At 39.2% G+C, this 113016-nt stretch overlaps 4 protein-coding genes across 7 annotated transcripts; 2 read left to right on the forward strand and 2 right to left on the reverse strand.

Annotated features, from left to right (window-relative positions):
• Positions 1-2669: 2669 nt before the first annotated feature.
• RB195_009191 (uncharacterized protein) lies at positions 2670-24906 on the forward strand (the record flags this gene model as incomplete). 2 transcript variants are annotated; one of them, XM_064196062.1, is made up of 12 exons in its annotated part: positions 2670-2761; positions 2866-3023; positions 14220-14394; positions 16413-16532; positions 18811-18893; positions 18957-19091; positions 20271-20423; positions 20668-20762; positions 20818-21000; positions 22565-22776; positions 23494-23622; positions 24834-24906. In XM_064196062.1, the coding sequence occupies 12 exons, from the start codon at positions 2670-2672 to the stop codon at positions 24904-24906; spliced, it is 1608 nt and encodes a 535-aa protein (XP_064047207.1). The 2 variants fall into 2 exon arrangements, with proteins under 2 accessions (XP_064047207.1, XP_064047208.1); XM_064196063.1 differs by lacking the exon at positions 20271-20423.
• A 34-nt stretch (positions 24907-24940) lies between these two features.
• RB195_009192 (uncharacterized protein) lies at positions 24941-53433 on the reverse strand (the record flags this gene model as incomplete). Of its 2 annotated transcripts, XM_064196065.1 has the most annotated exons (15): positions 25093-25105; positions 25292-25362; positions 25708-25749; positions 28202-28270; positions 28509-28916; positions 28981-29088; positions 29150-29245; positions 29305-29342; positions 32969-33158; positions 33834-33887; positions 34603-34746; positions 35971-36061; positions 36193-36337; positions 37018-37117; positions 39947-40078. In XM_064196065.1, 15 exons carry the CDS (start codon positions 40076-40078, stop codon positions 25093-25095), a joined length of 1701 nt encoding a protein of 566 aa, XP_064047210.1. The 2 variants fall into 2 exon arrangements, with proteins under 2 accessions (XP_064047209.1, XP_064047210.1); XM_064196064.1 differs by lacking the exons at positions 29305-29342; positions 32969-33158; positions 33834-33887; positions 39947-40078 and adding exons at positions 25396-25427; positions 44984-45082; positions 53380-53433 and having other exon boundaries at positions 24941-25105; positions 25292-25331.
• A 4640-nt stretch (positions 53434-58073) lies between these two features.
• Positions 58074-90839, reverse strand: RB195_009193 (uncharacterized protein; the record flags this gene model as incomplete). 2 transcript variants are annotated; one of them, XM_064196067.1, is made up of 86 exons in its annotated part: positions 58074-58264; positions 58341-58504; positions 58687-58803; positions 58894-59063; positions 59490-59624; positions 59698-59872; positions 59962-60088; positions 60177-60308; positions 60364-60530; positions 61095-61229; positions 61288-61423; positions 61511-61685; positions 61743-61897; positions 62427-62602; positions 62664-62830; positions 63193-63356; positions 63420-63594; positions 63695-63790; positions 63917-64045; positions 64228-64395; positions 64463-64651; positions 64727-64870; positions 64929-65057; positions 65200-65295; positions 65358-65476; positions 65544-65679; positions 65807-65880; positions 66230-66410; positions 66514-66708; positions 67030-67158; positions 67268-67456; positions 67518-67628; positions 68538-68693; positions 68748-68972; positions 69077-69192; positions 69253-69376; positions 69579-69649; positions 69713-69897; positions 69966-70070; positions 70166-70339; positions 70697-70986; positions 71051-71164; positions 71237-71373; positions 71447-71612; positions 71757-71875; positions 71961-72060; positions 72506-72627; positions 72685-72825; positions 73004-73178; positions 73242-73397; positions 73543-73707; positions 73763-73861; positions 73926-74127; positions 74187-74391; positions 74462-74552; positions 74947-75054; positions 75113-75242; positions 75304-75496; positions 75723-75811; positions 76998-77180; positions 77253-77467; positions 77526-77741; positions 77807-77980; positions 78940-79069; positions 79128-79341; positions 79413-79539; positions 79594-79796; positions 82765-82890; positions 83223-83346; positions 83405-83629; positions 83731-83848; positions 83906-84111; positions 85861-86133; positions 86395-86508; positions 86608-86736; positions 86941-87042; positions 87223-87372; positions 87496-87625; positions 87869-88008; positions 88274-88372; positions 88508-88735; positions 89457-89587; positions 89656-89776; positions 89855-90013; positions 90425-90535; positions 90597-90839. In XM_064196067.1, the coding sequence occupies 86 exons, from the start codon at positions 90837-90839 to the stop codon at positions 58074-58076; spliced, it is 13095 nt and encodes a 4364-aa protein (XP_064047211.1). The 2 variants fall into 2 exon arrangements, with proteins under 2 accessions (XP_064047211.1, XP_064047212.1); XM_064196066.1 differs by having other exon boundaries at positions 67208-67456.
• A 12297-nt stretch (positions 90840-103136) lies between these two features.
• On the forward strand, positions 103137-104937 carry RB195_009194 (uncharacterized protein; the record flags this gene model as incomplete). The annotated part of the gene is made up of 3 exons (XM_064196068.1): positions 103137-103243; positions 103615-103743; positions 104847-104937. The coding sequence occupies 3 exons, from the start codon at positions 103137-103139 to the stop codon at positions 104935-104937; spliced, it is 327 nt and encodes a 108-aa protein (XP_064047213.1).
• Between the last annotated feature and the right edge of the window lie 8079 nt (positions 104938-113016).

The following is a 113016-nucleotide window of genomic DNA, read 5'->3' on the forward strand; positions in this document are numbered from 1 at the left end:
GGGAACCGAGTAGCGTCGAAAATGTCGTCAAACGATAACGTGGCTAAGTGCACTCGCCCGTGAATTCCTCTCAGGAAAACTCAATTCACTCAAAAACTGTTAACACGGAAAATTGAGACGTGCCGTTTTGTGTGCCGCTCTCGTCACAATTTTATCATCCGAAAAGAGTTCCTAGTTCTTTGACTAATTTTTACTGCTTCTTTTTACTCTTTTTTAAAACTAAATGTTCCTTAGAGTTTTATGGTAGATTCGAGAAGAGATCTCGCGATATATTTCACGAGTATAAACGCTGCTCAGAACACAGCAGTTGTCTCCCGTTTGAGGCCAGAGTTTATTCGATGCGTTATGATAAGTCCCTGAAGCAAGGGAATTCCCGATTCATCCCGATGGGTTGGTGGAGGGCTCGCTGCTGCCGCCGCCGCCGCCGCCGAATCCGCTCCGCCCACTCCTACACATCTAGCGAGGAGCGCGCAAGGAACCCATCCACCGCCACCATCAACGCTTCTCCCCCGGCCGGTCCCCATAATTTCCTCGACGGACGACGACGATGAATGCGTTTCTCATCATCATCTCGCACCAGCACGTCTACCTACCAACTACTCGATTCAATTCGTCTCAGGACCGGAGCGTCAACTCGAAATAGTTTCTTTTTTTTCCAGTCGTTTCCTTCTCTGAATGCGAGCACTTTATAGGGTTATACTTTTTTGAATCTCTATTTCTTTATCCTTTCAGAGCAAAATGTGCAACTTGAAATTGACTCAAGTGTTCCAGGCGGGGAACAGATCTCGCAAAGGGACCTTTAACCCCCTGTTATAGGAAAAAATCTTCTATCCATCACAATTTCAGCGTTGCCACCGTCATTTCTAAGGATTCAAATTGCTAAAATTTATCATTTATGCATATGAATATTAAAAAAATAGAAAAGTGGAAAAAAAATTAGGTAGAATAAAAGAGTTTTCTTCTAAATCTTTATTTAAATTCTCCAAAGGGCTACACAAGAGACTAAAAGTTGCAGTTAATGGGTGCTGTGGTGGATTTTCTTTTTTCTTTTTCTTTTTTTTTACGGATGGGCTCTTCAGATGCTATTCCAACTATAAAATAACTGGGAATCAACTAGGATTTCGTTCCAGAACTTTAGCAGCGGTTCCCATTGATCTTGAACAACTTTTCTATTTTACGGCTTTCATTACGATACCAATAGGACCTACCACTAAAGGATTTATGGCCCGCCCAATAACGGCACATTATCGCTTCCTGAATATCGCTTCTAGAAGCACCGACATACATCTGAGACCATCTGGATCTAACTGAAAAATGACGAGGGAGAAGAAATTTTAAAAAATGTACATGTACATCGGAGGACAGCATATGTACTGTGAGAAAAATTGTTAATGAATTAATTGAGGAATTGGAACAAAAATTCTCCTCGAAGATTACAATTTTGAATTTATTCCTGCAAAAATTCAAATTTGATTGATTGTCGTCACAGATACCTGCAAAGTTCGGAAAGTAAGCAGTTTACTTTACAAAACGACAACTTCACAATTTTACTTTAGTAATTTAATTTACAAAAAAGAATAAAAAAATAAATAATAATAAAAATATAGGCTTCATTTTTTCCTCACTTTGAACTCACAGATGTAATCTTCGTGAAAAAAATCCTTTTAAGGAGTTTCGGGCATAAAATTTTTGATCACCACTTCAAAAATTATAAAATATAGACACTAATCTCGATAGTTTTTTACTCATTCCTAATTCTAATGAGGTATGTAGACTTTCTCATCTGATATTATCGTTATTACATTACAGTCTACTTTTTTTTGGGACCCACTATGTATTAATCTGGAATTTTTCAATCGTAATCGTTTAGTTGCAGCTCAAAGTCATTTTCACCTGTTCCGATTATCCGCACGGAATTTTTCTGTCGAGAAAGTTCTTCCTTTTTTTTTGTTTCTGACAAATGAGGGCCACACAGCATGATGAAAAATGTATTCTTTCGCGCTGTTCTTCCTATTTCAGGAAAACAAGTACTCGCTATAATTACGTACGGAACAACAAAAAAAATGCAATTATTCTGCAATTATTGCAAATTTCTCACAAAACATCGAGTTTGCTAAAAAAAAATTGATATTGTTGCACTATAAATACGAATGAACTTGAAATCACATGCACGATCGAAATCTACTCTTCCGCTCTTCCTTTATTAATCTCCCAATTCCTGGATCATTAGGCCCTGTTGACCTTTCTCTTACTCTCTCTGATACAAACTATTTTCTCTAACTCTAACACTTCTTTTTCTTTTCTTTTCTTACTAACTTTCCTAAATCTAACTTTTCTTTTTCTTTTCTCTAACTCTCTCTTATACAAACTGTTGTTTCTTGTCTTTTTTTTCATAAACATTTAAATAGACTCTTCTCCCTCCTCTACATGAGAGATGTCTGAACAAAATTTTATCCGATGATTTTCCTGCAGTTTGAAAAGAAATATTCCTAATTTTCTAATCGATTTCGTGCTAATAAATGATCAATTTTAACTCGCGGCCTATTTTCTAGGATTGCTTCCGGTGTTTTTCCTTGAAGAAAGAAAAAGAACTCGTACATTTCAGGGTTAACTAGGTTCTGTCGCAATTTCTTGCGCACATTTCTGTCACATCTTGACCCAGTGATGAGATGAGCATCCTTATCACTACGAAATCCAGCTCAAAATCGATATTCCTGATTTCTTTCACGCTACTACTTTTCTCCTTCACATTTACTAGAGGGTGAGTTTTATACAGTTGAAAAATACTAGTAAGTATAATATAATAAATACTTGCTGTACATTTGATGTGGGAAATATTCGCTCCCTCCAATCGATTTGCTTCAGCGCAGGGGAACGACCGCAGGTAGATCGAATTCGAAGCAGTGCACGATCGTTACGGAACTCAACCGCGACGAAAACACGAACAACGTACGCGAACGCTAGTGCTCTTCTGGCCGAGCTGCTGTCCGATTACGATATTCGCCTTAGGCCTGGTTTTGGCGGTAGGTCACGAAATCTTTCTGCGACCGGTGACTAATTTGAACAAGTGGATTTCTTCCTGTCTTAAAACTATTCTTCGTTGGGCTCATGCGTTTGGTATTCTAAAATACTTGAAAGTCTCCGGATCCTGGTTATTTCAGGATTGTAAGGGGTGTATTTTTCCCTTTGCACGCCGAATATACCGTGATTTTACTATTTTATCGTTGTCGAATCAAGTCTTTGAATCGAGTTATTTTTTTTTATTCCAAAATTTTGCTACTCCTGAGGATTATTCATTACCTTATGTCCTCGCCTTTTCTTCTTCATATTGATCCATCAATTTTTTTTCTTCTTTGGAACACAGGTACTTTAAATGAACGTTCATTTCCCTTTATTTGATGATCAAATCAATATGAAAGCTATCTATTTAAAGAAACGATTCCCTTCGGAATTCCCTCAGCAACATAGTCAAATAAAGTCAATGAATAGGCTGTTGAAAAAACCGGACACATATAGGATCACGCGTACTAACGTGCTACGTAGGAAAGAACGATCACCAATGTCGTTTCCCACGCTGTTTTTTTCAGTACGATCAGGGGGAATTGAGCGTGATCACACATTCACTCATAATCTACACGCTGTCCGGTCCTGAGTTCCCTGCACCGTTAGGCTGCGTTTAGAAATAACATCCGTGCCAACTTTACACGATTCTATTCTGGATGAAGGAATGAATGGACGTTTTTCCACCGATTATCTCCTATAGGAATAAGTTCCCAGCACGAATGCAGATGGGATCATTTCTCGAGTTAAAAATGTAGTCGTCTTATGATGTTGGTGTTCCGGTTAGAATCCCCAATCTCATCGGTGGCCGTGGTCACCACAATCTAATTGTGCACTTTCGTCGCTGCCGTCGCCTGTTACGTGCCGCCACGTACGTCAGATGTAGTGGTGGTACTGTAAATTCGTACATAGCACATCAATATAAATAGTATTTCCCAGAAAAAAAATCCACATAGAGGAAGTAATTTCCTGAATCACTTGATCTGTTGAAGACAATACGTGGTTACACCGATAGACGCGATAGCCGGGTCCGCTACTTCGACCCCCTTCACTTTTGGACGGTTGGCGAAAGGCCCCCTCTAATTTTGAACGGTTGGTGAAGGGATCCTCATCATTTGAGCTGCACCCTATCAGGCAGACAGACCCCCTCCACCTGAGGAGGGTCCGGCTCCTCCCTATCGCATCTACAGTCACACCATACAGTTATATCATACCTATTATTGTACTATTACCGTAGGTGTAGAAGAAACATAATGTGATTAAGCCTTTCAGTTCGTGAAAATCCCTGGATACACTCTTTAAACCAATGTTCCATCCGTTTTTCACTTTTGTTGCTCTAAAATTAGATTTTGTGGCTCTTATTCCAAACTCATTTCTAAGGACGGCATCAAACTCTGTGGTTTACCGATGAGAAATGAATACAGATAAACTTCTGGAATTACATTAGGACTTGGGACAGTGCTTTCCTTCACTTTTTGTAACATTTGTCACTAGTTAAAGAAATATTTGAGCTGAGTTGCCTCCTTATTCGTTTTTCCTACATTTCTTTAGAGTATGGTTTGTTATGTACTCACCTCACTTGCTTCTGGTGTCATTTTATTTTGAATCATATGAAATATACAAATAATGAGTTATGGAGTGATTTCCAGGGAGCCGTATCCCATAAATAAATATACCCCTTAATTAATTCATATTTCAAATTTTTCAAGACTTCTAAGTTTTCTATAACTTCTATAAATAGTTCTGAGAGTTTTGGCAGGGAACTGGGCGGACACGGACATCAAGGGACCAAATTTTCCCCGTCAGTGATGTAATTTTCTCGCCAGCAAGAAGTTCAGTATTGTAATTTTGGGATTTACAAGTTCCTATGGGATAAATATGGTTTTGCGTTGCGCCGCGTTGTGTCACACCATTCATTCAAAAAAGAATTTGATTTCCAGGAAAACAGAAGGTCTTGAATTGATTTGTACTATTTTTATCATTTTTTAAAATTTTTTTACTTTAGTTAGCGGTTGCTAATTGTCGCGTCACAAAAGTCTTTAATTGAGCAATTATTTCAGTTGACTTAGGAATTTCTGATTTTTTTTTTGTATTTAGTCAGAAATTCCTACTACTAACTAACTAACTTTATTTCACTTAGATTTTGTATTATTTTATATCATTATATCTATTATTATTTCTTATTATTAATAGTTTACAATATTACTATTTAGATGTAATTAACACTATTTTATATATAGATTTTATTTACTTGTCCTATTTTAGATTTTATCTTATTTATTCTAGATTTTTCTCTTTTTTTTCTCTAGTTGTTTCTCTGTTTGCACACATCCACATTCGTGTAATTACACAAAAATATGAATATTTTGTTCAGTACGTTTATTTTTTTTCGTTCATATTGTCATAACTTCAATTTTTTAAAACTATCTTATCTTTTTTCCCGACGGGAATTCAGATTTTTCTTGCATTTTATTTTATTTACTATGATTTCATGAGAAATGTTCTTTCAATTTCATTTCACAGATTTGTGAATATAAAATACTTTCGCTAGTTTTGGTAACACCTCCTGTTACCGAACTTGAGAAATCTAAAACTTTACTTCAAATTCTAAACTTTAAATTTTATCTAACTTAATTTAGTATTTATTAGGAATTGAATCTAAATTAAGAAATTAAAATTTTCTATTTGAAATTTAATTTTTCGAATACAGCTCATAGAATCCGTGAATGATGTCAGGAGTGTAGTTGTAATTCCTCAGCATTATTTCTTTACGTGGCTAGAATTTTGAAAATTTTTAGAAAAATACGCTGAAGGAGTGAAGACAGAATGCGGACAATCAGAGACTATCATGAACTCAGCCAGTTTTTTCGCTAACGTAGACAATTCGACTAAAATGCACTGAAAGTGTATTATTTCACTCTGTAAATCCGTTATTACCCGTTATAGGTTTATATTCTACAGAAATCTTTTTAAACCCTCACTAGGAATTTGAAGTGAATTATGCTTACAACATAATTGCTACAAATTTATGTACTAGGTTAATGCAAAAATCAATCGCTCGTTTATTTTCATCATTTCATCTATTAAAACTTGTGAGTTCATTCGTAAACATCTCAACAATCGTGGTTTTCTTTCGACATTCGACTTTCAACATCTTCCATGGTGTTAGTAGTTTATTTATTTATTTATTTATTTATTTATTTATTTACTCGGTTAGTTCTTTTATTTATTTATTTATCGTTCTGTTTTAATTCCAGGTATTCCTAAAATTTCCCTATCATGTAACGTTCAGTTAACATTGCCAAAAATAACCTAAGAAAAGCGAAAGATTGTGTACCTGTTATTTTTTATAGAGTAATAATAATACTAATACTTTTCACGTTTAAAGTAGAAAAATATCCATAGTTTGACTTTCAAATCCTTTGATTATCTTTCACGTCGTCTTCGCATTTTGGGAACTTTTTTTTTAATGAAAAAAAAATTGAAATGGTATTCGTATTACTTGTAATTGTGATTGTTACTAAAGTAATGTGACAAACAAATATTTGTGAGTCCCTCTAAATCCTTCTCAAATCAATTTGTTTGAGGACTGCAGTGTTTTCTCAGATATTTTCATTATTTCTCCATCCATTGGATAAGTACTGTAGTTTACTAATCAATGAACTAATAAAGGTAGCGAGCTGTTTCGTGTAGGAAATTTCTTCTCGTTATCCGGATCGACTAAACTGGAAATGAATGACGGCTAAACAAAGGTTTTCAGAATTTTGGCGCGTTTGTATAGTTCTTTTTCTAAAAAATTTAAAAATTTCCTTTTTTACAGTAGCTAGGTAGGCGATGTTTAGGAGTAGCTCATCTGAATCTAAGATATCCTTATCTTGGTCTTTGGGTTATATTGTTATTTATTATTTATTATTATTATTTATTTATTTTGAGTGCAAGTATGTGAAAAATGAAATAAAGTAGATAGAAGATGATTTTCTGAACATAGCATTTTTCTCGGCATGGAAATTCGGCGACTATATTTCTGGAAAAATCATCCCAAAGGTAAAAAATATAGATAGATTGGAATATTCTACAATAGCAGCCAAAGTTAGTTCTAGTAATTAGTATTATTAGTAGTGTTAGTTTAATTAGTGTTATTTACTAGTAATCATTACACATGGAAAAAGGGATAAATCATAAATATGTAAGAGAAAATGTCGAAAATGGCAACTACTCAAGCTTCTTTTTTCTGATCCCAAGAAATACGCAGATGGATTTTTATTCACCGCTTATGGTAGTGAGCGGAAGTTAGGTTCGATTGCTTCGCTTTCGTTCAGCAAATCGCTTTCATTGAAAGGGTGTCCCCTAATTAATTTCTGAGGAATTTTTGAGGAATTTTTTCCCCGATTCATGGACCAGTACCTGGAGTTTGAGATTTGACATAGGTTTTTTTTCAGAATTGTTTTTTTTTTCAGAGTTAACTGTTCTAATTTGTGCATAGTAATTGCCAAAAGAACTTTTGCAAATGAAGCCGAATAAAGATGAAGAGAGATTTTTAGATTAGAGATTTTTTTCTGGGAAAAGAATAATAAGAAAAAATTAGTTGAACAAGTTGCCAAAAGTGTAACAGTTATGGAAATTATGAGCTAAGTACAACTTTTAACTATTTTCAAATGTTCGACAATTAATTTCAATAAATTTCGTTTATAAAGGGAAAAATTTTTACATGCATAGTGAGCTTCCTAGATTCTACAACATTATCGCTACAGTATCCAGGATACGAGCCTTTTCCAGAAATCTTAGTTTTCTCAGCTTCAGCTTCCAGAAATCTCAGTTTTCCCAATTTTCCCAGCACTCTTTAACAATAATTTATCCGGAATCATTGTATCTCTGAACTTAGCATTATCCCACTGCAAATTCAAAATTCCTCAAAAGAGTGAAAGGAGTGCTTTAAATCTTCCACAGTCCCTATTTTATCCGTCAACCAGACGTCGTTTTACGTTTGATGGAGTGCATTTCTCTGAAAATCTTATCGTCCCTCCTCGTTTCTCGTTTCCCTCATCGTCATTCGATCACCGTTAGATTCCGTTAGTCGTCCTTTCGTCGCTCCAAAGCGAAGTGAATTGCCTGTCCATTTTTCTGACATTGGCCGGTGATTCAATTCTCTCTCACTCTCTGTCTTCGAACTGATTCAGTCTTCATTACATGCATCGACGGCTACGAAAGACGAAAGGGACGACAATTCCGGACATATTGGAGATTTGGAATGGTGGATTCGCGTTCGGGGAAGATTTAATGAACCTTTTAGCTACTTCTGTATAGAGAATTGAACTGTTGACATGATTCGAGCAGGAAAAAAACTCCTGGAAACTGGGAAAAAAAAACTTGTGCTGAAAAAACCATAAACTAGTTAGATAGACAAACGTTTCCTCCTAACTTAAAGGCATCACTCCACGAATCTGAGGTGGTACGGATTTCAGGTGGAGTATTCGTATACGGGATGGGAGACTATGCAAAGGGGATGATTCCGTCCATTTCTCCCTAATTGCCGTAAAAACGGCCCGGAAGATACGGCTTCAGGGGTTCTGGGGCACTATTTTCCACAGGGAGTTCGACTGGAGCGCGCCAGGCTTGAGCGGCGCCGAATCTACGAGGCCGTTTTTTACGGCAATTAGGAAGAAATGGACGGAATCACCCTCCTCTCCATAATCTACTATCCCTTATAAGAATACTCCACCTGAAATCTGCACCTCCTCAGATTCGTGGGGTGATGCGTTTAACCGCAAAAAAAAGCGATGGACCACCTTCACGTTTTGATGTCCTGCAAGTTCCGCTGCCATCTTCGCCTTCTATCGAATCAACCACCTCGCGTAGCGCGCTCAGATCCGCTCTCCAAATTCGTGCATTTTCAAACGACTTCATTCACCAATAAATAACAACCCACTTCCGAATGCATTCCCAAGCATCAACATACTTAAGGAATACTGAAGTTCTTCTACATACACATCGCTACTGCGGCTGCTGCTGCTACACCTTTGCTGTTTATAGTCGGAGTAAAACAATTGATATGAAATTGCACAGATTGTGTTCCTCGGTTCGTTCGGGATACGCTTTCCATTCATCCACGAATGCCTAACCACACACATCGATTCACCAGCATTCCCCGGGGGAGCAGTTTATGAAACGAGATGTCATCACTGCTTCCAACCCCTACTAACACCATAAACATAGCGAATCGCCTCGAATACACTCATCTTTGACGTAAGGACACTTCGGATCGGATATCGGAAGAGAGTTCTCGTTTCTCGAGAGATAATCAGATTGAGACAGCGGAGAAAAGCGCCGAAGGCGGAGTCAGACGTCATCATCAAGTTAAACTCTGTGTTACGTTCAGGATTTCAGCTGTCATCTCGGCGTTTCGGACTTAAGGTCAAAGAATAGAGGGAGTTGCAAAAATCCACCATTCGTAGTGTAGTGTGTGATAGGAGCTGGTTCTTAAAATTTATTTCAAAACTTATTTTCTTTCGAGAATCGATGGCTGACTTGGGTGTGATCGAACGGATAAGAGGATAAATGAATGAATGGATGAATGGCTGAATAAATGGATGGATGAATGAACGAATAAGTAAATAAATGGTTCAATAAGTGAGCGAACGGATCAATGAATGTATAAGTGGACAAATGAACAAGCGAATGAATAAGTGTATGATAGGGTCAATTAATGAATCAGTGAATGAATGAATGAATGAATGAATGAATGAATGAATGAATAAGTGACCTGACGGCTTCAGGAGATACGATTTATGTGTTCAAGAAAACTTATGATATTTACCCAATTGTTAGGATATGGATGTTCTGGAAGAGATAAAAATTACAAATCTCTAAGTATCTTTGAATCCAAAAGCTACTGTGAACTTAAGCGCCTATAAGTTCTTGAGACTACTTCGTTCAGCCTGGTTCGTGGATTGAAAAATGGAGACCACTGTGATCTCCAGATAGAAGCAGAACAGCCGAATTTTGCTCGAAGCGCAGTTAAAGAATAACTTTTAGACTGCTATAGAATTCAATATAACTAATTTTCGAAAACCTCTTTTTTTCTGAACTTTGATTTGATTTTTTTCTGTACCTGAGAAATTTCAGAACCCAGTTTTCCCAGTATTTTTTCCTTCGTCAAACAAATAGGGTTGAACAGAGTTTTTGTAGAATTCTAGTAATTTTACAAAATTACTTATTCGAAAAATTCTAATTCGAAAAAAAAAATTACAATCCAATGTGAATTGGCAGATGAACATCATAGTCGAGCAATCAAAATCCACGCACTGGTAAATAAAAAGCGAATCCTTTAGAACGCGGTCACCTCAGTCATTCTTGTTCCTTAAAATCTTTTCCTCCTGTTTTTTCTTCCTGAACGAAACTGTTACGAACACATTACACAACACATCCTTTCTGTCTTACAACCCTACTCTAATTATATTGAAATTATTAGGATTAGTAGGGTAAAACGAGTAGGGTTGACTAATGCATAAAATTACAAAATAGCATCAGCTTAATTTTGAAGAATTTTCAACTCGATTATTATATTTGTTAGCTCGTGTGGCGCATATACCGCTAGATTAGTTACTTTTTCGTACAACATGGAAACGGTAGTGGAAAATCTGCACCTCAAATAATTTATAAGGATTTAAAGCCATCATCCCACGAATCTGAGGTGGTGCAGATTTTAGGTGGAGTATTCGTATACGGGATGGGAGACTATGGAGAGGAGGGTGATTCCGTCCATTTCTTCCTAATTGCCGTAAAAAATGGCCCGGAAGATGCGGCGCAGCACAAGGCTGGCGCGCTCCAGGCGAATTCTCTGTACAAAATAGTGCGAGAAGAAGGAATGGACGGAATCACCTCCCTCTCCGTAGTCTCCCATCCCGTTTACGAATACTCCACCTGAAATCCGTACCACCTCAGATTCGTGGGGTGATGCCTTTAAAGGTTCGTGGTACGATTTCATGGAAAATTTGGTTCTGCTTTGCGTGTTTTGTCTCACTTGATCAATAAAAATAGGGGATTCTTGTAAGAACTGGGGGTTTTTCACGGAAACGGTGGGTATGCACTGAACAACTAATTGATAGATATTTGTTTGTATAATTTTGGGGAGAAAAATCACAGGGATTTTTGATATGTAAAAAATCGAAAAAATTACGTACATATGTTCAATCAGTCAGAGCTTCTCGCTACTCAGTTCATCTCAGCAGCATTTTTTACTCAACCAGCACAGTAGCATGGCCCTGAGAAACAAAGTTTTTGTATATTTACAAAAAAAAAATAAACGAGAAATCATTCCCATGGAGTTCCTCGCAATGCGGTGTTTGTAGAGTTCCAATAGAACCAAACAATTAAACAAAAACTTTGATTTCTTATTTTTTCCTCATAGATTCTACGTTCAATTGGTTACCAGATTTCTTTTAATGAATTTCTAATGCTTTGGCTTCGTGGATTTGTTCTGTCGGCTTTGAGAAACGATATTTGTGAACTTAATCTTAATAACTAACTAACTAACTCTAACTTAATATTTGCTTACTTGATGACAGGACGCTTTCCGGCGCGATCCATGTTTTCAATTCCTTGGTCTATGCTGTGCATAGAATTAGTCAAAGATAATAAAACGTTTAAGTATATAAAAACTACTTTAAAAAATGGGGAAATCATGGAATATAAATGTTGAAAACTGTGCTGCTCACCGTCGAGTTGCGCTGTCGTCAGAGGGTTAAAGGCATCACTCCATGAATCTGAGGTGGAGTATTCGTATATGGGATCGTAGGTTAAAGAGAGAGGGGTGATTCTGTCCATTTCTTCCCTAATTGCCGTAAAAAACGGCCCGGAAGATGCGGCGCGTGCACAAGGCTGGCGCGCTCCAGTAGAACTCCTTGTAGAAAGTACTGCGCCAGAACGCCCGAAGCCGTATCTTCCGGGCCGGTTTTTTTACGGCAATTAGGGAGAAATGGACGGAATCATCTTCTTTGCATTATCTACGATCCCGTATACGAATACTCCCCCAGAAATCCGTACCACCTCAGATTCGTGGAGTGATGCCTTTATAGATTAAGAGCTAACTACTCTGCAATGAACAGGGTTTTAAACGATCTCTCCTATCCTGGCTTGACGTGAACGATGGATTGAACGCAGACAATTTCATGTGCTCTACGTTAGGTCGTAGCTCAGAGCCTAATAGTCGTCTTTTCTCAATTTTCCCCAATTTTCGATTGCAATGGTGTTGATGTTGTTAATTCTTTGTGCATTACACTAAGTTCAAAGTTCCACTTCAAAAGTTTGCAATTCTAAAATTTCTGCAAAAATTCTTTTTTGGGCTCTTATGGGAATTGAATCCGTGAAAGTTATAATCCCTAAGCTTTTCGGTCGACGAGAATGATGACATGAAGTGCAGACGTTCAATCCAACTCTTCTTATAGACACTAATTCTTCATAGTCAATCTTTTCACTTCAACTTCGAACACATTGTTTTCGTTAACGCTTAGAACGTTTCTTGCTCTCTCCAGAGAAATAAGAATCACATCGTTGAAAAAGTTTCTCGAAGAAGAAGAAGTGTCGTATAACATTTGCTGTCTGGAAATCTGTTATCTCTCTCAGTTATTTTTCTTCTTTCGAATCACCCCTACCGCCTTCAACGTTCTGAGAAACACGGGGCAGCTGATCTTTCAAGTACGCAGGCGATTCAACGTAAGGAGAGCGGCTATAAAAGTGCAGGTCAAATCCTAGCGCTGCTCGCAAATAAAAGTCCCCATTTATGTCAAAAACCGTATGATTTCTGTCTATGGAATGGACGGATGAGATTCATCGATGGCGGTTCCCTTCGCTATCCTCTCAACACTTCTAAATAAATTGTATGTTTACGCAAAAAGTGCTTCTTTAAACTCGTGATTTATTCCTCACCTCTCACCGCCAAGGAGATTCCTTTCATGCGCTTTTTCCTTTGCGAGTTTGACGGATGCAAAACTCTTATAAGGACAAAATACCAAAACATCTTGGAGAACAATCTCATAAAAGGTTGGTTTTTTCCTTCTTTTTTTAGGGAGTAAACGAAAAGGAGTTCTTTTTTTTTGTGGATTGTTCGTCCCTCTGGAAAAGCAAAATCTCGCCTACATCATTAGTCATTCAGACAACTGAGAGACTCTTACAGAATGTTCTCGGATGGATGAAATCTCTGAGCACAGTGCAGAAAATGTTTCCTCCTCCTCGAGTTTTTTTTTCGTCACTCAAACCTTCCTATTTATACTGTTGTTCATTTCAAATGACTTCAACATCAAATTTCGAAGGGAAGATTTTCTCTGGAAATAAATGATAAAAAAAATAAAAATTATATAAATAAGTAGGAAATAAATAAATAGGTACATCCGAGGAAAAAAAGAAACTGCTCGTGTTGATTACTGTAGAGTTGGACGAGTATAGTCGGGTCAAGACGACATGAAGCACGGTGTAGCTGCGTAAGCCGCTGCGTTCCAAGCGACGCGGTGAAGCGCAGCGGTTGGATTCCGGGTGAGACCGTGGCGAACTGCAGCGATAAAGTGTGGTAGTAAAGGTCCTCACCTGATCCTAACCACTACGCTCCTCCGCACCACATCGAGCGCAACCGCTTACGCAACTGCACCGTGCTTCTTGCCGTCTTGACTCTAGTATATGATGTGACCCATAGGATAATATCTCAGGGAATTCTTAGAGCAGTATCAAGTTTCGAAGAGCAGTGCAAGGGTCCCATCGACTTGTGGTACAGGTTTTCACTACACATCATCGCATCATGACACACACATGCATCCGGTAAAATAGTAAAATAGTAAGAAAAATTAAGTATAAATCCACCCACGTAGCTGAAAATTGATGCACTCGATTCGGTTTTAAGCAGTAGTTTTTTCTGCTGTTTATTATTTCTGAAAGATTGGCAGCTCAGCACTTTTCCCAACCTCTTCCTAACTAACAGAGTCCATAAGGATCTTTCGAAAGGTTCGAAGATTCCATGAATGTTTCCTGTTCCCCCAAATGATCCCTCGTCCCTCCTCTTCCTGCATCCGATCAGAATGATTGCTTCAGATGGAGCGTAACTTCTTACTGCAGCCAGTCTTTTTTTAAAGAAGTTCTGAGAGATCTTTTTTTGCTCAAAATAATAATTCCAGGTGATGCGCTTCTCCTCACAATGGACATCATTATCGCTTCGTTTGATTCGATATCCGAGGTGAACATGGACTACACGATCACAATGTATCTGCATCAATACTGGACAGATGAACGTCTATCGTGGAGTAGCGCCGTTCCCATCGATGAGATGACACTAAGCGGAGAGTTTTCGCAGTGAGTCTGAAGATGATCTTAGAACCAGAAATCCACAACGAAGAGGATTTACAAGGGTTTTGAACGAGCTGTAACCGATACTAGACAATTACAAAAGGAAGCTTCTGTCCAACTCAACCAACATTGATGAAATTTCTTCGAAGTTACAGTTTGGAATTCCTTAATTCATGAGGAATGTCACTTACGAATAGTAACATGACCACATATAAGTTTATTAACCTACATTAACTTTAAAAGCATCACCCCACGAATCTGGGGTGGTGCGAGTTCCAGGTGGGTTATGCCTATACGAAGTCGTAGAGTATGGAGAGAAGGGTGATTCCGTCCATTGCCTCCCGACTTCGAGCGTTCCGACGCGCTATTTTCTACAACGAGTTCGATTGGAGCGCGCCAGCCTTCGCCGCATCTTCCGTGCCGTTTTTCACGGCAATTAGGAAAAAATTCGTGGGGTGATGCCTTTAATTTGTAACTTTAACTTAAAACAACTTGATTAGCTTATACATATATAATAAGTACGTATAAGTATATAGTAAGTATAAGTACATATAATAATATAATACAAAATGTAACAAAATACATAGAAAGAGTAATTGATAGATTTAATTTTGAAACTCGAAAAATTAAATTTTCGAAATTAAATCTTGAACATCAAAAAAAGGAAATTAAATTTGAATTTTGTTAACGTTTTTATCGACCTATATAGCTTGACGAAACTATGTCCTGAAAACTCGTCACCATCCAAAAATGAAGCTCTCAGTTCCATGCTGGATCAAAAATTTCAATTCCTGGTCATCTCTAATGAGGAGTTTACGGCTAATGTTTCTGTATTTATAAAAAAAAATATAGACCGAAACTCATCAACATACTATGGAATTAGATTCCAAACGATTGTCCGTAAGTTCTTATTCTATATTATTTAAATTTCAACATTATTTTATGTGACACCATATGTACTGTATTCAAATTTACATTCATAAGTTGCATGATATGATCACCTCAACACACCATGTTTTTCCCCGTTAAAATGTACGGGCAATACTGTAGTGGATACAGATCAAAAATAAATTCTAATAATTTACATGTTCCTTTCCATTCGTTCGACTGTCCGAAAGTTCGTAAGTAGAAGACCGTAATTCTTAATAACACGAGACGGACTGTACTCACAGCTTTCTTCAGGGATTGAAAATGGTACTCTGAAGAAATATAGAGGAGAACTGAAGGGAATTTAGGATGTATCACATTTTCCCACATGTCATAATAGAGTTTCGGTAACTTTTCGCCGTAAAAAAGAAATTATTTCAAGGATTTCATGCCCTTTACGGTTTGTTTATTTTTTCTTCTTTATATTTTCTTTATATTTCAGTATTCGAAACTCTCTTTCTTACTTTTTTTTTCGTCTTTTTTCTAAGGCAATTTGACCAGGTCCTAATTGTTAAAGAGGGTAGCCTTCATCGAGTGAGTGACCTCTTAGCTATTTTGTCGCATAGCCAGCCAACGGCAAAATGCAGGGCACGGAGTAAGTAAGCAGGGCAACAACCAAGACTTGCCCTGTATGTTGGGAAAACTAGGACAACCCTGTTCAAAATGTCATGCACCCGCATTTACACCCGATTGGTGTAATTGCAATTGCACCAATCGGGTGCAAATCATTTTGGTCATTTTAACCTGACCATCACTACTGCTACACCTTATCTAATCGGCACGCACTTCATGTCCTTCAGTAGCTCCTCGCGAGGAATTCATAATTCCTGACCCGTAGCAGATCACTAGTGTCCAATATTTGTTTCTCTATGAATTGCACTGGTGCCTAGGGTATAAATAAAATGAGAATAATAGATAATTAGAAACGAAACTGGTCATAAATGGATAGGAGTACAAAGGAACAGAATTGGAAGAAAGAACCTTGTGAAGGTGAAGGTCCAAAACGAACGTTTCCAAGAAGGCTTGGAAGTTTTATTTCTTTTCATCTTTTCTTTTCAGTTTTCTTCATAGAGTTGACTGAAATGACATTTTTTCAGAAATATCTGGGTGCCTGACACTTTTCTTGCAAATGACAAACACTCATTTCTTCATGAAGTCACCGAACGCAATAAGATGCTTCGAGTTAGTGGAGATGGTAAAATCGCCTACGGAATGAGGTAAAAGAAGTTTTTTTTTCACTGCGAATCTGAAAACTCTGATTTTAGAAATTGAGAAAAATGCAACTAAAAACAGTATAAAAAACTGTAAAAAAACACTTAATCAACAGCGAGAGAATCACATTGGCCACATTCAACCTAATAATTCTACAAAACTATTTAATAAAAATGTTTTTGTTTGCGGTCCACCTTGTAAAATCTACAGTTTAATTCAGTTATTGTAATACTACAGTGTTTCATTTTATTTTATTGTTGTAATTATTTATTTGTAAAATTTTGTTGAGTGCTACAAGAGTACATTCTTAGGCGATTTGTACGGCACTGTTTTTTTCATATAAACGAAAAATTATTAAAAATAGAAAATTATTAAAAATAACTGAAAATAGGATTATTTTCCTGCAAACTATACTTCTCTCCCTTCACTTTTTCTCTTTTCCATTCTCATGTTCTCCTTTCCTCTTCTTTGAAAACCTGGCGACAGGTTCGAAAAACTTGGAAGCAAGGACTGCTCTATATACTTCTAAGTCAAGAAGCCAGTAAAGTAAAGTTTTAGTAGAACGTTCTTTTCGTTTGCGCACATCGGACATTTTCACATCGTAAGCTAGTTCACCAGAAATATTACGGCATGGAAAAGTACAGTTTTAGAGTTTTTGTTGCTTTATTAGTGAACATTGCATGCTTCTGTACTTCCTCTAAAGTATAGAGGATAAATTCACCGGCGTACCAATCCACTCGGGATTCGCCAACGGGTTTTATTGAAATTCCTAATCGTTGAGGTTTTTGAACGTGTGTTGGCCTTTACAATGACTTGTGGAGCCAGCCGATGAGTTAAGTCAGTGTTTTTATCTTCTCAGACAAGTACGGTACCAATTTATCAACCTTAGAGGGATGAAAGGAGTGGTTAGCTCTTGGGCAGTTTCCAACCATCGCGTACGGATACGGCGGACCTCCTATCGACTGCGCTACGCCCGCCCCTCCTCTATTTCTCGAAACATAAGAGATTCACTTTTCTTACAACCCGTCAGTCAATTATCTAATGTTTTCAAGGTCGTGAAAATGATTATTCTCAAAACGCACCTTTTCTGAAGTTTCTGGATTTCAAAGTACTACATCAAAGTATTTACTGATACCTTTATTAGACCCAAATATATTCACCCACAGACACGTAAATCAGGACGAAAAGAGATGATGCGTAAGTCAATTAAAGGTAAACGAAAAAAAAAACAAAAAAAAAAACAGGAAAAAAAGTGGGTTGAAGGCAGACGTCGACCTCATCTATATTCCTATTAATTTTACATCTATAGCTCAGAAAACACGAAAATGAAAGTGTTACTTCAATAATTCCTATTAATTTTTTTTTACTAAGTATTGAGAACAAGAAAGTAGTGATTCCGCATTATCAAAAAAAAAAAGAAAGAAAACAGAGAAAAAGAAAAACGTCTTGGTCACTGGTCGTGATGGATTAGGTTTAAATTCAGGTGCGTTTTTTGGTGTCTATATTTTCCTGTCGCTGGATATGAGAATAGCAATTCAATTGTCCACAACTTTTTGGGATCGACGGCAACGAATTCTTCCTTGCTGATACAAAAATATTTTCTTCTCCGAATAAACAAGATTCTCGAGAAGTCTCGTTATCGAGAACTGAATCGTTGAGAGTTAATCGTTACGAATAGAACGTGTGAAAAAATTTGAAATAATCGCTAATTGTTTAATTCTTATTTCATACATCTCACCTGAAAAATTGAAATTGATTACTTATGATTATTCGCTGGACGCTGATAGTTTACATTGTTTACGTTTATACGTTGTTTTACATTTATTATTGGATAGCGCCTCAAATTCTGTAGTGTTGAAGGAAGCACACATTATTCGGATGTTCATTCGAATTTTTGAATGTTTTTCATTAAAAACATACGAGTAGTAAGGGAAACCATATCCATAAGATTCAGACTATTTCACATGCAAACTGATAGTTCATTCGAATATGAGAGTAGTCGAGATGAATTTGGAAACGTAACGTGATCGTAGACCCGAAGACGCTGTCGGAGAACGTAGCGACGAATTCTAGGATTAATGCAGCAAACCTGTAGAGAAGTTGGCATCTTGTGATTTCCACGTGCACACTGGCGGTTACGGTACTTTTTCAATTCAAAAAAATTGAATGTCATTGAGTAACTGTGTAGTCGCTTTCCCCGGCAGCTACTCCTGGCTGATAGATAGAAAAGTTCCTGGAAGCAGCAGCCATAGATTATATTTAGAATAAAATATCAAATTTTAGGCTCACTTCAACACTCAGCTGTTCGATGAATTTGCGCAATTTTCCATTGGATTCACAGAACTGTACTGTGGAAATCGAGTCCTGTAAGAGCATTTTTTTCGCCGATTTTCTCCCGGAAAACTTAATACTCCAATTGTCTAGTTTAGATGGTTACACTACCTCTGAAGTGCTTATGAAATGGAACCATCCACAAGCAGTGCATGGTGTCGAACATGCGGACGTTCCCCAATTCACCATCACCGGTTTTCAAACTGAGGATCGTGTGGTTAGGACTGCAACAGGTACAAAAAGAAATTTCTGAAGTTGCTCTCACTCAAATGCGGGAAAGAAGGTGAAGACGTGCCAAAAATTCTCAGAACTTTTCAGAAAGATCTCAAGAACTACGGCACATCTCAGTTAGTAGAGTCAAAACGACTTGAAGCACAGTGCAGTTGCTGTCGCCCCGTGGGTTCGCTCCAAGGAGGAGCCAACAGCAGCGACCCGAGGCCGACTACCCGCATCCTGAGAGACTTGCGCTGTGCTAGTCATCACATGGCAGCCTAGTCCCTCCTAACCCTGCGTGCTCGCGCCTAGGGTCCCATCTCCCTTTCCCGATTCTCCTGTTAAGGGCCTCGGGGCCGCCCTTAGATCCCATCCCCCAACCTTGCGGCCTGTGGGTGCAATGTGGTACAAGTGGTTTTATATGCGGTTTTATCCTAATGGGAATAACAATATATGGAATAACAAAATAACAATAACATAAATAACAATACATGGGAATAACAGAATACACGACGTCAAAGAAGGTGGATCAATGCGGGTCTGTCAAGTTGCTCAGTAGTTGCAGCTCTCGGCTATTAGGTGGATGGTGAATGCGGTTCGGAACCGCATTCACCATCCACCTTTTTGGATAGTGGTTACGAGAGGTTGCGGATGCTGGGTGATGGTAGCAGATGCTGGAATGTGGATAAAGGTGGTTGAACGTGGTAGTCAATCAAATACGAAGACATAAAAGAACGACTCCACAATGGAAGCGAAAAGGAAGGAATGCCGGCTGGCTTAGAAAACCGTGCGAGCACGACAGCTGCGCAAGCGGTTGCACCCGAAGCGGGGCGGTTGACATAGCGGTTAGAATCGAGGTGGGACCATCGCCAGCTGCATCAATGAACGGTGGCAGCAGGGGCCCTTATTGCTATGCTATGCTAACCGTTGCGCTCCACAGCTCCGCTTCGGGCGCAACTTTTTACGCAACTGTACCGTGCTTCATGTGGTATTGAACTGACTCTGTTTAAGTATACGACTCATTATGAGATTCAAAGAAGTAAAAGGAGGAACCCTCAACTCTCAAATTGAGTATAGAAACAAAATTACATCACCGGATGCTGTTCAACTATACAATCTTGTCCTTTAAATATACATATATATATATTTATTTATTTATATGCTATTCAGAGTTTGATTGATCACATCCGCTTTTTCAGGATCCTATCAGCGTTTGTCGTTGGTTTTTCAACTTCAGCGCTCTGTCGGCTATTTCATTTTTCAAACATATCTTCCATGTGTGCTCATCGTTATGTTGTCCTGGGTCTCATTTTGGATCAACCACGAAGCTACGAGTGCTCGTGTTGCTTTGGGTAAGAATATCGATCGGTAGGATGTGGAACATCACACCAACATGATTCTTAGCAATTGTTTTTGGCTCTAGACTCTTCAGAATCTTTTGGAACTCCATTTTCTCAGTATGTGCCAACACTTTTGTTCCATATTTTCTTTGAATATATCTCTGGAATGTGCGACATCTAAAAACACTAGTGTAACGCTCCACATCCGTGATTCTTCGCTCGTATCACTGTGGCGCGCTTTAACCTTCAAGTTAAGGCATAACGACGGTGCTTACCATGACAACAATCTCTACAGGTGTACGTCAATCGCTTCCTAGGATTAGCTATGTGAAGAGTATTGACGTCTATTTGGTAAGAAGGAGCAGTCTTAGCCGAACAACCTTGTATTTTATGGAAATACTTGCAGGTGATGTGTTTTGTGTTCGTTTTTGCTGCTCTTCTGGAGTATGCTGCAGTGAACTACTCCTACTGGGGTAGACGATCGAGAGGTGGTGGCGAAGAATGGCCTGGAGCAAATAACACAAATAAAGAAGATCGTGAAGGTGCTGTAAACATGAAAAGCTGGGGAGTACCGAGCAGTTTTATTGACGTGAGTATATTTGGGTAAAATTATCAGCTTTGTTAGTAATTGCAAAAAAATTCTGGAGGAGATCATGAAGTAGGAGTTGACTTAAGCTAGCGGTTATAGTCAGCGGCGAATGTGTTTAAAGGAAGAATATCACAAAATTAACTATGTTTAGGTCTTTGTGGGACAATATAGAGTTCGGGTTGTAGATTACGAGCGTTCAGTTCGCTCAGTTCCCCTAATCGTCCTGAAAAATAGCCTGGGAACCGCCTCATTTCCTACGAGGTACGTTAGAACGCTCAATCCTTGTGCACGTTCCGGTTCGTTGAGCAGTTTATTCAATGGTTTTACTCGACCTCACTGATTGCCGACAACTCGCTCCTAAACGCGGCACGTGTACAGAGGTGCCACCGTACCTCGTGGAGGTTAAGGCTGTCTTTCACAGAGACCCAACATAGATAAACTCGTGTTATATTGCATTTGGAGGCATTATCCCACGAATCTGGGGTGGTACGGGTTTCAGGCTGGTAATGCCTATACTTGGTCGTAGATCGTGGGGAAGAGGGTGATTCTCTTCATCGCTCAGTGTATCAGTGTAAACGGACGACCCCGAAACTGTTTCTCACGACGGCTTATTTCGGAATGCGCAACCTATGCGCTCCGCCCTCGCTTGCGGATTCGTCGAAAACCCATTCGGACGGATCGTGAGCGGGAGGGCGCAAGGGTAGCGCGCTGCAATAAAGGACATCGTAAGAACAACGTTCCAGGGTCCACCGTTTATAGTGATACAGGGAAACATGAACAGAAACACCCTCTTCCCCATAATCTACGATCCCGTGTAAGCGTTACCGGCCTGAAACCCGTGCCACTCGTAGACGGGTGATGCCTTTAAACGGATGCGTGCGGTGCGCATTTCAGGACAGAAGGAAGAGGAACCTTTGGTTGTTCTGGGAAAGAACATGCGGTGTGACGTATCGTTGTCGCCTCCGCCCCGATGAAAACATTCGACACTGACCGTAGATGCTTACGAATTAGATTTGTATGTATAGGCGTTATGCGGTTTTGGAAGAAAGTCTATTATAAGCTGTATGAGGTGCAAAAATAATTGCACTTACTGAATCTAGAGTTAGAGTTTTTTCAAAGGCTATCGATTAGTCATTAACTCTCCACAACGGACTAGATAACAAAGTGAAGACTTCAAATTTAACGTTTTCTCCATCAGAAGAAGTAAGGAAAGTAGGAACGGCGAGTAGACAGAAAATACGTGAGCGAACAAAAATTTCAAGTGAAATAAAGAATAGAGGGAAACTCTGAATGAAATTTAGAATGAAATGAAGAAAGGAGCCGTGGAAGTTCCTGTCTTTTCTTTGAATTGTGTTCGGACAAAGAAGAGCTGCCAAACGTTCGTGGCGGAATCGTTGCTTCATTAATACGCAACTTACCTTCCCCTGGATGCTATATGCTTGAGGGCTCTATACCTCTAATAGCTAGTTCTACACGTATTTTGTGATGCATACCCCTACACGGTTTGGTAAAATTGAAACGTAGGAGAATTACCAGCTATTTTCGGGTTAGTCAGAGTTTTCAGGAGCTACATCAATCTACATCAGATCCTCGCACTCACGATCTGAATTCCACGTCAGCAGCAGCAGCACCACCACCAAAGAGTCGTCAACGACCGACAAGCCCTATACAGTCCCTTTGTCCTTCTGGAAGCAATGGTCTTGACGATACGCCTGACTATCCTAGATATACTACCGTAATCCAAGGAAGAAAACCGAGACAGTCGCTGTCCGCGAGGTTAGTGACATTCCATAGATAGAATTTCCATTGACAACAGCGCCGTCCAGGGATGAGTCAGACACTTTTCGACGGGTTTTTTTCCCATGATTCCCTGATTTTTTTTACAGTTGTTTCTGTAGGTTTATTATCTTTGAATGTAATACCAATGTAGCTAGTAAAAATCGATTGGCTGGTCTTACGCTCCAGATCCGCAAAAAAGCGCACCTGCGTTGATGGGTTAATGACTGAGATTCGTATTCGCGCAAAACCGGAGTGGGGTTGGGACCTGTCAACTGCACTAGTGACTTAACTAGCAATATCGCATCAAAACGGCGCACCACAAACTTAATGATGTAGGAATTTCTTCACGAAAAAATAAAGTTAGGGCAGCTAATCACGAGTATAAAAGTTTTTAAGGTCATGTTTTGTGATAGTGTGCCTGCGAGGTTTTTAGGTGGGACCCTTTATTTTGCCTGACGTTTCGGCTTTTTCGCCGTCTTCAGTGGCCTAAATAGAGGATGACTGGGGCAATGCTACATTTATCCCGTCAAGTGCCACACTACCCTGGGTCAGTGTTTCGATAATCGTTCAGGGTAGTGAAAATCGGAAACAGAATCCTTACGGTCAATTCCCCTTAATCGTCCCTGAAAACGGCGTGATAAATGGTATTCGTGTTTAAATTTTCCATCAAGACACCTTATTCACTCTCTCAAGAAATCAATTTTCTCTTTCCAGGACACGACGACGACTTAGAATGACCAAAATGCGTGCTGTTAGCATGAAGACGTCATTGCATCGAATTGGTAAACGGGCTCGAAAAGCTATTCCAACTATCCGTGTTCGTGACGTTAATGTCATCGACAAGTACTCAAGGATTGTCTTTCCCATTTGTTTCGTCATATTCAAGTACTTTTCATGCTATTTTCATTTTATTTTCATTTTGATAACTACATTTCTAAAGAAAAACTCGAGTTTTTTTTAGCGTCTTCTACTGGGGATACTACTCAATAATTCAACTGTAAATGACCGGTACAATGAAGACTCCTTTTTGTCATGCTCAACCGAAGAAATAATCATTTCTAGTGAAATAAATATTAGATTTATATGAAACCCCAGCAGTTTTGTTTCTATTTTCTTAGTGGGACCATAATATTTTCAAATTGTTTTATTATTACTAGCTTCCAATGCCATTTATGTTGGAGAAACAGGAAGAATGCTGAGCTTGCGTATCAAAGAACATTCGGCTGAAGAATCAAGTGTTTGATGACACCATTAGGACGACACAAGAATGAGAAACATGATGGAAATGAGTTTGAAATAAGGTGCTGGAGAGCACTAGCCTGCGAGAGGGATACATCTACCAGGAAGGCATTAGAAGCATTCCGGATTTCCGTCACGAATCCATCCATGAATCACAGAAAAGAGTCCTTATCTTATCTTATAATGACTTTATTCTATTCGTAACACTCTGTGAGCTATAGGATTCTTCCAATTGGAGCCCTTTGACACTACCAAGTTCTTAAGGAAGATCAGTTCTTAAAGGCATTACCCCACGAATATGATGTATACAGGATCGTAGATTATGGAGAGAGGGATGAGTCCGTCCATTTCTTCCTAATTGCCGTAAAAAACGGCCGTAAGATACGGCTTCAAACGTTCCGGCGCGCTAAATTCTACGAGTTCGATTGGAGCGCGCCAGCCTTGTGCACGCGTCGCATTTTCCGGGCCGTTTTTTTACGGCAATTAGGAAGAAATAGACGGAATCATCCCCCTCTCCATAATCTACTATCTCGTATACGAATACTCCACCTGAAATCCTTACCACCTCAGATTCGTGGAGTGATGCTTTTAAGGATATTGGACAGTGTGTAGATTTTATTCGCATCGGGTGACAATCTATAAGAATTCGGTGATTTACGAACCCCGCTAGTCGGTGGAACTGTTTATTTATTCAGTTTATTTTCCTGCTTGGAGTTCTTGCGTGGTGTACTACGAACGATACTGGGCAGGGGCTAGGCAGAGAGGAGGAGTTTGATGGGATATGCATCGCATCAAATATCTCGAATCATTTTCAGGCCTTTGGTGAAGACTAGAGATTGTCGAAACGTCAGCCCAATATATTGTCTCACCAACACCTCGTTTGCTTAACAAAAAAAAAAACAAAAATTATCATTACGTTTTCCTAAAAACCTAGTAGGTGCATTAATAGAAAACATCGACTTTTTTTCGAAGCCGAGCCTCTAAGACACGAGAACGTTTGAACTCCTAGCAGCTTTATCAGCATGATGAAATACAAAAGATAAGAAAGATAAGAGATCCATGTATTCTTTTCTTTCAATGAGTTGAGCTGAAAAAAAAGAACTTTCTTATCCAATGGAAAATCAAATACAAGGTTGGAGAAAATCTTTTGAAACTCGACATCTCATGCTTTATTTCATTTTTCATCAAAAAATTGAAGTAACAAATATATTTCAGAAGAAGATGCCTTGATAGTGTTTTTGAAAACGTGAAATAAATAGTTGTATTTCTTCACCTTTTGACTACTCCTTCTTCTCTTCCTTCTTTTCCTTTTCCTAAATTTGGACGTGAAAATTTGAATATAATCTATTATTAAGCGAAGCTCCGACTAATTATTACCATTTTTTATATTTATAAATGCTCGCATAGTCCTTCAAATACCTATGATCTGTTTATGTCCGGCTTTTTTTTACGCTACAATCGCCCTTATTATTCTTATACGAAATTATCCCATCTATATATAGAATAAATTGTTCAAAAGAAATATTGTCGAGAAAGTATGGACGTTCTCCGAGCCATTTTCAACAGCTTCTATTTCATTTCTTTTCAGCTAAGCTCCTAAGATAGTGAACAATCCTGTCATTATTTTCTCAAACCCTACGGAATCTCAAATTCTTTCAGAACTAATGGAAAACTAATTCAAATAATTACCTCTTTTACCTCTTTTCCTTCTGCTCCTTCCTTCTTCTCCTCCTAAAATACAATTGCAATAACAAATAAGAAAAGCATATATAATACATATCGAAAAAAAATTCACAATGACATTTCTGTTTTTTTTTTCGTAATCGAATTGTCAGATAAACTCTAGCAGACTACGTATGAAAATTTTTGTACTACGTTAGCGGTGGGATTCTCTCTCGCTACAACGTTGAGAAAGGAAAGAAAACTGTGCGATAAGTTTATTTCATCCGAATTGCTCGCGAACTTTCCTTTTTTCTCCTCAGATCGATCAATATTTTTGGCAAAAGATACTTAATGCACCGGTAATGACAATAATCTCACGTCTGCCTATTTCCATATATTCGTATCAGTAATAGTCCCGGGAAGATTATCAAATAATAAAGGATGAAGGATAAAGTGTCTGGCGTTAATCAGTCCGCTTTGGATGCGCCCCAACGTTCACTTCAATTCAGAATCGTTTGAGGTTCACGAACGTGTAACTGGCCTATACTTGAGGTGGCTAGCCGATATGTCAAGTCAGTACCAACTTATCGAACCCCGAAGGGATGAAAGGCTTGATGAGCACTAGGGATTCGAACCTCTGATCGATCGTGGAGGAAGCGGGACCCTAACCGCTACACTACACCCGCCCAATCAAATAATATGATATGAGAATGGTGTAAAATGGGAAACATGAATATTTAGGGGAGCACGGGGCTCTGAATCGGTTGTTTAGTGGTACAGAGGCACCCTGCATCGGGCGGCCCACGTGGAAGCCTATAAAATACATACTGTGCGAAAGTTCCGCTCTCAGATAATGACTTGCTTGCAAGCGCACATGTTTGTTATTACACGTTCTTAATCGTTTAGCTTACTTGTTTGGGAGCGTCCTTAGGCTGCCCGCAGAGTGCAGAGCGGCGCGGTTTGGCGGCTCTGTGATTTTGATGGTTATTGAGCGCACTGTTGTGAATAGTCAATAACCACCAAAACCGCGGAGCCGCCAAACCGCGTGCCCGCGCTGCTCTGAACTCTGCGGGCAGCCTTAAACGCAGCATACCACGAATCTGAGGTGGTGCAGATTTCAGGTGGAGTGTCCGTGTACGGGGTCGTAGATTATGGAGACGGGGTAGTTCCGCTCATCTCTCCTTGCATCACTGCAAACAGCCGCCTCCAGAATCCTGTTTTGTACGACGCCATCTATTGCAACGCTCCACCCCTTGCGCCGCCTCCGCCCGGCGATTCGTCGAAAATCAAATCGGACTGCCTCGATGGGCAGTAAGGGACGCTACGCGTGCAAGGGTGGCGCGCTGTAATAGAAGGAATCGTACAAAACAGCATTCAGGGGCCGGCTGCTTGCAGTGATTCAGGGAGAGATGTGCGGAACCACCCCTTTCTCCATAATCTACGACCCCGTATACGGATACTTCACCTGAAATCCGTACCACTCCAGATTCGTGGTATGCTGCCTTTAAGGGAGATATCAGGAAAGAGCGTCACAACCGTACCCTCCAGAGCGTATACATCAACCGTACCCTCCAGAGCGTCCAAAGGTTCGCATGATTTATTTGAAATCGTTTACCGTACCTTCTGTCATCCTTTGTTGTATCATACACATGCTCATGCAAACCATTGGATGCCGTTGAGGGGAAGCTTGATGTATACTTGTAACGTTCCCACCGGATAACTCTCTTAAGGTGTCTCCCAAGTAAGCAAGAACATGTTAGAACAAACCTTGAAGTTTGCAAGCATGTCATTATCTGACCTTTCGCAGGGTTTTTGCTTCCGCCCCGGTTTCGATCCTAGCTCGATGCGCTAGACTAGTGCTGGGACTTTAGCGGGTAGAAGAGACTAAACGTTCCCCTACCTTTTTTACCCGGTCAAAACGGTGGATCAGTGGAATACTTACATGGGATATTAATAAGAAATGTGTTTAAGCGAGGAAGCGTTGAGTAGGCAAAGCGCTCTCTGCCGCTCAATTGGATGATATAAGGACGCCGACGATTACACTTGGACTGAAACGACATGAAACTGGGTGCAACTGCGTTCAGAGCGGTTTTCAGGTGGGACCATCGGTAGCTTCACTTAGACTGCAGCTACCTGTTTGTGCTACCAATGGTCCCTTCGCGATAGCAAGGTCGCGTTCCACTGGGTGCATGCGTAGACGCTTACGCAACTGCATAGAGCTTGAGGTTTTCCTGACCCGACTGGACAAGCTACACCCTTTATCTACTACGATAAATTCTTCAAGATCTAGCATCATCTAAAGAAATGCGTTGATCAGGCGCACCTAATGCTGAAAGTAAGCAGCTGGGGGATGAGATTTCGAACACGGCTCAGACGCCGGGTAGTCTCTGCTGCCTCGCCGCAATATGTGATCATCAGCGCAATAAAGGTCAAGAGGAGAATAGACCAGAAACCTTTAGTTTCCCTACCCAATCAGAAAAGTAGTACACCTGTTCAAAATGTTCGTATAGAATAAATTCACCTTTTCTGGCGTCTTTTCCTCCTTCTTGTCTTCTGCTTTTTCTGCTTTCTTCTCATCTCCTTTGATATCCTGAAAGCATTTGAGATAGAAAATAAATATATGCGGTTTGCCGAAACGCAAACAGGTGATAGCACATTTTCTGCGAATACAAGACGAATGCGCCACTTTGCGTCAGATCGTTGAGTGGGTTATCTGCGCGACCTTTTGTTGACTGACTTGCTGACTCGCTCCGGGTGACTTGTTGCGCTACGCCTTACTCAGAAAGAAAAGTGAAAATGGCTTAGAAAAATATACACAGAGAACTTACATCAGCCTTTGCTGCCGCGTCACTCGCGGGCTGCTCTTTTACTTTATCTGATTTCTTTTTGTCCTTCCCTTTCTTGCTCTTGCCCTTCTTTCCACTCTTCTTGCTCTTAGATTTCTTTTTCTTTCCTTCTTTTTTCCCTTTCTTGGTCGCTTTCTTCTTTGCCATCTCAACACCTTTCTCAAGTCCCTTCTTGGGCGTCTCTTTCTTCACTTCCTCCTCCTTTTCTTCTTTCTTTTCTTCCTCCTTCTTCTCTTCTTTCTTCTTTTCTTCCTCTTTCTTTTCACCCTCCTTCTTTTCCTCTACTTTCTTCTCCTCTCCTTTCTTCTCTTCACCTTCTTTTTTTGCTTCACCTTCCTTCTTTTCATCGCTCCCTTTTTGCTCACCTTCTTCAGGTTTTGCGCCAGGTTCCTTAAAATAGGTTCAGTCATGAAGGGCGACTGTTGATGATATTTTCTTCAAACTACAAACTCACTGCTTCCTTAGCAGCCGATTTTGGTTCTCCTGAACTTGACGACGGTGTACCAGGAGATGCAGGTTGAGCTGCAGCATCTCCTTGCGCTGCTGGTGCCTCTGCACCCGACTGCAAAAATGAAGATAAATCGAGATAATGGTCATAGGGGAACAGCAATCATGAAGCAAACTTCTTCTCCTTCATCATCATCCTTCTTCCCACAAGACGATAACACAAATAGAAGGCAGGCCCATTGTAGAACTAGGTAGAGGAACGTTTCCAGCATCTTTATAAACAGAGAAGCGATGGAAGGGAGTGTAGAAGATTTAACGGTCAAAAACAGACCCTGCTTTGTGTGAAGTCCTCCTTCCGTGGAACGGCAACTAAGAATGAAACACAACACACTTCACATCCATTATGATTTGATTATCGGTGAAAAACAGTTTAGTTCTGATAAGCAATCGATCATGCTTTATAATAAAAAGACAAAGGGAGAAAGTTCCTGGCGTTAATCAATTCGCCTGGGATGCGCCCTCACTTCAACTCAGAATCGTTTGAGGTTTGAGAACGTGTAACTGGCCTATGCAGTGACTTGCGGTGGCTAGCCGATGTGTCAAGTCAGTGCTTTTATCCTCCCAGACAAGTCTGGTACCAATTTATCGACCCCGGAGGGATGAAAGGCTTGGTGAGTACTTGGATGGATTCGAACCTCCGATCGATCATGCAGGAAGCGGAACCTCTAACCACTACACTACACCCACCCCTTTGTGCTATATAATAATGGTCTTATATTGTCAAGTGTGTGTGTTTGTATGTAACGAAATTCCAGAAAGCAGTGAGACGGGTCCCATGGAATCGAATCGGTGCGCTGGAGCCAGAAAGCGGTAAAATGGAGTGAGACAGATCACATGACATCAGATTGGTGCGCGAATCCCGGGAAATGGTATCCGCTGGTTTATGGGCTCCAAGTGCTTCTGCCAAAAGTGAATGAACGTTGTGAACCATTTCGAGGATTGTGACAATCGCATTCGTAGGGTTCCATCCTAATGTTCACCTCCGTGTGCCTACACTTCTGTTCGTTACCCTCGTGTTTGTCAACGCGCAAAGTAAGAAGAGCGAATCCGACTTAGCCTATATTTCACGAGCATTCATATTTATTATTAATATTTCGTTTTTTTTTTCATATTAATGTCCCATTATTTTTATATTTCTTATATATCAAGTGCTCAAATCACTGACTTTTCAGTTTAGTCGTCTTCCTTGATTTGTACCGGAAACTGAAAGGTAAGTTTAGTCGTTCTCTTGAGTTCAGCTGTAGCTTGTTACGATAAGTGCTTTCTCTGACATTTATCCATTTCTTCTATCAGTTGATTGATTAAATGGATCAATTAACTGTATGTTACTGTTATTCTTGTACTTCTGACTCAACGGTGGCTTTAGACGATTGTTATTTTTAGCGAAACCGCAACTAAAACTGGGAATTCGCTTACACTCTGGATTAGAAACCGAGTGACGGACCGTTACTTTTTTCACGCAGGCAGTCATCTGTGATATTTACACTTTGATTTTCATAAAAGTGAATCAATAATGTAAGGTTTTTCTCCGCTCTTGCGATACCCACTTCTAACATTTCTTCCGTAGGATTCATATATCCTTTTCCTCTTCTGATCGGGCGCGTGATAAAGCTTTATTGTGTCACTGGAATGTTCATGTAAGCGGTTCTTTCTAATTTTTTTCCTTCAAAATCGAAGGTATCTACTCTTTCCTTCGAACCTGTTGTAACAGTCTGACGGCACCGCCAACCACCTGTGTTGATCCGCGAACTGTTTGGAGCTCGCCTTTTCGTATTCTAGTCTGATTGGGTCAAAACGACATTAAGTACGGACAGTTGCGTGAGCGGCTGCGCGCTCGAAGCGGTGCGGTGGAGACAGCGGTTGGAATTGAGGTGGGACCATAGTGATCTGCAGAGATGGGTAGCGAGGATCCTTACACGATCCCAACCGCTACGCTCAACCGCGTCGCTTCGAGCGCAGCGCACGTGTCCGTGCTTCATGTCGTTTTGACCCAACTATAGTTTTTCGTTCTTCTTACGTAGTAAAGTCTGCCGAAACGTCTGTGATTCACAGGGACCCGACGAAGGTGATCGTTCTATAGTCCACACAAGGATGTATCTTTCCAGAGTTGTCAGGAAAAAAACCGTTTCAATTATCTTCAAGGATATACTTCAAGCATTTGTAGTCTTCAAACGTGACCGTATTCATTCGTGTTTGACAGATCAATCAGGATAGCCAGCTAAAAGTGTGTCAAATAGAATATTTGCATAATAGTCAGAGATAGCAACAGTGTTCTTTAATTTTTCACGATAGAAATTAATTCTCAGCATTAGTGAGGTAGTAGTGTGGAAGACCAACGTGTTCCTACAAAAGAATTTAGTAATTAAATTATACGGAACCTCAAATTATTCAGCAGAAGAAATTCCGGTAAATTTGAAAGCTTCTGGACATCTCAGATTAACATTTCATAGTTTCCAGTTTTGTCATCGAAAACCAATAACCCTCCATAACTGCTGCAAGCCTACAACAGAACATCGCAGTGATTTTTAAAACTGTAAAAATACTGGATTACTGAGTGTTGAATGTTTTTTTGTTTGTTTTTGGAATTGAGAGCGAGAGAATTTAGAAATGGATCAATTCAACATTAATTACCTGGTACATATAGTGGCCTCCGTATTCAGCCGATAGGAAAACTGCACAGGAAAAACTCATGTGATTGGGATTGGGGGAAAAAAAAACAAAAAAAAACCTTGGGGAAAACAAAACGCTGGCGAGGATTACACGAGAACAATACTTTTATCACATCTTATTTCACACATATTTTCCCACATCTTTTTCAGGAAAACCTCACATATTTTCTCACATATTTTCCCACATCTTTTTCAGGAAAACCTCGGAAACGCTGACGGTATTTAAGAGAAAATACTGACGGTATTTACTCATATGTTCATTAACGGATCGTTTGTTCGAGTAATTCATGCATTTTCGTGATAAAATAACAACGTTATAGAACTTTATTTGATAAACATTTATTCACGAATATTTATTAGACACCTGGGAAAATTCACGTATATTCGCAATGAAAAAAACACGTCATGATTACTGTAGGTTAACAGTTACAATGTCGTCAGTCACAAATAATCATTTCACCAACTTAAAATCTGAGCACCCTAAGTATTTGAGGAAAGAAAGCACTGAGATTGAGAATTGGAGTAGCCAATCGAAAATTTTCTGGATTTTTGAGACTGCTTTTTCCTATTCCTAATGTCGCGTCAGGAGCATAAAATTAGCGTAATGCTATTCAGAGAAAAATAGGCGGAGTGATGTATGTAGGTGTTAGATTCGCTGCCCTATACGATGGGTCCCGAATTCGATTCTCGCGCAACGGTAACCAAATGTTTCACGCCATGTTACAAGTAAATTGGAAACCGGGAAGAAGCTGAGATGACAGTCCTACCGGGGAAATCCCGTCCAGTACGGTTGGAGAAGAGAAAGAAGAAATTTTTCAAAAACAACAAACGAGTGTAGCATCGATTAATTTCCGGAATCCCACTTTAAAAAAAAGCTTCCTTTTATTCTAAAATCAGGATTAATTCAAGAGATGAAGATAGAAAAAAAAACAAATGCAATGGATTGGGAGAAGAATGAATACATAAGAATTGCCTGACTTCGATTTCCACTGATTTCCAACCCAGAGAAAAAAGGGAGAGGTTTCAGAACCTAGATAGTTAGTTAAACAGCTCAAAAAATCGAGGCTATATTTTTATCTACACGTAAAATCCTGCAATCATCCAAGGATTTTCTACGTTCTTTTCAACGCTCCATTAAATTCGACGTCAAAATCGATGTGTATGTGTTGACTGCATTTTCTGCAGTAGTGTTAGACGGAAATTCGGGGAATTTTTACGCTTCAGCTAAAGCGACGAACACATGAATTAGTGCGAAGAAATCCTGACAACTTTTCACTACCGTTAACGCCCATAGCTGTAACGGTATCTGCATAGCAAAACAGAAGACAAGCATAGAATTCGTGGCGGTCCATTTAAATGGACCAGGAGAGGACAACGTCCATACGGAAAAAACGAAAAAGATGATGTTCACCACGAGAGAGACGAAACAAAAGAAGTAGTGAGCTCGAACAAGCGCCTAAAACAAAATAAATATAGGGTAACAATCAAAAATTGCTGTTGCAGACATTAAACAGTTATACATTATACAGTATTATGGAGAGGGGGTGATTCCGTTCATTTTTTCCTCATTGGCGTAAAATAACGGCCTGTAAGATGCGGCGCGTGCACAAGGCTGGCGCGCTCCAATCGAACTCGTTGTAGAAAATAGCGTGTCGGGACGCTCGAAGTTGTATTTCCTGGGCCGTTTTTACGGCAATTAGGAAGAAATGGACGGAATCATCCTCCTCTCCATAATCTACGAGTCCGTATAGGCATAACTCACCTGAAACCAGCACCACCCCAGATTCGTGGGGTGATGTCTTTAAAGAGAAAAATTGCTATTAATCCTTTAAATAGTATATCTGCACCGGAGTCGTTCTGATTCATTTATAAAATAGAATTAAAAGACCCTTTTTTACTTTGTAGATGTATTTGCTTTTTTTTTGCTATAACTGGAAGCCAATGAGCTTCGTATCTGGACTCCCTAATTTTTAACTAAGAAATGTTATTATTTTTTCAATTCTATCACTTATCATACTGTATTGGTAAGATGTTTTACTATACTAATAGTATAGCATTATACTTTACTATACTTTAGTATATTTTCTTAAAGGAAAAGAAAAAAGATGTTAACACAGAGAGATGACCTCACCTTACTAAATGTGACGAGACCACGACCTAAGGCAATCAAGAAGCACAGAAGAACCTGAAGTGGTATTCATTTACGACTTTGAGCGTACCCGATAAATTTATGGAATATTTTTTACTTTTTTCACTTTTTTAAATTTTAAAATTTTTTATTTGTTTGTTTATTTTTTATTTTATTATTTTAATTTTATTTTTTTACTTTTTTGAAAAAGTTTTCACTTTTTTACTAGTTCAAATTCAGGATTAATTCAGAAGATAAAAAATAGAAAAAAAAAACAAATGCAATGGAAGAGAATAAATACATTATAATAGCTTGATTTTGATTTGCACTGATTTCCATAACCCTCAAATAAACTCGAAAGTCATGTTTAATCAAATCAAAATCCTAAACTAAAGCTAACGTTTTGCGAAAAAAAAAACTTTTTTGAAGATAGCTTCATCGAAACCGAGGAGGTTTCAGTCGTAAGTGGAACAAGGTAAAGGGATATATTTGTTCGCATCGACATTGATTGATATTGATCTACTAGTAGGAGATTCTTTCGAATTGTAAGATTTACTCCCGGATTCGATTTTCTAAGCTGATCCATAACTTGTTTCCGTCCACCGTCCAGTGAATCAACAAAATATCTATTCATACCCCCACATATTCCAACATTTCCTCTTATTCAAAGGCTAGCGGTCCTTCATTCAAATTTCTTCCTTTCACATTTCAAAACTTTCGAGAATGAATGCTAAGAAAAGCTGAGGAAATAAAACTGAGGGAGTGAACTCACAGCGTCATAAACACAGATACAGTAGTAGAACAAATGATGCCCGAACCAAGCGTTGAAAGTGCTGGGCAAAGGTTCCCACAAAGTGAAACCACCGCGTCCCATTCCTCCAAATACGATCAATAGGGTGGCTACGACATAGAAGGCCTGAAATCTTCAGATGAGTTCCTTGCTGAATGGGGTGATTAACTGTTTAACATTTGAAAATAATAAAAAACAAGATAATCTGGTAAAAGAGAAGCGGAAAACAGAAAAGCATCGTATACATGAGCTACATAGATCTACATTTTTGAACAAGTGAAGAAGTGGAAAAAGTCCTGAAAAAAGAGAAAAGCGTTGACATCACCAGTGCCTGCAAAAATCGTCAAGCGCTCACTTCTTTCCTTACTCAAATAGCAACAACAGGACTTTCTAAATGAAATTTTCTTTCTAATAAAAATCGTTGCGCATCGTCGTCTCCTACAGTCTCCCATAGTTTCAGCAAAGGACACGATCTTCGCATATTTCACTTGTTTACGCGTAAAAATCAAAGTGGATATATTTTGGACTGGGTCCCTGAGGATATATTGGATAAGGCCATAAATGATACAGTATTCCATATTTTCACTGTTATTAAAAAATGAGAAGAACGGACTTTTCCTGTACATTTTTTTTCTGAAATACTTTTCTTCTGAAGTATAATATATGTATCTGCTTTTCTTTTTACAAAACATCTTCAAATTTTCTGGAAAATTTTAATCCCCTTTCACCAAAATTCATTTGTCTGTTACAAAATGTATGTACTTCTCCAGTACCGTGGAAAAAACTGTATTGCCTGCAGTATGGCTCAGTAGTTCTCAGATAGTTGGAATCCAGAGTGATTTCTCCAGATTCTCTAGATTTTCGTGGAACTCTTAAATACACCTTTGTCTTTTTTTTTACTGTATTTATTTTATATTATTTTATTTTCTACCTTTTATTTTGCTTTTTTCCTTTCATTTCACTTTTTTTTTTCTTTTAGAACATTCTTTCTCTTTTAAGAGTCACCTCACTTCATTCGCTCCGTCTTTTAAAGAATTTTGTGGATACCACGTAGAAACATGGAATATTTTCACAATAAAAACATATTATAGATAGAATAAAAAATGAAAAATGTCTTAAGAAGCGATATGGTTGTGTAAGAAATTGAGTAAATTGAGGAAAGAGAATTAAGTTTAGAACTAAAAAGAGTTCACTTATTTGACACGAAGAAAATAATGCCTTGTTTTTTTTTGCTGCATAAATAAAACAAATGAAAAAAAAATAAAAGAAACGAAAAAAGCGAATAAAACGCCACTGCGTTTTCCCTACATGCTTCCTATTTGATTCAATTCATACAGCAGAAGCACTTACCTCAAACGCTACCACAGCAGCACATCCACCTCTTACGAGGCATGACGATAAACAGCATAGTGGCTCCAACTCGAGATGTCGTGCTTGAACCCTTTAAAACCTCAGCACTTTAAAAGAAAAAGAAAGGTTCTATTGATAAGATTGTTTTTCTTTCTACCCGTTGCAAAATTTATCCAAAAATTATTCAATGCAATTGTATTTTTCTTTCATAATTTGACTTACTTTGATTTGATCGGAGCCACTTTGTTGGCCCGCATTCTTGCCTGGATAGTTTTCCCTTTCGCCAACACTCCGCCAATTTTTCCCGACACTGTTGTGACGATATTTGTTAACGCTGAAACGGCGCCGGATGGTGGTGGTGCTGAGGCTGAAATTTCCTACCGAAGTATTCCGCATATTTAAATCTAAGCCTATAAGGAAGTGTTTACGAGAAACCTACGCAGCATATTTGCTTTTTAATCCTTCAAGGACTTTTTTCTTTTGAAAAGTTTTTTCTAGTCGAAAAATGTGCACGTTAGTATGTAATGGAGTGAGCAATGTGAAGTCATCCATCGTTGAGCTAACAGCAAAATTCAACGAGGCATGAAATGCACATTTCTGGTGCTCCAATGCTGTTTGTTCACTTCTAGTAGGATTCAGTGGAATTTTGAGATTTACGAGTTTCGTATTTTCAAAATTTTCGAGAATTTCACAATTTTGTTAGTTCCTTGGATTAGGAAGATACTTTTCCTGGGAGTTTTTGTTGAGTTGGTGCAAAAATATGTAGGTTTTTGGTTCCGTTGATTTCCATCAGTTTCAACACATACTTTATGGTAATAAAATAAAACACTCGAGCAAATCAATCAAAAGCTACGTAAAAAGTAAAAGTTTTGTGTAAAGTATTGTTCATTATATTGTTAGAAAGCTTATTTTATGCTCTTCTCAAAATATTTGATAAAATTTGATTCAAGTTCCCTTTTTTACTAAAATAATACATAGTAGTGTAATCTCTCAGAAATCCACTAATCGAATCTTTCTCATACGATGCACAACTGCCGCTTCACTTACATTTTTTCCCATTCTTCTCCTCATGTGGTTCCTTAACCTTTGGGACTTTCAGTGGTTTTTGTGGTTTTGGCGGTTTCCCGGTGACTTTCTGATTTGGATTCTGAACAAATACCAATTTGAAATTGAATTGAATTGGAAATTTCGCCTCCTAATATAAATTATACCTAACTACAACCATGAAAACTGTATGAAGTGTAATGAGAAGGGAATCTCATTAAAAAGGGAGTAACAATAACAAAAGAAAAAAAAGTCCAGAAATTCAGCAGACGCAACCTAACACATTTCTGCTTGCGTCCATAGCGGACAAATAAAGCTGTAAAGCTTCTGAGCAACCGAAGAATTACGGTGGATCCCAGTGAGATTGTTTTATGGTTAAGAATGTACTAAAAAGAAGGGAATGTCCAGCATCCCAATGATCGTTTTCAGCGAGGTTTTTGAAAGTCTTCTGACCAGAAAACAACATTTTCCTCAAAAACGGTACAACACTCAGCCGGTGCTCGGTCAAATTATTGCTGAGTGTGGGAGGATTTCAGAGGTACGGATCACTACACTAGCAGAGAGGAGTGATTCTCATCCACAAGTGAGATTGTTCCTTAAACTCCTGCAATCTGGATAATAGGAAGGAGAATGGATCTTTTTCTTCTTCGCTAGGTTCCAAACCCAAACACGAATAAAAATTCAAATTAATTTTTCACAAAAAAAAAGATTAGAAAAGGAAATAGATTGAAAAAGACCTTCTCTCGCAATCGCTCGATCGGTCCATATATACAAGCAAATTTTATTTGCTAATGAGAGAAAATATTGGAATTTAATATGGAATCTACAGCCATAGGTGCTGTACACATTTGGTGAGAGAGTGCAATAAATGTTTTTATGAGGAGTCGAGAGCCTTTGAACGTTCCTGATCCCCCAAATTCTTGGCTCTGCAGAGAGAGTTGCGTGTTTTTACTGCTGTACTCGTAAGTTACTCCTAGAATCTATTAATTTATAGATCTTAGCACCTACAGTATTTTTTTCGAACGCGTCTTTTATAGATTTTTGTGAATTTTTATGAGGAACGTAACGCAACACAATACACAACGTACACGAAAGATTTTTTGTACACTCCTGGCCATGTGCGAACTCTTAACGTCATTTTACGAGCTCGTATGGTTCGTAAAATGATAAAAAAAATAAAAATACATAAAAATAAAATAGAAATAAAATATGGATCCCAGCGATGCTCAATCGTTGCCGTGCAACTACGATCAAACGCATCAAGCTGGATCGCTGCCGGTGACCTTTTAACGTCCACTAGCCAGGAAAAAATGAAAAACGTTGTCCTTCGGAAACACAATCCTATATACTACATCTGAACTGACATAAATGTGTTTAAAAGTTATAGATTGTTAGGGGCGAGTTCATTCTTCCTACTAAACGGTTCAGAGTTGCCGGGAGAACCACGAGCTTCCGCTTTTTCCTGAACATTCCCTACTATAATATAGATTTGTCGATGTGCTGATCCACGATGCAGCGATCGCGGAAATTTCCGGGACAACGATCTCGCTGAAGACCGCATTTAGAAGTGCATTTGAGTGAAACATTGAACTATCGTTGCTTCTTTAAAAAAAAAGCAGAGACCCTCTCCGAAAAATCTGCATTTCTCGCAGCGTTACTGTAACGACCAACAAACGAGTGAATTAAATATAATTTTTTTTAGTTTGCTGAGAAGTAGAAGTCCATTGAAGTGTCTTCTGCTGTTTGGATCCATCGGTGGAGCAATTTAAAGGATAACTGACAGATTGATAACAATAACGTAAAAACTAGCAGTGGCATTGAAACTTCTTTTAACTTTTAGCTTTTCGACATGCAATAAAGAAAGAAATGAGGGTCAACTGCACAACGGTTTTGCAAAGCAGAATAATGCAATAATATCATTTGAGAACTTGTATGTATGCGTCTCTTCCGCAACAATTCTATGGCACTTTTTGTGAATGGACTAACTCTTCATAGTGTTCAGGACCTTAGTGCTGGTTACGTCTATTTATGTTTTTATATATTAGTAATAATGTTGCCAACTAGACCCGCTCTATCTCTTCACGTTGCGGTGTCGATTTGGCAGCGAGCGTGTGGATTCGATTTTCGGTGGACGGCATGCACACAAATTCTGAAAAGATCATATTGTTTGCTACGGGCCAAAGGAGTTGAAGAAGGTTAAAGCGATGCGTTTGAGACAAGGCAGGGATTGGTCTCCGCTAAGAGGATCTCATCAAACAGCGCCATCGTGGTCACCAGAATTGGGGCAGGTTCGTCAGAAATCCTACTCTTTCAACAGAAATTAAGAAAAAGAGGAACTATAAAACTCTGACACCCTTTCCTACTAACATTTGTGACGGACACTCAAGGCACGGCAGCGAAAAGTTATGCAATAAAATCCTGAGATCGATGTTAGAGCAACACGCAGAAGTGCATCACCGCATCCGTGCAATGCGGTCTTTTACAAGTTTCAGTGAAAGGATTCTCAGAGAAATTCGAGCCATATAATCTTTCGGTTCCTCTCTAACGCTATCAGTGGAGAAAAAACTACTTCAGGAGGTGAATGTTAGTGTTTTGAACTTCCTATCCGTCGCCATTCCCACTTCTGTTTAAATTTCTTCATTACGGTATCGTCGGCGCACTCGACATTGACCAAAGAACGAACAATGTTGATGGTTCTAGGATAATATCGGGAGAATACTAATTGACTATTCCTCGCATAATCTTGTCGATAGCGAAGTTGAACAGAAGGAATTTTGCTACAGTATTTTTAATTACGGTAGTTCCCATTAAAAAAAGAATGGGACTGCGAATAAACCGAAAGAAAACACAGTTCATGAAGAACGCCTACTGCGAGGACAGAGAAGTACAACTTGAAGGCTCCTAAATCATGGTAACGTCGTTAAACGCGTACCTCGGATGTTCCATGAATGTGGAAAACAACTTGAGGGAAGAACTGAACAGAAGGATGAGAGCACGATGGCCAGCATTCACACCCGCCAGCGAAACCACGGACTAAACGACGGACCAGGAACTCCGTGCCCATCTGTTTGACGTGACAGTTCTTCCTGCTCCCTGTTACGCAACGGAGACGTGGATATGTGGGCAGGCAACGCTACCACATCTATATATTGCTACTTACTACTCACAAGCCACGAGAGAGATGTTTTCTGAAGTTTAACAGGCATATAAAACAGCTAGTCGATCTTCGCAGTTCCATCTTAACAGAAATGTTCCGTCCTCAAGACCCAACGAAAAACATATTGGAACCAAAAAAAGCATAGATGAGTTATATTCCAAGAAGAATCGACGATGAATGAACTAAAAGAAGACCATAGTGGATACCAAGAGATGCGAAGCGCCTTCGAGGGAGGCCGCCAACGAGATGGGGTGATGTGTTCGTTGCACGGATGGGTCAGCTGAGCGCTGAGTTGCATACATCACAGCGACCTTGTCAGCGTCACCCACGAAACTAGAGGACATCTCAGATGACGATAACGAGGAAACGGAATGAACGAAAGAGGTGTTCGGGCCAGCACATTCAGTGAAGACAAACCACTTCTGAGATCTGAGAGTGAGGCAGAACTAGCAGCAGCAGTTCTTCGCCGATTCATGTCCTCAGTCAGGCGAACGAACTTTCCTTGAATTATGCGTGAACGGCGCTCACTAGAGGCCTCGACGGAGTGAGTTGAAAGCGGTTCCGTAATCCAGATAGGCCAGCTGTCATGGTACGTAGACTTGGTCTTTAGTACGTGTGCAACCTGATCAGCTAGCTAGCTCACAGATACTTTCATGGGGACGTGTACTGAGATATTTCAAGAGAAAACACTCTAATGTCATCGATGTAAAACGCAGAGATAAAACATTCAAAATTCGTGTTCGACGGTCTATTGTGGAGGAGAACAATGATCGCATGCGATTCATCGTTTGTTCGAACAATATTTAACGGTAGAACTTTCTCATCTTTAATAACAGGCAAAGGAAAAAATTCTTTCGTTTCTCTCCGTTGGTTTCATTATTTCTCCTAGATATTCTGTTCATCACCTTTTGAATACAGAGTAGAGCCCACGACTACAGAATCGGGATCAAGGATCTCGTCTCTGCAAGGCAAAAGCAAACTTCTTGCTAGGCACTGCAATAAGGAGAATTTCATTTTTAGCGACACGGATGCACTTTGCAAAAAAGCCCACATCGAAATGCTTTTTCCTAGTTCATATTCCAACATGAATGGATACAAAATGAAGGAACTTCGTTCTGAATACTTCATCTTTCGAGCTCACGACGTCAATTTTCGATTGCGGAGTGACTCCTCGGTTTTTTCTGTGGAATTTCTTTAGTGGTACGATTTCTAGAACTGAGAAGAACTGGACAGTAGTTGGAGTGGAAAGTGATTTCCGAAATAACTCTAGATCTTCAAAGAAGAAGACAGACTGGCCCTCGCTGGAGCGTAACCGAGCTGAAGGTTAAGTTTAAGAGGTCTCATATTCTGTTTGTGCAGGTCTTCAGGCGTTGAACGGTTTAATCCTTGCTCCGTAAACTGAGATGATTCCTTTAGGGCATGAACAGCGAGTCTTTGCTGTTCACAAAGGTTAACCTTGCCATTAGCGCTGTTCGGTACTCCACTAAGTGACATCACTTTCCATGTACATCAGATTCGTGGAATATTTCGAAAATGAAGTGGAATCGAAAGAAAGAACAGGAAGGTGCTGGAATGGGAATGAAAGGTTGAACGTGATTTCCACCAGTGACAACAAAGTGCTAGCCAAGCCATGCCCCCAAGCCACTGAACGCCAGACATCAGGAATTCGGAAGTGTATTGAAGCGGCAAATTTTTCGACGGTGAACACATTTTCCAGGGGGAACACCTTCACGCTTTTAAATACAAATAATTTTCTTTTTTACTCAATGAAAATTGTTCATGGATTCTTGAATACGTATGTAAATCAATCAATTCGTATGTAACATAGAGGTGCATCACGTTAATTTCGGTTTCACAACATCCTATAATATATTTCGCAGCAGTGTCTCTTAGTGGATTCTGTTCCTGTGAAGATCTTCGTCATATTAGCACTGAATTCTGCAAAAATTTGAGGGTTTACTGAGGGATACAGGAGAAATTGATGATAAACGTCCAAAGTATGCTGAAGAACGACTCGTGGCTTCATAAATGTTTTTTTTTAATTCCTAAAGGTTTTTACCTCCTTTTTAGTATAATTTTCTTCAACTTTTCTATAGGTGATCCAATAAATTATTGGTTCTTCTTTTCTTTCATCTATTATTGAAAAAAAAAACGAATGGTGATGGAATGGTATTATTATTCAGGATGCATTTCTTACTCGATGAGAACCAAATGATTAAGAATTAAAAATAGAAACAAATTGATCCCAGCCAGCTTCGACCACTAGAGTGCCATTCTCGAGATTTCCATTCTCGGTAATAACGTGCCCAAAACAAATAGTTATAAATGGAAAAAATACATAGCAGACCTAAGTGGTCAACGAATCTCGAAAAAACCTTGAAGAATGTCTATTCTTAGTGCCACTTCCGTAAAGAGATAAGATTTTATTTCAAAAATTTTTTGTGCAGTTATCATGGGCAGTATTTACGAATTTATTAGAACAAATTCATAATAAATATGATAATTCATAATTATCTCATATTCCTCTTCCAATAAATTTAATTCCAATATCTTTGGATTGGGTATGAAGTTGTGCAACCATCTACACGTGTATATTACATGTAATATTATATAATTATTGCTTATGCTATTAGTTCTTTATTACCCTTAAAATTTTGTTTTGGAAATACAAGAAATGGTAATCATGTGACAAAATTACTAGCATCCATTTTAAAGGAATAATTATGCGAAATTCCAAGTGGTAATTGTTGTCGCAGAAATAAGAAAGGAGCAACTGTGAAGTACCAGTACCATAGGTTTAAGTTTTCTGCCAAAAAAGAAATTCCTTCAGTAAAAAAAGAAAATTCCTAATCTAAATGGGTTATAAATATCGAATTTGCTTGTCATTCCAAAGTCAGACAAATTAAACAAAGCGAATGAGGAGAAAAGGCAAACTGGCAGCGTGGAAAAACATCCTTTCATGAGTTGGTTCCTTTGGAAACCACGTCTATCCCATTGTTCGAGCTCAACCGAGCTCAACAATGCTCGAGACATGCTTCATCCACTCGCATAAACATCAAGGAATGTGCGTGAAATTGATTTGACTTGACAAATTCTTCAATTTAAGCGAGTTACGCTCTCAGCATACAAGTTAACGTTGATTAATATAGGATGTATTAACGTTAAATTAATTTGAAAAAGATAAAGGATAAGGTGTCTAAAGGGGTAGCCCATTTCTCGAATTAGTGTTTTTATTTTCTCAAATAAGTCTTGTACCAATTCATAAAATCCTGAAATGAATCCTGGAAGTCATAAAATTCACAAACTTCATAAATTCATAAAAACCTGAAATGAAAAGGTTCGCTTTGACTCTAGAGGAGTTTGCAACCTACCGTGCAGTCGCAGCGGAACCTCTTACCAACTGCGCTACAGCTTCTTTACGGGAGACTCAAGGAAAGCTTTGTAGTCAAAATGGAGAGCGCTTAGGGATTTCAAAACAGTCTACTATCTGTTTCTTCTGTTTTGTCCAATTTTTAGGATGAGAACGGTAGAAAATGCAACAAAAACCAATGCTAACCATCCAGATTCTGTAAATGAAAATGTCATTGAAAAAGTCAGAGTTCAGAAGCACAGTTTAGGAAAATTTTTGATGTTGGATTATTCAAAATGGTAAGAAAGAGTTCAAGATGTAGTTTGCAAATATTAGAGAAAAAACATAAAAGAAACACCTCTACAATTTTAGGAACCAGAGATCTCTGCACCATCAGAGGCATCAGTTTTGTCTATCGACGCATCTTCGTACGCTCATAGGATTGGCGAAGTAAAACCGCCCAAGATGAATTTCCTTACACGTGCTGCTGGAAGGACTTGCTTCCTAAGATAATCTCACTGGTTTCCTACTAACATGATTTTATCTCAGTCTCAGGGGTTTATTTAGATACGTCGGCTAACGGATTTTTCGTGCCCTCCTGGGGCCTCCGATTCCTGGATTTGTAGGTGGTATTTCACACCTGACTGTGTTTCCCGAAAACTACGTCTCGAATCCTATATATTAGTGGGAAAACTTCATACAAACAAGAAGCAATGGGAATATATGGGGAAAACTGAGGGTAAAGAAAATAGCATTTTGATTATTGGAAGATTTACCTAAAAATGAATAGAAGTATAGAAAAAATTGTGGATGTAGCTAACATGAAAGAGCATTATGGAAAAGTACTGCACCTCATTTTGATTAGAGTCATTCGAGTTAGTTCCGGAAGGCCTGCAGTGTATTCGTCATGTGTTTCGTCGAAATTAAATTATTTGATAGAAAATGACTATGAGTTCGCTTGTATCAATTTTTAAGGAAATTAGTTCACAAATTGTAGGATTTAGGGATCTATCTGACGTAGCTTTCAATTGGAAGTGAAAAGAGGGACAAAAAATAAAATTTTTAGAAAAAAGCGAAAAAGTCGAAACGCCGGAACGTCGAATTTGTAAAGGCTCCATCTACAAAACCTCCTTGCATCTAAAAAAAACCAGTAGAAAACATAGACGGAAGTATACTGAGGTTCTAAGATTTGAGAACGTTTGAATTACGACGTAAAGTTTGTAATATATAGTATCTACGGTCAAAACGACATGAAACACGGTGCAGCTGCGTAAGCGGTTGCCCTCGAAGCGGCGCAGTGAAGCGTAGCGGTTAGGATCAATGGGAGACCTTCGCGATGGCACCACGTCGATTCCAACCGCCATTTCAACCGCGCGCCTTCTAGCGCAGTCGCCTACGCAACTGCACCGTGCTCCGTGTCGTTTTGACCCGACTATACTCCACTTTTGCTCCGATTCACTAACCTGCCAAGATCGATGTTCTGGTGGTGTCCAATGTTCCATTTTTGCTTTTTGTGCGTCCTCGTTACGACCGCTTAGTTTGTCGTGTGATCTGTGAGTGTCCTGAAAGATCAGGATCATGTGATGTTGGATGGATGGGATTTTCCGTTGTCATTGTTTCGAACGCTCAGATTTAATGAGTTAGACTTGAATAATAAGTGTTTTAGTTTCAAGGCACGTATGGAGCTGGAAAACACTGGAAAAATCGCGAGTGCTCGAGGTCTTAAAACACAGCTGTTAGATGAGACTTCTCAATGATTCCAAGCGATTTTTCCGTGTTTCTTCTCTAATTTTCCAGCTCTACTACTTCTTAGAAATTATTGTGTAGAAACGTTCCACATTAAGCTTTAGAAAACAAAAACAAAAACAAAAACAAAAACAAAAACAAAAACAAAAACAAATAAGTTTCCACCATTTGTTGTTTTATTCTCCTCTTTATCTTACAATCAAAGTCACATACTCGATGTTGTGTCATCTTCGATGAGGTGTCGCTTTGGTAGAAAAATGAGCCGACTCAGAAATACGATAAAGTCTCGAAATGTAAGGCTTTCTGCCCGGAATATAACGTCAAGCCAGACAGAAGGTGAATGCAAACAATCGAACAGGAGACTTCACACGGCGCCAGCCTTCGATGTCGCCGTCGCACGAAGAATAGTCGTAGAAAACACGAAATTATGCTTTTTATATTGAATTGGCTTCGACCTTAAAGAAAGGTCCACTCCAATTCTATGCACATATACAGAATTTCTATACATTCAAACACCAAAAACTTCCGTTATAAATCAAAAGTTATTGGAGTTATTTAGGTAGTGACGTGCTTTGAACTATGATCAATAATTTCTTTTAGGATATTTTTGAAGAAATTTACTACGCTTCTTTTGTTAAAAAAAATCGCCTACATACGCATGCATACTTCCAGTCTGGATAAAGGATAAAAGGATAAAGTGTCTGGCGTTAATCAATCCGCTTGGGATGCGCCCCACGTTCACTTCAATTCAGAATCGTTTGAGGTTCACGAACGTGTGACTGGCCTGCACAATGACTTGTGGTGGCTAGCCGATGTGTCAAGTCAGTGCTTTTATCCTCCCAGACAAGTCTGGTACCAATTTATCGACCCGGGAGGGATGAAAGGCTTGGGGAGCACTAGGGCGGATTCGAACCTCCGATCGATCGTGCAGGAAGCGGAACCTCTAACCGCTACACTACACCCGCCCCTTCAGTCTGGAATAAAAACTAAGCAGAGATCATTCTTATTAAATTGTTGAAAGACTCCCACAAATATTTCCCCGTGTCATCTTCTCTTTTGGAGCTGTTGCGGATTAAAGGCATCACCACACGAATCTAAGGTGGTGCAGATTTCAGGTGGAGTATTCTTATAAGGGATAGCAGATTATGAAGAGGAGGGTGATTCCGTCCATTTCTTCCTAATTGCCGTAAAAAACGGCCCGGAAGATGCAGCGCCGCAAAAGGCTGGCGCGCTCCAGTTGAACTCCTTGTAGAAAATAGTGCGCCAGAACGCCTGAAGCCGTATCTTCCGAGCCGTTTTTTACGGCAATTAGGAAGAAATACACGGAATCACCCCCTCTCCATAATCTACTATCCCGCATACGAATACTCCACCTGAATCCGTACCACCTCAAATTCGTAGAGTGATGCCTTTAAGTAAATAAGTGAACAGCAAAAATCAATGAACAAGACATTAAAATACATCTAATTCCAGTTGCATCGACTCTTCTTATAACGTCAACGTTAGCAGCTCCTCGATACCGCGATACTTCGGTCTAAGCCGTTGTGCTTACTTTTATCGAGGGTGACCTCACTGAGCTGAGTTCAACATCACTGTGATCCATGAACCAACCATAAACCATAAAAGATGGTACTAAGAATCCTAGAAGAAAAGATTAGGAGGAAAATTACTCCCACACCACTCCAGTGCCATTGTATATTTACATCAAGTTGTAGAAAACATTCTAGAGTAATAATTTTCTTTTTTTCATTTTCTACTTCACCCCTGATTTAAAGCTGTTCTATTTTCAGTTAAAACCACTAAGCACAACAGTGCTCCATCTACTGAGCAGGTCAGTAGTCTCCCAACCAAAAAGGTGGGCGCCTGAATAAAATGAAATATCATCCAATCTTACAAATTTCTCGTTTGCTAGAAAAACCTTTAACGACGGAGCAGGTAAGGTTCGAAGACGGGCATGTCAGAGAGTATGGTGTGTTGGATACAGTATCCCAACGCAATTCAGGTAATTTTCGCTTCATCTCGTTATCGATGTGCTGGCGAATGCTGAGATGAAGGAGGTGAATCGTGGTTCGTCTGTCTTTCTTCGAAGTGTGTTCTACAGTTTGCAAATCCTGGAAACAGAAGAAGGAGTCCTATTGGGGTCAGGTTGGTTTTGCGAAAGGTTCATCGCCTCAGGGGAGCGATGTGACATAACCGATGTTAGAATTCTAGAGAAGTCAGCTCTCATTGCCGATAATGTATGAACCCTTCCGGAAACTCCTTGCAATGTATGAGGAGAAGCAAAAATTTACAGATGGACGGATAGGTGTGTCTAGTACCATCAACAGGGAACGGATAGCGATAAAATGTCCGATGCACGGAGCTTGAAAGTGGTTGATGACCGCTTTGAGCTCTCACTCAAATAGCAGCGTCAATTCGTGCATGTTTGCACCACTTCGGATCTTCATTGTCAAAAAACGGTGGTCATTCTTAGCACAAAGACCTTGTAACCGAAACATAGCTTTGATATCCGTCTCTCACTTCGGGAAGCTAGTGAAAAAATCTTGAACAATAAAGTAATTACTGTCTTTGTGCTTGCTGAATCCAATGCACCGGTGATGTTGCTAGCGGCTGCCGAATCTAGAACAACCAATCCTGAACAACTGCTATACCTTCTCGTAAGAAAGAACATAGTTTCTTGGAAGCCTTTTGCGGATAACAAGGTTGTGTTCAGTAGAATTTTCCTCTCAACACTTTCTCACTAACCTAATGGATGCGTAAAATGTTCCGTGATAAGAAGGGAAATCTATTTGAAGTGAGAACAAATCATTTAAATTTTCTAGGATTTAGCAAGCATATATCATTTTCTTGTTGGTTTCCATGTTCAACGATCTTTGAATTGTACGAAGTGGTGTGCAATGTTACCAATTTCAGTACATGAGGATGAAGATTATGACGAAGAAACTTTAACTGTAAACGAAAGTCAACACAAATCTTGATTAAAACTGAAGCAAATGTATTTTAAGGGATAAAGTATAAAGTTTCTGGCGTTAATCAATCCGCTTGGGATGCGCCCCCACGTTCACTTCAATTCAGAATCATTGGAGGTTTACGAACGTGTAACTGGCCTATACAGTGACTTGCGGTGGCTAGCCGATGTGTCAAGTCAGTGTTTTTATTCTCCCAGACAAGTCTGGTACCAATTTATGCACCCCGAAGGGATGAAGGGCTTGGTGAGCACCAGGGCGGATTCGTAACTCCGATCGATCGTGCAGGAAGCGGAACTTCTAACCGCTACACTACACCCACCCTTCCAGTTTGGAATGAAAATTAAATAGAGACCATTCTTTTTAAATTGTTGAAGGAATCCCACAACTATTTTCCTCGTGTCATCTTTTGGATTAAGTGAATAAGTAAACAGCAAAAATCAATGAACAAGACATTAAAATACACCTAATTCAAGTTGCATCAACCCTTCCTATAACGTGAAATGAATTATATGAAGTGAGAAATATGCTTATATGAGTAAGTTGTGAGGATTCGAGTCAACTGTGAAGCACTACGTACGCTTCAAAACCTAGTCTTATTCAAACCTACACTTCAATTTATTCTGTGAGAATGAGAGATATGCGTTCATACACTATCGTATTCGTTTTTTTTTCCTTCGAGTAAGTTATGAATGATATCCACGGAAATGCTGTCGAAAACCTATAGATCCTCGGCTGAGATATTCGATCTCTCCGAACAAAGCCATGTAAACATTTTTGAATGCTATTTAGCTGTGCGTTTGTGATTTTTCATGATCTTGCGGTGATTAGATGGTGATAAATAGCACCTAAGCCACCTAAGCACACCACAGAAACTTTTTCTTGAACATTTTCCTTTTAGATGATGGCATGACTTTGTTCTTCTTTTTTTAACGCATTTTATTCTTCATTTGAGTGTAAAAAATTTGAACAATTTCCAGCGAAGTGTTTCCTATCAACATTGGTCACCAACTCGACTCTCAATGCCCTCAATCCAAGTTCTAAGCCGTACGACAGAAGAAGTGCAAAAAAAAAGGAAGAAGTTAGATAGAAGCACACAGCAGATGGTTGGGGACATAGTCTTGAAATTTCCGAATGACAAAGAGCAAACCATCAATACCTCCAGAAAAAAAGAAAACTAAGCGGAAAAGAGCAGATTTGAGAAAGATTTGAAGCTAAATTACTTTTGTGGCAGCCTGATGGGGAGGAAAAAACCCGAAAAACGTCATTATGAACTGACTAAGAAATAGGATCATTTCAAAATTTCTTACTACCCTTTATTTCAAACCTTGCAGCATCATCGGTAAGGAACTAGAAATTAATACTCATATACAATAAGAATTAATCGCTCACAATTCGCTGGAAAAAAGGAAAGCTTTCTTGCGTCAGAATTCTGATCACCACAAATCTAGAGATGAGTGTTCCAAGATTCAGGAAGATCAGTTGATCGATTTAGAGAGGATCGACCGTCCCTTGTGTTCTTCAAATACCCTTAAAACCTTTAAAAGCAGCGAATTTACGTACTTTCGCTCGCGCTCTCAGAAAAAATCAATAAAACTTCCAACTTTATCTCGTGTCTTCGCAAGTGAAAAGACAGAACTACGGGGGATCGAAAATGGAAAGTTAAATTTTTGATTCGAACGATAAAAAAAGAGTCCTGAAATCCTTTGTTTAAGATTTGCATTGAGTCTGATTTCTAGCTGCACAAATCCAAAAATTGAAACGGATCGGATACGGATCGAAAGCAATAAGCTATATATGTAGTTTGGCATACAAAACTTTACGGTCGCGAGGTCATTTGAAATCCACATTATAACCTCTCTTTTATTTTTTGTGAAATATGAATATATCAATACTACCCACTTGCTCAGCTATCGATATTCACATAAGGAAACAAAAAAGGACTGTAGTGAGAAAAGATTAATAAAGTTATAGTAAATATAATAATAATAAATAGTAGACTAGAAATTAGAATGTGATAGAGTAGAAACTACCAAAATGGATAAGTTAAAGTTAGTAAGGATTTTATGGTGTTTTGAGAAGCACAGAGTTCAATTAATGACGAAAGAAAACACAACGAAATCTAGGCATATTAGGAATTCACGAATGAGAACGAGTCCTGCTTAGTACCTGCTGAAATATTCGGAGTGGAGTTTGTCTGAGTGAATAGCTCCGGACATGGTGATGAATTGAAGCAATTAGTCGAGCGATGTGAAGACCAAACGAAAATTGCTGGACTACGGTGACAACTTGTAGAAGACGAATGAAAGAAAAGAAAAAGAGGCTTTCAGGAAACAATCACGATTTGTTCCCACGATGTTTATTCATCGCTCATTCATCGTTTCGTTCACGTTAGGAAAAAAGTTCAGCTTACAATACTATCCTGTTTTTTTTGTAGCATTACTTCGAAAATTGTGTCTAATGAGCCAGCACTAGTGCCGCCACACCTCTCTCCTTTTCTTTCCCTCATTCTTTCTTTTTCTTGGAGTGTCTTTTTTTCCTCTGTTTCTGCCTCAGTCTCTTTGTTTATTCCTTTTAGGATAGAGTGCACAGCAATGATCAATCCCAGTGAGGAAGCGCCTACACGTTTGACTTTAAAGGCATCACTCTACGAATCTGAGGTGGTACGGATTTCAGGTGGAGAGTTCCTATACGGGGTAGTAGATTATGGAGAGAGGGGTGATCCCGTTCATCTCTCTCCAATCACCGCAAAAAATACGGCTTCGGGCGTTTCGGCGCGCTATTCCCTACAAGGAGTTCGATTGGAGCGCGCCAGCATCGTGCACGCGCCGCATCTTCCGGGCCGTTTCTTACGGCAATTAGAAAGGAATGGACGGAATTTCCCCTCCCCTCTCCACAATCTACGATCCGAATACTCCATCTGAAATCCGTACCACCTCAGATTCGTGGTATGTTGCTTTTAATTCAGAGCCGTTTGAGGTTTACGAACGTGTAAATGTCTTGCGGAGGCTAAACGATGTGTCAAGTCAGTGCTTTTATCCTCCCAGACAAGTCTGGTACCAATTTATCGACCCCGGAGGGATGAAAGGCTTGGTGAGCACTAGGCGGATTCCAACATCCAATCGATCGTATAGACAACGGAACCTCTAACCACTGCACTACACCCGCCCCGGTTACAAGTAACCAAGAGAAATAAATTCTTAGTAGAGTAGAGCATTTTGTTATAAGTTATGCAAGGGAAGTAACAAATCGATGCTATAAAACTGAAGTTAATCAAATAGATAGAACTATCCAGAAAGAGGATGATTTTATCCAATTCTAAAGAAGTTCCGTTCGAAGGCAGCATACCCTGAATCTGTTGTGGTGAGCGAATGCGCAAACCGCGGGAAAAGCAATAGATGGGGTGTTATGTGGGATCCGGGATGGTTCCGCTCTCCTTTTTTTCCGTTTTCCGACGTAAGAAACGGCGTGAAAGACGCCTTTTTTAAAAAGTCTATTTCATTTGCAATGAGTTCCTTGTGCATTTGCCGCGGCCACAAGCGAGCAGTCGAAGAATGATGAGGTCTTCACACCAGCCTATTCAGGTGAAACCAATGAATAGGCTCCCAAAGGGAACAGAATGTGTACATAGAAGCGCCGCGTTCTAGCGTACATCGTAGGAAATTAAGCAGTCCCCGCGCCATCCTTTACGGTGGTATTAGGGAAGTAAGCGCGGAATCACCCTGAATCCAGCAATCTACAAACCCATCTCTAGCTTCTTCCGCTGATTCCCTCACCACCTCTGCTGTCTTTAAAGAAGTTCAAATGACTTACTTTCAACAGTGAGGATATGCTGTAAATGCTTTCAGGATTGGGGGTTTCCATTTGGTGACTGAGAGAAAACTCCATTCCGGGTTCGAGCGAGCGAATGGTTGAACTTAGCGTTTCAGACCACGTTAAGTCCCAATAAATATGCAAACCTGTCATTTTCAGCACTCTTTGAGTACTTAGAATAGCAAGTCCGCAGATTTATTACAAAATGACTCCTGTTGTCGTAAAAGGATCGAGACATCTAAAGATAGCTCAAGAACTCGATAATGGATATTCATATCGAAAACGCTTTTGAAGGCATCACCCAACGAATCTCGGGGTGGTACGGGTTTCAGGTGGGTTACGCCTGTACGGGGTCGCAGATTATGGAGAGGAGGGTGATTCCGTTATCTCTTCCTAATCGCCGTAAAAAAAAGACACGAAAGATGAGGTTCGAGCGTTCCGGGGCGCTATTTTCTACTACGAGTTCTATTGGAGCGCGCCAGCCTTGTGCACGCACCGCGGAAAAAAGAGAAATGGACAGAATCACCATCCTCCCCGTAATCTACGACCCCGTATAGGTATAACTCACCATGAAAACCGCACCACTCCAGATTCGTAGGGTGATGCCTTTAAGTTACCATTTATGAAGAAATGATTCAGTTTTTTTTGGAAAAGCTGTCAGTACTCACTTTTTTGTGTCATCTATTTAACATGAGAATGAGGAAATAAGTTGAACATTCCCATATTTTCTCAAAATATGAAGTTCGCTGATGAATCCCTGCACAGTGTGGCATGCCAATGATTAAGTTTTTGTATTAAAAACACAACGCTGAATTTTTTGGTTTCCTGGACCATTCACATAATTTTTACAGTTGAATTTACATATTATTTTCGATTTATTTCATATTAACATATCTTATATTCGTTCCATTATTTTGAAATATGAGTCCCTTCGTTGAATTCAGCCTTTTTTCTGTGATACTACTCGCTATACATTTCCAGTTGCGTTTTTTCGACTGGATGTTCGAGAAATATCTCTCGTGATCCCTGTATATCCCTTTTCTGGGACTCTGATGAAAGAACGTGTTTTGGAATCCTGAGGTTCCATACACTGGCTATCTGTCTATTTAAAGGCATCACCCCACGAATCTGAGGTGGTGCAGATTCCAGGTGGAGTATTCGTATACGGGATGGGAGCTATCCACACGGTGTCTCCTGAGAATCAAAAAAGAGTTCGACAGGAGACGCCCAAAAAAAACGTGTGACGTAGGACGCCGATGTGAATTCGATCAAGAAAAGGGTAAAACATATTTGTTATCATTGGTTTACAAGTATAACTTGATCACCTTGATCACCTTGACTCCCGTTGATCTTCGAACTGGTCGAGCGGGCGCCAGTAATTCTTCCATTTGTCCCGATCGCGTGCCAGAGTCGCCCAGTGGTTCCTACTTTCGCGTGGGACACGAAGGGCATCATAATTTTCTTTGAAGGACTTCGTGAAGAAATCTGACCGGCGGTCTTCCTAGTATTACTTACTTACTACTATTATTTTATTATTCCTTCTTCTCTTCTGAATTCTGGATGAAGCAGTTTCTTGGGGGTTTACCTTAAAAAGTGCTGAAAAAGACCGAGCACGAGGTATAAAAGGAAAGGTTCGTACACTTCAAAGACCCTTTTAAATCCACTGCCTTCCTTCGGTTCTTTCCACCTCGCAATTCCACCCGTTTTGAGTGAAGATTTTTTTTTTCAATTTTTTTTTCGAATAACCATAGTGGTTTCTGAAATACAGCTTTTTCCCAACAAAACAAATAAGCTCCTGTTCTTATCAACTGAGCTTTTCCACAAAATATAGACTTTTTCAACACATTCATACCTTTTACAATTTCACAGCTTTTTTACTCGACGGATGATCATCATTGTGATTAAGAAACTATGAAACTGTAAAGGGTATGCGTAGAAAAATGAATAGCCAACCTGTTTGGAAGAGTCAAAACATTATATTTTTATGAAGACAACATTACAGCTAGAAGGATTTGCTCACTTTTTAAAATATTCACATTTGTTCTCAGAAACGATGCAATTTTTAAATCTCTAACATGAGATAAATACTTCTTTTCCAGAGAGAAATTACAAAACAGAAATTGATTCATCCGGAAACGCTAGAGAACAAAACTATGTCAAAATCCAATGTAATCATATGTAGCTAATCAATATGCAGGTATTAAACCTATTCTACGCCTACACCCATTCTACCCCAACCTATTGTACAATGAACAAAGAGAAGAATGGCGTTGAACACCCTAAAGGCACCAAAGAATTGCCCTCCCTCCCTCGAATTACGCCCTCACCCCATTTTAATTGCGGCGAACCTGTAAATGCACAACGACTGCATAGTGCAACATTTTGAGACGTCAGAGAATAGAGCTCGTTGGCGTAGGCGTAATATCTTAAGAAGCTTACGTATACAAACGTGTCGCAAATAAATCGCTGCAGTTTGCCATCTCAGTCCCGACTGCTGCCTTCACCGCGCCGTCCCGAGCGCGCACGCAAATGCACCGCAACTACACTCGTACTGATTCACGTCGTTTCGAACCGACTATACTTGAATGAGATTTACTGAATGTGTGTGTGTGTGTGTGTGCAGGAACACCCAAACATATCTAATAACAATTAGGTGACCAAAATTTTAGGATTCCGAGTGTTATCGGTTCCAAAAGGGGCGGGTATAGTGTAGCGGGTAGAGGTTCCGCTTCCTGCACGATCGATCGGAGGTTCGAATCCGCCCTAGTGCTCACCAAGCCTTTCATCTCTCCGGGGTCGATAAATTGGTACCAGACTTGTCTGGGAGGATAAAAACACTGACTTGACACATCGGCCAGCCCCCGCAAGTCATTGTATAGGCCAGATCACACGTTCGTAAACCTCAAACGATTCTGAATTGAAGTGAACGTGGGGGCGCATCCCAAGCGGATTGATTGACGTCAGAAACTTTATCCTTTATCGGTTCCAAACCGCACAGGCCGCACAAACGTGTTCAAGCATACGCTACTCAGTAGCGATTTCTCGAATCACCACTTGACGGAGTCATGTTAAATTACAGCTCTCAGTTCACGAAAGCGGCCTGGTCGAGCGCATCATTTATGGCGATAACTTCTGCTTAGCTGCTTTCAAGTGAAAATATTTGCAAAACTTCTGGAAGTTCCTTTTTTTCGTTTTATCGATGTAATGCCTTGTTAGTAACTGATAATTTACTCTAACGATTGAAGGAAAAAACTGCTCTTGCTTAAACTGTTTCTGATGGGTGGCACACAATGATCTCTTCTATTTTAAAATGTACAAAAAAAATAAAAAGAGGAACACGAAACCGAATACGTAATATTTCTGAAAAGTACATAAAATGCTCCCTTGTTTATTGAGTTCTAAAGATCATATCCGCGGACGACCGCCATCGTTGTCAGTACATTGCTGAGGACGGTTTCGGAAGTTCTTTGTTACTTTTCGGGTTAACTCCGACAGAATGTCGTTGATTTCTTGCCGAATCCTGAAATCCTCATGGAATTGAGATGAATGCTCGAAAACATTCTCTTCTAGTTATTACCAAGCGGAAAAGTCTCATGGGCTTAAATCTGATGACCGTGCTGGCCAGCCTATGCACGAAACGCTATCTGCGTCGCTATTACGGATGGATTGTTCTCAAAATATGATTGAATTATATATTATACGACGCATCCTATAACTATACCTTTGTATACGCGCCGGTTCCCTCAGAGGTCTATCGGTCTATTGGTTTTGTTTGAACAGCCTGCTAAGGAAACTTCATTCGTCCGCTTACGTAGACACAGCGCGCGAAGGGGTGGCAGCAGGTGCGTCGTAGGAGAATGCGCTCAAAAAACTCGTTTCCCATGCAGTTTTTCGAGACGGTTAGAGGGAATTGAGCGTAAGCACTTAATTATACTCGTATTTTACACTCCTAGCTCTATCCTTCCATGTATAGATCCCAACGCTATCTGGTTCGTGATATGCTGCCTTCGCCAACTAACAGTTTGGGGATTCTGGTGAACCTCTCGCAAAGCGAGTTCAACTGGTCGGACAAATACTTGTGCCACCGACTGAGTTGCAGCTAAGTCAAATTCAAGCTGCGCAGTGCAACCATTCTCAACTGGATAGACATTCGACGAAATAGTGAGCGGAAGCGCGAAGAGGCAAATAAGTTGCTCCCAGTAACTTATTTTGCTCTCCTCGCGCCACACACTCTTGCCGAATTGGTGCAGTATTGGGTTAGTGCTGACACGTTTTAGGCGTAACAATAAAATGAGCCGTGTGTGGATGAGTTTATTTTTTAGTGTTGCCACAGAGCGGCTCCCTGAAGCTCGATTCCACTTATCGTAGTTTCTTCTTTCTTCCCGCAGTTTTTTTTTCTTTTTGCTCTCGAGTTTTTCTTCCATATTATGGCGTTCTTATTATTTTTTATGCCGTGAAGTTCCGAACTTTGTGAGATCTCTTTTCTTTCTGTTTCTTATAATTTTTCACCACTTTTCAATCGTATAATAGTGTGTGAAAGACTACTGAATCTTAGTAAAGTATTTTCGTTTTAATTTTATGTTGTTGTTTTTTTTTGTTCTGCTCCTAAGGCCTCTCTATTATCTAAATTCGGGACTTAATCTCTCTCCCAATTTTAAGTGTGCATGTCCTTGTTCGAGGATAGATTTTTCGGATCTTGCTAAGACTACAGTTCTTCATGGGTATGATTCTGATTGCAAAAAAAAAAACTCCAATCATAAAAAAAATTACACAAAAAAAACGTCACCGAAATAAAATTCCTACAAACTAAGTGCTTAGAGGTGCCTTATGAGCAAAACGAAAGACCTGAAACGGACGAAAAAGTAGAAAAATTCATTTCCTAGGGTAAGGCATGAATGTGGCTACATATTATCGGCAAAGCCTTTTCCATTTAGTTTAAGCGGTTGTTTTGCTCCCTATTGGTTTCTGGGAATTCAATTTCTGTCCTCTTTGAGTAATTGGGCATAGTAAGCGTTTTCTCTAATCATGACCATACTAAAATCTCAAAATTTGTACTTCAAAAAGGCTGACCATAAAAAAACAGAGCTCCAGGAGCTAAGTAAGGAGGTCCGGGAGTTTCAGCGTTACTGTTATGTTATTCATCTGTTATCTGGCTGTTGCTTGCAAGCTACTCTTTTGGCCCTTTCCTAGTATGTAGTTCACTACTATGTAATATTCACCCTTTCATTTCCTTCGAGATCAAAAACAGCAGTTCTTGGGCGGATTTGATACGATCGCAACGAGATTTCTTCAATCGCCATTTCTCCATACCTCTAACTCGGCTGGGTACCAACTGTCCGCAATCCACTAACAGGAATGGGGGGAAGGTTTAAGTTTCTGGAACTCAGAAGACTTTTTTTTCGAGCATTTTCATTTTTTCAAGATTTTCTGTATTTGTTATATTGTTATTTATGGCAAACCTTGTGCTACAGATCACCTTTTCAATCAGCGACACAGTGAAACCAATTTATTAGTAGACAAAATAACAATTCGAGATACTAGTCGGTAATTACGAAGTGACTGTTTTTTGTGAGGTCAACCTATAATACATACCTGTAATCTCATACAACGCCAACTCATATTCATGCTTTTCAAGGTGAGTTGTGAACTCTTAGTGATTGTTGACACCTATGCCTACAACACTTAAAACATATCCAGATATATCAAACACCAATTTAAAACGAACTGGGTTTGGAATATAAATTAAATAAATAGCACCTATCGAGAGAACTCAAAGCAAAAAATTACGGGGCAGGATAACTGGAGAGAAAGTGAAAGGGCATTTGTGAAAAAGAGACCTGAATTGATGAACAAAAGAGCAACATAATACTTGGCTATTGGAAAGCACGTAAAATGGTTGTGAAGAACCCTCTCAATGAAAGAGAACATTAATAACAAGTAAAATTCTGGAAAAAAAATCAATGAAATGCCCGCAACAATCACAGGGTCGTACAAGTACGAGAAGAGAAAGGGAAAATTACGAATTCCTCTATAATACAGTATCAATGGGTAGATCCTCCGTGTCGCTAGCATCGATATCACAAATAGCAGACGTAGCTAACGAATCCGTATCACCGCCTGCACGACAGGGAGGATCGTCGTAGACTCGGGAATTGAACAGAAGATTCTTATGACTGGGCGGGGGTGGGGCCGAGTGAGTGATTTCAGGGCCATCTACACCTAAATATTCAGAAAATTCGTATAAAGGGGCAACCAAATCACGAGAACAAAAGAAAAAAAACAAAACTGCCCCCACCATCACTATCATCTCCATTATCCAGAAGTGGTCGCCGTTGTGATTCACTGGATGCTCCAGGACCCATATTACGTCGTGGGCGCATCGTCATGTAGTCGTCATCGTTTACCACTGGACTCAGCACGGTTTCACCCACCTTCACACGTCCAGTGAGTGACTCAATCCTAAGAATTATCGGATAAGAAAAAAATTGAGGAGTGTGCCAGCTTGCTTTTCTGGCTTCACTACAATTTTACCCGGAACTAATGCGTCAAAGGAGAAAATCCACTCTTTGGCAAAAAATCACCAGCATATTTCGATAAAAAAAGGTGAACTGCAAATATGAGAACAAAGATGACCGATGTACCTCAATCGTTCCAATTGTATCGCTGCTCCAATCCGATCGACCCCATCACCCCATTTTTCACCACCATCGTCTTCTTCAGTGGTGGGTAGACATTGAATGGAATCTGCCAGTGGCTGCCTGGAATTATTCGAAGGTAATTTCAAGCACGAGCAAGTAGCCAGAGCAAAGAGGAGTCCGAACAAAACGGATAAATAAACTACGACGTACCTTTCTTGGTTCAGCGAAGACAGCGCATCTCGAGTAACGGCCGAGGCTCTATCTGTCTTCTGAGCACGATTTTTTCCAACGGCATTACTCGTGTCATCCTCCTCAGGAACCCGAAAACCAAAACGACGTAGCGCTTCTAAGGCGCCGGAATCGTGTGAGGCTCTTCCCGACTGAAAAATTGAAACATTTGAGGAATAAAGAGAGCAAAGAATTAGGAGTAAATTCGTGACGTTTAGCAAGGAATTCTTCTATTATACGATCGTCAACTCATTAATGCTCTAAGTTAGGAATAAAACAATTCCCTCGGCGAGAAGAAGGAAAAAATCCAAATGCATTATAAGGTCCAACATTATAAGGTTTCTATACGTTCACTCACACTGCCTAGTTGAAAATGTAAGTTTCGTGAATAAAAAATCCACTCAGCTGATTTCCGTTTCGGCTGACTTACCAGCGAGGACTTTCGTTTGATACACGCAGTTATTAGTGAACAAGGTTACAAAAATTCACACGAAAAAAAAGTCGAATGTAGACGATAATACTCTAATAATAATATCAGAAATGGCTGAAACCACTTCATCAAAATTCAAGGCGTATACCTCATCCAGATCATCTCCTGCGCTACCGTAATCAGTGACTCGTTTCCATTGTTTCCCTGAGCCTGCCAGTGAAGGAGATCGCGAGTCGGTTCTTCCACTTGAAGACAACCGCTCACGTTGTGGCAGAGGGCGAACCTGAACGTAATTAGTAGAGATTGTTTAGAACATCCAGCAATAAGGCTTAAACAATAATAAACGGTAAGAATACCTGTACTGTTGGTAATCCGGTCAACTGCGCTTGTTCTAGATTAGATATCATCTGATTTCCACCACGGAATGCGCGAGGTGGGAGAGGTGGTGGTGCTGTTACAACTGGTGGTACTGCGTTCGGATTTCGCACATGTGTCACAGCATGGACATGCTCTCCATACTTCCCGTCCTCACTAAACAAAAAAGAAAGTGATCATTTCTTCCATAACAGCCGAAAGATATGAACTAAAGCAGTAGCAAAATGGGTAGTCTTAGAGCTTACCTCTTCATTTTCAGGCATCTACACACCATTATAATTGCAAATATCACAATTATAATAAGCATCAGAATAGCAAGAGCAACTATAAGTTCCGCTAGAGAAATTCGAGCCATGAACGATGGTGCAACATCTAGAAGTGAAGTCGTGAAATGAATAAGAAATGAAATCTGTAGTGCTTATGTTAAGAAAAAAACTAAATAAATAATAAGATCCTGTACCGTCACAAGTCTTTCCAGAAAATCCATGTGTGCAATTGCAAATGTAGCCCAAATTATGTGCATGCTGCCGAGGAATCGGTATACATGTGCCATGCTCTCCACATGGTTCTGTGGCGCATGCATCCTCGACATCTTAAACAAGGCCAGTTTCGTAATGATATTTAAAAATCTCAATCAAAGCACCTACCATATCCTCTAATTTCGCATCTTTTTCCAGTGAAACCATTCGGACACTTGCATAGATATTCATTGTAGAACGGAATGCATTGGATCCCCAGGGGACACGGCCGAGATCCACATGGGTCAGAGTCGATTTCACAATTCACCCCAGTGTAACGTGCGGGACACAAACACCTACAATAAGAAATCAAAATTAGAGAGCGTCATGGAATATCAAATTATATTAAAATATGTGATAATTCCGTCCTAAAATACCAAATATTCGCAAAGTTGTAAAAAATAAAAATGTAATGGAAACAAAAATTGTAACACAACGAAACGAAAGCGACCAGAAGCAAAATTAACAGTAAAGGCTTAAGTATTCCAATTTCCAGGTGTCCTATGAACAAAACTGAACATTTGTTTACTGCTCCATCTATCCTTATACCCACAAAGAGATAAAGCGAACTTCTCCATTTGCATAAGTAAACGTTCAACGACCGACAAAATAGTTGACTTTTTGAAATATTTGCGAGAAATCGCTATGAGACTAAGAACATCAATAACTAGTGAGTTCTTTACCATGTGATTTTGAGAAACCTTCTTCCTCCAACAAAAATCAAAAATCAAGATCAAAGATTTCAACAAAAAAAATCATTTGTTCTATAACAAAAGATAGTTCCCAAATGCTTAACAAACTTGTGTATGTGTGAAATGACAACATAAAACGTTAATATTTTCACGTTGCAACAAACTTACTGGTAGGTTCTTCCAATGACATGGCATGCTCCTCCGTTGTTACACGGTGCTTCTGAGCAAGGAGTTGCAGCCATAGCACGGCATCCAGTGGTGGCAGCGAATAGACGTAGTCCTTGTCTTGTCTTTGGAACGCTTCTGGAACAGGAAGATTGAATTACGGCGTTCAGATTAAATTACCCTTTTAAAGAATTACCTCCGATCAACTGAAATAGCACGGAAGCACGCCACAATAGCATTTGAAATTGAAATTGACGAAGCATTATCACGTTCTATGCGAGCCCCAAAGTATAGACGATGACTGGTCGAGTAGAGATTGATAACATCACTACCTAAAATCACAGCATAATTAGTTCCTTTCGCTTTTTTTTTTCCAACAAAGCAAAGATAACACTCCAATACGAAGCAAAATAGCATACCGGGTGGACTCCATCCCTCTTTTGTATCCGCTCCATCCAAGACTAATCTTGTCCTTCGTCCTCGTCGACTAACTGAAACTCGATGCCATTGCGCATCGGCAATAGACGCATCGGTAGTGACTGAGCCTTCTCCAGACCCGGCATCCCATCGATATACAATTCGTCCATCGACAAGCTAAAATCAAGAGTACTATTATTAGAATCATATATTTTAAAAAAAGTGAATTATTACCTCCAGAATATGGTAATCGCTGGGCCCGTGAGCGTGAAAAATCACTCCTTTAAGGGTAGTTGTCTTCAATTCAACTTCTATTTCCATTCGGGTCTCCATTTCATGAGCTACAGTCATTTCAAAGTATCCATCACCACCAACGGAGAGTTCTGCTTCTAGAATGACAAAACCGTGATTGTGCGATTAAAACACCCACAAAGGATGGATTTGTTGGCCTGTGAGAAATCAACCAAAACACTTATTCAAGAAAAACGTGATGATCTTTCCTCAATATTCCCTACAACCAGAGCTGCATTTACATTTTATTCGCATAAGAAATTGCAGGTCTAACTAAAGAACCCTCGAAAATGTGGTGATTGAACAAGAACTGCGAATTTGTAGGTGAAATAGTAAAATAAATAATAAAATAGTAAAATGAGTAATAATAAAATCTATTCAGCTGCATTTTAGAAACAAAATCATTAACTAGAAATCTCCCAAGATTTCTCAAAGAATTCTTGCAGGATGATGCGATACGATGACATAGCCAAATTGCAAAGGAGAAATACAAAACAGTCAACTCATAGGACAAGCTTAAAAGCTGCAAAGATTAAAAGCCAGAGCGCTATTACTTGCAACTAACTTAAAGAAAGAAAATCATTTTTTTCTATTTAAAAAAAAACTCTTAGATTGAAAGTATCTTACCGTCCAAACAACGACCTTCATTTTCACAGGATGGCTGAGCACATCGATCACCGGTTGTTCCAGGAGGGCAAATGCAATCATGTCTACCACTATCCGCCGGTACACACATTTCCCACGGTTGACAAGGTGATCGTGCACATGCATTGATCTCCAATTCACAACGAGGTCCACCATAACTGGATCGAAGTATTTCAGTGGAAATGAAGAAAAAGGTACAGAAAGAATATAACTGCTCACCCTTCTGGACAAATACACTCGGCGAGGCGATTGTGATGCGGTGCAACGAAAGATATGCCTCCAATGGAAATGACAGTTTGTTCTTGATCGTCAAGATAGACTCGTTCACGACATTCTCCTCTGTGACACACTCCAGGAGTACACATTTCCGTAGTTAACTGATATTTCTGGAATTTATCAAAGATGATCGAAATAATGTATTCGAACTTGAAATCAAATTATATTAAAATTGCTAGTATATTGTGAGTTCAGCGTAAAAAAGGTAGGCACTTTTCTTTGCAAAAGTACAGTTTAATTCTCTCGTACTCATCAGTTTCGCATCTAATTCTTCTTATTAATCTGGAAAGCATACCAAAAGTGTTCTACTCAAGTAAAAAAGTATTGGGTTCCAAAATTGTAGAAAAAATCGCTAGAAAACTCGAAAATCGCTAGAACTTCTCCCCTCACACCTTTAGTGCTCAAACTTTCAAGCACTGAAGGTGTGAGGAGAGAAGTTTGAGATCCTGAAACGCTGCATTGATCAATTCACCATTTTTCCGCTTTGGTCTGTTATGCTCTGAAAATCATGCTTGAGTCTCGTGTAGACATGGTCCGGTTTCAGCATTCCACGACCGCCTCCTCTTGAAACAGTGAACAGGATATCAAGATCTGTAGTTTTAGCAGTTGGTACCGCTACAGCTCGCGCAGTGCGTCCTGAAAAGAATTTTGTTTTGTGTTAATTAACTGCTGATACAGTAACACTGTAACTGAACCAACCTCTAACTGTCTCTTGTACACTTAGTAGTTGGATATTTTTAGGATCAACGTTCAAATGTTGTGCGAAAATTGAGCGGAAAGTTGCTACGTGTTCAGTGAAGAATTCCAACGCAGTCATTCCTTTTAGCCGCACGGACACGGCATGATCTACTGCATCTTGTTCCAGCGATGTTACCTAGAGTTCGGAATTGTAAACTTTATCATTTGTTAAAATGAATTTCAATCAATAGACGGAAAAAACGGAAAATAACTTTAAATTAAGGAATTATCTGTACCTCTACTTCCACATAACTGACAGTGGTGTACTTTCCATCTGTGACGGAGATGTTGAAAGCATGGAGCCCTCCGGGAATCCCATAATCACTCCAAACCTGAAATTTCACCGTTAGATCACCTTTTATAGAACCTGAAGCTTATACAAAAGTAATGTGATGGGAAAGCTTGAGAAAATCATAATTCTAGGACGAGGGCGATGAAGAGAGGAGAAAATCACAAACCTCGCCAGTTTTAGCATCAACACGGAACAAATGCGGTTTGACGCCATGAGCTCTCGGATGGAGTTCTGTTGCAAGTGGTCCAACAACACTGCCATCAACAATCGAGTACCGTAACATGTCACCAGAATCCTTCAAAACAATTTATTAAGGCGACTTCACTAAAGTAGAAAAGCTCTGATCATGGTTATTTTCCTAATCATCGAAAGCTCAAAACCTTCAAAACTCACGAAGAACTCTAAGGGTTATTCGAGGCTATATGGCATTTTTATCAATCTTTTGAAAATCAAGAACTAAAAGTACAACAAACAAACCTCATCCCTTGCTTGCACTCTTCCAATGACTCCTCCTTTAAATTCTCCCATGAGAGTCATTAAAGCGATCCTCAACGGCGTAATTTTGGGTGGATGCCTGCTTTCTTCCTTCACAAATACCGTCAATGGACAATCTGTGGATCGATTTCCACGATCGTACGCAATCAACTGAATATGATACGATGATGTTATGTTGGCAGGATTAATCCAACATAAGAAACAATGGTGAAATTACCGTAAGCAAGAATCTGTCTCTCTTAGAGTGGTCAAAACGAGCGACGGTGACGAGGTTGTACTGATCATCTACTGCGAATGATTTCGAGCCCTCTCCCTTGACTTCAACGCGGAAAGGACTGCCGTATTGCGGACCATCCGCATCGGTTAACGAAAGAATAAGGATCACATGACCAGGCATAACTCCTTCCTATAGAGCACAAGCATTTGGTTAGAAGAAAATTAGCAGAAAAACAAAGACATTGTCAGTGAAAACAGATCGCACCTGCACCACAGCTGTCATATTACAATCCGCAAATACTGGAGCGTTATCATTCACATCGTTCACATCAATAAGGACAGTAACTAGAGATTTTTGTGGTGGTTCACCTCCATCACGGGCTTCAACTTGGAATCGATGATATGGTTTCTGCAATATTAACTGTGTTGACAAATAGCTGAGCTGCAGCTGGTTCGTTCCACCTTACCGACTCTCTATCGAGCACTCCTGCTACCGTAATCCAACCGCTGTCATCAATTTGAAAAGGTCCAGTGTTATCTTTGATGGTGTAAGCCACGCGACCGTAGTGTTCACTATCAGCATCGACGGCGCTCACCTATAGTCATTCTCTTTTATTTGTTAAAAAAAACACTTCGAAAAATACAAATTATGGTTGATTTATGGTCAAATTTGTAAACCGTTCCCAGTTAGATGAGAAAGGAGGACATGAATGAGGCAAAAAGCCGGGGATAACTTACTCTCAACACTTTCGTTCCATTAGCCGAGTTTTCATCAATCGAAGCTTTGTAGCTCTCCTTGGAAAATACAGGAACGTTATCGTTCTCGTCGAGTACCTGAAATCGTAATTTAAGAATCCACACAAAACACTACTGAGTCACTTTAGGATAATGATAACCTGTATTGTGACCACAGCCTCAGATGACAATGGAGGCGTTCCAGAATCTGTTGCTAGGACTATAACAGACAACATCTTCTCCTTTTCAAAATCCAAGCCTTTTGCAAGCTTTAAGATGCCTGTAAAATTCGAAATAAATCGATAAAACATTCAATTCGACAAATCATAAGGATAGTGTTAAAATACCTTTCGCCTTGTCCAGTTCAACAAAAGAATTGTGAGTTCCGTTCTCAGCAAGTGTGTAAATGACAGTCTCGCCGTGATCTCCCCCTTGCGCTCGTAGAGTCACTAGTGTATAGCCGACAGATTCCGATTCCATTACCTAAAATATTTGTAAGCATTCACTTCATAGCTTAAAAAAAAACGTTAGAAAGACAAACAATGTGGAAAAAGAAAAAAAAATAGAAAAAGAAAGGGATTACAAAGTCGAAAAATATACAAAAACTCACTTGGAGAGCATATTCACTTCTTTCAAACTGGGGTGGGTTATCGTTCTGGTCAATAACGGTTATCCGCACAGTTGCTATAAAGGTAACTTCGTTGATAAGAAATTGTTTTCTATGGATACTTTAATATTCGAAAAAAACCGTCTCAAGTCCAGAGATTAGTAGGAATCAAAAAGAGTAGTAGTAAAAAAAGAGTAGTCATCTAATACAGTAGGAACAAAATAAATATGATTTATTCGAACTAATAGATTATGTAAATAATCCAGCAAGTCAACAATTGAGCGTTGAGTGTTTTAAATAGAACAACTTAAGAATTGGCATGTACAAAATTTATGTTTTGGAGAAATTCGCAATGTTCAGCACATTTTCCTATTCCATGCATGTTGAATAGCCATCTATTTTAGAGAATTTCTAAAAAAAACCAACCTCTGCTACTTCTTGGCTTAATCGGATCGGAATCACTAGCCAGGACATGCAGTACATACTCAGGTGTTTGTTCTCGGTCCAGAGGTCGGGTCGCAGTTATAGCACCAGTCTCACTGTCAATCACGAATAACCCGTGGTCTGACACCAAACTATATTGGACACGTCCGTAAGCGCCAGAATCCTTCAAAAAACGCTCAAATAATTCCAAAATTGCTCCAAATGTCAAAATGATCATAAAAGATGAAAGTATGGTGGAAATGGTTATGATTATAAGAAATACAGACCTTATCGACAGCATGCACTCTTGTGACGTAATATCGCTCAGACTTGCTTGCTGGTTCATTTTCTCGGATAGAGGCAACAAATTCGTCCTTTACGAATTTGGGAGTTTCATCGTTGACGTCTTTTACTATCACGGTGACTTGTTGGTTGCAAGAGGAGCCAGAATTCTTGATTTCCAATTGTCTTGTGAAGATATACTGAAAAGTGAATATAAAATACCGCACCTAGAAATATCAGACACTTCTGAAGTGCTAAAAATTTGTTTAAATTAAAACGAAAAGGAAAAAGAAAATTATGTGAGGTCATGAACAAAGAAAAACACAAAAGAAAAATGACTGAAGCTAACTAGGATTCTATATGCAACCAATTCCTCCGCTAAGAAAAAATAGAAGATGAACCGCTTCATTCATTGAAGCCTTCGATTCGAATTGAAGATTAAATTTGAACAAAACAAAGCAGCGAAATTGAAAACCCACAGAATATTGAAGAAACGTAACAAAGGGGAACTATCAACCCACCTTTTTTCTTACTTCAGCGTCTAGTGCAGCACTGACCGTTATCGATCCTGTATTGTGATCAGCAACAAATGGCAAAACTTCGGAGGAAATCAGCAAATAACGTGCACCAGTCATTGCGAAGACGTGATTCTTCACGATAAATCTCAGTGTTCTTTATGACGTCTTCAGGAACGGTTACTTCAATTTTCTTGTCAGGATCACATTCAAATGTAGACATTCCTCCACTGTTTAATGTAACCATCATCAGAGCACTGCTAGCATGAGTCCCATCAAACGCTAACAGCGTAAGATTGTAGTTTTGTCGCACCACATGTTGATTTAGGCGTGCAATAAAGATTTTTCCCGAATCATCTATCTTAAACATATCATCGTCATTTCCTCGACTAATGAACAGACGGGTGTTGTTGAATGGAGGTAAATCATTGTCCTGGAAATAGTAATAGGATTGCAACGGTTTATTAACAGACTTATGACTGCAACGTACGTACCGTCACTTCCACTCTTGCTATAATTTGCCCGATAGTAAGATGGCTGGCATCAATGCTGACAATGTAGAAGTTCTCATCAAATCGAGGTGGTTCATCATTCACGTCAGTAACCTAAAATCACACCGATCGATTTGGATACATATGGATACGTAAGCGATGAATCGAGAAATGTAAGATCGCAGAATTTGTAAGTGAAAGTAAATCGCCTGAACATTCACGGTACGTTTCTCGCATAAACTCGTTGTGAAATAGGACCTTAAAGGCACCACACCACGAATCTGAGGTGGTACGGATTTCAGGTGAAGTATTCGTATACAGGATGGTAGACTACGGAGAGGGGGGTGATTCCGTCCATTTCTTCCTAATTGCCGTAAAAAACGGCCCGGAAGATACGGCTTCATTCGTTTTGGCGCAACATTTTGTACAAGAGGTTCGATTGGAGCGCGCCAGCCTTGTGCGGCGCCGCATCTTCCGGGCCGTTTTTTACGGCAATTAGCAAGGAATGGACGGAATCATCTCCCTCTCCGTAGTCTCCCATCCCGTATGCGAATACTCCACCTGAAATCTGCACCACCTCAGATTCGTGGAGTGATGCCTTTAAACCTAACGGCATACCCTTAGAGCTTCTCCTTCCCTCGCAAACGTTTTAAACAGAAATTATCCTGAAACCTACGGTACTTCGAGAATGAAGAAATCATTTTTAAAATAGAAAAAAAAACGGCAGCCCAATAATGAAAAAGTAAAAATAAAACGAAATACAAAAAAAAAATCAGTTTCCTTGTAGAAGAAGAGAGACTGAGATGTAACTCTAAGTTCCCAGGTTTTCCTTTGAGTTCTCTAATTTTCATGAACTGGAGTGTATCTCCATCTTTAATATCCTTACCATCTTTTATATGTTTAGTTTGATAAATTTATAAAAAATATGAATGGAACAGTGGCACTGGGGCGCCGATAAAAATGCCAGGATAGATCGGACAAGTAAAAAGGCGCAGAAAAAGGAACCAGAGTGGATCAGCATACCTCAATATTGAATTTGTGATCTGTGAAAAGTCCTCCTTCATCTGTTGCTCTCACAACCAATTCGTGTAATGGCGTTGTTTCTCGATCCAACGGTGAAGCAACAGTTAACCATCCTGATTCCTGATCGACTTTGAACGCGTTGTTCGACTTTCCCTTCTGATTCGGAAACAAATCAACCTGGTCATGCGGGAAACTATAAACGCGCCGTACCTCTAGTAAGCTGAATGCAATTGTTCCTCCTGGGGATTTGTCCAGATCTGTTGCGGAAAATACAGCTACACTCGTTCCAACTGGTGCATCTTCACTAATCGATAATCGATCATAAGCTCCCAGGAATATCGGTGCGTGGTCGTTAACATCAGATAGGCGAAGTGTCACTGTTGTCATCGTATGCGCCTCTCCTGTAGCGTCAGCTCGAACAGCGAATCGCCAAACCTTTAAGCAATAAGCAATCTTTTTTTTTCCATAATATTCAGTGATCAAAGAAAATAGTTGTTGTGTATATGTTTAAAATATACTAGGACTATAAAACTACATACTTCCTTCTTCTCCTTGTCAAGTGGCTGCCGAACAATCAGTTTTCCTGTCGAGCGGTCAACAGTGACTGGAATATCCGGAGGTGCTTCAAATACGGAAAAACGAACATCGGGCACATCTAAATAGCAACATTATCCTTGAATTGACATCTAATCAAATGCGCCGAACACTCGAGTACCTTCAGTCTGTTGTAACGTTCCAATCACAGTTCCAACAGCACAATCTTCGGCAACAACAAACAAATAGTGGCTGTTACTAAATCTCGGTACTGGAGTATTTTCGGGAAGAATTGCAACAGATACCTAAATATTAGTTGATGTTGAATAAATAAAAAAATTCTTAAACAAAAGAAATCTCTTATTTCTGTGGTGAGCAAACAGCATGAACTACTCATTACTACTCGAAAATGGGAATCAATCAATAGATCTTCGGTTTTTAACATATAATAGTGCAAAAAATTAGGTGTTTTATGATGACATACATAAAACATAAAGTAAAACCCACTTGAGCAGTTCCGTGGTGTGGCGGATTTGCCTGATCTGTAGCTCGTACAGCGAAATTCACCGTGGAACCCACTAAAAAGAGTCCTAGTTATCGCTGTCACTAGAAGTGGCTAATAGCATACGCCTTTAACGTACCATACGTCTCCAGTGGGCCCACCACAGACAAGGTCCCATGTCGTGGATGTAGTTTAAATGTCGAACTTGCTTTATCATCTCCCAAAAGCGCGTATTCAACCAAATCGTCCACGTCGTCATCGGTGGCTGAGACCATTAGCAACGCTTCACCTTCGCGAGAATTTACAGCTATGGACGTTGAATATCTGAATGGGGAAAAAATTCGAATGTATTTCGCATAAAGGAATACTTGTAGGTACGAAGAAATAATTACTTCGAGACGACAAAAGTTGGTGTACTGTCATTCTCATCAATCACGTTAAGAGTTAGCGTACTGAACGCCCGTCGACCAATCGCATCCTCTACCATCAATGGAAGTCTGGAAACAAGTTCAATTCAATTAAGAAAAAATAAAGAAAATAAAAAGGGATGAAGAGCTTCGACTGGTGACGCGATACATTTACAAAAATGTACCTATAACTTTGCTGGGTATGGTGGTTGAAGACGATTTTTGGATGTATCCTTCCAGTTAGCTTCTCTATCCGTAGTGGTTTCGTTCGAGAATCTCCACTACCAATGGAGTAGTGAAGAGGAGGCACACCGTCACGAGCTTGGACCGTCAGAATTGAAGTCTTGTTGGTCAATGCACTGGAATAAGAGTGAATCTCTGAAAGTGAGCAAAAAAAAAAAACGATTTGAGGGAAAACTCGGCATATCTAGGAGCCTTCGAGGTATAATACGTTTGAAAAGAGCAATAGATGATAAAATGATTGAGAGAAAAAAGTTATAGTAAAAAAATGATATTAGTATAGAACCGTATACAACAGAGATCAAATTAATATGAACAGATCAAAGATTATGAATAATTCGCCTTTTTATAGCCTTCTGAGATTCAAAGATTAATTAATTGTTCAAAAAAGAACCTTAACAAAAACAATTTAATGAAATTTTCATTTATCCCATTGTTCATGGACGGTTTCATAAAGATAACCAAGTAAACCTCACTTGTTCTCCCTGAGTGCCACCACGTACTGGCTCTGCTCAAACCTTGGTGGCGGTTGTCGACGTCCAGATACGGCAATGGTTGTGATAAGTTGCCCGTACGCAGTGAATAATCCATCCGACACCGATACATTCAACGTCTTCTTCCCACTATCTCCGTGAACGTCATCATTGTCAATCGATCGAAGAAGTGTCACTTCTCCGCTATGTTCTGAGACTGAGAACAATGTCTCGTCACCTTCGATGATAGAGTAGAGAAGACGGTGACCACCTTCGATAGAGGATACGGTATCCTGAAACAAGTGTTTCATGTTGGTAGTACGAGAAAAAGGCAAAAAAAAAAATTCTAAAGCTTACATCGTCTGTGACGCTCATGATTGCCACAAATTGTCCTGACGTTGCTGTGTCCGATACTGTAGCTGACGCAAACGGTGTCGAAAACTTTGGTGGCTCATCATTGACGTCCTCGACCTAAACCGTACACAAATTACTTCTGTGAGCGGTCTCCGCCGTTATCTCTTGAGTTCACAAGTAAAAACCAACCGCTAGCATTAATTTCGATTCTCCTGTGAGTTGTGACTCATCTGCTGCCACCAACGTAACTTCATAACGCTGTTTCTTCTCAAAGTCGAGCAATTGTGCCAATTTCACCACTCCAGTAGTGGGATCCATTTGGACTACTACAAGTAAGGAACGAGTATGATGGGAATCCATTAAGTTCAATCCGAAGAGATGCGGTTCTGATTAGCTTACTTTTTGAGTCTTGTCCCGAAACTGCGTAACTAATAGCACCATTATCACCATCCGGATCTGTGGCTTTCACTGTTATTAGTGTGGTGTCAACCGGAGTAGATTCGGAAACATTAACTCGATAGATAAGGTGTTCAAATCGAGGGCCATTGTCATTCACGCCAGTTATCTGAATGAGTTTCAATATAATTTGAAAAAAAAAGAATTTGAAGACCGGTAAGTTTTTTCCGACAAAACCTTCATACAGTCAAAGAAGCACGGAAACAAACACAAAAAGCCAAATAAATTCAAAGGAAAAGTAAAATAGAAGTACTTTTATGTTGACAACGGCTGTTGAGTTCAAATTATTCCTTGTCACATCTCTTGCCATTACGGTCAAATTATATGAAGAAGTATCCTCAGCGTCCAGATCTCCATTAACGCTCAAAACGCCTTAAAGATACACAAATTCGTTGGTTTTAAAAAAATATGTATTTCACAATTTAATAACATATGAACTTTTCTGCAAATTTCTCACCTGTAGCCATGTCAATTGAAAATAGATTTTCCTCATTTCCATCAGAGATAGTGTACATCAAGTGGCTGCCAACACTGCTTGAAGCTTTCACTTTTGTCACCTATAAATAACCTTAATTTGAATGACATTCTCTCAGGAATTCTTCAAGAACCAGATTTTAATTCTTCGAAAGAAACCTACTGTTTCAATAGCTTACGTAAATAGAAAACAAATAAAATTCTTCAAAAAAAAAAACCACTTCTCTCAAGATTATCCGGAAATAGAAGACAAATTCAGTGGAAATGTAAGATAACTTTCGGGAATTTGATGAACTATAAACATAATTCACTAGAACAGACGTGCCCATTTACCAAACCATTACATTACAAAACAAAACGTTGAAAGAAAAATCTTTGTTTCTTTTTTTTTTTGGAGCAAAGAATGTCACAAATTCCTTAATTATAGCACCCTCGATGAAATCACTTATTTCTATTACTGTGGATTAAAACGCAAAGCACTGTGGGAGTGATATGGAATAGTTGAAGATGTGAATGTTTAATGCTTACAACAGTATTCCTTGGTGACGCCTCCGAAACGCTTGCAAAGTACTGTTTCTTCGAAAAGATTGGTCTTGCCTTATCGACAACCTCCACCCGTACAGTCACAGAGCTCTTCAGTGCAGGTTCACCTTAAACCATATTACTGTTTTGCTATACTTACGTGAAATTGAACAAAAAAGACATACCTTGATCTGTCGCCACAATCTCGAAATGATACACTTTAGCATCGTTCAACTTCCCATTCACAGAAATCTTTCCGTCATGTTTGTTCAGTTTGAAAACCGAAGGTAAAGAGGAACTGTGGTACCGTACGATCCCATTCATTCCTGTAATTCCAACAATATTTCTAATAAACTTCATATAACTAAATAAACCAAGGCATAAACTTGAAAATTCTAATAAACTAGCAAACTAGCAAAGCAACAATAAATAAAAAATAATATATGATTACTTAGCAACAATAAACTTAGATATTCTAATAAACAAATTATTCGTAGTACCAACCTATGTCTTTGTCAACTGCTTTTACGGTCATTATTTTGTCGCCGAGCGCTGCGTCCGAACTGACTACTACATCATAGGGCAACCCAACGAACACAGGCGTACAGTCGTTAACGTCGTCTATTCGGATAGCGACAACAGTCTGTGCAAATTGTGGTTTTCGTTCATGAGTACGAGCCTAAAAGCGTATTTGTACTAACAGCCATCATCAATTTAAGAAAAAGGAGGTAATTAGGCGCACCTGGACCAGTAGACGGACAATGGGTTCATCTTCTCTATCGAATCGTTTCCCAGTTAGGGCAATCATTCCTGTACCCTCGTGAATGAACAGTTCTTCTCGTTCATTCAGAATACTATACGTTACGCTGGCACCTTCTGGTGCACCCACTGCGGTAACCTGGAACAAAAAAAGCTGCGTCCCTCCGTTTCGATCATACAATTTACACGAAGAGATAAATATGCAGTAAAATACATCTTCTTCTCATAATTGGCGAAAACCAATGTTTTCTTCTGAATTTGGAAGGAGAAAACTGGAAACTTACTGCCACGAGAGGTTCTCCCATAGAATACGTAGTGTTCTCTTTAACACTTCCATGATACTCTACTTGAGGGAATCTTAGACCGACTTTTCTTCCCGATGTGTTCTTTACTTCGATGTGAATCGTACTTGACGCAGTATGGACACCATCCGATGCCAGAACCTCCACCTGTAACGAACGAGTTGAAAATTAGACTGTAAAATACTGAAGCAACCAACAATACCTTATATTTGGTCTCATTCAACAATTTAGGGTCAGACGTTAATACAGTAACCGATCCATCTGTGGAATTGACGGCGAACAGTTTGGAAAATGTGCTGCCCTAAAATCCATGATCTTTAGCCACTCCGTTACCGCGTGAAGAATCACAAGAACGAATAACTTGCCTTAATGGAGTATCGCAGCTTTCCTACAGTATCCTCATCTTTCGCAATTGGTCTCGCTATGATTGTGTTAGCTACGGTAGGTAGCACGAGGTCAAAGTCGTATCGTGGTTTTGTGAAAACAGGCTTTTGATCATTTGTATCGATCACTGACACAATTACCATCGCCGGAATCGGAGATGCTCTTACTGGTTCTCCCATATCGCTGAAATTTCCTTCTGATACCCTTTTGTTCTGAGATTTCAAAAAATAATAAATGATTACCTAGCCTGAACATAGAATATCCATTCCTTTAGCTTTTCATAATCAAGTGGCTTCCTGGATCGAATGGCTCCAGTTACAAAATCCACAACGAAATATGGTTCATTCGGATTGAGTAGGCGATAACCGATTAGGCCACTCGGTCCTACATCCTTATCCGTTGCCGATATTAGTAAAGGAGAGTTGTCAGCGAGCAGAACAGAGGAACCTGGAATCAAAACAAAAATAATAACTTCTGTTCACATGCAACTGGATAAGAACAATGGTAGCGCTCTCACCACTAGGGTTATTTTCTCGTAAAAATCCACGATATATTTGTTGTTTGAAAATTGGCGAATGTTGATTAGTGCTTGACGTTTTGATAACAACCTAAAAATGAGGTGGATTAATTAGAAGGCGAGTAGTTCCAATACAAAAACAAAGAAAAAGCAAACAAAAATTCAATACACTCAAAAGAAAAAAAGCTGCTTCTAAAAAGACAAAATAATAACGTCGTAAGAGGCATTTTTTTGAAACGAACAGTAGATACAAAATAAGAGATTTATGCTGCGTCTTTTTTCAATTGGTGTCCTGTTTTTACTGTTTTCAGTTGAGGTTTCTACTTCCAAAGATTCTATTTGTGAACCTCATTCATCACTTTTCTAAGGGCACTACGATAAATACATAAAGATACACAAAAATTGTCATTATATATATTATATATTTTGGGTAACTTTACCATATAATAATTTTAACTCCACTAATCCACATCACACTCCGTTACCTTAGCAGTGTCCTCCTCCCCGGCCCTGTTCCGTGCGACTACAGTACATGCCACACTTTTTGCACGTTCCCTCGTCAACCATCGTTTGAGTGTTACAGCACCAGAGGCCTAAATTTCCAAGAGATTAACGTAAGCTTCGAGTATACTTCGCACCACGCGAACTTACCGCATGCACGTCAAAATGTGGACATGGTTGTTTCATGGAATATCTTGCCACTCCGTTTGGCTGCGTGGATACTACTAATAGCACCGATCCGAGTGCTGTCGTATCTCTCGCCGTTCGTTGGTACAACTCTCTGAATTGGCGGATGATAGATGAAATCTAGGTGTATATGAATTCTAAACAAATGATTTTACCTTGTAAACCTAAATCCATGCCCATCGTAAGAACTTGTTTGAATTCTAACGTTTGCAGTGTCACTTAGTGGATATTTACCACCGTCTGTCGCTCGTACGGTTAAGATGGATTCAGTGTGGTCGATTGGAAGACGCTTGGCAAGGCGGACAACACCTAGTACTGGGTCTAAGGAGAAAAAGCCCAGCTCGTTCCCTGAAAAGGAAAAATCTTAGGAGACTGAAGAAAAATCTACATGCATGAATAAATGATGAGTGCGACAGAAATGTGATATCAATGCTCTGAACTGATTTTTTTCAACTATTTTACACCAAATATTTTTCACTGAAACGAAAATTTCTTTATTTGCATTTCAGGAAGATAATTTCTCTAATTTTTCTGAAAAAAATTTAAAAAATTAATTTAACAAAAAAAAACTCACCACTAATAATGCTATATTTCACCATTCCATTTTCACCAGAATCAGCATCATGAGCTAGTAGAGTAACAACCGAATACCCAATAGGTGAGCTGCAACACTTACTCTTGAAGAAATATGACCACATTTTTACCCAGATTAAATTTCATCTGGAGATGTCGAAGTGCTACACTTTTTGTTCGAAAATTCATGAATATGTAGTGGTGCTTAGATATCACTCCTTCCCTTATTATTGTTACCTTTGTAATTGTAATCACTAAATTTTCATCTGATTTGTAAAGATTGTTCTTTGTTGAACGATAAGTAGACCTAACGCTCTTGTTCTATGCATTCATCTTTAGGTTAACCTATTAGTTTATCCTATAAATTTCCTTCCATGGTCGTCAATTTTTTAATTCACAACAGCCTGTGTCCTAAGCCAAAAGAATTATCAATCTATCAAATCTATGGACGGGAATTATTCTACTAAGTATATTGTTAAGGGCATCACTCCACGAAACTGAGGTGGTGCAGATTTCAGGTGGAGTATTCGTATACGGGATGGGAGACTATGGAGAGGGTGGTGATTCCGTCCATTTCTTCCTAATTGCCGTAAAAAATGGCCCGGAAGATGCGGCGCCGCACAAAGCTGGCGCGCTCCAGTCGAACTCCTTGTAGAAAATGGTGCGCCAGTACGCCTGAAGCCGTATCGGAAATCGGACAGAATCACCCCCCTCTCCATAGTCTCCCATCCCGTATACGAATACTCCACCTGAAGTCCGTACCACCTCAGATTCGTGGAGTGATGCCTTTAATTGGAATACCTTTGTCGTCCAATGAAAAATAAAAATATCAGAAAAGTAGAAAAAAACCATAGAAACTTATGAAAAACTAATAGGTCTCGCAAGCCTGTTCCTTTTTGTGGCTGGAAAGGATCCACGGTAGATTAACAACATTATAAATAACAATGTTAGCGCCTTAATTCTCTTTTTTGCTATATTTGTTTCAGTTCACATCCTTCACATTTAGCACATACATACAAAAGAAGAATGGCGAGAAAGCAACTTTTTTCAGGAACTTTTCCAGAGTAACGAACCAAAGAGACATTACAGTGCAGAAAAAAATATAAATTTCCATTATTTTATAGTGAGCGGCAATATGCAGAAAAAATTCAAAGTTTACATTATTTTATATTGAGTGGCAATAAACCATCTAAAAACCACAATTTTCATCGAACTTTTCTGAAAGCTGTGAGCTAAAAGACACTTGAAATTCTCGCTCGCAGGAAAAAAACCTTACCTCAATGGTACTGTGACACTGTAGTCTTTGTGAACAAATCTTGGTGCATTGTCATTATCATCCATTACTGTTACTGTCAGCGTAACATAATTAGTGAGCGTTCCTTGGCGAGCAAAAATGATTGCTCGAATTTCACGGCAAACCTCATAATCCAACGATTCCATAACTAGTACGCTTCCAGTACTGAAAAAAAAGAAGAATCTACGAAGAATACGGAAAGAGTGTACGAAGGCCTCTCAAAGAAATAAACCGTACGTTGGTTCCACGCGAAGTTTGTCCTCCATGCTACTATCCTCAACAGAATGAATACCGTACACCATTGGTTTCGCTGACTTGCCAGAGACACTGGATTTCGCTCGCACGGTGTAGATTTGTGTGCCAACGGCAGTTTTCTCAGAAACTTGTGTTTTGTAATGTTGCGCAGAAAACTGTGGACGAGAAGTGGCCGAGCGCGATAATTCGATCGTAATCTGTAACAAATTCAAATATTACCTAGAAGATGTCAATAGAGAGGAATCTGTCAGTTACCTCAGAAGTCGCATTCAACTGTCCATCGCTGATTTTAATAGTAAGTACGATAGAGGTTACGTTATGTGAAAGAGTTTCGACGGGTTTCGCTAATTGAAGAAGTCCACTGTCAGGTCTCAGCGCGAACGTTTCATTCACATTTCCCGCTTCAATGCTCCACCAAACGGCATCACCGTCTGGATCTGTCGCCTCAATTTTAGCTATGGTGAATCCAACCTACAATGGCAACATTAGCTCCCAATAAACCACAGATTACAAGAAAAAATGCGTAGTCCACAGACCTGATCAGCATCCGAGACGGGGATTTTTCTTCCGTCGTTCTTCGCAAAACTGGGTGCTCGATTCTCGACTCCTTTGCTTCTTTGAGGAAGACCAACAGCGGTGAGGACCACTCGAGTTTGCGTCATTTGAGCTGGTAATCCTCGGTCAGTCGCTTGGATAGTCAGAGTTACCACCTTAAATAGTATATACTAAAATGACAAGGGGTTCAAATAAGTTGTAGGCTTTAACGTGAAAATCAAAAGATTTCTGTCACCAAGGTCATATTTCAAAAGCAGTGTCGACCCAAAATGTCCTGAAAAAAGACGTGGAAAAAGGCTTCCAAATTTTTCTTACGAGGGACCCAACATCGTCAATTTCGGTTATTTCGGTCCTTTAATGAAAAATTAATCACCCTTTTCAGTGCAGCAACAAACGTCTAGGTGCGGGCTAATGGATTAATGTTACAAGGCGTTGGATAAGTAAAACAGTTATTGTCGGTGAATCCAAACACTTTTGCCTTGTCCTCAACGGCAACTCGTAATTTTTCCCACTTATACCTATCACTCACTGAAATCCGCGTATTTACGAATTGCCCAAACCAATGGACGGAAGAAAACGACTTTTTTTATATAACGAAGGAACGAAGGCTATCGAAAGAGCGAATCACGAATTGTAGCTACTTTTCTCTGTTTTTCTTCAAAAACGAGGTAAAAATCGTAAGAAATAAATCAAAACTGTTGGATCTCTCCGACAGGATGGTCTTAGCTTAGAAAAGAGAAGGAAAAGGGTTTAAACCTGCGCTACGGAAAGGAGTTGTGTTACCTAATCTATTTTCGCCCCTTGTTTTTTTATATCAGGTGTTTAATTTGTTTTTTTTTTTAAATTTAAGCCTGTGCTGCAGAAAATAAATGGAAATAAAACCAGACGATTTGAAAAAACAAATGAGGTAAATAAACTAGATAACATCTTAGCTGTTCTTCCATACTATGAGAACTAAACATTTTAGAGATTAATTTTATTAATTTCCTCCTCTAGTTTAAAATCTCCCTTGGTTAGGGGTTTGACCTGTTCAGGAAAACACAAGTGAGTTACAGCCTTCATTCGTAAGTCGAAACCAGAAATAAGAAGACCAAAAACATCGCTAAGATCCAACCTCATCGGCTGTCAACGGTACACTTGTGGTGATGTACCCGCTGTTATCAATAGAGAATCTTGAATCGCCGTCGGTGATGTTGTAGAATAGCTCCGCATTTTTACCAACATCAGCATCACTTGCGAACACCCTGAAAATCAATAACTCGCTTTGTTTACATTTTCCAGAAAATGTTGAAAATTACACACCTGCTTACAATCCCGATCACACCAGCAGGTACGTTGTGGTGATAGATCGGTTGTGCAAAAATTGGTGCATTGTCGTTCACGTCTTCTATGCTAACAATTACGGGCACTGATGAACAGAGTTGAGGTTCGCCCGAGTCACAAAGTGAAACCCGAAGTTCATGTTCTCGTTGAGTTTCGCGATCAAGACGACGAGATCCGGATGTTGTGATGTAACCTGAAGAAATATTTCAGTGAAGCACCCAGGGAAGGAAACACAACAAAACCACTTAAGAGAGCAAAACAAACCTGTGTGTTGATCAATACGAAAGAAACTTTGTGGATCTCCTTTGGAAATCTTATAACGAAGTGAGGACGGTGAATTTGAATCCACATCATCTCCATCGGTGGCATCAATCTTTACCACAACAATGTTCTGAAAACGAACTGCTAAGCACGTATTCAACGCAAGAATGTTACGATAACGGACCTGTGGTGAGTTTTCTTTCACACCAGCATGATAAATCGGTAGCAGTGGAACCGGGCGATGATCATTTCTGTCGAGAACGCGTACAAAAACATGAAGTACTCCTGTTTTTGCTACGCGACTTTGAGGACTGTCGTTTGCTTCGATCGTAAGCCAATACGTGCTTTGCTCTTCACGATCCAACACTTTTGCTGTTCGAATCATTCCTGGAAATGTAGCTATGGAATATCCAGAAGCAGAAATCATAGTTTCCTCCTGATCAAATTCCAGACGCCCACGCTAAACGCTCATTAAGATAGAAAGATGAGGTGTTTCGCGTGGAGCAGTGGGTTTTTGACGTTTCTGACGCTTCCTTTCCAACGTATTCGACTTTAATTCATAATCCTAGAGGCTAATGAAGGCGTATGCAGTGACTATGCAATGGCTTATGTGGGTCAACCGATGCATCATCCCTGTGTCCGAATCCTCGCAGACAAATCTGGTAGCAACTTACTGACCCTGGAAGGGTAATAGGATTAGATAGCTTCAGGCGGTTTCGAACCGCCGACCGCGCTGACGCTGCGGAAAACTTTTATCATTGCAACCGCGTGCAACCAATCACTATTATGACTTTGTGTATCTGAGCAACATCAACGATGATTATCAACTCAAACAAAAGTAAAAAAATTTTGTAATATATTTTAAGTGTACTGCACGTATCCTTCAAATTTAGAGGACTTAATCGACATCGGGGTAGTTTTTCTCTACCGCAATCTTTGAAAATAAGAAACCTGCAAACAATTGTGCAGCCAAGAAGAAAAGAATGAGTGCAATATCAACTATGTACCAGGAGATGACTGCGATTTTTTTTTAGTAAACTAGCATAAGTTGATGCCAAAACTATTTCAGATCGACTTCGTTAATTCTGTGGCTATATTCCGTGAAAACTCTCTTATCAACACTTTAATGTTATTTGAACCCAAATTTTAGTTCAAACGACTTTCGTATTTTCGACGTGACTTGACATTACTTTACTCTACCACATCTGAACCCTGAAAAACATGAGCCTAGAACTTTTCGCCCGTTAACGACATTACTTTACTCATTGTAAAGCCTTGAAATCCGTAAAGTGGAGAACTCTGTTCATGTGCAAATTCCAGCACAGCTAAGTTGACATATTTAAATCTTTACGATGCTGAATTATGATTTAGGACCCCTTTGAGAAACGCCCGCGCTAGCATGTCCCATTCTGCCCGTTCATTATTCGTCCAGTCGCCGCATGATTAATTAGCTTGTAGCGGCTGGCCTACGAAGTAACAAATAGGCGGAAAATTGAATGGAAGATTATCTTCTAATATGTTTAAAGGTATTGGGGACTTCGGATCTGTTACTAGTTTATTTCTGGATCTAACTAAGTTCAGTTCTCCAAGGCCTTATGAGAATTTCTTGAAATGAACCAGCGCCGGTATTACACTGCATAATGTACGGATGTTTTTCCAAGAATCATCCAAATCATCCCACTTAATATCCCCCACAAACTTATGTCGTAATCTCAGACCTCTAACCAGCCGATAACCTCTCCAACACCTCGTCCTCCTCACGCCCCATCTGTCACATTAACCACATCTTCTGAGCACATGAAAACAAGCACCAGCCAACACGCTAATTAAGCCATTGGATGACTATTGATCAGCGACGGATGGACAACACGCATCCGCGAGAAGGAAATGAAGCTCGGGTCGAGTAGATCCATGGTGATAACGCGTCAAAACAACCAATAGTAATTTTTTATTCATCGGCGTTGACCTCCATGGAACGAAGCGAGGGGACAAAGGCACCAATTATCGTCCACCGATCACACTTGACTGAACACAGAGGTCTCTGATTCAAAATGCCGACAAGAAACACGATTTCTGTCTTCATGTCGAGTGAACTTAGAAGCAGATTACTTCCATGATCTGATGCTAAGTGAAACTTCCCTGACAACGCGCTACGCCGCACAACGGATATGAACTCGGCTGAACTCTTGGCTTTATGAGACGGACTTTGATGAAATTTGCGCAAATGCCTATCATAATGAAAATCGGAGACTATTCAAATCGAAGAGCTTAATGGGATTTTCATCAAGACTAATTTCCCCCCATCAAAATACAATTAGTTCAAGCGCAAGCATAGAGAAGTAAACAAGTTCGATCTCAAAATTCGTATCTTTCTGACCTTAGCTCCCCTCTGAAGAAAAAAAAATTAATTATTTGCTCAACCTAGAACTCCGAGCACTTTGTTCCTAGCAGGAAAGACAACAATTGCCTTGTGCCCTCAAATCGCACCAACTACTCCAAGAATGTCCCTATTTTCACTTCCTCCATAAGGATTATTTGGCAATTTCCGTACTAAATGCTAAGCAGTATCCGCCATATAAGTGTTTTTCCGTTCTAAGCAAATGATTGTGCGACCAGTGGTATGTACCCAATTTACTAGCTGCTGCAGCACAAACTTCAAGCTATTACGTAAATTACGCTTCCATGGCCGGAAAACTACTATATTCTTCCTTCACAAGTATGTTTGGACCTTGCTCAAACTACTTTTTCCCAAAATGGTAAACTCTCCTGGACAATTTGCTCGTAATCGGCTAAAATTGCTTAATATTGCTGACATACGCAGCGTAAAAGTGGTGATCCTCTACTATTTTCCCATAAAAAAATATGAAATAGAAATAGAACCAGGGAAACATGTGGCTCATAACAGTTCATAAAGAAACTTTGTTCACATATTTTCTACCGAGTGGAATCAAAAAATAGAATGTGGAGTTCATATATGACCTAGTTCTAGCGAAATTTTGTTTGTATTTCGTTTTGTGTTCCACGGAAGTAATTCTGGAAAACTTAGTCGTCAAGAGTCTACAAAATTTCGAACTATAACCCAAACCCAAGTCGGATACTACGCCTACATGTAATATGCTTCCACCAAGAGAGTGCGCGCGCATCGCGCCCTATCCACCATCAGAGTTCATTAGCATTTCTTGAATCGGAGGCCATTCATAAATGTCAACAGATATCCCGAAGAAGAGCATCGCATTCATTCCCTCGCTATGTCTCATTGGAGATAACAAGTAATCCCAGCGGGGATACTCGTTCTATGGGTCGAGTGGTAAACACAACAATAAGAAACTAGTGAGACGTGTAAATTCGATGTTACCTGAAGAGTCAATGGCAAAATAGGGCATTCCATTTCCTCCCACGATATTATAATCCACGGCGGCAACGGGATTGTCTTGATCCGTTGCTTTTACTGTTAGGACTTCGGTACCAATAGGCATATTTTCTAGAAAAAAAAGGATTGCAAATCTGACCTATGAAATTTTGGTAGTAGTGAAGCAAAAAGAGAAAAAAAAAACAGTATTTGATTGGTAGTAAAAATTGAACATTAAAACCAATGAACATTCTGCTAAGAAGTGGATATGATCATATCCAAGGGGAAGATAATTGTGAAATTGAGAATAGAAGAAACAGGGAGTTTAAAAATCCAATGCAAAAGGTAAGTCATAGCAAAAACTTTTCAAAAACTATTCATAAAATTTGTAGTGGAAAACATAGAAGGTATTTTCGGAGCTCGGATACTTTCATACAGGAGGTATTAAGCGAAACAATGCTTACCATAAACACTAGCTTCAAGTGCGACATCGTCAAATTCCGGTGCATGAAGATTCTCGTCCACATCTTCCAATTCCACGATAAATGAGCAAGTTGTACTCAGCACTACCTCACCATTGTCGGCCACCTGAAGCAATTTTGTTCAATTAATTCTGCCCCAATATTAGAATAACTATTCTGCTTACATCTATAGTCATATTATACAAAGGTCTTCGTTGGAAATCCAATGGCTGATGTGGCGAGTGGATAAAAACACATCCAGTCCTGTGATCAATCTTGAAAGGTGGCGCTAGTCCATTTTCTTCTGGCTCTAGGGAGAACCTGAGCCGAGCGTTCGCTCCAATATCAGCATCCGACGCAGCAACACATCCCACGAGAGCACCGTCTGGGTAATCTTCTGGTATTCGAACCTAAAACGAATATTTTTCGCGCTAAACTGACGATGATCCAGACGCGTCGCAGCCGTCCGGATATAGAATTTCGACGCCGACTTTACGTATATTAATCTTACTGTAGTTATCGGCTCCACACAAAAAGGCGCATTGTCATTGACATCGTCCACTTCAATGGTCAGATTTACGGCCGAGATCTGTGACGGGGCGCCGTGATCAAATGCGATTACGGCATGTCTGGAAACAGATACAAGTATATAACACACCGCACAGACACAGTCTCTAAGAACATACCGTAGAACATTGTTAGCCTCCCTGTCCAACGGTCTTGCAAGTGTCAGTTTACCAGTCTTCTCATCAACTTTCACATGGTCATCCTGTCCTCCAGCCAATCGATATCCAACTTTTGCGTTATCACCTCCATCGTCGTCAGTAGCCGTCAGTTTTAACAACACCGAACCGACTTTCGTATCTTCGCTGACATGTATTCGATACCAGTGCTGAAAAGATGTGATGTTTTCCTGTTCCTTCTCTAACGTGATGCTCCCAGGTCCTTGAATGCCAATGGGGTTCTCGGAACTCGCATCGCAAGATCCGTTTGCCGTGTTATCTAACGAGAAATCGCCTAATCCCTTCACTACCACCATACATCAAATCAGCGCGATGCCTATGTCACGTTCCTAACCTCAATTAGGGAAATGGTGAGGTTCTCAATTAATTACACAGTTCTTGCAAACTTCACAGCATCTTATGCCGAAGAAATAAAACAACGTTGAACCCTCTTCTTAGATCAAACCGGAAAAAGTTCAAATCCAAAAAAAGATGAATTCACACTCATCTAAAGCACAAGTTACAATTATCAGTATAGTTCAGTGAAGAGCAACAGTAACGAAAATTGTGAGGAATTGCAATAGTTGCACAAAAGGATTCCCTCCCAAATCCATAAACTAGAACATTTCGATTCGAACCACCTTCCACGTTGAGCGTACGCGACGGCAGACAATAGATCCGGTAGAGAAAAACAAAGATCGTGGAACTCGCAAATAAATCAACGCTTAACACGATTCATAAGAAAAAATTATTCCATCAAATATGGAAAATTCAGTAAAGTGAAAGCTTTGTTTTCTTTATCTAGTCTCAATATCTTAATCTTCTTGAACTTTACCTTTCCTTTAATGTCTAACAAATAGGAAAAATGTGCGAACAAGTGATTCAAACGATTCCTTAACCTGTTTAATTAGCTATTTATTTCTAATCAAACTTTCTATCAACCCTTCTTTTCGGTGAGATGTATTCTGAAAACCCCTATAGTGGCAAGAGTTTCTCGAAAATGTCCTTTTTCGAGGAGAGGAGTCTCAAAGTATTACGTAGTTTCTGCAACCTTTGTTCATTCATCTGTATTAGCTACTTCTATGTTGACGTTAAGCACACTGACTTAGCCGGTTGAGTAATGAGGCTCCAACAGAGGGATTAGCCAGAACCATTTTCGTATGCATCAAGTCACGAAAGAAATGAAACGTACGAACAGCACATGGCAAATCATACCCAAAATATCTATGTTGTTTGTTAGTGTTTTATGCTATTGTTGTGTTGTGATGTGTTACTGTTGTTTTCAGTGTTTACCTGCTAAGAGGCTGGCTGTTTCCTTCCACGTATCTCTACTTCTTGAATATTTTCAACTTTCAAACACTTTGCACAGTGATGGCCAGATTTCTCTTCAACAATCATCTCATTAAACCAACAACCGCCACCACCATCATAGCTTGACCGTACTCTGCTCCTCATTGCTATTACATTTCTTCCTTCCCCCTACCCCTCCAACACATCTGCCCTAATAAGGAGCGGCCGGATACCTGAGAAGACCGGACGAGACACTCGACCGAGCTCTCAGACACCATGTCCATTGAACCAATCCATTAGCTAATTATGCATAAGGAGAGACTTAGGGCAACATCGCGTACAACATGTTAATATTAAGGAATCGTATGAGGAAAGCAAACAAACGAAGAATAACGAGATGAATAAGGAAGTACGATAAAAAAAAAGTACATAAGAAGAGATATGTAGGAGAAACAGAAGAGGCTCTAAGTGCATTCAAATGTAAGAGAAACCCTTCCACAACTAAAGTTACTATTAACTTCAAGTGAGAAATAAAAAAAAAACCATGTATTCCTGTTAGAAGAACCAATAGAGTTTGTACACGAAAAAAGGAAAACACTGAAGGATGAAATTCCAAGAAAAGCGCTTACCTCTTGAAACTGTGGAGCATGATTGTTGACATCTTTGATGAGGATCTTCACAGCCTTCTTGGATGTTTTCCTTGGTGATCCTTCATCAGAAGCAGTAATTTCTATTTCACGAGTTAAGATTGTCATTCCAGGTGTTAGCAGTTCAGTAAGGTCTCCGGCTACGCGGATTACTCCGGACTCGGGGTCAATCTCGAAGTAGTCGTCCCACATGGAAAAACGCACCAGTCCACCGTAACCAACATCGTTATCCGAGGCATAAATCACAGAGATGACCTAAATCTCTACAATTAGCTCCTTGATTACTAATTTGCAGTCAAAATTATTCGGAAGTCCCAGCAGTATTTTCTCGATGATTACTTGACCCTGGCTGGCATTGCCTCTATGTGAGCACGTAATAAAACACACGATGTTCCGCATGTTACTGTGCCACTTACCATCTGGCGCTCATTCATTCTTTTACTGGCACTACAGTACTCTAGCCAGGTCAGCGCCACAGCTTTGACACAATAGATTTCTTCGCAGAAGTGAACGTACCGTCCCTATACTTGTATCCTCTCGAATTTCGATAGGCCCACTGAATTCTTCGAATATTGGAGCATGATTGTTAGCTGGCTCTCCGCCAACGACCGGCTTAGGCTTTGCGGGCACCTGGACAACAACATTACTTAGCGGATATTACCTTTCACACATTATGGATCATATAACAAGCTTAAGACTCTAGGATATTTACGAAAGCATTATATTTACCTTCGTTCCATTACGATAAAAGACAAGATTGAGAAAAGCGGATCTTGGCAGCGGTTTTCCAGCATCAACAGCCCACACCGAGACACTCCATTCATTTTCGTTCTTTTTCAAAGCATTTGCCAATGAAATCTAAAGGAAACATATGTCAAGAATTGCAGTCATGAACTGCAAAGGAAAAGTGAAAATTGCGAAAAGAACGAACAGTGCTTAGCAGAATAATGTAATCACAAAAAAAGTAAAGAAAAGAGCACTTATGAAAAAGTGATTCTGCTGACGTTTGGTGGAAGATAAGAAATGATATATTCTAAATTTTTCGCATCAAAAATAAATTACCTCGCCAGTTTCGAAATCCACAGAGAACGGGACTTGAGAATCAGACGATAGCTTATAACCTATTCGAGCATTTTCGCCAGAATCGAGGTCCAAAGCGTCCACCTGGAAAATTTCGCGTACATTACATTTTACATTGAAATAATTGCAAGGAAAAAATGAGAAAGCGTCAAAAGACTGTAAAAAAGAGTGTAAAAAAGACATTGTCTCAAATTAATGTAGCAACTAAGTAACTATGACCAATTATATTCCAACACAAATGACTTGTATTTCCCTCATAAGTACCTTAAGAACTACAGTCCCAACTGCTGTATCGCTTGACACAGCAATCGGCCCCTGACGCATCCATTTTGCGGCCCATATAGGCGAATGATCGTTCGAATCCTTCACATAAATGGTAATTACAATAGAACTCTGTCCTCCAAATCCAGCCAGCTGTAATATAGTGGTTCTTTGTTACGAATAAAAACACCTTCGAATAGAAACAATTATCACAAAATCTCCAGAGTGAAAGTGTTCAATGATATGTGAAGAGAAAAGAGTTCACAGTTAAATTACCTTGGCCAGAATGTTGAAGCTATATTCCCTTTGAGTCTCGTAGTCAAGTTCTTGTGAGAGTCGAATGATCCCAGACTTTTCAGAAACCTCGAAGGGTACGGTGGAATTCTCGCGCATTTCCAAATAATACCTGAATATAACAGAAAGGTGTTAGCAAAGATGTAATGAAAATTTGCGTTAAAATATATTTTTTACATTGAACTGTACATCAAACCAGCTACGTTTAATGATCGCTAACTAACTTAGCAAGGTACCTCTAAAAACCTCACTAATCTCAAGATTTAAAAGAGAATTTCAACATTTTCCTCATCAGATGTGACGCTTATTTACGACACTATCGTAAAGATCTGCCCTTTGATAAAAAGATACTCACCTAATATTTCTCTCATCCATTTTATACATTGCACTAGCTGACACTCTTCCTATAACATATCCTACAGGAGAAGATTCGTTGACATTGAAAGACAACATAGCGTCCTCAAAAACAATTGAATGTGGCTGGCCAACTTCGATCTGGAAACTTCTATTTTGAGAAAACCAGAAGAATCCTCCTATTTCAAGTGTGTCTTATTTTATACAAAATTCCACTCAAGTTACAATATTTCACTCAGAAATTCTTAAATTTTAAGCAAATAAGAGTAGTGAGTTCACATGACTTCACGCGTCAAACTCATAAATATGCAATAATGCAAAAAAATGCGTCTGATTACTGTAACATTCATTCCTCGATGTTCAGCCGAAACTTTTTGAACCATAAAACAATGCGAACGCTGATCACCTTGATGTTCGCCGTTGTGTTGACCATACCACTCGACGGATGCTCTTGACCAGCCGATATGGTAACGTTTGTTTGCTGAGGAATCAGTCGACCCGGGACCTGTTAATCAAGAGGTCTCATTGATGCAGACGAAAAAAAAACTACACTAAAGAATCACGATAGACAAAATAAAAACTCAGACAAAGAAACGAGATTTTCCAAGAAAAAAAAGAAGAAAAAAACGTCAAGAGCTACCGTGAACAATTGCCACTCCAAATCGCCATTTGCTCTAAGAGAGAACCAATGCTTCAAGTCGTCCTCGACCACATCGAGGTGAATCGGACCCCCTTGTGCAGACTCATTCGGAGGAATATCCACTCGTATAACAGCTGCTAGTTGTTCTATGTCGGAACGGTATCCATTGATCAGTTTGTTAGCGACAAGAAGTTTCAAATGACGACGTTTCGATTCGGTGACAGTGATCTGAAGAGAAGCGTAAACAAAACTACTAATCAGAATTATAAGATCCCAAAAATAATCAAAGCCCTTTTCCTTCTGAAGTTTTTTGAAGATCCTATGAATGGTTTAATGAAATTATAAGGAATTTACTTGCCTTTAAGAAAACGAATAGATATGCAACTTATGAAAAGTTGCCAAATAAATGATAAGTCATAGGTATGCAGCTATGACAACACCTATGCTAAGAATCAAACAAATCTGTAGAAATTTAGAAGAGTTACGAAATGAAGAAAAGGATCTCTCAATTTTGGTAAAAATTTATTGAAAACATAGGATATGTACGTAAATTCAGGATGCGGCAAAGTTTTTACATCAACAAGTCACAACTCATCATCTTAGGTGGAATTTTTTGGTGCTTTGAGAAAGAAGATACCCATTCCAAATAAAACAACACTAGAGCGAGATTTGAACCATACCTCAAACATGCAAATGGAGAGAGCTTCTCTAGAAATTAATCGGAAACAAGCTATGAATTTTGTCTACAGAGTGTAGAGGAAATAATAGTGATGGACATACAACAAAATTTGGTAGCGTCAACCTGTTCGCATTCAAAAAACAAGCAAAGTTTGACAAGGAAATAAAAACATCAAAAATTTCGTAAGAAAGAACAGAGTTTTTGAAAGATGCAACATACAAGAAAGGACACATTTCAAATACCAAAAAGGAAGTACTTAGCGGAACTCACCACAACATCCTTCAACCATGCTGGCTGAATTTGATCCGGATCACTGTAGAACAATCTGGATGTTCTGTCCTCTGATCGCACTTTTAGGTTGTAAACACCACTACGTAAATGCCTTAGCGAACGAACCCAACCTAAAAGTGCACATACTCAACACTCAACACTATCAGTATTCTTCATTCTAATGATGTAACGAAATTACCAGTAATAGGATCTATAGTAAAATCTGCTGATCGATTCACTAACGAATAATAGATTTGTCCATTGATCCCTTCATCAGCATCCGACGCTTCGATTCGAATTACGTCGGAGAATGGAACAAGCTGAAAAAGTAGCGATGCGAACAGTAAAAAAAAACAATAAAAAAAAACGAAAACGAAGGAAAAGAAGAAAATGAATACCTGGTCGCTAACTGTCGCTTCGTACTGATCAGCTTCCAGTGTGAATATGGGCATAGCATCATTTCGATCAGTAATGGTGAGACGAACCTTAGCAGTGGCTTCCAGATTACCCGCTTCTTTTTGACGACAAGTTGCTTTTATTAAGAAATCGTAGTGATCCTAAAATGAACATTTAGAGAAGCGATCTAAAAAGATGTGTTAGTTAAGAAGTTTACACGCTATAACCATTACAAGTAGGAACTATAAACGTTTCCAGAAGTGACTTCTATAACGTTGATAACAAAAGAGAATTCCTGCTGTTATAACGACACTCTAAGAATATATGCAAGAAATGCGCGGAGGTAGTGTATCGTGAAGGCCAAATGATGCACAAAAATAACCAGTGCTACATTTTTTACAGCTGAATTCATAATATTTCGCATAGAACAAATTTGACTATCAAATTTAACCTAGAAAAGATCATAAACAAACATAACCCCCAAACTCCTCTCCCCTCTAACAAACGGTTGTGTCAAAGGAACACAAACAGGAGAAAAACTGCCTCGATGAGTGGAGAATTCAACAGCTTACCTTAAGCTCTCTGTTCAAAGGTGTGTCCATTCGGTCCTTCTGTCTAATCCGCAAAAACACAAAATCGCCTACTTGGCGAGAATGTGCTTTAAAGTGGTGTTGTCGGTCCCCCTGTAAGATCGTACACCACAGGTAATTGGCACTAAACAAAAGAGGAAAAAAAGGAAAATACCTCGACAATTTTGAATTTAACGGTCGCATCGCTATGCGGTAGTGGAACTCCAATAGGGACGTGATCAGATGAACGGGCAAATTCCGTGCCAGGAGCGTTCTCTTCCAAAGAAACATTATATAATTTGGCAGTGAATACGAACGGAATTTGCCTTCGGAGGTCTCGTCGAGCGAATACAGCACGTTCTGCTGCTATTAGTAATAGTAGCAACAAAAGGTGCCGGCTATTTGGAGGCCAACTCATAGCTATGGCGCATTCCTCGACCTTTTGGCTTTTTGCATAGATTGAGACACTCCGTTTATATAGCCATCCAATCTGGAATAAGCCGTAAATTGCATAGCATACGAACTGCCTTCAAGTTCTTCTGCGCAGATAACGACGTAAAACAAAACATGAGAAAGACGGTTTGAAAGAAAAGTCAGACCATAACCTTGAAAAAAGCAAATATCCCTTTTTAATGAGAAAGAACTAAGACATCTAAGGTATGCTTTGAAAATGTAGCCAAACATGAGATTTTAAGAAGGATACATCGACAAATACACAAAACAATCATGTCAGCGTGGATATTTGGATAGTCATTGGCTAATGACTAAGATAACATGACAGAAGAAATTCTTAGCGAGTGAATAACAAGAAACTGAGACTTGCAAACGAAGATAATAAGCAACATGAGTCATTTCACAACAAAAAACCGGTGTTTTCAGGGAAACATCTACAACCACTTCATCAGAATCCTAAAAAATATTTTCAATTCATTTCAACGAGCAAATTTCATAGGACCAATGAAGTTACGATAACGGGATGGACAAGAACGCCGACTATTTCAGCCATTACACCTAGAAACACTTTTTTTGAAACGATTCCACGTCTTAATCATAGACTGGCTTTCGTACCAACCAAATAACAATCGTAATACCGCCTCTGTTTCAAGTCGAAATTTATTTTGACTCGAAAACAGATGCGATAGTACAGATCTGGAACCTTTAACCTTTGAATCATGGACAAACAAAGACTGTTGAAGATGTAGTTGGTATGAAAATAAGCTGACAAATGAATAAAAAAGCACTTTCAGCCACAAAAAGGAAGATCACTGTGAACTGAATCTAGAGAAACCTGCAGTTTTCTCCTTCAAACAACACTTAAATGAAATTGCGCGTTAATAAATCAACTCAACATCTTTTATAACACATTTGCAGCAGAAAAAAAAGTGCCGCCTCAAAAACACGCCAGAAACATGCCTACCTCACGAATTTGAATGAATGATTCAGTTTCATTCCACGAGGGAAAAAAACTCAGAGTGCTGTCGAACTTGAATGCAATTATAGTGAAAAGACATGCGTGCCCGAGCAAGCAGCATAATGCTGCGAGAGGGAGGGTCAGCGGCACGGTTTCCCCGAGGGAGTCACTTTCCGCGACTCAACGTTTACCGAATGCCGTCAGCACGTAAAGTAAAAAGGACTGAAGTAGCTGGAATCGGGGAATATGGGAATCGAAAAGACCTCGTGTAAGACAAGGTAAAGAGAACTGGTCAGATACGAACTCCAAAAGACTAAAAAACTACAATTTTGTAATTAAGACAAACTTTCGTATTTTCACATCCTTCCACAAGTTCCCGGTATATTAGAGAAACACTAGCGATGACAATTCTATCACTGATAGGTGTCAATTGTAGACGAGTGACCGCGAAGATCGACCCCGCTCATAATCAATAGCTATCACAAATCAAACCGCTATTGAAATTGAGATGGTCGTGATCGCCGACGCCAACGATGACGACGACGAGGACGCATAGCGCTGGTCAACACCTAGACAAGCAACGGTCAGTTGCTAATTTGCAAAGCTGTACAACCACTCGAAGCTGTTTGCTACGCTCTTCTCTAGTACTTGTGTTGTCGCGAAACGGTTTTACAGGATGTTGCGTAACATTGTTTTTCTCATGTTTCGCGCACGCCTGTTCACCATAATGAGATGTTTGGTTACACGACGTTCCCAAACACTCGAATGAATGATGCTTTCTGCAACGCAAAAGTGCGCAATTGATAAGAAAGAAATAAGAATAAGAAATGGATCGCAAAATAAATTTCAACGATCTTATAACTAATGATCTAATCTTTAACCCATTGACGGAAGGGCGATTTGTGCGAGTCCGGGGTCATTCGACTTTCACGAACTATTTTGGAGCAAGGGAATAATAAATAAATAAATAAATAAATAAATAATAAACCCATTAACTACAAAAAAACTTCTTGAAAAAATTAGGACTGTTGAAAAGTGTGCATCTTACCTTTGACCCACGTTGTCGTCAAAGGGTCCAGGAAAATAACGATAATTCATACGATAAAGCAGAGCGATTCTAAAGGGAAAAGGAAAAAAGAATAGTTATTGGAGGTAGTGGTTTACAAAAGGTCAGTTGATAGAAAAAAATTGTCCTCACGAGAACTCTTTACACAGTCAACAAGGAACTACGACATGCACATCTGAGCGGCTTAAATGTTGTTCTACCTACCGTTTTCTGCATTTCAATCAAAAATATTAAATACAACGTAATTCTAAACCTTCAAAAAGACATTGTAGGTTTTGTGTGCTAGTGCACTAAAGATGTCCTAACAAGGTTGCGTGACAACACATTAGCCACATGCAAAATTATTCCAGAGCTTTTCAATTATATACGCTCTAATTGCTGCTCAAAAAAATACCAATCGTTGCTGCAACTAACGCTTCAAGAAAACTATACGTTTCATGGGAAACATCAGCAGCAGTTTTTTTTAAAACATAATTACACCACAAAATTGCACAGTCTATCCTTATACGATTTAATTACGAGGAAATATTAATATATCGAAGGGAGCTAGGACAGGAATCTAAAGGTCATTCCAAAAGTTCAAAATGGCTATTTTCCAGCAAATACGTTAAAAACGGATGAGACTCGAAAATTATTGAATCTTTAATTCATTATCGTCAAAGTACTAAAATTACTAATCTCCTACGCCATGCTTGCTTTTTCTACGAAAGATCAGAAATATTTCTCATTAGGACAACTGAATTCAAATCGTCTTCGCAAAGAAAAGAAACGAATAAAACGATCAACAGAAGCAATTCTAGAAAGCAACCTGGGAATGGACCATCAAAGAGTGGTTTCCGTACATGCGAAATAACGTGTATCAAGCTAATTTGCATGACTAAATAGGAAGGGAACATCTGCACAAAGACGAATACAACAGCGACTGACCAGTGCGCGTACAGTCAGTGTAAACAAAAATCATACACACATTGAAAAACTGCTTTAACCACGCAGAAAAAAAAGTGACAACAAACTGCACCTGGACGGCGAAATTCTTGAGCGCTAGGACAAAGAAACGAGACTCGATTGAAATCGCGGCAAACGATTAATCAAATGGAAGAGATGAGAAGTTTACTTGCAACCAGTGCAGCCTTAAATGAATAGAGCAGAGCAAAGTCTGTATGAGAAGGAAAGTCAATCTCAAGCGTGTCCAGATAGCAATTGAATTATGAGTGAGCGGAAAGAGGAAATGTCGAAGTGGTCAGTATGCAAATTATGTACGCCGGCCAGCATGTATCGACCTCAAACGAGGGCGCGAACGAGGACATTGAGGATACTTGACGAGGCGGCTCAACGTGAAACAACGAGATGCCGCCGCAAACGCACACGACATTGAAACCTTCATGCTTCAGCAAACAGAAACACAAAAAAAGGACGAACAAACGTGATGAAATGTTAACGTCTCCAATTTCAGCAAAGAACCACATAGTACTCGCTCATCCTTATTTCATCTATTAGCTCTACATTTAAAGGACACACGTCCTTTAGTGTCCAAAACGTAGGCATGAAAAAAAAACACTACAAAGAACTACAACTACAAAAAAAACACTAGGAAGAGAGTATAGAAGAAACAAGGACAAATAATTTAGCTTCAGGAAGAATGCATTCTAACTTCAATTTCGGCTTCATTGAACGAAGGTGACCTCTATATCCTAATAAAAAGATGTTAACCATTGTCCAAGCAAGAATAATGCTAAGAGGAAAACAAAACGTATTAGTTACGTATAAATGGAGGAAACCCATGAAGTACTTACCACGGAACACTAAGCAACAAGCATGACTATCGACACCAAAGTCTTTTTTCTGTCTAAAAAAACCATACAACATTTTGAAAGCTTTCGCAAATTACATGCAAGTGACGTTGCAAAAAATAACGATTGCATTGCATTCACAGAGGAATAAAAAATGTGTTGCAATAGTTGAGGGAGAAAGAAAGTGCAAAATTATAAATGTGACCGTCATTGTGTTATGTTGTATTACTTCTACAAAGACTTTTTTAAATGGAAATGTAGATCACACTGATAAAAACATTTCAAACCCATGTTGAGTAGATCGCTGAATAAATGTAGTCTTTTTGATCTACATCATATCAAGTTGTAGCAACTTTTACGACATTGAATAAAATTTAATAAACGCGACACAGCCTTTTTTTAAACGTTATCGGGGAGATCCTAAACATTCTCTAGGATTTTCTTTGAAAAAATCCAATAGAAATTTCTCTTAATCAGACTACCACTTATCGTTGCCACTAGTATTTGCTTACCACCGGTAGAATGTGCAGTTTGCAAAGAGAAAAAGTGTGGAAAAAGTCGTCGGAGATAACGAGCAACAACATTCACATAAGTAATAAATTATCTCTGCAAACAATATGATGAATAGCCGAATCAAGGCGGAGGAATACAAAAAAAAGAGAGATTGCAAAGTCTATGCCCAAACCTGTTCAGTAACCATAAAGTAATCCAACAAATCGTTGCGCATTTAACGACGCAATACGCTGCTCGATAATGTCGTATTCACAATGCTTCCATGAGAACAAACGTAAATGATGTACAACTGACTATTGTCCAGAATTCTGACACTATTTTGTTGATAGATCAGTTCACATTCGTTTTCTGGTCTTATTTCTACACTGAACAGCATAAATGAACACAAAAATAACTCATGGCAAAGCGTCATCGAAGGATCAAAATGAATCCATGCCAGGGCAAAATTTCAAGTTCGGGAAGGAAGGACAGTGTGAATAGACTTCTTTTCCTTTGAGCTGACATCGTTTCTTACTGGGTAGCATCTTTTGGCATTTCCCTTAATCCATTTATGGTCAGCGTAAATTTAATGCCAATTTGTTGCTGAAAGAAAAACAAAAGTGTCTTGTTCCCGCTACAATTCAATCAAAGTTAGAACGATAATGTGAAGCCAGTCACCGGGTGCAGTAACGATATTTAGCCTTGTAGTCGTAGTGTGGTGTTGTTTTTGCTTTCGCTAACAAATCAACTTTTGACATCGCTCGAAGAAGAGGAAAAAAAACAGGCGAGTCTTAGACAACGGCTATACAAACACACATGCGTTATACGTACTACAGGGCACTACGAGGACGAGCAAAGAAAGGGCAACGGTTGACGACAATCATGAATCAGGAGTTTGGAAACATCGATGTTGAAACGTTTGAAGAATAACTTCCTAGCACTGTACATCCATGTATTTTGTACGAGCTGATTCAGTAAGAATCTCAGTTAAGTACACCGTGAAGAGAACAAGATTTCACTTTCTTGCATTAAAACAATTGTGGGCAAATCGAATAAAAGCTAGGATTTCAGTCATCCTCCTTTCTACGTCTAATTACATACATTTAATGCAAAAAAAAGAAACTTTAGCCGTGAAGAAAATGAAAGAAACAAAACAACGACAACAACCGGATTCTGCATGAGAGTCCGTATCATTTATACTGTAAAGTAGAAAAAGAGTACGCACTATGTGAACACAGTTAAGATATCATCAAGCATGACTAATGTACGTTTTCCTCACGCACATCAGCAATTCTCACCGCAGTGCAACTGCCCGAATACCCTTGGTGCCGGGGTCCGATCATGGAAAAACTATAGGCTAGAGTCGCTGAGCCTATCTGCACTCGCAGATTAGGGACAAATTCCGAGCCTGGTGAGGAAAAAATGATGAAAAACTCCTAGTTTTTTCGACGAAGAGACAGTGATACCCTGTAGTCGGGTAATCTTCTTAGGTTTGCAACTGCAGAAATTCGCACGCTCTGCAGTCGCTTTATTTCATAACCTCTACAACAAAATCAAATCTAATTTACACATTCACGACCGAATTACGATTCATTAGCAATTCCCACAGTTCATATCCAACACTAGCAGTCGTCTTGTCTGGGAACTCGGTGCTAACCGATTATGAGATAATCATGAACGCAGCAAAAATCCGCGAACGTCAGTTCAGATTAGGACGTGCGTCAAGGTAGTCTGTGAACGGTTCGCCTCTTTTCTTTTCACTGTTTATAAACCAGGATTAAAGATGGTCGTTGTTGAGACTCAGAAGGTCGATAGGTACAACGGAATCCTAATCGAAACCTCTGCACGAGGTATAGCTGGGTAAAAACGACTCGAAGCCTGCTGCAATTGCGTAAGTGGTCGTGTTCGAGCTTGCGCAGTAGGACCCTAACACATCTCTGAAATCTGTTTGGAGCTGGCGGTCATCCTAACTCGAGCGCAACCGCTTACGCAATTGCACCACAATTCAGGTCGTTTTAACCCAACTGTAAATAGCAAGTAGAGCGGGAATTTACAGAGTACTTGTGCACTTACGAATTAAAAAGGACGAATGGGATTTTCAAACAGTTCATAGTAGTATTTCCAGAAGCGAATTCAGTATTTTTTACGTTTAGTGGCCTTTTCTCTTCCCACACACTTCACTTCCCTAGAAGATTGCATTTTCTGAACAGAGATACAGCGAGAAGATGTTGCTTCTTCGCAAAATCGTGTTAGTCTATAGGACTCTTTAGCTGTTGCTGATTTACGCTGCTGTTAAAACCGATGACAACATGAGTATATAGCACACAGAATAGAGTAAGTAAGTCATGTGGAACCGCATGATATATAATAGAAATGAACGGCTGTCACGGCTGGGAAAGCATTCATCTAAGCTGGACAATTAATCCGCCGCCGAAAGTAGCGATTCGTGGGATCTTATCAACATGTTATTTCAATGGGAACATCGGGTAATAAGCTGTTGATAAGAACTGGGACTAAGTCTGAGATTGACATCTCTCGTGGATTAATTTCGTGCTTTATATACTTCTGGAAGTTCTCAGCCAGTACCGGAACGTCTCGTAATTTGCGCTTAGTGGTATAGCAACAATGCGATGACTAAACGAGTACTTGTCGGAATGAATAAATCACACTGAGATTTCGATGATAAGTGTCAGAATCGTAAAGTAAATACGACATTCTAGTGCACGTGGTAAAAGAAGGAGAATCGTTGTCGCAATGGGACAAAAAAGACGAGTGATAGCGCAGCGGACGGATCGAAGACGATACTAACGATGATGAAAAGAACGAAAACCGCATTGACATATCAAACAGAATTCGAATAGACAGCAAGAAAATGGACTGTTATAGAAATAAAATCGTAATCTTCTAGGTCGTAAAGAATTTATCAACAGTAACAATACTGAAATACGATAGGAATCAGAACGTTGCGGTTGTTGAAGAAACGAGAGAGAAAAAAAGTGACCTGATTCGGCAAGATGTTCCCAGCACATAACCTAGCCATGCAGGAAATATAATGATCGATTGGGCCACAAGGCGTTCGTTGCTGGTGGTGGGTCAATTGGGCAATGTGTGCGTAATGGATGGGCATACCGCCGATTGCGTCACACGTTGCGAAGCAGAAAAAAAAGAAAAGAAGTGTTGTTGGGAACATATTCTTCCTACGGAGCGAAAGTTTTGTCCCGTACAAAATAGTATTAGAAAAATAAAAATATGCAGAAATTGAAAAATTGACACCTTTTAGAAGCTGGCACTCAATGCTCTATGGCAGCAGCCCAAAATCCTAAGACAAAGAGATTCCATGGGATTATTTTACGTCTTTGAAAAGAACAAAAAAAGATGACCACGAAAGGATTAGTATAGTCCGCATTTGTGGCATGACCCGTCGGCGGCCGAGCAAAGGCCGTGCGCATCGTCGGGAGGCATCGCGTGGGCGTGGTCACGGTCCACACCCGTCCGCTAAACCCCCGTGCAGCACCTGGCCGACGACGGACCATGAAGATCTCATCGACGATCAATGGCCTTCCTGTGAATCCCATTCAATGACACTTAATGTTGAACAGAAGTATTTGTAGGCCAGTTCTTCTGCTCTTCACGAATCATTCCACTACTACTGTAGATCTAGTCTGACAAACGAATTTTTGTTTGTTTTTAATGTACTAATTATGATCAATTAGTCGGCCGGACGCAAGGATAATTGATGATGTTCGAGTTGTTACGGATCTGAATCGGAGCTTTTCTAGAACAGCCGGACAATTGGACAATTGGTCATATACAACAAACATGTCATTTGTTCAAGCTATGCTTTTTTGAAGGCGGTTGACCAGTTCACTTTTTTGGACCATCAACAATTTACAAAGTTAACCAGTTGAAAAGAGAAATTACGTTAAAGATCTACCTGGACCTATTCATGGAAATTGAGGACTCTCTGAAAAAAAAAATCGGAGCAACTTCCTGCTCTTCACATTTATTCGTCGCAGCAAAAAAAGAGAAGAGAACTTTGATTGTTTCCTTTGAAATTGGATGAAAAATACAAAATGCATGGTTTTCATTAAGTATCCCTCTTGAAGGCTAAAGAATAGTTTTTGGCCTATGGATTTTCTTCGTTAATGTAACAGACGAACAGCTTTCCGCGTTGCATCATCTCTAGGATAATTTCCGGGCAGACATTGTATTTAATTAGTTAGCTCTTTTTTCTAGGTCTAGCAGATTTCCTAGACAATGAATTTCTGGAACTTGTGTTTCCACTTCTTCCCAGGAAATTATTAGTGACAATTAGTGTTAATTTTATCCTCGTTGTTCTGTTTCATTCTGATAAAGTTGACCTGGGTTCAGAAGAAAAAACATTCGAACTTTTTAAGCTTTTCTTTCGAAGAGCTATTAATCTTGCTGTAATATGATCCAACTTGCTGTACATATTTCTTGAGCCTCGTCTACGTACTTTTCTGGCATTTAATCGCCTATACATTTTTTTGGCAGGAGAAAATAAACAAATTCTTCTTCTCAAAACCTCTCTAGCACTTATGAAAAATCGAGAAGTCAGAAATTTCCCTAAGGAACTTTTAAAAACAGTTGTACCATGTGTCTCTTTTTAGATTTCGAAGGCCGCCGGAAAGAAAAAAAAACAAAAAAGACAAAAAAAATCGTACAGTAGATCTTCCTCGGAAGAATATAATCGCTTTTTCTTCGATTTTTTTTTCTGTCCTAGCCAAGTGCAAAATATGCTTTCGCGCCACGTCTTTGTCATGTCCGCAATTACGTACCTGGGGGTGTGAATGTACGTATTGCTCATAGGCGCATGTAGTGGAAACCTGCAGTCATTCACCAATGAGACAAATGGGGAATTACAGATGTAGAAGAAATAGTCGAAAATGTGACAGTACGGAACAAGAACATCTGATTCATTTCGACGACGATAACGATTTCGCACCGATGTCATCGTAAGAAGAAGACATAGACGAAATACACGATTGTCCTCGTTCAATTTCCTGTAACGACATACTGCGACGATTGAATTCACGAATAAATTCAGCAATAAGCGTTCGGCTGTCAAATTTCATGTGCATTACAATGCATTGTTCTATCATGGATACAGTACAGGAGAATAAAAGACTGTACGATTATGTTACAAATTTAAGTTTGGATTAATACAGTCCATTTTATTAAGAATTCATTCCGAACAAAAAGAAAGAATAGAAGAAAAGAAAAGATATTTAAAAGATAGAAAAAAAGAGAAAAAAGAAAGATAAATGATAAAATTTATTTAATTTAAAAGAAGGATAAATGGTGCAATGCTTCTTCTTATACCCCTAGTATAGTAGAAGGTGAATGACAAATTGCTGAAGAGGCAACTTCTCATAATTCTTCACCAGAGCATGACACAAGGTGGCAGCTCTAGTTCTTTAATTCTTTCCAGGTTTTTTTTTTGAATAGCCAATTCAATTAATCAGGAAAATTAACAGAATTCGCTTCGATAACCCATCCACGCTTTTCCGTTATTCCCAGTCAACAGATCTCGCTCATTATTCCTAGCCGCAACCGGAAACAATAAGAAAGCACCAGGGAGAAAAAAACTGCATTAGCATCAGCAAATACCTTCTCTCATTGGATCCTCAGTGTCGCTGCATGACTGACTTCCAATTATTCACACACTCTCATTTTGAAGAGTCATATTGTTGTGTAAACATTATGATCGAATAAACAACCAATTTTCGGTAAACTGAGAAACGGCCTGCATGAAGCGAATTTCAAACAAGCATTCGTTCACAAATTGGAGTTGTCATAGAGATGTCAAAAGGAGCAACGATTCGAGGAGATTCAGGATTGGACACCTGGAAAGCGAAAGAAATGGATAAAGAAGTCTCAGCTAGTAAAATAAGACTTAAAGACACTAAAAAAACAAGATGTTATTTAGGACGGATGGAAATATGTAACATAATTGGGAGTAGTGTTTTTTTCTAAATTTGAATACATATCTCAGGAACTGGGGAAATTCTGACTGAAAAAGTTACAGAGTTTAGATAAGAAAAGAAGAAAATATGAGGTATCTCGAGTTCCTAGGCTCTACACGAACCAACTGCAAGCGAATTCAGTACTCAATGCTGGCTTGGGCGGGGATTATCGTGGTAGGGTCGAGTTCCAATCGTTTTTGTGGAACCAATGTGCAGAATGAACGATAAGCTGCAACGTTTCTTTGTTCCTGACATGTTGTTTAATTAACGTGAACGGAAAACTTTCGAAAGATTATTTAAACCTTGTGGAAAACCGCTATTTTCCCTTTCCGAACTTGACCATCACGTATCATGTTTACAAGAAGTGAATCTTTGAGATAAATTGATATTTAAAGAAAAAGTAAAAAAGTGACGCCTATATTAAATTGTCTTGAAGGTTTTTAGACTTTAGTCCGTCTCCTTCATATCAAAAATCGGCTAGGAAATAATTCATAATCGACCATTAAAAACGGACAGAGGAAGTACGCCAACTCTAGATAACGTAGTTCTAGAAATGACAAATGAGGGTATGAAGAAACGCCGGAGAAGCAATGCTTTTGAAACGAACACCTTGTTTCCTTAAAAAGAGACATTGAATCGTATAAAACAGCGCCATAGAGGTCACGCATAATTGTTTTGATAGGGAAGGGTTGATTGAGCAAGAATGCTGGTTTCGGTCCAGAAGTGTATCTTCGGAAAGAAAAACGAGTTACAAGGAAAAGAGGGGTGATTGATTAGTTTTGCTTTCATCGCAGATTAATGACGAGTAAAAGAACGAGCTAAAACCATCCTGATTCCTGACTATGGGGAACAGGAAGGTTTCAAATTTCGGTTCAGGCCTCCGTGTAGAATTGCAGAAGTTAGCGAACAAAATTAGAGAAGCGAGATATCGAGAAAAACAATAAGTAGTAAAAACAGTAAAAAGAGAAGTAATTAATTCCTCGAGTAAAAAGAAGGAACTTATGAACAGCATCTTTTCTGACGTGAAGAAATGAACATTTGTGGTTTTATATTTATGCGAATGGCAAATGAACAAGGTTCAAGAAATATCATGGAAGAGTAGCTCTGAAAAATTTTGAAACCAAGCTCTTAAAAAGAAAAGCTCAAAAAATGTGAAGAGTTCATCATTTATGCACTGAACCGCAACCCCAATTCGTTTCCAACAGCGTCATTGGGCTATGGTTGGGCCCTAACAGGTATGCCGAGTATATAGAGTGTTGGTAAATTTCACTTCACATGTATTCCTTGATAAGATTCTAATATTAGGAAATTTATATCAATAATTATTAATAATATTATCATTCTAAATCTAAACCTAAAGATTCTGATGGAATTCTAAACGAATTCTAAGAGTCTAACGGAGAATCCAAAAAGGTTTCGCTTTTCTTCTTTTTGCCTTTCTTTTTCGTATGTGGTGTAATGTGGACTAAATGTTTGCCGTTTGTATGAAATCCCTAGTTAATCGAAGAGGTCCAGAGTGGATGGGAAGGAAAGTGTTGTTGAACATCGGTGAGTTGAATCCATAAGTTATTTATTACTCACAGATAGGGGAAAAAAGTAGGAGAGAAAAAATGAAAAAGTGTAGAGCTTCTGCGGATTCATGCAGCATCAAATGCAACTCGAAGTGCACTTTCATGAAAAACCACTCAGCAAACTGCCGTCAAAGAGCCATTTGTTTGCTCGTGAGTAATATCGGAGCGATTTGCATTTGACAAAACGGATTACGCAGGCTGTGCCAGCATAACCACAGCTACCGCCTCGGCGTCGACCTACACGTTTCATTTATTGCCATGAAAAGCGGAGAATTATAGCAACAACGCTGGAAACGTATGAATAGTCGGAAATGTAGAGCTAAACTGAACAATCCGTAATCTCACTCATCACGTAATCGAATTACGTCGGATGCGTTACGTAACGATAAATGGCAGCGATGCTACGAGGTGATGGCGTCAAGGTGAAACTCACCACTATGGAAATATTTGAACAGCCATATGGTTGGTGGACATTCAAACCAGTAACCAACCAGCTTCTCAATAGGTTTGTATGGGGAATACGAACGGGATCGGAACGAATAGAGGTTTTAGGTGAGATGGATCGGAGGTATGCTGCTCCAAACGAGATACCTAACTCAGCGATCAATCAATCATTGGGAAAAAATGTCGTTTTACAAACTAGTAAAAACTATATTAGTAACAACAATGTAATGAGGTCCTCAGTTGGTTTATAGGATCTATATAGAGTACATCCCCAGCAATGTCTTTTAAATTTACTCATTATATACAACAGTTGCAGTTTCTCAAAGAATTTAATACTCTGAAAAAGTAAAATTCAATTATATCAAATATGCTAGGCTTCCCATGAAAATAATGGATATTTTTTGAAAACCTGTTTCGATTACGTTCTTTCAGGCATGTTGTTGTAACTCCAAAAAGGCTCATAAAATTCATAAATAAAAAATTCATAAAATTCGTTACACAACTCATGAAGGAAGAAATTCTCTTGCCCAGTTCCAAGGATCCTGTGGCTTTCCCTCTCGGGTATGAGCTTTGAAAATTCGTAATTTTTCCGTAATTCCTAGCGTTACCGAAGTAAGGTCAGCGATGAATAGAGCCATTGGGCGCACGTGTGTTTGACAGCTCATGTTCCACAAAACCCACGTATTGAGCAGTTAGTGTTCCTATACAACATGATTAATTCACTCAAATAAATAGTACACATAAAATCAGGATTAGTAGGAGTAGTAAACAAAGGACCTGCAAGAACATTCAGTTGTAATTAGCTTTCTCTGGCAAGTACAATAAAATCACAAAAAGTGCACGTTTCAGATCTAGATGCAATACTAATTCTTTTTTTTTATTGCTAAGGTCAGTGCTAAGAACGGTAGAGAATTAATGTGAAACATAAATTATTCGAAACTTTAAAAAAAACGAATTCGAACTGTCCACAGAAAAGAAGAAATCGAAAGAAACGACCACTTATTTTTTTCCTAAGAATCTTCTAAAAACGAATGGAAATGGAGAGTATAAACAGTTTTAAAAGAAATAGGATGGAAAGATAGCGTTCTCCTTCTTTTTTCTGCACATAGGTCACTACGTACCAAAAGAAAATTCCACTGGCGCCACGAATCGTCGACATCAACGTTCGCCTCGTTGCCCTCGAACACTCACGTTGGTCGAGGATTACCGGGCGAAATCTCCGTTGGGCTTAGCGGAGGCGCATGAAATATGTATGTGCGTATAAGGAGCCCGAATTCCTATTGGTCACTCGATGAGGTTCGTATGATAATGCACGCCGGGAATCTTAGAGCGTTACTTTGTACGAATTTCTCTCATTAGAATTGCTCAAGAATTCTCATCGGGAACTCTCTGGCTGCATTCATTGCGTTAAGCTCTCACTCTTTGATCATTTAGAGCCAATTATACCGCTGAGTACGAACTTTGAGGGCAAAAATAAAAAAAAAGAAAGGAAACGTGCCAGGGAAAATGGGGTCTGAGAGAATTCTTACTGCTAAGGAAAATCTCAGTGACTTCTTTCACTTTTTGTTCACGAATCTGTAATGCGCCAATTTCCCGTCACCGGATTCTAAACTGGTCTTCGCGTAATAAGTTTCTTTTTTTTTCTAAAAGTGGTGAACGTGCAGATTACTTGGCGTCAAGGTGATTCCGATGATGCATTCTGAGAAGGATAAGAGAAACCGCGAAAAGGTATCCGAACGGGCACTTGCCGACTGATTTATGACAATTACCAAAGCATAAGAACAGGTTATTTGCAAAGAACCTCAGTTAATGAATTGGCGATAGAAAATTCATGAGCAGAAATGGAATAACGAAAAAAAGGAGCTCTTATTGGAAAAATGTGTATACGGCGGGAATAGAAAATGAATGTTAATCTAATTACGATGAACTCTTTTCTTATTTTTACCAGAACTTTTATATATGAGATATAAAATAAAATAATATGAAAATATAAGATAAAATTTCCGTGCTTTCATGCTTTTACTCCTGAACTAATCACTTGGAATTGGTTATTCAGGTCAAGACAACTCAATTAAAAGTTTTTAATGCTGTTTCGTCAACAATGTTCTAAGCAGATGTCTTTAAACTTTGGATCAATCGGAATCATCAGTCCTTATTTATTGATTACATCCTAATTATAAAACATTTTGCTTCTGATCTTTGTGATGTTCTATATCCGCAAAGAATGGTGCTAGAGTTATGAAAGGCACAAGAGTCATAAGAATCGAGAAAGAAATAATTCTGAAAAGAGATTAAATTACGAGTAAAATATAAATGGAACCAAAAAAGTCTGTAAATCTTGTAACTCTCAACTGTTTATTTTTGCGTTGAGGAAGAAATAATGACATAGAGGGAAGTGCTCGCTTGTTCGGAGACCAAAAACCGACTTTGTATAAATCTTGAAATTCGTAGCTACAAACTTGGACATTTTGAAACGGTGGAAAGAACAGAAACATTCTGAAATTCCTAAGAATAGGTCAGCATTTGTGTTAAATAGATCGGCATTCTTCTGAGGAATTAGGTTTCTCACCGTAAAAACAGCACAAAAAGTATGCGGAGAATTTGAGTGTAGACAAATATTTTACGAAAAACGTACATACAGGAAATTAACGAAGAGAATACAGAGAAATCAGAAAGAAATCGGAAGTTAAGGCAGAAAAGTGATGTTGGAAACGTTAATTATTTACCTTGTGAGGGCGTAATACCGGGTATGTAAGCGAAACCACGTAGCAATGCACAAAATACACTAGCGAAATCTATGTTTGTCTAAACCTTAGCTCTGCTGCAAGTAGGAGCGAAAATTCTGCAATTGCAGAAAGTCAAAACATTCCAGGAAAATACGCGAAGATTGTGCTTGAAAACTGTCATTTTGGAATAGTTGTTATCTTCCACTAAATTAAGCAGAATCAACGCACTAGACAATGAAAACATTGGATTAACCTGCGTCAGCATAGCGGACCATGACGTGAAACGAGAAAAAGAAATACAGGAAGTGCTTGAAATCCTTTAGAATGATTACAAATGAATTCACTGAAGAGAAAGCTGCCATAATCTATCAAAACTTCTCACCACATAACTTAGTCTTTCGTTTTATTCGATGTTCAAACAAAAAAAAAACCCACTGTCTTCTATTTTTAGCCACGAAACAGGCGTGCCATCGAAAATGCAAGGCAGAATCGAAATGAATTCATGGACAAAGCAAAAGATGAAGATCGTCCGGTTTTTCTTTTTTTTTTCTTGTTGGCGCCTCTGATCCTAGACTCATTCAGTCCTTAGGGATTGCTTTTTCTGGGTATCCCTAGCCGAGAACAGGTTTGTCTGTCAGCTGAGTAATCTCGTTAACGGCCTTTGAGAGGTGGGTGCTGGCTGTGGCTGGCGTCAACAATTCTAGAAATCCAAAATGGTCCCCAGCTGTCCGAAGAGAAAACTATAGTACAAAGTTGTTGAAGAAGAAGAACTTGCTAGTCTAGGCGGATGCCACGCTCTATTAGGATGGAGAACCGCTTGGCACTTTAGAAGAAGCGAGGATACAGGGCTGAAAGCACGGAAGAATGAATCCGAAATGAAAAAAAAATCACGCTGTCATACCCATCCATTCTCGAGTTTTCGTGTCAAATCTAATATGAATCCTATTTGCACAGTTAAAGAAAAACACGTCCAAAAAAATGCGAATCCAGCCTGCTGTGAGATAGCTTCTGCAGTTTTTTTTTCTCGCGGTAGTGGAACGGGACGAGTTGTACGATTGGGCGTGAGGCGTTCCTGCTCCGGCCACGCGCTATGGACAACTTGTTGAAAGTGATGGTGCATACATAAATAAAATATGATTGTAATGCAGTGAGAAACGGCTACATCGTATCAGATGAACTTTCTTACTAAGGAAATAATCGCGCGAAGCCGAGGTAAAAACATGAAGAAAAGAGAAACCTATAGAGTTGTGGTGTAGGCGTATGACCTTGACTAGAACCAATTGGACCCTTTCCGTCAACTACAAAAACCTCATCGGCATGCCAACGGCAAACGTTTTTCACGTTGAAAATGACCGAATTTGACCTTGCTGCAGTGTTTCACACCATTTCTAGCGAACAACGATGTCGTTGTCTGTCGGCATTTCGGGAATCCAGGGAGAATGAAGAAATGTGTGACGAAGATTGAAGAAGAGAGAAATACGACAAATAAAGTAAGTTAAAAAACGAAACAGAAAATAAATGAACACGATCTACATAGTTCGATAGTCTTTTCGCCGTGAGAACTTTCACAACTTACGCTTGTTGAATTAGTTTGAGTCAAATTATCGAATCCAAACAATTCGGCAAGATTTTATGTGATTGCACGATGTCTTATATATTGCACACATTGAGGAAATATAGCAAACAACGGGAATACAAATTGTTGGACGTTTTTGTGCTGTTATTTTTCTTTTACAGTTATTTTTTTAGACTACTCCTTCGTGTGTATGTAAACATTAAAGCTTTGGAAACTGTCTGAACTGAAGTTCTGAGCATGTTTGCTGTCTTTTAGGACTAAAGGAAATGGGAAGCGACTGACCTCGCCACGGAAAGGTCCACTTTTTTGCTAAACAAGAGAAGAAGGAGAACCTATACAGACAAACTAGTTATTATTTTGCAAAATAACAGAGAAACGTTGCCAGAAACTCAACCTATTTTGGAATTGTGGATTTTGTTCTCTCAAGTGAATGTGATGCTTCCATGAACAAGGTTCCAATGAAAATTAATCCAACCCAGAAATACGGAGCAGCTACTGTTCTATCATGCTAATTTATTAATTTGCATTATTTTACTTATTAACACAATTATGACTGAACAGTGAGTGAGGAAAAAGAAAAGTCTGAAACTTAAAAACAGTGAAAATTTAGTAAGAAATTCTATGAAGTCTCGGAAGTCGCACACCTATGTACCACGCAATCAGAAGAATCATCAACTGTAGAATATCCGTTCAAGATCATAATATATTGGAAAAAAATGAAAAACAAAGTATTCGTTGTGTTCTGATTTAGAGGAAAACTGATCAGTTTTTTTTTTCCCGACAATAACAACGTAGAACTTCAAGCATTTTGCATCGGACTCAAAAATTCTTGCATCCGCATTTGAAATGAAATGAACCCACAGCTGTAAGGCAAAAAAAAAACTGCGCTTCTCCAATGGGGAGGATGTACAAGATAGAATGAAGAAGTGACCATGACTTTTGAACAAAAGAGCTAAGAGAACGTTTCAAATCAATCGAGTGATCATATTCAAACCCGAATTATTGCAATAATTCCTTCCTTTTTACTAAAATAAGCGTTATTACCCCATTAGAGGTTTTAAGATTATTGTACGCAAAACAGAAAAATCTACATTATCGCTGAGATAGACGAGTAGGAGTCGAAGTATGGATCGAAATGTTCCTCTGTTAATCTGCGGCAGAACTGCTCCATTGAGCACTCAGTGAATGAGCGAATGAACAACTAGTTGACTAGCAAAAGAAAACTCAACCATTCAATCAGCGATCCTTGTTGGGAACTGTGAAAAAGCTAGTGTTTATTTCTTGTGGCCATCGAAGCCAGTTGTCTGCAAACTTTTTTGAAAATACATACAATCCAGAACATCCAGTTATCTTAAAGATTATCTGCGCTAGTGCAAAAAACGATTGTCGACGATGTATGAACAAGCGAAAAAGAAATGTTGGAGATCTTATTTTATTTCAACAAACAATGCCAGAAACGTACAGGAAAGCATGGAGAGTTTCGTTTCTGTGATTTGTGAGCTCAATTTCAGATTTCTCATGAGCGGAGATGAGCAAAAACAAGCGAAATGCCGAAAATGCCGAAACTGATGACAGGAAGATAAGAACTGTGTGCTTACACCGAAAAGTCGCTGAAATCGAATGCTCGAAAATGAGAAATAAAATAGTAGGAATGTTCATAAATATAAAATTTACAAAAATGAGAAATATTCGACCGATAGTAATGGTAGCAGAAGGTAGAGAAATAACAGGATAAAATGTGATATAAATGATAAAATTGGATTAATGCAAAGTGGCAGAAAACGTTTAAAAAATTTAAATGTGTGAAACGCTGACCTCCAATAGATTTTTGAAAACGCACTTCAAAGAATAATAAAAGCGGAATGAAATAGCGTGACTAATATGTATGTACTATGATGAATGGTCTAAATATGTAGACATCAAGAAAAATGTGAGTACTAGTACATATATTATAAAAGGATAAAAGTAAAAGGATAAAGTTCTGGCGTTGATCAATCCGCTTGGGATGCGCCCCCACGTTCACTTCAATTCAGAATCGTTTGAGGTTTACGAACGTGTATCTGGCCTATACAATGACTTGCGGTGGCTAGCCGATGTGTCAAGTCAGTGTTTTTATCCTCCCAGACAATTCTGGCACCAATTTATCGACCCCGGAGGGATGAAAGACTTGGTGAGCACTAGAGCGGATTCGAACCTCCGATCGATCGTGCAGGAAGCGGAACCTCTAACCGCTACACCACACCCACCCTATTGTATATTATATTAATATGAATCCCTGTGTATCCTGAATAGCTACTACACAGTGAAGAAAACTAGGGGAAAACGAAGGTAAACGTGTTAACGTTGTATCAGAGGTGTCGGAAAATAATGTCTAGGTAAGCCATCAATTTTTTTTTAAGTAGGAAAGCCAGTGAATTTTTTTAAAATAAAAAAACACCTTCGCCGTATCCAGGAGAGAGGTTTTGCATATCAGATGACGGAAGAAATTTAATAATTACTTTTATTATATCATTGTCCAAAAATGGTAGTACATTCTAAAAAACGTATGTTTTAATTTCGAAAACGCTACCTCTTCTTCAACGGGACTCCTAGTATCCTCTGATCATTTTAGAGATGTTCTAGAAAACAGTTTCTTACAAACAACTTGTAAACATATAACAAAGCATCAGAGAATGATGCGAAAACAATAATGAAAAATGTATTTAGTGTAAAATGGTCGAAAAAATAGCAAAAAAAAACACATTAAAAATATAAAAATAGCAGAATAAAATAATTTTAAAAAATCTCCTCTATTGTAAATGAGTTACACTGCGTAAAGACCTCCATAAAACGTAAGTCTATCAACGTAAACTGCCTGATTAGGCCTAATGAAACGAAAAAATGAAGCGATAGTGCGTCAGTTTTTTTTCTTCTCTCTGTGAAAATAGTAGTGTAATAGTGCATTAAGAACCAAAAGTTTGACCTTCTTCTAAACAAGCAATGATAAGGTCACACTAAAAAGCGTAGAGAATATTTTCTTCATATTCTTGTTCCATTAGATACACTAAGGTAAAAGACAGGGGGTAACGTACTAATGCTTCAGCAATTAGCACGAATTATTGCAGACGTTGATAATCGAATAATGTTTTTCTGTACGTTCTTGAATTCATTGAAGATATTCTCAATCATTTGAATTGCAGTAACACCCAAAATAGGATAGAGATAGGGAAATTCCTCTTAAAAAAACCATGGGGGAGATTTTATTCAACAATGTTTTCCAAGAGAAGAAATTGGTTCTATTATTATTTATTTATTATTCTGTTGTTCTATTTATTATCCTATTGTTCTATTTTTATTTACTATTCTATTATTTTCTCGTTGTATTTGTAGAAATGTGGAATGATATATTTCATTTAAGAAAGAAAACATGTAAGTGAAAAGGGTGCCAAATTCGTCACGACATCCCAATCCTAAATGGGCCAGGCGGTGCTCCGAATCTTGTCATCGCTAATGACTCGAGTGCTACGCGCGTCCCGCAAACGAACCGGTTACTCGTCCTCATATCTAATGCACTCTGCACAGTAGTCATGAGTAAACAGAGTAGCCGCCGAGGAAACGCTCGGGAACGTGTCTGAAGATAAAGAACGAGCGAGACGATCCGTAAATAATTAGCAGTGAGGAGACCCGAAATGAAATGAAAACGAGAGGAGATGACAGTTGATTTGAATTTGCTAATGATATGCAAGTGAGTTACTAGCTACTCAAATTGACGTCCGGTTATTTTTCAGACAGCTCGTCACGGGGAAATAATTAAAGGGGAGCTGGACGACGACCAAAAGAATAGCGGAGTTCTTGAGAATTGTTCAGCTCACGCACACGGCTATAGTACAATTTTAATGACTACCTTAGAATCTCTCTAAGCACCGCCTCATGTCGCTTCTCGTCTCGCTTAGCCGTATTTAATTCGTTTTCGGCCAAAATAGAGTGTCCTTCTAAAAATTATTGCAAAAACAAATGATGCTGCAGTTAGGATCTATCAAACAGAGTTATCGCAATTTTTTTTTCGCAGTTTTTTTTTGGTCAAGTTCAGGTGCAATTTTTTTTTTTGAAATGGTTGGTAGATCCATACTCACTACGTGGACAATCTGTAAGGTGAAAGAAAACCCACAAAACACTTTTCTAACTGAGAACTCGACAAAAAATCATCGTGCTATGTCAACGAGATGAAAATTTGATCTTCGGAATGCTTGAAATTTTTCCTGAAAATTCGTAAAACATGGTAAAACAACGTCACTTTATATTTATAGCTCAAGTGAGAAACAAACTTCATCCGCAAACCAATATGAGATCTTAGAAACACTTATAAAACAGCCAAAACTTCCTCACCAAATATCTGAATGATTTTCTAACAATTTTTTTAAAATCAAACACTTTTCAATTAAAACATTTTTTCCAATAAACACTTTAAAGAAGAAACTTTTCTTCCAATGACAGATAGCTTTCAACTACATATTACCGGGCTTGTTTCTGTATGAAAAACGAATAAAAAGGAAGATACAAGTCAATAAATAAATTTAGAGTAAGAGCTATGTTCTGGCGAAATTTCGATTTTAATTAAAATAATAAAAAAGTTAATTCTGATTATAAAGAACAAAGAGTATCAAAAGGTGAAAAAGGGCAGACATAATTGTCTATGTAAGGATAGCATAGCGATAATAGACACTGAGAAGAGCATCACGAAAGAACCAAAATCTCCTCGGGGGAATTTCTTGAATTTGTGAGCATAACTTCAAAACCACGCCCATTTTCGCGTGCCAACCGGTGGCTGAGAACCAGTCCCCAAACGAGAGTGAACCTACATCCTACATGGTACCAAAAAGATCACTTTCGCTTAAGAGAATGAAAAAAAAGAGAGCTGCAGAAACAGTAGTTTCTATTGTCTTCTGGCCTTTTAATATTGAATTTGAAGACATAGTGAACACAGCCCCACTAGGAAAAAGCTAAACTAGGGAAAGAAACTTCATAAACCAAAAATGGCATCAAAGGTGGTCCAGAAAATCTGACTTTAATGTTCCTAGTTGATTATTATTTGCTAATCTTATCTGCTATATAATAGCTGTTTGCTGGGCCAAGCGCTCTGCTTAGACAATATGAAGAAGTTAGGAGTGTAGGAGCCTTCCTTCAACATGAACCTTATGTTGTTTGTAGAAGATGATCGTGCGCTGTCAGAAGAAAATGGAACCCTCAAAAACAGAAAACAATTCATGGAAAATTAAGTGCCATTTTTTATGCCATCAGACCTAGATATGGACCAAGCAGCACGGTGAGCGCCTTTCCATGTTTGCGGTACATAAAATCGGCTCATCACGATGTTCTATATGTGGAGGATAATGAGGAGAATGTAAGAATAATGTTAATAAACTCCTTTAAAATTTATCACACTGTGCGTTCTCTGAATTTAATTGGTTTTGCATGATGTTTGTACTCTTATCATGGGCGAACCAGGCAGCACAGCGGAAATGGAAAGTTTTTGCGAAGACATGCAAGATGTAA

The sequence above is a fragment of the Necator americanus genome, chromosome III (genome assembly GCF_031761385.1).
Source record: "Necator americanus strain Aroian chromosome III, whole genome shotgun sequence".
Lineage (NCBI taxonomy): Eukaryota > Metazoa > Nematoda > Chromadorea > Rhabditida > Ancylostomatidae > Necator > Necator americanus.